This window comes from Pempheris klunzingeri, chromosome 3 (genome assembly GCF_042242105.1).
Source record: "Pempheris klunzingeri isolate RE-2024b chromosome 3, fPemKlu1.hap1, whole genome shotgun sequence".
Classification (NCBI taxonomy): Eukaryota; Metazoa; Chordata; class Actinopteri; order Acropomatiformes; family Pempheridae; genus Pempheris; species Pempheris klunzingeri.
This window is the reverse complement of record NC_092014.1, coordinates 13260244-13382139: the sequence shown is the minus strand read 5'-3', so window position 1 is coordinate 13382139 and position 121896 is coordinate 13260244. Positions and strand designations below refer to the sequence as shown.

Below are 121896 nucleotides of genomic sequence, written 5' to 3'. Positions count from 1 at the left end.
GATCCAGACCAGGCCAGCTGTGGCACAATGGAGCCCATTGTTTTCTGCTGTTTGAAACTGTTATGTAAGAAACAAGACAACGAGTGAGATCACCAACTACCAAGCCAGTTGACACCCCACTGCACGCAGCTCACGCCTCTCTGGCCCCATCATGGATTCATTGGTGTGGAATGAATGTGAGAGGTGGACGTGGATGTGAAGGGAAGCGAGGTCGGAAATCCACAGTTAGTCTGAATCTGAGAGGGTGTGCAGAAAAAAAATGTAGCATAAACCAGTGACATTATGAGGGACTTTAGGAGAAAAATTAGATAAAAACCACAACTTTTTGGTCTAAAGAGTTGTCTGTGGCTAAGCCTCCCGGCGTTATTACATAACTTTCACGACACAATTGTTTTTATTTTAATACATTTAATAGTGCACTTTGATTAACCTGTACAGAAATAATATTAATAAAAAAGATAAAACATTTGTTCATTTCTGTAACACAAAGCTTAACATTTACAATAAAATAAAATGGTATGATACAAAACAAACATATATCTGAGGTATAAATATATTTGTTTTAAATTAACTGTCATTGTCATGCGTTATTATTTGGCAGAGACACAGTTAAAGGTACAAACATTAATTATATCAACAATGGCTTAGTGAATTAATCATACAACTCAACTGACGAATGTGAGCCCTCAGATTGAAGCATGAGTGTTACGAGTGAAGAAGGTCGACTGTTGTTATGAGGACCTGAATCTCTTGCTTCCAAACACTGACGTGACAACACAGAGAAAGAAGCTCGCACACAGATAGTTTTCCTTCCTTTGAAATCACACAAACATTCAATCTGCCCTCTCCTTTACAGTAAAACCTGTAAAATCTCCACCTTTATAAAAGGACCGTTTTTTTTTCTCTCTTTTCATTTTTTTTTACGGGACTAGCTGGAGGTTTCTGTTGCAAGTTATACCAGTGCTTGTTTTTTTTTCTGCTCTCATGTACATCAAAATAATTGTGGAATCAACATTTGTCTTTTTTTTTTTTTTTTAAATGTGGACAAGTGATGTCTGGACAACAATTAAAAAAAAAAAAGTGAATTGACTGTGCTCTTTACAACAACACCTCTAGGTTTTTTAATAGTGGGGAAAAGCTCAATATGGAAAAACTTCTTCTTTCAGGCTTTTCACAATTTGGTCCATTACTGTGGATCTGTTGGTCTTAAATTTTAGTTTCATCCTGTAAAATATGCAACTTCCAATCAAACTTGTGACACGTTTTCTTGAGGGAATGAGGAAACACCTATTTCTATGTTTGTCAGTAAACGAGGCCCTTTCTTTGATGACACCTTCTCTTTTTGGTGAGCCAGCCACCGACTCTCATCTGTCTTTGCCTTCCTCTGCTAAAACCCTCTGTGCTATCAGCCACCTGTCATCTCCCTGTATCTCGTCTATTGTCTCCACTCAGTCTGCATATTACCAACACATTCACATCTTTCTTCACCCATGAATTCATCAATCAGCTGACCATAATATTGACTACTATTCCTCCTGTGCTTTGCTGTAACAGAAAAAACGGTACAGAGGTAACACAAGACGGACGACAACCATTACCGTGAACAGAATACTGTATGTACACATTATGCTGCCACTGGAAACCAGTGCATGAAATAGGTATTTATTAACCGTTTGTTGCTTTGAACACTCATGCACACACACACGTACACACACTCTTTGAATCCCCCTTTGCTTCTCAGAAGCAATAGCATCCTTTTAGATAAAGTTTAAACCTCACATCCTGTATCAGCGACATCATGTCCTTTGGCCCAGATAAATGTTTGTGTGACATGAGTCCTTTTGGCAGCACACTGAGAGCCCCAACAGAACAGTTTTAAACAATAGCGACAGTCTGTTGTGACAAAATCAGAGCAAAAAAAGTCCTTCAATCCAGGATTCAGGGTTTGTCTTTTAAATGTGAGCATAAAGAGGCCTGGACCCCACTCTACCTCTCTGTTGGAATGGGTGAAATGAGTCATTTCGAGATCTAAATTATGGTCCAACAGTCCAGGCTTCAAAGAAGCTGTTGAGTCTGTTGTTGCCCAAATTGCACATTGCTTCCTCATTTGTCCATGGGCACAGTGAAGGAGTCACGTATCCGCGCCACTTCAGCAGCACACAAGTGTCCATACAGTTTATTGTACCACTCTGGGAAACGACCCCTGAAAAAACCCAAAAGAGACGTGGTGTTAGCTCATTGTGCCGCTAGGGAAAAGATATTGACTGACCACTAAAATTGTCTTTGCTCCTGTCAGTCATTCACTCACCTGCAGTCGACCCTGGAAATATATGTGAGCCTGGATTTGCTGCCTCCATAGGGCTCAACGTAGTAGCGTGAGGTGAGGACGTTGGCCCGAACGCCTACAGCAGGTGCTCCTTCATGGTCCACAGATGTACACACCAGTGCACACGCTCCCTTTGGCAGGTCTGTTTCCCATGTTCTAGTAGGGGTAATAAAGTGTTTAGAGTAAGAAACAGCATTAAATCCAAGCAGAACATTGACAAAGGTGAAGACAAAGAGGGAAGTGAGAGTGGTCAATCAGGGAGGAAGAGGAATGGCTAGTCTACCTGAGCACCAGGTGGTCTCTGGTAGGGTGTGGAGCCATGGTGTTCCTGACGTACTGGTAGACCTCCGTCCTCTCATCCAGGGTCTCCACGACCCGGCTCTCGAGCAGGTCCTCGTCCCAGTGGCCCTGCTCCCTCAGCAGTCGCGTCAAAACCTCCTCAGGACTCGCAGGCACCTCCACGGTCACCTTCCACAGCCGCAGTGGAAAGCCATCATGCACCTGGAGAAACAGACAGAAAGGCCCAATTATTTTAGAAACAATTCTCTTTTAATTCATATTATTTTGGAGCGTTTTATGTCTTCATTTGATAGCTGAGAGCAGAGAGATGACAGGAAATGAGGGGAAAGAGAAATTAAGAATGACATGCAACACATGTCCCTGGCTGGATGTAAACCAGGGAGTCCTAGCACACCTACAATGGACGTCCCAATTTACATACTTATTGACTTTTCTTATTGACTCCTTCCCAACATTTCTCATATTCAAATATTCTGTTTCACAGTTCTTGTGGCTATAAGTGAATGACAAAATAAACTTGAAATCTGTCACAGTGTGAAATGTGGGATCATCATATGTTTTCTAAAGTGGGCAGTAGGGTTAATGTAGTATCTCCTGAAAGTATCTAGAAGCTTCCTTTAATATATTTAATCTTATCAGTTATATTTACAGAAATTAGGCGTGGTAATCCAGCCATAATTTAATTCACAACAGTCAGACTGTGTTTCAAAACCTCAATGCCCTTTGGCCAAGTCAGCTGCTTGGTTCTGCCATCAGATGATAAAGAACATGCACTCTGCGCCTTGTGATTCTCAAACTGGAGGAAAGATAACCTCATACTGTTCTGTTGCATACTAGACACAGGAAATGTAGGCCTGGGATAATGGTGAGATTGTGTATGTTTGTGCATGTGTGTGTGTGTGTGTGTTTGTCTGTGTGTGTGTCAAGCTGATGTCATTCTGGGAGACAGTCCAGTTCTAGGATGGGAACGAGAACCCGCGGGCCAGGCCAGTTTCACACGGATGTGTTTCTATACAGGAAACCCTAAGTGCTGGTTTTCCACTAGATATTTAGAGAAGCAGGGGGGAGTTTGGAAAGGCATACACGAAAGAGGAAAGGAGAAGACAGGAGAGGTGAAAAGACAGAGCGCGCCTCATGAATGGTGGTTTGTTTACACGCTGAAGACAGATTGACTCATGATCTGTTTTTTCTCTCAGTAATTAACCTTTCATGAATTTCATTACTTTCACTCTGTGGCAGATTTATCACTGCATTCACTATCTGCCACAAACAAACACAGTGAGTGCAGCCATATGGACTCAAAAAGAGTCCTTAAAATGAACTAAAGCGAGTTGACGAATGCTCTTACCTTCCTATTTGCCAGCTCGGCGTGCTCGGGTGTGGAGCAGCTGTCATAACCTTTAAACTTGTCCTTGGCCTCTTTGAGGAGGGCGTCTAGGCTGTCCCGTAGGTAGGCCCTGTAGCCTCTCTGCCCGGCCTCGTCGCCTGCGAGGTCCTCCAAGCGTTGCGGCAGCAGCGCCTGCTCCACATACGAGTTCCTGCAGCGATTCATTTCCTCTGGGATCTGTGGGAAAGTAGGACGATGAGGGTCAGTCCTTAACTTTACATTGTGTTGCTGGAGGTAAAATGTATTTGGTTTGTGAGAAATATCAACACAAATCTACAGCAACAGCTCCATACAACACTGAGACATACAAAAGGATCATAAATGTAAGTGAATTTAATCATTTTTAACTATTTCATTGAGCCTATTTGTACAAAACACATATCAAACAACCATTTTTGTTTAAGTATTTTTTTGTCTTGTTTGTCATATCTGTCTTTTTCTAAATGTCCTATGATAAGAGAGATCAGCACTAAGTCTCCTTCATGTTTTGCCTTTATCAGTCATCTCCATCCTGATTACATTAAACCCCTTAATAAATGTAATAACCGTCACTTGCACAACAATTAAAAATGGAAACATACCACATCCTATTGTCTCGTTCCCTCTGTATGTTTGTACATCTTTCAGGTTTAATTGTAGACTAACAATATCACTATCTAAATAAAGGATTTTCATGGGTTATTTTCCATTTATGAAACTCCATGAGCAAACAGAGATGTAATTAAAAAGAAATAATTCAGGAGGTAATTGAGTTTACTTGTTGTGTGATGCGGCCATGACAGGAAGCCAGGAAGCTCTCCCGCAATCTAATAAAACTTTGAACAGTAATGACCCACAGTGTGCAGCCTTTTAGCATTTACTGCAGCAGGTCAGAGAAGTCTGCACTGGGCAGAGAAATGTTTTAGGCTGAATGACATTGAATTAGTAACAGAGTAGTTTGCTGATTGTTTCCTGTTTATCCAGTCCTCTCTTTATGGACACACAGAACCGCACTGGATGAGGTGGATTCATGGCTTTTCTGCTTTTGTGGGACCATGCTGTATTTTAAATTCTTTCACAGATGCTTGAGTTTGGTTTAAATTGACAGAGACATGAAGTCCAGTTCTGTGCAACACGGGCATTTAAAATGGAAGGCTGGTTGGCACATTTACATTATGTAATCATAACACTGCATAAGCAAATGCATGAATTGGATCGAGTTATGTAACAGTGACTGTGTTTGTTTACAGGACACAGGAACACAGGGAAATTAGGTGTTTGACACGGTACAGTGAGCCAGAAGTGGCATTCATTCTGGCAGCAAACGCACCACATCGACTTGAGTGACTTTGCTAAGTCAGAGTACACATTCAGCTCCAGTGTTGTTAACTACTGACCCGGAAGAGTTTCCTGCACTCCTGGATCATGTGTGCCAGGCCATGAGTGGCAGCCAGGTTCTCATTCAGGTCTCTCTGGTCCGGCTTTCCCAGTGTCTGCTTCCTGTTCATCACCCTTTGACCAAAGAAGACAGATAAAAAATGGTGGACACAACAAGATAAGTAACAGCATCCATCCTGCAGGCTGTGGGCACAAGACAGGGCAAACACCTGATGTACCACCTTCTGACAAATGTGGAACAAACAGTGTTTCTTAATTAGGTAAAGATGTTTATGTTATCTTTCTATTTCCTGTGTCTCTCTCCCTTCCTCCTCTCTCAAGCTCTTTCTTTTTTCTGTTCTCCATCTACACTATCTACGGCATCCGGCTCTTTTGTTTCTTTAGAGTGTCCCTTTCCTGTTTTGAGAATGAACAACATATTTCACGTTATGTAAGCTGCTAATACAATAAGTGTGTCAAAATTAAGTTTGTGTCAAAATAAAGGCACTGATAAAATTAAAAATGAACGGGTGGCACTGGTGTAAAGGCAGACCCACAGACACACACCTTGGTGAGGAGCTCTCCTTGCGACGCAGGGTGTTGAGGTGGAAGAGGGACGGGGCCAGACAAACAGCCAGGTTGGTGGGAGTCATCTGGTTCTCAGACACGCTGGCCGTCACGTCGCTGAGGAGACACAGCAGCGTCCGCAGTGCCTCGCGGTTCTCATCGGGCAGCAGCAGCACGGCAGCTCGCACCGCCTGCAGACGGAGCTCTTTAGGCATGTCTGGAGACAAAGAGGGAGAATGTCATGGCTCGCTCTTACTATTACACGCAGAAAAAGAATAATAGCCAAAGCCAAGCTACATCATGTCATCTTTCTTGTGTCCACTGATTAACTTTGGAAGGTAAGGCTTCCCTTCGCCTGCCAGGAATGAGCTATGATGGGATCTGTGTCGAAGTGTGTTATATAAGCCGACATGTGTGTGTATACTATATGAGTCATGCTTCATACTTCATGCTTAGGACTGGTTTTGTTTCACATTATGTAAACAGTTCCTAATGCAGCTATTACAATCATAAAGAAAGAGAACTTGAGAGGACGTCTATATTAATAGTGGGTCGCTGAAGGATGAGCCAATACTGTATCACTTATACCACCTCATGTCATAGGTATTTCCTGTGTTCATCTTGTTTGTTTTCTTTTGTCGGTTTAACAATTTCAGGCAAGCATCTGCAGCTCTAAAACAATACTTTTAATGCAATCCTCATGTGTCATTGTGTGTGGATGTCTCTACAAGAATGTGTTAATACTCTGAAAGTATGTGTGTGTGTGTGTGTGTGTGTGTGTGTGTGCTTACACTGATAAATCTGGAGGAAGGTCTCCGACAGTTTGCTAGTGAGCAGGGGTTCTGGCAAATCTCTGAAGTACTGCTTCAGCATGTCTGCAACGTCGTATGCCGATTGGCCCTCGTAGTTGACTCCTCCCCCATCTGCGCCGCTCGCCTCGTTCATCTGACGAAGAGCTTGGATACGAGATTTAACTCCTGATTTCCTGAAAAGACCCACCTGGACAAAGAGTAAAGGACAAAGACAGAGAGAATTACACAATGCACAGAAACGTGATAAGTCAGCTTTGAACTATAAATCCCATATTAGTCTGAGTATTATTACAAGTACAATGTACAGCACAATCATTAAAGCAGATCAAAAATGATTAATGTGCCCAAAGTCCATACTAAAAACATCTTTTAAGGCTGCAGGCTGTTATTATTGAAAATAATATTCTTGACTTATCAACAAATCCAGAGCTTACAGTCATTATGGCTACATCACAACAGAAGATTTGACTGTATTTTCAAGAAGTTCGAGGACACCCAGTGGGCATTCTTGTACTGTTGTGTAGGTCCTCATCAGTGGCCTTTTAAGGCTGCATGAAATGGCAATGTTGGGGTGGAAAAGAGAAAAAGGCTGCTGGCTTGTCCAGCCTGAATATTTTCCATGAGCTTTCGCCACTTCCAAACAGAGGCGCCTTGTTCTGTTTTGAAAAGAACACCATCACTCTGTTTTCTGTTTTGCCCTCCATTAATAGCTATTTTCTCCTTACTCGCTCTTTCTTTCCCGTATGAATGTACACACTCACTCTGAGATAAATCTTTCATAATGTCTCTGGATTAAACAGACAGACACAGGTGACTTAGCAGCTGCACACTTTGACTCTCTCCAGGCCTCCTCGCTTCAGCAAATGTGTGACACAAAAAAAGAGAAAAAAGGGGGACAGACAGAAACCGTATACGCACACTCACTAAGTGGGTATCAAGCTTTTTCCGATTCACTGTTCCATCTTATGTAATATCCAATGAAAAAAAAAAATCATGGATGAATATTTGACTGATTGCAGATGTCCTAAAATTCAGACATTATGTAACTCGGGCACCTTAAAGCTGTGGAAAACTGAAAACGGTCTGAAAGCTCAATGACAATCTGGCAGGAAGTTTGATATTATATGTACACTGCAATTACAGTATATGCGCAGGATTATGTATACATCTGTCCATACATGTGTGTTTATTTGTGTATTTTGCGTTACCTGGTCGAGGCATTGACTGCGTAAATATCGCATGGCCTGCTGGATCCCCTGAGGGAGGGGCTGGCCTGTCCTCTGGACGATGACTTGTAGTGGCACACCGAACACATTCCTGTCTTTGTAGTCGCGGACCTTGATGCGCTTCATAAACTTTGGCACAGCCCTGCAACATGCATACATACAGACATACATGCATCAATATCTGTTATATAATGGTGTGGCTTTTGATATGAATTTAGCAATTTAAAGATTTCTTCAGGTCAACAATGACATGACAACAATGTCATGACATGTCTTCAATCTTACTAGGTCTTGTATGAAAACTGTGTGATCAACACCAACACGTCACATTATTCAGGGTAAAACAGCTCAGCAAAACATCGACTGATATCCTACATTTTTGACTAAAAAGATGGATTCAGACGTTTCAAATGGTGGTTCATTTAGTTTGGGTTTAATATACCACTCTGCCTGTAAAACTAGCCTGCCTTCCAAAATGTGTGTGTTTTATGTGTGTGCATGGAGGAGACCAAGTGGTTGCAGAAGCCTGTCTCCAGGTTTATGAGAGGGGAGGATAAAAAGGATGGGGGGAGAACTGGGCGTGTAGGATGTACGGCGCGGTGTCAAAAGAGGAGGATCCCACTGCTTTATACATCCGCACCAAGTGTCTGTCTCACTATTTGTCACTGTGCATGTGGGGTGTGTGTGTGTGTGTGTGTGTGTATGCTCTTGGGCGCAAGTGAACTACCATAACTACCAACCCCGTAGCTGTAACATGTAAATCCGTCCATTTCACGAGAATGAACCCACGGATTTTTGGCTGTGCAACTATCTGCAAGGGTGCGAGTGTGTTTACCAGAGAGACGCTATGCGTGACTCAGGACAAGCTTGTCTTTGTAAGAGCAGCCGTTCACAAGACTCACAGCACTTCTTAGAACCACAGTTTGGGAAAAATTGGAAAGGAGCATATTATGATCCTGGCCCGGAATTCTGAATATGTGTGGGCCTCCAGTGGGCAACAAGTGGCCTCTGTCTTTCAGTCTGTCATAAGACAAGCTGGGGTCATAACACTTTCTATTCCTGTCCAAGGAAGGCCTCGGGTAGAGGAACAGAGAAAGTGTGAAAACACGAGAAAATTATGTGATTTTTCATTTCATTTTTCATGTTCAAAAACCAGTAATAATGTGCAACAGCTAATGGTTTTTGCACTCACAATGACTTTACACAACAGTGTTTGTCTGTCATATATGTTTTGACTGTGTGGTATATCCCGTGATACATTTTCTGGTAAACCAAGTTTTGTTTGTGTCACCTTACTGCTTTTAGTCCAGACTAAAAGAGAAGGGAGTAATGAGGTCAGGATAACATAACAAGGAGTACCATTGGATAATCATAAGCAGCACATAAAGTGAGGTCAAACCAATAGTCTAGAGGTGGAGGAGAGGGTAGTGGTGGAGGGATAATTGTTGAGGACCGATCTTTCCAGCCTCCAGCTCTTGTAACACCATGCGTGTGAACGGCCATGATTGCCCCGTTGAGAAAAAGACAATGTACACCCCTTCCCAGCAATTACGGGCCTGGGAAAAGAATGTGAAACCCAACCTCTGTGGACAGCCGTCACCACACTATACAACAACCTGCAGATGGAGGGGATTGGGAGATGGGTGGGATCGAGGGGTAGTAGTTGGATGGACGGCTGAATGGATCAATTCAAGGGCATCACTTGTAGGAACAATTAGACAGGCGCAGAAGGCATTTTTCACATGAAACACAAGCTTTAAAAAAAATGTGTGTGTGTGTTCAACAATCACATAGAAAATCTCCCCATCGTCAAAACATGTACTTTGCATTTTCCTACAGTCCACTCACCAGCTGAAGCCATGTTTGTTTGTAGGGGTGTGCTTCTCTAGCAGAGCAGTGAGCTGCAGCAGGGAGAGCTTCTGGAGCAGATTCATCTGCAGCACAGACTGGCAGCTAATCTGGAGTTGGGCCGAGGCCAAGCTTGGCCGATGGGAGTTCTGGAAGCTCGGCCAGCGGAGTTTCTGTGGCCTGGAGTACAAATTGATATGTGAGAAGAAGAATGTTGATTAAATAAAAGTAGTTTAACTCTTGGGATCAGTGTCATGCTTTTGTCTATACATAAACTCAGAAAATAACACACAGCCACATGCAGTATTTTGCGGTTTTATGTGCCAAGTGATCAGTTCAGGGATTACATGGATTTATGTACACATCAATCAAGAAACTGCCTAAAAGACTAAAAACCCACGCCTCCCGAATGTAATTCTGCCTATGGATTCCTGAAGGAACAGCAACAGCTCCCATGGAGACCAATCAGCATTCCTGAGTATTCAGCACCATTACGTAAGGAAAGAAGTCTCAGCGTGTCCCCCTGTTTATCCTCTGCTGTCACTTTCTTAGAAAACTCTTTTCTGTCAGTACCTTAGTGTTTGTCTTTCTATTGTTTTGTTGTCCTTGGGATTTTCATGCACTAAGGAAATGTTTGGCAGGGGTTTTACGGAAGAGGACTAAAAGCATGAGCCTGTTTGCAGGTTGAATTGTACAAACAACAAAAAGTTGTATATAAAGAGTTATGTAAAAGTATCTTTTCACTGGAACTACTTTCTGCTGGAGAAATAGTCTGGGAAAAAAAGTTAGTGAGTGAAGAGCTATTGCTTTTTTTAAATATTTTTTAACTTTGACTCCCAAACAAACACAACTCACTGCATTAGTAGGAATGCACTTTAGGTTTTTTTCACTGACCTGCTGGTTCTGGTTAGAGATGCTCCGACACCAGAATCTCTTCTCTCTCTCATTCCTTCCTCTCCCTCACCCAGCGGGTTTCCTGTGCTGTCTTGGTCACTTCCATTCTCTGTCTCCTCCAGCCGGTTCTGCAAAGGAGAGGACGGGCACGGGGAGGCTGAGTCCAGTGCTGAATCAGAGTCTCCTTCTTCCTCTTCATCCTCCTCCTCTTCCTCCTCTTCACCAGCCACAGCCTCTGACCAGGCATTAACAAACCGCTGCAGGCCGCTGACATGTTGTAGCACTTGCTCCAGTTTGCGTTCATCCCCCTCTTCTTCCTCTCCCTCCTCCTCCCTCTCAGTGTGGGGGACGTTGTCATAAAAACTGAGCCGGCTGTCGACGGAGCCTGAAGAGCCACGGCGCTGGCGTCTACTTTGCCGCCCCCTGAGGATCACCGAGTTCCCGTTATCATTCCCATTGTTATTGCGTGAACTCCCGTCCCGCAGGGCTTTGGGGAAGGTTCCAGGCTTGTGACCTTCTGGTAGGTAGAAGAAGATCATGCCATCCTCTTCCTCCTCCTCTTCTTCTTCCACTTGTCTGCTATTGTCTTGCACACTGCAGTTGTTCCTGCGGTTCTGCTCATCAACTGTTATCCCATTACTAGCTTGGCAGGGGTTGGGTGGGGCAGATTTGGGTGGGGGTGTTAGCTGTCGACCTAAAGCCGGTTGGAGAACGCTGAAAGGATCAAAACCCTCCAAATACATTCCTCCTCTCTTGCTAGAGCCTGCGGCTGTGCTGTGGCTGCGAGCGCGAGTTACTGGGCTCGGTGTGCTCACTGCACTTCCACTGCTAGCTTCAGACTGGCTGCTCCCAGTACTTCCAGTGCTGCCGTTGCTGGTCTGAGTGGAGTAGGATACAGAGCGATTCCTATTAAGTGTCATAGTCTGAGTGGGATTGCGATGGTGATTGAGGTTCTGGTTGAGGTTGATACTGGAGATGTCCACACAGTTGAGCTGCCGCAACTTGTCATCATCTAGACCCTCCTTGATGACAGGGCCACTGATTTCTATCTTGCCTCCGCTTGTGCTCCCCTTCTTCTTTCTCTTGGAGGAAGTGCCACTGCGCAGCCGTAGACTCTCCATCCTCTTGAGGAAGCTCTTAGCTCTTGAGCGTGTGCTTTTGCCACTGCCACCTCCTCTGTCTAGACTTCCTCCTTGTCCTCCCATCCCTGTTTTCACATCAAACGTGAACTGTCCGAGTGTCTCCAGGGGTGAAGGAGGCATCCCATCAGACAGAGAGTCCTCATTGGCACATCCTGACCCCCCTGTGCCCGAGGATGAACACATGCTAGCTACAGAGCTGGCACGAGTGGCACCAGCAGGTACAGCTTCATTTGTCAGGGCGGCACCACGGTTCTTCTCCTCCCCTCTTCCTCCACTCCCACTGCTGTGGATGGAACCCACTTCAGGCTGTTCACTAAGGTCGGTCAGCACACTCTCTGAACTATTGCCTTCACGCAAGGCAAGCTTGCCTTTCTGAGATACTTGGTCTTTGGGAAACGGGGGCGGGGCGGCATCTGTGGACAGTGTGGAAAAAACCTCTAGCTCCTCCATGCGGGACCAGCGCTTGCTGTCCCTCTGGAAGGTCCAGCGGCCACTGATGGCACAAGGCTCATCCTCATCGGAGTCCTCACTCTGGACAGAGGAGGGGATAAGGGAGGGAGAGGAAAAAAGAGAGGCAAGGAAAGGAACAGTTAGGCGACTTTATGCACTGCTACGTTTTCCATTTTTTCCCACAACATTCCTCACCTTGGTCCAGGAAACTTTCTGGAGTTATGGAATTTGTTTTATACTTCTTGCACTCGCACATTGCCTTCTGCACATTCATGTTAGGTTCAGTTTTCATGTCTCATCCGCTTGTCATTAGTGTATCATGTCATATTATCAGCTGGCAATCATTTAGTCTTTTTGCCTGGTTGTTATTAGTTATTATTGCCTTAGTTATTATTAGTTAATTTGTTTTGTTTGTACAAGTTTCTATTGATACAGGATTAATAAAGTATTGGGGTATACTTATCTATGCATGCATTAAAAATACTGATATAAGATGACTGTCAAATGCCATAATAAGAGCTGTTACATAAGAACATCTACTGAAGAATTCTTCTTGGAAAATAATGTATATAGCTTGTCAATGATGTAAAAAGACAATGGTTTTGCATAATATTATCTTAAACTGAGGTCTTGTGAGCATTTGACCTGATGAAGCAAAGATATCCATCATCAGTTACTAAACATGATTCTGTCACTTCCTGACAGCATGGACAAAGACAAAGGAAAAAGTGCACATAGCTGACATATACAGTGCACATGCCCCTTCACAAAATGCACACACCTCCCCCATATTGGTTAATCTATCTCAGGCCCTGGAGGGAGTTCAGGAAATTCCATTATGACCCCCATAGCTCACAATGCAGCCGGCCAGACTGGGGTCATACCCCCCTACAGTCTTTATCCCCTCTGTCTGTACATATGCACACACTGAGTGAGAGACAGTGTCACTGATACACTGCAACTGCCAATCCTTATTCCTTATCCATGACAGAGATACCCACCTTTCCTTTCAGATACACAAACATACATACACAAGTTAAAATAGGAGATTCCAAGGATGCTCAATGTTCCCAATCAAAGTGGAGGATCAAAGCTCATAAAACCAAACCACAGGCCACAATGTAGCACCATCTTCTCCTCACCTTAATTTTATCTACAATCTGAATTCTTTTTGGACTTTTTTCAGATCTGTCCTGACAAAAAGCTTAGACGTTTGTAAGCTATAACCAGAGCCCTGGCCCAAAGATGCCAGGAAATGAGCATTTTGAATAAAAAAAAAAATCCAGTAGAAAAATGATCATATCCACAAAATCCATGTTGCCAGGGTTCCAGTTTTCACTACTCACACAGATTTCACATACAGGCATCATTAATTATATGTTTTGCAGTGGAAACATGATGTAATTTTAAAATGAAATTAATAATAACCAAAGAGTAAAAGCCATCCCTGTTTCATACAGATCTTTTTTTTAAATTTAAGAGGACAAAGGAGATTTTTTTCGTAACATTTTCGGATTCCATTTTGGCCTTTTTCTTAAGCTGTGTTGGCTGGAATGTGAGATAACATTAGTATGCTTTTCATTGTTCATAGAGAGTGTCAACCATTTAGCATTCTGGAGATATGTTATCCTAAAACCATCAAGCCACCAAAGCATTCATTGCAATGGTGGCCACTTTTAACGTCACAAGGAGTCTGAACAAAAACTATTTGTTGTTATTACAATTAGACAGATGGAGCGAATGAACCAGAAAGAACGAGAAACAGGGAGATGGAGATTTAAGAGAGAAACATGAAGGAGATCAATGCATTCCTGAGTTGTCTTGGAGGGGGGGGGGTCACAAAGATGGCAAATAACCTCTTTGACTCTGCTGTGTTGACTCCTGAAATGAAAGGTGCTGCAGAAAGGGTCACTCTAATGAATACCACCACACACAGAACAAGGATGTCACTATGTAGCACTTAAGGCCATTATGGAATTATGGTTGATTAGTATAAGGAGCAATTCTTCTCACAAAGTGACAGTGTAAGTCAGTAGGTTTTCAGTTGAAATACGTGTAGTCTAAAACTGGGAAAGTCACACAATTATCTTCCTCTCGTCAAAGAGGAAAAACACTTTCCAAGAGGGCCATTTCCTTGAAAGTGGAATCTAAGAGTGTGGTGTTTGAGGGAGTTACATTTATCTTAAAAGCCACTTAAAAAACACCATATTGTAAGAATTCCACAATAGCAGCATACTAATTCCCTTTATGGTGAGCCAGAAGTATAAGGAAGTATTTGAGAAAGAGAGGCAGCACGCCTTGAGTAGGGGGAGGTCCTGGTGAACGCAACCCCTTCATTTAGACATTAAAGCTATCCTCCTTCCCCCTAGGGTCCTCACAGCTCACTTGATATAGAAATAAACCCAACAGGTGCCTTCTCATTAAACAAGATGAGAGAAGACACAGCTTTGCCCTGTGGCCAAGAGTGAACTTATAGTTAAGGTGAGATTTGCAAAGTGGTTTTCAGAAAAGAAGTGGAGTTAATTGTGCGAGCATGTGCACCTACTCTTTTTCTTTGCGGTGATATCTCCAGTCTCATCAGAGCACACTTGTTGAGGGTGTTAAGTCTCCTGCAAACACAAAAACACACGTGCAAACATGGTTACATTTAGAAATGGCCTTTAAAATATTCTGCCCCCCCTGATTTTTCCTATAACACAAACCTCTCATCACCGAGAGGATGTATGATGGAAGAAAGGATGAAACGGGACGAAAAACAGAAGAGGGGAAGAGAAAGACAGAGGGGGAGCTTGGGTGCACCCAGGCTGGTTAATGAGCTGCTGAGGGATAATCCCCACATGAGCGGGAAGAGAATGAGAGGGAGACAGAAAAGGAGAGAGCAGGGAGAATGAAATCTGCTGGAGTGGCGACGACAACTTGGGGAGGGGGCAGAAAGCTTATCCCCTCAGCCACCTGGAGAACAGGAGCGAGGGTGGTGGTGGGGGTACACCCTCTGGAGAGCTCTTAGAGCAGATCATGTAACAATGGAGAGATGAAGGGATGGGAACTGAGGGATAGTTGGGGTTGTGGGGAGGGGCTGCCAAGAGAGGAGACATTGAGATGATAGCTTCCAGATGTATGGAGGGACACCTGCTGTGGTTTATTACTGAGAGTCGGAATTTGATGAAGGAGTCGACTCCATTAAAGACCTATTAACCTCCTCCTCATATGCAAATGAATATGACAGGGGCACCAATTAAAGTGCAAACCCAGTCCTCTCCAGTGATACTTACTGTAATTTAACTCATTTTTTTATGTACACACACTGAAATGTCTAACCTTGCAAACCTTCATACAAACAAAGCACTGACACCCTAGTCATTCCCCCAGTTGTGGGAAATAAATGGGGCAGAATGGATGAAGAGAAAAACTGAATGCAAAGGGCAAGACGTGACATCCAGGTAGGAGTGAGATATGTGTCTGCCAGAATGGCACAAAGGACTCTAATGACTGAGGTAAACACTATCAGTCTCAGAGAAAGAAGAAAGAAAAAGAGATGTATGAACACAGAAAACCAAATGGAGAGAGAAAAAGTTACAGCACAAGGCTCCAAGGTGCTTATCGTGTCATTCTTTCATCTCATCAGCAACTTTCCAAAGCATGCCTCCTTTTGAAGTCATGCCCTCATGGTTTTATGTGGGGGGAAACAAGAGATAGTACAGAAAAGAAGCAGGAGAAGAATAAGAAGAATGGCGCAGAACATCAAAAGAAAAGAAGTACGAAGGGTTCAGGGCGACTTGTAATCTCACCTGCAAAGAGCCTCGATCGCATCCCGATCGAGGAAGTCATGATCTCTGGTGACCGAAGAGATGTCGATGGGAAACTGGGCATCTAAATACAGAGAGTCAGATTAGTGTGGGCATCTCCCTGCGGCTGATTGGATCAATGTAGTCAGATACAACTAAAGATACAGCCTCAGAAACACCCACCCACTCAAACACCCACCAGGGCCTTCCGTCCCACCTTCTCCCCCCATACAGCCTTGATGAAAAGCTAAAAGAGGAAGTAGCGTCTTAGCCGACCAAACAAACACAGCTGCAGCTTTCAGACTCGGTAGGCAGGGGGGATGTGGAGCACAGAGGGAAAGAACAGGGGATTGATTGAAGAATGACAATAGGTACTCCACTGCCGCTCAGAGGTCCTACTTCCTTTTCTCCTTCTTGTTCTTTCTCCCCTAGTCTACCCCATTAACAGGATCACTGAGTCACAGTATTAGTAAAGGCACACAGATAAAGTGCGCCTTAAGCTATAAAGAATACTTAAGCACCGTAGTCTGCTGTCAATTTATGGATTTTAAGATGATATTTCTGGTATTTGTTGACCCAACCCAAAATAGGAATTTTGCATCTAACCCCCAGGGGCAATGATGATAAGAAAATGCTATTTAAGGGAGGCCAGTACCTTTAGCCTACTGTACTGGAACAGGCTTATCGGTCTTCTTATCTTTAGTGGGGCAATAGTCTTGACAGAACAGACAATAGAGATTCTCCCACCGATACAAGGGAAGGAAAAATGTGTCATGCAATTCCTACTTGCGTGAAGATGAAAAGTGACAAAACAGCGAGAATGTAAAATCTGGGGGTGTAAAATGATTGATTACCATTTGCACTTTTGCGTTGCCATTCATGTATGTGTAAAGAACAGTCGCAGTCATCACCTGTGCAGCAGCACAATGACCTTTCCATTCAAAGAGGAAACCTTTCACGGTTAAGTTGCAACAAGCAATGACCTGTTGACTTAGTCCTGCTGTCATCATTCTGTAGTTACATAAGGGGAACTGGTATGCCCATGGTATGCCACAGTATAGTTGGGGAAGCTTTGTGGAGTCTGAAGAATGTTTCATGTATTTTGGTGAGTGTGTATTTAAAGCTCAAGGGTCAGGCAAAGCATTGTTTCTCAGCCATTTGTCATTATATGAGTACCTTGAGAGGAAATAGAAAACATGATTTGTGTTTAGATTAAGTTAAGAGGGACATTTAGTCACATCATAGTTAATGTTTGGAATATAGCAGAGTATGCTAAGGTATGTGTGGCTTTACCTGCAAAAGCACAGTAAAGTCCCTTACTTCTCAGGAATGCTGTGCTGTGTGTGCATGCTGGTGTTTTATAAGCTACCTAGTAATAGGTGTGCTTAACTGATTTTAGATTTTTTCAGCCTGTAAAAGTTTCAAAACTCACAGGTCACTGAAGCAACAACATAACTTAGTCTGATTATGCCATGATTCCCAGTATGACTGTGACTTTCTAATACCAACACCAATGAGAATGGAATTGTTTTTGTCCATCTTATCTTCGTTACTGAAGAGAGAGAGGGGGGGGGGGTGTCTCACAGGGGTCCTTACCTTCATAAAGCTGGGCATACTGTGGGAACCCTGCTGCTCGGAGCCAGGTACAAGCCTCTTTGGCCTCGATCTCTGCAGAGGAGACAATAACAAAGGCATTTTAGGTGTTGTGGGGGAAACTTCAACCCACGTGAACAGAAAATATAATCAGAGTACACTAACATGCCAAATTGCCTATAATAACACAGGTGATTTACAAAAAACAACCAGTGTGAATGAAAAGTAATTCTAAAGGGGTTATCCTGTCAAAATATCAACGTAGCACAAAAAATTTGGAACTGAGCAGCTGATCAAATAGAAGCCCCTTGACCTTATTAGCTATCTCACACTCGGTCACTCTCCGTTCTCATGCTTCCGACGCTGGAGCTCAAAGCATCAAACATGCAAATTGTGTTACTCCCTCACACTCCAAGTGTGTGCCAGCTCCTTATCCAGGTATGACAGCAGTTTTCAGTGTTCACACAGGGATCTCCAGCATAAAGGTCTGCATGGAGCCTTTTCCCATACAATATGACTATTCCCATTGATATGAATATGCCTTTTTTGCTGTTGTTTAAGAGTTTGTTGACAGCATATGACGTCTTGTGAATGCAGTGCTATCCTCCAGCTTCTGTTCCCCTGTGATGCCAATATGGAAAATGTCATGAACCATTGTTGTTTAAGATGCACATAGGAAAGGGTGTTTTACATACATACATATCAGATGTATGTTTCTCAAGTGTCCATCAATGTCATTACTACATGTTCTCCAACACTGACATAACTCCCTTCAAACACAAGGTGTGACATTTGTGCTTGTTATGCTAAGTACTGACTGAATGTCGAGGTCCACTGTGTCACAGGAGCCATGGGGATGTCTCCCAATTATCTGTGAAAGCCTTTTAGTGGACATATGCCAAATGGCTGCCCACATCCCAGCCTCCTCAATTGCTCCATCACCCCCACAGCCAGCAGTTTGTGAAGAGAAGACAGACAGAAACATGTCTCCATGGCCTTAAGGACCTGACTTTTATTGCAGCAAATACGAATGTAGCACAACCTTGAGAAACACTTGTAAACCAACCCAGTGAGACAAAGGCAAGAAAAGATGCTGGTAAACCATGGATCAAAGTGACAACAACATATACAATGAGTACTAAACATGAAAGTGAAATACTTGTTAATTAAGTTACCAATGTAAGAACTATTTCTGAAGTCTAAAATTCAAGCAGAGTAGTCAAACATTTTCCATTTAAAATTCTACATTCCTGGTATTTAGACATTATAGTAATTTTTTGTAGGGCTGTTATGTTTGGCTGAGCATGACTGAGCTAATAGTAACCACCGGTAAAGAGAAACAGAGTAGTTTATTTTATCACAAACACCAGCCAAGCAGTTCCACCTCATTTCGAAGCTAAATTACACCAATGAATTGTTCTGTTTTTTTTTTTTAGCTCAAGCTCAAGAGCAGGCACATAAAAGACTGAGAGTGTGCCTGAAAAAAGACGTTTCAGTATTTTAGTGGAGAATTACAGAGGTAACCATAAAGTACTGCCAGGCAGACAGCAAGGTCAGAGGAAGACTACTGCTGGAAAGGGTCTGAGCTCAACCATATACAAGCATTTACATACCAACAACAAGCCTAGACGGCAGACAAACCCACTAACAACAAGGTGTGACGCGACCAAGACAGGGTCTCCGCTCTGCCACTGCAGGGGCCAGCACTCCTGAAGAAGCCACTGTGACACCAACCTGCACCCAAGTGTCAAATAACACATTAACAACTATGTTTTAGGACTATTTTATTTGACAAATTAGCTCTATTTCCTTGTGGATGTGGAATGGCAAGTCTAAGAAGCTGTGTATTTGGTGGGTGTGTTGAGCTCAGTATTTTTGGAGCGTAGAGAACGCAGAGGAACGCAGAAACCAAGGGGTAATTATACCAACATTCTTGAAAGCAAGCACTGCATTTGGAGATTCTTGTGTTTGCTTGCGTATCTGTCTGTGTGTGTGTGCACATGCAAGTCTGTGTGTGTTTGCCAACCTCATGTTTAAAGACAAACCACTCAAAAGACAGTAAAGCTATTGAAATGCAAATTAGACACACAAACACATGGTTAGCTTTCCACCCCCAAACCCGAAAAAGAAGGCTATGGGATCCATTAAGTGCCTTTGGAGGGAAGCTATCCAGTGACACACCCCATTGGGCCAGAATGTGTGTCAAATCTACTTTACAGTGACATAATGTGGGCTTGGTGTCCCTCAGAAACAAAATAATGACAGTATTCACTATGCAAATGGATACAAGTGAACAATATTTGTCACTGCACCACATTGTGTCTCCATTCCTTCACACAGTGAAGCAAGAATATTTTTCTATCTTTTGTTTGGCTGCAGGAAGTGGACAGGGGCATGGGGCATCTGGCACAAACAACCTAACAATAGAGCCGCACACACATACAGTCCTATGCATCTGCAATTTAAAAAAAAAAAAGAGCCATAAAATGGGTTTATAAGAACATCTCAGGCCCTCTGGTCATAAAAATGTCATCCTACAACACTCCGCCCAATCCTTTACATTTTTGTTTGCTTCGATAACTTGAGAGTCATGGGTGTATTTTATTTTTTGTCTTCTCTCACTGTCCACCCCAATTCCTTAGTCCTCGCCAGGGAACTACCTCACTTCCTCTTCCTGCTTCCCTCACAGGAAGAGAACCGAGCGGCGCTGCAGTGGCCGCCGACCACCCTGCTGTAAGGCCCTGCCTTCGTTTGTTCCTGGCCAGATAATAGGTGGGGAGGCAGCCAAGACAAACACTGGCTCCGGTGATTGTGTGTACTTACCAAATGTCCTCATGGTTAGAGACAGCTACAAGCCACTCAGGATAAATGTATGTCTTACAGCAAAAAGAAGCTGGCTCCCTTGATAGCTGATATATCTACATGTGTCATGTTGGCTTAAGTACAACAGATTACAAATGTAAAAGGCCAGCACTGAAGTTTTTTCAATACTGAAAATACTACATGTCCTGGTACACCAATTGTGCTGCAGCTGACCACACTTTCTTATATGCAGTTTCATGTAGTAACAACTGTTAGGAATGAAAGCAAGTGCAGGTATGCAGAATGTAATTCTTCTACAATACCCACTTGTCTGCAAGAGGTTTAGTCCTGTTTTGTCTACCTATAACCATCGCTGGTTGTGGCCTCGTTGGCTTGGAGACAGACCAACAAACAAACAAACAGTTGGATTGGTAAATATGTGAATCTAAGCACAGACCAGACCAGACGAGAACTTCTGGTCGTGCCAAGGAGGCCGCACAGGATGTCTGAAACATGTCAGTCAGGACAGAGAGGTGGATATGTGGCTGAAACTGAACTAGCCTCATAAGGACAGGTTACACTGAACAAATGTCCTATTCTGTGATAATCAAGATACATTTTAAACTGCATGCATCACTTTGTGGACTGAAATGCAGACTCAGTTGGAATTAGTAAGTTAGTCACACATTAATTCTGGCTGATATGAATGAGCAAAGACAACACAGTGAGACACACTCCCTCTCAGTGGGAGAGAAAGATGAGAGCGATTATCTGCAGATAACATGACTAATAAGAGCAAAGCCTGACGCTAATAGAAATTTCATATGGATCACAAGAGACTTTTTTTTTCTCCTGGAATATGGCCAAAGCTGAACTGGTGAAATGCCAGTCAGGGAAAAGCTTCACCCACTGCCCCGTCAGTATCGATTTCTAAAATTATCCATCATAGTCTTTTCTTTGCTTTCTTTTTCCCTGCTCTCAACTTCATCTCCTTTGCCATCCCTGCTTATTTCAACACTGCTCGCCCCTTCTCTTCTCTCCTTTCCTGTGGCAGGAAATTCTCACAATTGCCGGCCAAAGTTTCCCTCCATCGCAGGAGGCAGCGGGGTCTGGCTTGGCCGAGTCTGAATGCTCAGCTCCATTGGGAGTTTGTCAGCGGCTAGCAAACAAAGGATGCTGCTCCCCACCTCAAAGGCTGTGCTACATACATGGCAGACTGGAGGTCAAGAGTCTTAATACAGTTATCACTCAGACTGGGTCTTTGAAGAAGAATGCTTGACTAACAACTGCTGTGAATTGAGGTGGCTTATCTGGAATTACCCGATCATCACTGGGTCCCAAAGTGCTGACTGTAAAACAACCCGAAAGGCAGGCGAAAGGTTCTTATCAACTCCAGGTCTCAGTGGGTCATTCTGAAGGGGCTGCAAAGTGGGTCTAGACAGGTGATGTGATAAACCAGTCCAGACTCCGTGGCTCAGCAGTAATCTACAACAAGCAAAGCCGGGAGCCTCGATGCTGCCAGTGTTTGCCCTTCTCCTTAATGGTGGCAAGGACACACTCCTGGTGTGTTCATGAACTTGAGCAACATGTTTCCAGTTGAATCAAGATCTCAACTATTTCATGAATGATCACAATGTCCTTAACAGCTTGAATCCATATAATAGCACCAAGACAACTGGAGACGACAGCTTTTTTAACGTGACCAATGTAAAATCCCTCCAGTGCTCTGCTGGAATGCAAAGATGGGTGATAACAGATTTTCTTCCTGATGGGTATTAGGTTTTGTGATTCCACGGTTGAGACAGCTGGTGTTCCCTGAGAAGGTTGGGCTGTTAGCTAAGTGAGACGATGCCAGGAATATCACCATCTGGCTGGCCTCAAGCATTGCCCTGTTCTCACACACACACACACACACACACACACACAAATGAATAATGAGGTTACTACCACGGTCCATTCCAGTTATCTACCACCAGCCGGGGCAGGCACGAATGCACGGACACAAGCGCATGCAAACACACAGCTGGCCCAGATGGTTCATCGCAGGGCTAACCCCAAAGGCCCCTATGCTCGCTGATGAAAGATTTATGCTCGCACAGAGGGCCCTTGCCGTGGATCAGGTGACCAGGCATATTCAAAGCCTCTGATAAACTTTCCATGGCCAGATGACAGCCTACCTGCCGGGACCCCCTTCCCCGTCTTGATAACGAACCTTTCATAAACAGATCCCAGGACAGTTTGATACATTCAGCAGAGGGAAGGTAGGAGCAAAAATGAACATATGTGTCTCCTCACAGGACATGGAGAAAACAGAGTGCCAGCTGGATGTAAATCTTTCAGATAAAGCCCCTGCTCACTTCCTGGTTCACAAAGAGTGCAGATGAAGTGTGTTTCCTTTATTTCTCCCAGCACAACCTCCCAACCTCCAACTAAACCATCTAGTCTCATCTCTGATTGAAATAAATAAAGAGACAGACTCAGTACAATAAATGAGACTCACACTACTTCTGTACCAGGACTAGTCTTCTGTTGCATAGTCACTCAGTAACATCAGGGTCAGACAGTATCCATGTCACTAGTTACTGCAGGTAATGTTCATTCAGCTTGCATCATGATGTCTGTGAGTGCCTTTGAGCACGTTCTCAATGGTGATATGGCTCAACTGTGCCTTGCTGTGCTCATATCTGCTCCAGACCTGAGGTAGCTGATAAGGAGCCATGTGTTGGAACAAACAGTTAAAACGGTTGAGACAAAGCGCCAAAGCTCACAAATCAAGTAAAGCCTGGCAGCACAGGACAGAAAACGGGACTTTAAACAGTCACAACAACATCCCCTCAAAGTCGTTAGCAAAAGGCCGACAGTCAGGCAAAAGGCACAGGCAGTTAAACAAACTGGAGGCACTGAGATGGCAGAAATGTCGCGGGCTGGTACTATACCTTCTGATAATCTTAAAAGACACTAAATACGACTTAAGGCTGAACATTCCAGTTCACGACCTCGTTTCCACAACACGGATCAAAGTTTCATCCAATTAAAACAGTCGAGAGGGTGCATGTCTGCCAGTTGCTCCCTTCTTGTGTGCGTAAAAGCAAGATATTCTCTAAAAACGGATTTGCACCAAGTCAGAAAAGCATGGTCTATAATTTGGGAAAACGTGTACGTGAGCGGAACCTGTGGATTTTCAGTGAGCTGTGAACAGGAGTGAGCACATTGGAGACACGGAGTTATGCGCAAAGCGGCGAGATTTCTTATCTGACAGCCCGCAGCGTTGCGCCTTAAAGACGACTTAAAGACTGTTTTATTTTAAGGTAAAATTCAGTAAAATAAGGTGAAATTAAAAACTGAAAGTCAACTAAAAAAAACATAAGCACATTGTAAACTACTAATGACGCCCAATAAGTAAGCTTTATTTCTCCCGGATGAACAGGAAACCCGTTTAAATGTACGGCCACATTTTTTGCATTTCATAGAAAAACCATCATCATTTCCAAACACTTACGTGTCAATATCATCTTTTAATGTCTCGGTCGCGACGAGCCTCAGCATACAACCAAACTCCAGGCTGCGCCCCGGCAGGCTACGACTGTCCAGTCAGGTCTACTCCACTGTTAAGGCAAAGCCCGCATGATAAATCCAGTGCAAAGAAAACTCTTAACTACACGCTCGGTTGCAAACGGTCCCTGGACGATGCGTAAAACAGTAGATCCATGGTTATAATTTGATCTGGCTGCGATAAACAGAATTCCACAATCTTCAAATCCTTCCAACAACTGTGAGTCCCTGAATGAAGCGGTCCCAAGCAGGAATGTGAATGGAGAGTTGTATGATTCAGGCTTTAGGAATGGGCAACTCTGCCGTGGCTCCACCCCCCACCACCCGCTCCGCTGCTCTGCTCCCCACCTGATAAGGAGCTGGACACGCACACATCCACGCAGAATAACCTCAGCAGATCCCACTTCGCAGGGAAGGAGTTTATAAAATAATATCTGTTATAACAGTCTGTCAAAGCGCACAAATCAGGATCCTTTTATAATTCCTGGTCTTCACTTCAACTATTAACTTCTGTCGATCCTCTTCTTATTTTCTACTTGTTACTAATTTCATCAACTTATTTCACCCGTTCTCAAAAAAAAAAAAAAAAAAAAAATGCTTTAGAAATGTTACCTATGTATAATCGAAAGTAATTAACTGGGCTCCCCAGGTTTCTCTTTATTCACATCAGCTCCTGCCTCGCCTGAGCCTCTGCCACCTCCCCTAATAGGCAACAAATGACCCGGAGGTTGGTACCCTGTTTGCATATCATTAGAAAATACTGGAGACAACTGAGAGACGCTCTTTTGAGACGCGAGATTAGCGTGAAAAGCGCAAGTGGTGCAGTGAAAAGACAAGTGTTGCAGGTATGGTAATGCTTCTGGTCCTGCCCCTGTCCGCGGCGCGCCTGACGCACTACACCACCGCTGGTCGACGCCACAATAACAACACATTTGATCCCGAGTGCAGGGCAGATTTCAGAAGATGTAGACAATTTCATAGCTCTATATACTGATCACACCTAGAGCATCTACAGACACCTTCAATATATGGACTGTTATTGGTAATGCGACAACAGGGTGAATCTAAACTTAGATTTCTTGATATCTTGACTGTGTATACAGAGTTAGTTTATATAAAAAATTGATTTATTTTTCCCCTGCCAGAATAAGAGAAGTAGTTTTTGGCAGCTGTATAATTTACAATCCATTTTGACAGGAAAAGTTTTGATGCCTTGTTATTGTTTCACAGATTTAAGTGGATTTGTGTGCGTGCATGGGGTTCACACTTTTCTCACTTACAATTTGTCTATGTCAAACTATCCTGTCCAGTTTCCCCCTCTGCTCCTCTATCCTCGGGGACTTTACAGCCACAGTTTTCCAAGAACTCCTCAACGACGTCAGCGTTCAGAATCAGCCAGCTCTGTGTTATTGCTATGGTGACACACAGGCGCTGAGATGGTGCACAAAGGGAAAGCCAGCCAGACGAGTCACCATGTGGCAGGGAAATACATGTAATCCAAAGCTTGGATTGCGCGGGGGGAAAGGATGATGCAGAAAATCCTGGCTAACTGTGCAGTCTGATGTTGGCTGCCATACTGGTCCCAGCTGACAGAGGAGTCACAAGTGATTCACCCAAAAGACATTCTGCCAGCTATTAAAGTGAGCAAAATCACAAGTCTGTACAACAGAGGCATTCATTAGAGGAGTGGAAATCATTTGAAATTTCTTCTTGTGAAACATGTTTGGTACACTAAGAGAAAATACCTCAGTCTCTAAAATATCATTCATCATTCATTTTCTAAAAAATTCAAGAGTTTCCTGATTTTCTGATTCAGATATGAAATAATTCAATGAAAGATTAAGTAAGCAATAGTATGAATCTGATTCAAAGTCAACCTCTGATAATTGAGAGTTTTCAATATTTAATGCTGCAGACACACTTTGGCCAGTATTCTAAAAGTATTGTGGTTCACTACACGTGTATATCCTATATACTAAAACACAAGCATGTCAACAGATCAGCTCTGATATCAGTGCATAAATATCAAATAATACTTCAGTGGAAAAACGTGATCTTATGAGATCAGAAACTGAGGAAAACCTCTTGTGATTTTTAGGCTAAATTTGTAACCTAACGGAAGGGAGACAGATAATTATGGTCTGTTAGTGTGTGTGTGTGTGAGACAGAGAGAGATATGGGTAGGATAGATGGGGAGAAAGAGAGAGAAAGCAAATAGAAGAAGGAGAGATGAAGAGAGATTACCAAACAAGGCCAAATCCCAAAGCCACAAACCCGACCACCCAGAGGCTGCACCCACAACCCCAACCCAAAGCAACCCTCGCCTGAGACGGGTCAACAACCCTGCGCAGAGTTTAAGGGGTTTGCGCTCTCAAGTTGTTTTGTGGGGATAAATGCACAATAACGCCAGCAATTGTTGATGAATGTGTGTGGTAAAGTGTGAGAGATCAGACAAGCAGACTGCCGCTGCTGCCAGTTGCTCTGGGGCAAATGAGTGTGTCTCTTTAGAGTGTCTACAATTTTCATTCATCAAAGCTCGTCAGAGTCAGGCGCTTGTTTGGCTTATGATTCAGATACAGATCAAATACACACAAGTATAATGAGGGCTTTGGACAAAAGAGAGGAAATGAGGAGATGCATCAGTGTTACAGTAGGCAGACACATGGGATTAGGCTTGCATTAAATATAAGTTTTCCTTGGAAGGGGAATAAAAACAAATACTTTTATCTTGAAGGTATATCACGAGGGAAGTTGAAGTGGATTATCTCATGATTCATAGTACATTTTACTCTAGCTGTTGTATATTATCATTTCTATTTCAAACACAACAAAAGCCCAGGTGTAAAAGAAAAATAAACCATAGGCATTTGATTTGAATAAAATTGGCTTTGTGTACACCATTAACTTGTTGCTGTTGGGTTGTTGGGTGAAGCTACTGTTGTAGGTTGTAAACTTTACAGTGTCACCTCTGACCCTGAGACACAGAGGGAGGGGCTGGAAGAGGAAAGTGGGCTCTAAAAAAGACTGAAATTAGACATCGACAAAAAATTTGAGACAATGAAAAGTAAAAGTAAATAAAGTTTATAAGTAAAATAAAAAAAAGACAGAAAAACAAAAATAAGAAAAAAGGAGGGGAAAGATGAAAGATTCCCCCCCACCACCATGGACGCCCATCCTTTGGGGTTGCCTTGGGGTTTATGCTCCACTCTTCTACCGTTTCTAACCTCAAACAGTGGGGCCAGGTGAGGGTCAGCGGACAGACGTGTGAGTCCAACACACACACAAACACCCAAGGCCGTGTCAACAAAGACTCACAAAAGAGATAACCAAATTATGGGTCTGTAAAGGTCATAGCGGCCATTCTGAAATAGAGATGAACATGTTAGGTGTCTGTGTTTAACTGTCTGGACTGATTTTTTTTGTGGTTGAGAATTTCAGATAACGAGGCCATAAAAGATACTTGTCACAACCGATGCATAGGTTGTAAAGTAATTAAAAACAAGGATAAAGGCACATTTGTCTATTTGCTGAAATGCTACTTTGTCAATTTACTGCGTGTGTGCAGTTGTGTATTATTCAGAGGCAAGGTGCTGCCGCTGTCCTTGAAACTTGAATCTAAATGCCACCAATGACAAGCGTGTGTCCTCTGCCTTTCACTGATGTAGTCTGAGATAATGAGTTTAACTGCAGTGTGTGTGTGTGTGTGTGTGTGTGTGTTAGTTTGAGTGGGAGAGAGAGACAGAGGAGGGGGGTATAATCTTTTCATAACAGGAATCTCCAGAAATAGCTCATCCACAGTCTTTGGGATCAGCCCAATAAGACACTGATTAGAGAGAGGGGGAAAGAGAGAGAGAGAGCGAGCGAGCATGTGCTTCCATACACACAATGGTGAGGAGGAAGTGTAGGGAGACAGAGGCTTGGACCAGCACACACACAAACACACACACAAACAAAGGAAGTGTGAAGCAGACAGCAGACCAAATGCCTCGCTGACACCCTCTCCGGGCTTTGATGGACTGACCACGATCACAATAGAGGCAGGAGGCCGACACACACACTTACACAAACAATGGATTGGTGTTGTACTACAATGTATTTTTCAACCAGGTGGTGAAGTTTTTTAAAAAAACAACAACTTAACTTTACAATCATCATGTCGACCACAGTAGAAAGAGTCTATTTAGATTATAGAAACCAAAGCAAGAAAAATTAACCATTGGAGAGTTGCTGAAGATTTGCATTGCTACGGGAATATGAACTTTTAAGTGGTACAGTCTTGTGTTTGGTTTTGACTGCAAGTCTGCATACACTCACACACATGCTCATTATTTCAGCGCAGATAATAAACGGAGTTAACGTTTTAATCAAACTGCATCACGGATCAAGTGAAGCTAAACAAGGTGCTAGATTTAAGCAGTGGCCTGGATAATGGCCTCTTCTTCAAAACAGTGAAGACAAATTAGATGAATTGCTACCTATTATTTTTGACTGCGGCTGCACATTAATTGGTGGCACATCATGCTGCTGCCAGTTCCAGTATTAGGGTCTAGTGGGGTTGATTACATTTTGGATTGTGACCAGTTATCCTGGGGTCTACTTGGATCAGTCTGCCTAGTGCTGCTGAGACACTGGTTTGGGCTTTGAGTTTGCTGATGCATGGAGATTTGTCTCTACACAGATCCTGTTTGACTCTCCTCAGGTCGAATCAGGTCCAGAAAAAACACTTCAGTCGAGCTACATTTTAGCCCAGAGGAGCAAGTTCACATCTGATTATAAACTATTGTTACACTTTTACTAACTAAAAAACTATTAGTGGCCAGTACCTGCTGAAAAGGTATATTTTTTAATTCTGTGGACAATAAATCTTTAAGAACGACTGACATCTCAAAGGAGTTAAATCACTATTTCCATGTAAAGCACTACCATATGTGGCTTCTGCTCAACCTTGGCTTTTGGACAATGGCGAAGAGATTTATTGGCCAAAACTAATGTGTAAATGCTAAAGCAAACAGCGTGTAAGTTAACATATACAGACAGGGAGTTAAATACACGTGTGTGCAAAGACTTTAAGATACTCAGTGGTCTTTCAGTCTGTATTCTCTACCAGATATTATGCATTTCACATCAGGAATGCTGCATGCAAAGGAAAAACAGAGCATCACAGTAACATCCACTGTTCAGCCTCACTAAATGAGACGCTTTGATATGAGGGATGAAACAGGAGCCTGAGAGGTCCTTATTCTACCATCTGTTTGCATACACTTTTTAGTGGTGGACGTAGTGTAGCTTATTATATTAATTCTGTATGTTAAATTTTCTGTTCTGTTCTATATTATAATTTTAGTAAAACAGTCACAGCTTTTATGGAACACTTTTTTTTCACAAAAGAATCTGAAGCCCTGTCTTATGTCCTGATAAAGAGAAAGAAGCCCCAAAAGGACACACATACTCACACATCCGCACACTCCAGATTTTTTCTCATATTTTTCTTATTAGTCATGCACGGGGAACACATATTAGTGATGGTTTGCTTCAGAGTGAGAGAAGGATGGCAGAGGAAGAGCAGAACCAAAGGACTGTTGTTACAGGTTTTGGAGAAAGACAGAGAGGTATTAAGGAAAGCAAAGGCTGATATTAAAGGTCACAATCAGAAGATAGAAAAAACAGAGTGCACAGGTTGGGGGTAAGCATTACATATGTCCAATAAAACTGGTGAGATTACATTGCAGAAAAATAGGAGAAAACAAAGGTTGAGAGGACACAATAGAAGTTGACTTAGACTTCTTTATTTACATTTATTATTCTGTGTTGTAGGTAATATGTAAAGAAAGTGGACTCCAACTTAATAATTGTGTAAAAGCAGCAACTTGATGCAGCTTGATTATTGCCATTAATGTCTCTGCCAAGACAAAAAAACAAACATTTTATGTTACAGTGCAGATGTTGCTGGCCTAAAGTGAATGAACCAAGCTGGGTTGATTTATTCCTGAAGGCTCTAACACATAAGAAATAGCATTTCAACACATAAAGACTTACTGTGTGAGTGAGACCACATTTTCTAAGAATTACAAGAGGTGGAGGTCTGCTTGGGAAACCAGCAGAGTACTTGGGGAGTGGTTAATGATGCCAACCATATGGCTGTGAAACGAACACACAGCAACATTTTGAGCTGTGCTGTAATGCCTGGAAATTTCCAGAATTCCTTTTCCAAACCAAGCAAGGTCTAATAATTACTGTTTGGAACAATTTTGTGCTCCTCAGTGCCCGATTTTCCACACTGACTTCAAACCACATCAAAATAATTCAAAGATAGTTTCTTTTTCATCCTATATGACTTCTAATTAGCACCATAGTATTGTTCCTTACAAGAGATGGTTGTAGTTGTTGTACTGCCAAACTTTCACGCCCTAAACCTTTATTTTCCATATTAATGTTCCCTGTCTTGCCTTGAAACTTTAAAGGAAACACAAGCGATTACTCAAACAGCAACTGGTCTCATTTAAGGAAAACAGTTCTAATTTCTCAATTCCTCTCTATAATAGCTAAAAGACATCTTCGCATTTTTAAGCCAATGAAGACAAGAATTCCTCCAAGTGTTAAAATAAAATTACAATTTGAACATCTACAACTCCGTCTGCTGATGTGGATCACATAATATGATCAAAGGCTTTAGAAGAGCTACTAAATGGACCTTGAGGTAAGATTCTTTAGTCAAAGACATCATCCCTGCTTTTACCAAATGTCTGGTGAGAGTAATTATTCTTGGACAAAAATGGAATGACAGCGGTTGCTAAGAATGTAATGTCTGTTGATATCATCTGACATCATGATGAACTGTTGTGGGTAAAGGCGGAGTTGGCATATGGCTACAGGAGCTGGCATGGTTGTCAAACGTGTGCCAGCCTCCTTTCAACACCAATGAATCATGGGGCGTTGGGTGCACGATTTAAGCTGCAATGAGATGACGAGCCCTGCAGCAGTATTGTGTAGTGTGTATGAATGAGGAACAAGGCCGTGGACGATTGGAGGTGGGATGTGCCAGTAAGATTAAGGATATTTGACATTAGGGTGAAGAAACCGGTGCACGTGTGTTTATGGAAGCATGCCTTTTTTTCTTTTCTTTTTTTAAGTGATTGGTATGCTATCATTTTTTAAATATATGCCTGTGCATGTGCACGTCCATACTAGGCTATCCAATAACACCAATGACAATAGAAAGTGCAGAACTCTCTTCCCTTTTCTATTTTCTTTCCTGTTTTTGGCTTTTGTCATGGAGTCCTAGACAAGAGAAGCAAAGTCCAAATTCCAAAGTACCATATGTCCGCTCTCTCTGTGCAGAATCAGCCAGTGAGTAGTGCAGGAAGTTGATGCTTTAGTCTTCTCTGCCCTGATCCGTGACCTCCTTTGAACCCTGACCTCCAGCGAGCCACGTGACAAACCGAGCAGACATCTAGGCTGTCATGACAAACACAAACCAGGTTCAGCTGGGAGATTATCACTGATCCAGAGGCTCCTTTACAAAAGTGCACTGGGCAGGTTTGAATTTCGGTGATTTCTTCCAGCTCCTGTGTCTGGTGTCATTTTTCAGAAGATAAGATGAGAGAGAGCGCTACCGCAGATCAATGAGAGATGGGACAGAGACACAATCACAAATCTAACCTATATCAAAACCAAAAATATGCCATGCACCTAATTTCTCATCTCTTCTTCATTGTAGAAAACCTTGATAAAACTGATAGTGATTGAAACCTTGAGCCCATGAGCCAAAATGAACATTTTTGTCACATAAGATGTACTTGTGATAATGTAAAATCTTGCACTTGTAAATTCTTGATCTGTTTTATGAATTTAATTTCTGATTCATTTCTGACCTCTTGTATATTTTACTGAACATTTCTAGATACGTAAATGATTGCTGACCCAAATAGGATACGTTAGGTAACTGTGGCTTATGTTGACACAACTTTATTAATGATTATTATATTTATCTGACAAAGATACTGTAGGTGTGTCTCTTGTGTCTGCATAGGTGTTGGCCTTAGACAAGCTTAACTATGTTACATGCACACCAAAATAAGAGATATACTGACGGGTGTACTTCTAGGGCCTGCTGGTCTTTTCCTCCAGGTAAAATACTTTTTTTTCTTTCTCACCTTACTTTGTGTGCAAGTAATTTTCTCTCCTTCAGCAGTGGGCTGACAAATTACAGCAGGAAGGCGGACATCAGCCAGTGAATATTAACTCATTCCTCATGTGACAACCTTGACCTACTAAACTAGACATGTAGAGATGGACTCACATGACAAATGCCTTGCACATGCAGAAATTAGGGAGATTCAGACAGAAATAGTTTTTGTGTGTGCCTGAGCAAACCTACATGTGTACATAAGTTCATCTGCATGCTTGACATATTTTTAAGGTTGCCCTCTGTAAACATTCATCAACAAGGAAGACTTTTGATATGATTATGAGGGGTCTTACTTTAGTTGGAAAATCTAAATGTTTGACTTTATGCATAGCTGACCCAAATCCACTGCACAGGAATGTAAAGAATCTGGTGTATTAAGCCAAATACAAATAAACAGAAGGAAGTTAGTGTATGTGTTTAGCTGTGAGAGGAGAAGGAAGCATCCCTGTAGGTACACAGTGGACAGAAATGTTATGAAGAGACTATGACCCATTTCTTCTACTTAAAAAGAAAAAATGTGATCACTAGGACCCAGGGTCAAGCACTTAAATGGCCAAATATTTTTGAGAATCAATTCTGTTTTTGATATAAAGTGTTCCGTTTAGTTCGTGTTTCCTTCTTGGGCATCAATGGTGATAGTGTATATCCTTAAATTCCTAATGTCAGAGTCTCAGTTTCTCTGGTCAAGTAAATACTCTTTAACATTTCATGTCATTAACCCTGAACCCTCATTCACTCACTCTTTCACTCTCTGTCCTACACATCCACACAGTTAGTTTATTTAGTTTAGGAGCTAATGGACAGCACTCATGTGTTTGAGGGTGGAAACTTTGGGTGATGAACAGGAGCGGCAGTCAGACCTGTGACTCCCCCCCTCATCCCTCTACTCCTCATCGGTCCCTGGGGGAAGATAGTTCAACTCCTGAGTAACGAGGAGGACTAATACTGTCCAGCTGGAGGTTGGCAGCAGTGACAGAACCTCCATATGCCCAACAGATTGGGCAGTGGCTGTCATGCTAACACTTGCAGACAGGGATAGACTCCCAAAGACTTCGAATTTAGCTTTCTTTGGTTCTTAGAGTCGCATATTCTGTAAAAGACAGTCTAGAAAAAGCTGCCATTCCTTCATTTAAATTGCAAAAAATAAAATCACATGATGCTAGTGCAAGTCACAAACAACTGTATGTTTTTACAAACAATGATTCATCTTTTCTCAGAGGACAACAGAGTCCTTCAAATACTTGTGTCGAGACAGTGTGGCCCCAGAGAGATCAAACCATGTCATTGTCTGAAGAAAAAATGTTTTAGGCTTTAAAAACCACAAAAACACAAGACCCCTTTCCCTCCTCAGTTTTAGTGCAAATGGCTTTAAGGCAATGAGACAAGCACAGGACAAGCAGCTGAAGAAAAGAGGCTGTTGGCTTATTGTGTTTTGGCTTTATTCACCCGCAGGTTTTGAACTCGATCCTCAAAACTGTCATGCTCATGAGGTTTCACACAGCCAGGCTTTTCTAGCTCACGTTTCAGTGCGTGCGTATTAGTTAGAGCCACTCAAGTGGTTCACATGATGGCTATATTGACCCTGCATAAAGATAGGCAAAGAGGAAAAAACCCAGCATGTTTACCATTCATTATGTTTTAAATGAAAGCTATTTGAGAGAGGGATAGACACACACAGGAATCTCTGTAAGAAAAAAACCCTAATTTCAGGTCATTCCTGCAATGCCTTGCTCAGAACATTATGCCGTACAGACCTGCTGCTTTATTTTACAACCAGTGAATACAAAATATTGTGTTCAACGGAGCAGATGGCAACTTTCTGACCTGTCAAGGTATTTAGTCCACGAAATATTGGGCGGACATTATGTTCACTGACCCTGACCTAAACCACACACACACACAAAAGACATTAAGTTCTCCAAGTGTCACTTGCCCAACATACTAATGATAAGCGCTCCAGTGCTTGTATTATTACCAGCTGTAAGGAGTTAAAGTGGAGGTCGGCCTGGACATGAAGGGTGACAACACTCAGCCAGTGGCCTTGTGTTCGCCCATTCATAGTGGCAAAGGGGTTACGATCCTTGGGTGACTACAAGGTGAAAGGTCACCAGCAACACCTCTTGATCAGAAGGAGAAATGGACATTAAGTGGGTGCTCAGTCTAAAGAGAGATTATGTTGAGGCTCCTTGGAGGTCTACATTGGGATGAGCAGGAAAAAAGACTTTGGCAATGTCAGCACTATACCAGCAAATCATCCTATGATTCTATAAAATGGGAAACAAACATCTCAAAAACCTCAAAAGTTGCTACAGAAACATCATGTATATGTCTGTGCTTAAACAGTACTGGATGAACTTGTTGCCATTTGATGGTGGCCCTAACTTGTGATGGATCACGATGTTGCCCTCACACAAACGTTTTCCTTTGAGATTCTTGGAAAACATTTTTTTTCAAAACGGCCATAAGGGGCCCGAAGGCATACATAACTCCTTCCTCAGGAGTTCACCAGAACAGTTGATGCATTTTTCTTGATGCTCGAGACCTCTGACCAAAGCTTTACTTAATGATGCTTAGTCGTTTGGAATGACTCGCTATTTATGATCGTCTCAGTCATGCTACTTTTGTCTGTAATATTGTCTCAGCTATCAGAGATCGTCAAGTTCTCTGTAACACAATGACAAATGCAGATGGGAAAGTATGAGGAGATGGAAAGAGGAAAATGTCTTTGCCTGGGGACCCAGAGCTGCAGTCATCCTCCCCATAAATAAAAATACCAGTCGTTTTCCAGTGCGAAGGAAAATAAGGAGTCAAGAACCAGGTCAGACATGAGATGGAGGTGGTCGGTTGACTGAATGCCACTCTGGATTCTAGAAATCCATCTGCAATCACTTTCCTTCCCAATGTCTTCTGCACATTCACTCTTTCTTCATATCTTGCCTACTCTTAGTCCCATTTCCATTGGGATGCAGCCAGTGTTGATCATCCCATTTTTAACCAGGCTAGCAGCATGGCTCTAGGGATGGCAGTATCAGTTTGATGGTCGGTCTGTCGGGTTGATCGGTGATCAACCACTCAGGAAATATCTCAAAAACAGACAGGATGGACTGCCATGAAATTTGCCATGGATAGTCATGATTGGTAGGTTTAAAAACTTTGGAACATGGTCAAGTAGATCACCTCCGCTGGCAGCTGAGAACTATGAACGAGCTAAAATGGCTGCAATGTAATCCTTCGGGGCAACTGCATCCAACCAAAGTATGTCCACTAAAAGTTCTTGTTTTTGCCACTGACAGGCTAAGATTGTTATTCGAAGAGTCTGGCAATATTATTGAAAGGATCCCTACAGTGTTTGACCTGTAAGATTCTTTTTTCAAAACCAGAAACAATTGTTGTATTGCACTATAACGCACCTGACTCCTTTGACAAAATCAGGAATTTTACTGCAGTACATGGGACTCGCTGGTCTGCCACCGCTTCAGTCAGTTAGCTTGTTTGTGCTATTGTGTTCCACAACCATTGGGTTGGGTTTTAATTAACTCTTTAAAATACCAGCGTCATACACAAACAAATTAACTGATCAAGACAGCGGTAGAACACAAACTTACAATTACATCATTGATTGCACAAATGCAAAGAAGCATTTTCACTAACTAAACTTGAGTATTTAGAGTGTTTGGATGAGCGATTAAAGACATACTGTCCGGCTTCCAGCTGTATTGATTGTTGTAGCACAATCTCTCACTTCCTGTTCTCCTTCTTTATCCAAATTGTCTTCAGTCACTCGAATTTTTGTTAAGAGTTGTAATATATTGTGCAGCAAATACTTTTTAACTTGGATGTATCGGGACACATGATTCTTTGATCAGTGATCCTCTATCGAACACCAATTGTCTATTCAAGTTTGAATCTCCATCAGCTACAGTGACTCAGGCAGTGTTGTCACCTGCATCGAAAAAAAAGGAAGACTTCTATTGTAAGTGTAAGATATAAATCTCAATAAATGTTTAGAATCAGATGTGGAGATGGATGATCATCCTTAAGTAAATTATGCTGTCTGGCATTTTACATTTCTGTCCTCTGGGAAAACTTGTGTCTGCACATGCTCCCATTAAATAATACAATCTTGTTTAAATTTAGCTGGCAGGTCAATGTGATGCTGAAAGGACAATTGGACGATAATCCCAAGGCGTCTTGTGCTGGTGATTGGAGTGACACGTGAGAAAATGGGTCAGTGTGTTCGTGTTTCTGAAAACACTGGGAAACCATCCTGACTTGTCCCGTGATGCAGTGAAGGACATGTGCTAGTGTTCATGAATCACATGGCACTATTCTAAATTGCGGGTATCTAGGTTTACATTTGCATTCCTTGCTGATACTACTGGATCTTACTCTCATGACTGCAACATGCATTAAAATCTTTCTGGCTATTTTCTTATTGGGCAAAAGCTAAATTCCAGTTTGAGATCAGATTCATTCCCATCAAGGCTTCGTCTCTTTCCCATAAACAGCCACATCAGGATACTCCATCATGACTCATTGCTTCAGAATTGTAAAGAGAATGCCGCCAATCAATGGTATTTGAAGGGGCAAAAATACCAACAAGAACAACAGGATTACCTCAAAATCCCCTATGGATTGACTGAGTAAATTAAAAATGGCTAACCCACTGAGACCTGCTAGATCCGCAACAAGCAGCAGACACACAGGAAATGAAGGCCCACTGGAGAGTAAACAAACAACATACCATGAGATCAGGCACCCCAAGAGGCAGTTAAGTCACCAGAGATGAGACCATTTAATGGGGCACTAAAACTTGTTGTAAGTACCCATCTGGAATAGATTCTTCTGGAATGTGACTGTTTTACAACTAATGACCAGTGATGAGTCGTCACGCCACCATCCTCCTCGTCTCACATCACAAGTCTTGTTAGACACTGCATCGCTCGCATGATAGGTACCAAAACCTTGAACTTTTAAGACACTGACTGCTTTGCAAACCATGGCTATGACAACTGATATGCAGTCTATATGGACATTTACATCTATTCACTCTCACTAAATGTCATATACTGACCTCAATCTTTCATATTCCCTCATGCCCACAGGTGAAGATGGATGGATGTGCATGGAGGAGGTACCCACAGATGTGCAGATGGTCACACACTCATTGGGTTTTACGTTGTATTGAATTCATCATGATACAGATTGATGCATACCCTTAACAGTATGTGCCTTTTGTAATAGCCATGTGCTTTTTTCAGGTGTCCCCCCTCCTTATACAGCAAAGCAACTATAGTTAATTCACTCTCAATCAATTATCAAACCACAAATACTTGCAGAAACCATCATCTGTCTACAGTGACACCACTGACAATGTACTGATGTGGGACAAAATTGTGCTTCTATATCCTTGTAAATTGAACCTCTTTCCTTCTAATTCTGTCTCCACACCACTCCATCAGCTGTTTACTCACTCCGTGGTTCTCTCATTGACAGTACATGAGTTAACACCCAGTAGTATTGATTAAAGCTGGGAAGGAGCAGCGCACACAGTGACTCAAGGTAATAAAGACAGCTCTGTCTCTGTCAACAAAGCAGCACTGCTCGCAACAGCATTCACACCATCTCTGCTGACTGAGGGAGGAAAGGTGTAGGAGTGGGCAGCCTGAAAGTCTGCAGTGTGAAATCAGACATTCTCAAGTGCCGAGGCAGGAGCGAATTCCACAATGTGTGCAAATATTTGTGCGCACCACTTTGGGAATCCCAAGCTTTGCCACATCAGGAGTTCTGCGAGTGTCTGCTCTGCAAGGATTTGCTCCTCATCTCTGTACGATGTCAATGGACACTTGAAATAGCAGACTCGCCGTTCCAGCTCAGTTATATCAGGATGTTTGAGTCTTTGAGGGAGATGAGTGTTTTCCCTACGTTCTGTGCTGAACAAGAAAAGCACGAGCAGCGAATGGGACAATGAGAAGTCAAGAGCGTGCATCAAGTGGTCTGGCTGGTACTTGTGTTCTGACTCAGAAGTGCTAGACATCCCGGCTGAGTGATGATAAGGGCGAAGAAAAACAGAAATCAAAGAATAGGCTGATTGGGATTCTGCTCACAGACAGCAGATCAGCAGATGGAGGCTACAGCTACTAGCTCATAACGCTGAGGGCTCAGATCTTACTTAAGACTTATGCTGTATGTTAATTTCAAACTTTTACTAACAGAACAAATCAGAGATTGCTAGATAAATAAAACAGAGAGAGAGTCTCTGTTTTAATGAGAGAGTCAAAAGATGCATTGAGTGAGTTCATGTGTTAAAAAGAGAAAGTGAGAAAAGACTGAAGGAGAGGGAGCGCGGTAGAACAAGCAAAGTAAACAAGTTTGGCGTGAGCTTGCTGGAGTCACCGGGTTTAGCAAAACATTCCAGAGTCTTCGAAACAAGCGGCCTTGTGAGTGCACAGGGGCTGAAACAAGGGGGCTTTAAATCACTGAACAGGAACAGCGTTGAAGGACTCTAATTCAATCATAAATATCTCAAAAGTTTTCTGCCTCACACACCAGCATGTCAAGTTAAGTGACTACCAGTCACCTATATAACAGCAGGAAAATCAGTCAGAATAACACGGTCAAAATGGAAGAGGACAATGTGGTTCACTCACACAAGTCCAGTGGAGCAAAAATGACATACAGTCTATATCCTGACTGTGGTTTCTACATAAAAATATACAGACACAAAAGTAATAATGTGATCATTTATTGCACTGAAAAAAACCCACCTTGGAAACATTACATTTATCAAAAGGTCACCCAGCCTTATTTATTATGTTGATACAGGCGGTGGTTAACGTAGAAATCAAATCTAATTACATTTCTGCTAAAGATTAAACAGACTAAAGCCATCAATACACCATCACATCACTCATCCAAGCTGAGCAAAACTGCATTCTCAGAAAACTGTCAATTTATCGCTTGTTGACTCTGTACATATTACCAAACATAGCATGACAATTTGGTGAAAAGATGTTCGCTGAAGCATGGGACATTAAAGAAATAAAAAGATTAATTCAACTGTAAAAGCATCTAAAAACTCTCTTTTGACAAAAACACGTCAGCATATTGCTCAAAATACTTTTCATTTACTGACTGGTTTAAGTGTTACTGAAAACCTTTTTGACTTTTGTGAATTAAGTGACTGCTTGTCATTGAGTGCATGTATACATATTGGATAAATATGTTTGTACATAATGGATAAAATATACGTTGACTATAGTGTACAATAGATACAAGCTTGTGCTTCCATTTTAAGGAATCATATCAGCTATATCATATCAGCTACTGAGCTTGCATGTCAACAGATCCATCTCTGTGACAACTAAGGAAACTTTCATCTGATGATGAAGACCATGCCATATGACTGGAGGCTCTGGATAAAGGTAGTAAGTAGACTTTGATGTGATGCTGTTCAGTCAAAAAAAGCTATGTCCAACATCAAAAATGAACTTTTGTGTTTTATAGATATGATGGTATCACATTGTGCCTTTTACTTTTTTCATTTAAATTAAGCATTGATGATGGCTGCAAACCTAATCTTAATATCTTCCTTCCTGAGGCAACCACAAGAGACTTAGTTTTGACTGACATGTTTTTGAAGTCAAGTGCTGGGTTAAAAAATGCAAAACAAAAAAAGATAGATAGGATAGCAAAAGAAGTGTGATGAGACAGAGACAGAAAATACAGTATGTTCTTGGCACATGTCCCATAGTCATGTCTAGTCGAGCTTGACTGTAATCTTATAGTACACACATACACATGCAAACAGAGTAAAAGCGCCTGTGCGCGCTTTTAGGTATGCTCTGAATCACTCACGCTCACCAACACACCCACACACACAAACACTATTTTTATGAGTCTTTCAGTAGTTCAAGTGTGGCATGCCTCACTCATGAGACACACATGGACTCAAATAAAATCTCAGGCAGAGATGACAGGAAACAATCTTCTTGGCCTACTTTTTCATATCCTCATGACCAGGGTGGGATGCATGCACAAAAGTAGACTGTAGAGCAGTTCATCTGCCTTTAAAGAATAATAAGCAGGCGCTATTTATAGACACAGAAATTGAACAGCTTGACCTAAATGTGAAGCTCTACTGATATGTGACGTGCCAACACGGGAACTGGTGCCTGGAAGGAACATCGCACGTTGTTGTGCAGAATGGGTGCCTTGAGGTGCTCAAATTAAACCACTGAGATGACCACGTGATGACACATCATAAGCAAGACTGTTATGGAAAATGAAAGACGCCGAGAGATTTAACAGTTACTGGAGTGTTGAGGTCTATCTTGTTCACTTTGACATCTGGGCGTAAATGTCTCTTTTTGAGGGACAGAGACGTGCTGTGAGAACTGACAAGATCTACTCAGGGTTGAAACACAGAGGAGCAAAACCACAAACACTTTAATTGTTGTCAAGACCACAAGTGTATATGCCTCAACCCAACAAACAACTGAGGATAACCAGGCCACTGAGGTTGTTTAAAGCGAGCCAAGTCTTAAATTATGTAGTTTGATGCTTGTTGTGTTGAAAACACGTAGGACTAATGCAAAAAAGTAAACATTTCATATTTGTGTTGATCTGCAGTTAATTTACATGTTTTCTAGCTAAATCTCTGACTAAACTTTAATAGCTCTGTCCATTGTTAGGGTGAAAGTATCTTGTTGAAGCTAATTTGTTACATGGTTGCCTGCTGCGTTTTCATTGAAAGAGATTTCTGCTGATGTCACAGTGGTGCACCCTTTCTGACTTCCTCTTTGGACGTCCTTGAGGCGTGAAATGGCCCTGCTGGGTCCCTGTAGAGTCTCATAGGGCCACAATAGGCCCAGGACATCTGTGTGGTTTAACAGTAGGCAGGGCTTGAGCGGACCGGAACATGTCTATGGACCTCCCACTGGCCCATCCTTAAGCCCCACACAAAAGCCTGGTTGCCACTTAACAATGACACATTCACGCACAAGTAGGGACACAAACACACAATCGCACAAACACTGGTACTGAGGTAATACAAATATTAACCCAAATAGAGACATTTTATTTTATTTACTGTACTTCAAAGAACATTTTATGAACTTAATGTGTCTCTCCCAGCTGCAGCACAGTTTTGATAGCGATGCCGTAGACACATGCTGAAAAACCTTTGCCAATCCAGTGCATGAACTTAACGTTTTCACCTCATTGAGGACACTTGGCTGTATGGACGGCAAGGTCAGGTGGTGGTTCGGGTCATTTTTGTCCAAACCACTTTGGTCTAGTTGGTTACATACTGAACAGACTGCCCATTTCATCTGGTACAAGGCAGGTTTTTGTCTGTCTGTGATGTGTAGCCATTTTGTGGTTTTAAAAGGCCCCACCTGTGCTTGCTGAGATGAATGGAGTGGTGTAGCTGGGGATGTTTTAATGCAAATTTGGTAGTGTAGTGCAATTTTGGTATCCATTTTGCAATTAAATTGTTGCTCCACTGAGACTTAGTACACACACATGCAGCCTTTTTGGCTTTAGTTGGTGAAGGGCCTCTATAAAGTAACACAAACCCCTTTAATGAAAGTTGACTGTGACCTCTATCACTTTGCTATAAATTGCTCAACCACTATGCCTTTTTGTTTAGCTCTTTGCAACAAATACCTGGCTAGATTTGAACCAGAGACCTACGCACATACCTACGCATCCCGAATCAGTAGTCTGTTTTGTACTAATTCCTCGTTTATACAGTGAAAGTAATAGGTAATACAGCAGGAATTTTTGTACTTGCTGTCTGAATGTAATCAGTATGTGATTTGCTTAGGCAGCAGCAAACTGAAATGACCAGCTAGGACTGTACGTTAGGTGCATTCAGGAAAACCTCATAAATTGAGAGACCAACCAGAAACAAATGTTACCATCCCTCAAAGTCTCCACCTTCCACTCAACAACATCAGTTCCCTCTTAGAAGAAGCGACTACAGAACTTACAGTGCACTCAGTATACGTGGATATTGGTGTTATATTACAAAAATGCAGCAGCTGTATACATGTTCGCACTCATTTGAAATTCCTCAAACTTGAGCCTGAGCAAAACAGTATGACATAGTATTGTGCAAATCCTTAAGCCAAAGAACATTGCCTTATGTTCCATAACAACTGCTAACCAACTGGTTTAGCTTTTAGCCTAAGACATGTTTACAAAATTTTAGAATGGCTTTTGTCATTGTAAAGCACAATAAAAACTGTAAGAATACATGCATTTGTATCTTCCTTTAATAAACGCTTACACGATCTTATGCAGTATCTAGAAATTAGCTGAAACATTCTAAGCCAAGATGAAATTAACCAACCCAATAGGCCTATTACATCCATTATGACTTGGATTGATTGACAAATCTCTGGTTGTTATACAATAGCATTAGCTCGGTAGCATAATGATAGGCCTAATACACTAATTAAGCCTCTCAGGTGACCAGCCAAGAGTGGTGTAAAAGGTAAGCAGAAATAACGTTCACCTTGATGCAATCCATGATTACATCACACAGCAATGCCTCTGTGATGGTAATACATTATGAATAAGACTCGACACTAAATGTGTTTTTTCTGTAAATATGTCATTTAGGAACTCTTACACAATATTCAGGTCACGTAAAACCTTTTAGTGCAAGGGCAGGATGGTGAGCACACAAGTATATGTCAGCTGGAAAAAAGAAAACGTCATTATAAGTGACATGGAAGAGACAAAATTATTTATGTGCTGAGTGGTTGAGTTGTTGATATAATTCAGCGAGCAGTTACTGTGCACTCGGTGCTGTGACGAATGAAAACTGCTCATCGCTGTTATTCAGCTGATTTTCCTACTCTGTTTATTATTGCTTGCACCCCACACCTCTGCATTCATTAAAAATCTGCTCATCTTGTATCATACATACTTTTTTGGGGCTAAGTGATTGTTGCGAAACCTCACTTTTATAGTTTGTGACATACTACACTGTATTTAATTTGCTCCCTGAATGTAAAAAAAAAGCAGCTTACAACTGAATCTTTGTATAATCTTTGTAGTTTAAAACTACAAGCTAAATAATGCTATATTTTGTGCAAATAAAACCAACACTCAGCTCAAATGCCCTGATCTCAGAGAGTTTGATTTGAGTCCTTAATGAACAAACTAAAGGAAATATTTTGCAGGCAGGTATGATGACAGATTATGTCATTGCCCTCTTCTTTCTTGCTATCTGCCTGGTGCCCTTTGACCTCTCTGAACCTAACCAAAAACCATTCAAAACAGAACAGAAGGCACTCATTCCAAACTCTGTTCTCTTCTTCTGAGACTTTGCTATTAAACCTTGTTTTTTTTTGCTTTATTTATCTTTTCCAAGGTCATGAAGCATGGGACAAAGCAGCATTAGATGAATTATGGAACAAGTTAAGTCTAAAGGCTTTACTGTTTCTAGCAAGAGAGAAACGTCTTCTATGGCGAACTGAAATTCTCAGAACTATTAATCATGTGCTGATGAAAAGGTTGGACGTCCGCACTTGTGTGCAGCTTCAATGGTATAGTATCTGTTACAGTCTTGTTGGAATATCATACTTTTGACTAAAGGAAAGTATCAGAAAAAAGATGTCTGCTCAAAGCTTTGGCCTCTTAAAAGTTCCATTCACACACCTTTGCTGCTTAAAGAAGCTCTGTCTTGAAAAAGTTAGTTGATTTAAGGGGGCTTCTGACATAAAAGCCTGATGGGGCGATGATCTTTGATGACGTCTCCAATGGACAGTGTGCACAAAGACAGTGAGTGACAGCTGGCTTTTGTCAGTGGACAAACTCAGTGTTCTGAGGAGAATGTTTTCCCCTTAAGCTGTAAACATGCTTAAATATGTGATGTGATCATATGGATGACAAGGGTGGGAAATGTCAACAAGGGTATTGTGTTTCAAGATGCGTGATGCTGCACAGAACTGATACGCAGTCCTTTAGAGCATGCCCTGAGTGTTATTAGCTAATGCACATGCGTCATCAAGAATCACATGCCACAGTGTCATCTATATGTGCTGTAGTAAATAAATATGAAGTGCTAGTTGATTTTCCTGAGGCAGTTCAAGATCACTTAGCCACCATAAAAGCCAGTTAGGTCTGGAATTGTTTTTCACAGCGTGTCATTTTCAATTGGTGGCATAAAGCATATACAGTGGGGCAAAAAGTATTTAGTCAGCCACCAATTGTGCAAGTTCTCCCACTTAAAAAGATGAGAGAGGCCTGTAATTTTCATCATAGGTATAAATCAACTATGAGAGACAGAATGGGGGGAAAGAATCCAAGAAATCACATTGTAGGATTTTTAATGAATAAATCAAAATAAACAAATAAATAAATTCCTCGGTAAAATAAGTATTTGGTCACCTACAAACAAGCAAGATTTCTGGCTCTCACAGACCTGTAACTTCTTCTTTAAGAGGCTCCTCTGTCCTCCACTCGTTACCTGTATTAATGGTACTTGTTTGAACTCGTTATCAGTATAAAAGACACCTGTCCACAACCTCAAACAGTCACACTCCAAACTCCACTATGGCCAAGACCAAAGAGCTGTCAAAGGACACCAGAAACAAAATTGTAGACCTGCACCAGGCTGGGAAGACTGAATCTGCAATAGGTAAGCAGCTTGGTGTGAAGAAATCAACTGTGGGAGCAATTATTAGAAAATGGAAGACATACAAGACCACTGATAATCTCCCTCGATCTGGGGCTCCACACAAGATCTCACCCCATGGGGTCAAAATGATCACAAGAACGGTGAGCAAAAATCCCAGAACCACACGGGGGGACCTAGTGAATGACCTGCAGAGAGCTGGGACCAAAGTAACAAAGGCTACCATCAGTAACACACTACGCTGCCAGGGACTCAAATCCCGCAGTGCCAGACGTGTCCCCCTGCTTAAGCCAGTACATGTCCAGGCCCGTCTGAAGTTTGCTAGAGAGCATTTGGATGATCCAGAAGAGGATTGGGAGAATGTCATATGGTCAGATGAAACCAAAATAGAACTTTTTGGTAAAAACTCAACTTGTCGTGTTTGGAGGAGAAAGAATGCTGAGTTGCATCCAAAGAACACCATACCTACTGTGAAGCATGGGGGTGGAAACATCATGCTTTGGGGCTGTTTTTCTGCAAAGGGACCAGGACGACTGATCCGTGTAAAGGAAAGAATGAATAGGGCCATGTATCGTGAGATTTTGAGTGAAAACCTCCTTCCATCAGCAAGGGCATTGAAGATGAAATGTGGCTGGGTCTTTCAGCATGACAATGATCCCAAACACACCGCCTGGGCAACGAAGGAGTGGCTTCGTAAGAAGCATTTCAAGGTCCTGGAGTGGCCTAGCCAGTCTCCAGATCTCAACCCCATAGAAAATCTTTGGAGGGAGTTGAAAGTACGTGTTGCCCAGTGACAGCCCCAAAACATCACTGCTCTAGAGGAGATCTGCATGGAGGAATGGTGGCAACATGGCAACAGTGTGTGAAAACCTTGTGAAGACTTACAGAAAACGTTTGACCTCTGTCATTGCCAACAAAGGATATATAAGTATTGAGATGAACTTTTGTTATTGACCAAATACTTATTTTCCACCATCATTTGAAAATAAATTCTTTTTTTTCTCATTTTGTCTCTCATAGTTGAGGTATACCTATGATGAAAATTACAGGCCTCTCTCATCTTTTTAAGTGGGAGAACATGCACAATTGGTGGCTGACTAAATACTTTTTTGCCCCACTGTATATCTAAGTCTACAAGTTATATATAAATGTGTGTGTGTTTACATATACATGATTATGAATATATATAGATATATGTGTGTGATACAGCCTTGATTATGATTCATAATTTAAGACAACTTGCACACAGAAAGCTTAAGTTTCATTAGAGGTTAATGGCATATGGATACAAACACGCTAACTGAGAACATCTACAGCTCTCTTGGTACACGACAATGCGTTCCTGCACTTTATGGCCCGGGACACACATGACTGAATTCACACATAATGGTTTAATTACACATGCATTTGCTGTCAAAGCCACAGCACTTTGCCTGCAGAAAGACAGCAAATCAAAAGAAGAGAAATTATTGTCATGTCAGGTGAGCTGTAATCAGATCCTGTCATAATTCTTTGACCCACTTTTCAAATCCTCCCTCTTTCATGTGGGACAGCGGGCTATGTGGCAACAGCCTGAAACTTCCTGTACAATGTTTGTTGGTGGATATTTATCACCCGGTGCTCTCTACTTCAATGGAGAGGTCAGGCCACAGGGCACTGACCTCTGGATTCAGTGGGAAACTTGTATAACAGCCTTTGAAAAGACGCACACAAGCACCTGTACTAACTTGGAAGGTGTCAAGATTTCCAACACGATGCAACCAAATGTCACGTCAATTGTGACCCTTACACATGATCACGATTCTCTTGGAAACACTTTGAAGGGGTCTGAACTTGTAGATGATATTGGCCATCGGCGGACAACATTCCTCCATTTTCTTTGTGGCTTATATGATGGAGGAATATCTGCATTATTTAAAAGCAAGATAGCCAAGGAGTGGGGACTCTATTCTAATGCACTCAGTCCTGCGTGTATAGAACCAGCTCATTAGTTATACATGGACACAGCGTGGTTTTCAAGCAACTGTGGCCGAGGCAGGTAAGAGGGAAAATGCCAACACTGCTACTTCAAAGTCCTGCAAAGACGCAACACACGCAGTCCTGCTGTCACATAAAGCATAAGAAAAATCTAAATATAACAACAAAAACCTGACAATAGTTATCCTGGACAAAAAATGGGCCAAGAAATATTAAACTAGTCTGTGCCTATTTCTCTGAGCTGCAGCATCCCCACACACCCATGACATGCTGTCCATTGATCTGTTTGCTATGCAGTGTATCCTCTGTTCTCTCAGTGACAATGACAATGCAGTTTTCCCATCCTTGTTCTGCAACGTGTTAAAGAAGCTGTAACTTCATGCTTGGAGTAAATTACAACCGTATGTTACCAAGCAAAATATAAACATATGCACACAGAAAACAAACATACATGTACCGTACAAATACCCACATACCGTACATGCGCCTGCCATGTCAGTCACTTTTTTCCTCACTCACCTTCTAGTCGGCTCTCTCGAGCAGATTTGCTAAGCCTATTCAGGGCTTTGGAGGTAGAGGACCTGATGTGGTCACTGAAGGACCTCTGCAGCAGCAGCAGCCTCATGGAGCGAGACATGCCGATTAGCATCCAGCGAACTGTATCTATGTCAGGCTCCTGACTTGTCTCTACACCTGTTCCTGCTCCTGATCAGGTCGACGATTGTGCTTTTGTGCCTTGTCGATCCCGCCTCTTTCCACTACCTTATTTTCTAGTTTGCACAATATCTATGTTCAAGCACTCAATCATAATCTGACTAGTTTCTCCATCCAACTGGCTCTGGTCTATCCTCTGTACTGGTCTGGTTTCTCCCCCTTCTCTTTTCCACTCTGTTCTGTTCCAGTCCGGACTGTACACTCCCATCTGCTGCAGCAAGCATCAGTGCGGTAACTGCTGGGACACATCCAGCCGGTGCTGCAATGCTCTCATATTCTATTCTGTCAGTGTGTGTGTGTCTATATGCTGTATGTGTGTAAATGTGAGTAAGTGCTTTCTGACACAAGCTCCAGCACTCTGTGAATATCTGAGTGCTTTAGAGTCACAACCAGCATCTTTCCTTCTCTGTCTTTTTTTTTATCTCACATCTTTTTTTCCTCTATTCTCTGTCATCCTCCACATCTCATCCACTGTTTACACCTGCCCTTCCCTGTCTAGACGCAGAGAGCATTGGTGCCAGTTATATAACCCACTGCCGAGGCAGCCCGCTTGCTATAAAGATCCACCTGTCCTTGTACACAAGCAGCTAAAGACATCACACAATTGAAAGAAAAAGACAGGAAGTGAGATGATGAAGTGGTCCGGGATCATGTTTGAGTCATTAAGACAAACCTACAGCACAATTAAAAGGTTCCCAGAAATGGTTGACTGGGAAAATACTTTGAGGGATTTCCCAAAAGGACAGTGAGAGGTCATGATAAAAATGCTGGGGTTTGAAACGGCTCCTCCTGCACCACAGAAACCTCTCAGGTTTTCCCCACAGCCAACAATCACTTTCCTCAGTCATTCAGCCGTGGCAAATGGCCCAACCCATGACATGATTTTACTGTATATGCATTATGGTTGGAGTACACACACACACACACACACACACTCACACACACTCACACACACTCACACACACTCACACACACTCACACACACTCACACACACTCACACACACTCACACACACACACACACACACACACACACACACACACAGTGTGTGCAGTTTGCACAGCTATCCATATTTGGACATTGCACTGACAGCCTAATCCTAACCTTCACACCTTACCCCTAACCTTAACCAGTGCCTCAAAAGTGACATTTTGCCTCATTAGGACCAGGCTATGGTCCCCACGAGGACTCATGGTCCTGACAAGGGTGGTGTATACTGGAAACAGTAGAAAAACACATGCACACACACACACAAATGCCATTAGCTATTGAGAAATATGCATGTACTGTAAACCTTATGTAACAAAACTTAATCTACTGTGATGGACAAAAACAACACAATGGAATCCATTACTTAGACTGTTGAGTTGATCGGATAACGCTGATTTAGCTTTAATTAAGCAAGCACAACTCTCTGGAGTCTGAAGAAGCTTAGGCATCGGCTACTTACTAACAACCTCAGAGTAGCTGTAATTTATGGCGGTATATTAACATTAGTATCTACATGTGATGGAGGGGGCTGGGGGGGGGGGGTTACACCATGACCTTTTAGAAGATAGTTAATAACATCTGAAAATTAAAAACAAGTCTGCATCTTGCAATCAGGTATAAGATTACTTTTAATATCACGTAATATCGTTTAAAAAAAAAATTTCTGCAGGCTTAACAAAAACAAATGTTTGAGCATAAGAGCACTGATGAACACTACCTGTTCAGCACCAAATAGCACAAAGTTAGCTACTGGCTAGTGAACATGTTAGAGCATTTAGCAGCCAAAAAGCCAAATATTTTTCTCAGGAGTAGGTGGAGACCATGTCAGAGCTAAAGGGAAAATGAATATTGGACTTACATTCATTGTATAGTTTGAAACATGACTACAAATGAATGCTAATGCTGCTCGTTGCCTGCTGGATGAGATAATAGACAACTATATACTAACATATTGGCTATGTCAGTTTTAGAAGTTGATGATATGTCAAATTGCATTTACAGCTTGTTCCACAGCCCTCTAACATTGTGAGGCAGTTGGATTCGTGAGATTATCATCACACAAAAGTCCATCTTTACAGGATCTGTGTGTTTGAGGCTGAACAATGGACCAATCAGTGTTAAGCTACGGGGCGGTTTCGGGTGTGAGGACAGCCAGAGGAAATTGTTCATTCCAAAACAACCATGGCAGCTCCTTAAGAGTTATATCTGGAGACTGGCGACTATTTCTTCATTGAAAGAGGAGCAAATAAGAGCACTGGAGGCTTCTCTCAGTGGAAAAGATGTTGTCGTGCTTCTCTCGACTGGCTTCAAGAAGAGTTTCAACTACATTGTACAGTTCGTTGATCTGATTGGTTGAAGTTAGCCTGTGTTAGATGGTGATAGACAGATGGTCTGTCCTATCACCTGCCAGGAAGTGTTTGAACTTGCCTGCCCTTATCCAACAAACCATCTGACGTGTCAGGTTAGCTGACCCCTGGGAGACAGAAAACTCATTTAAATTTACTGAATTTAAAAATGTGGTTTTGTATTTCTTTTAGACTGATGTGTGTGCATGGCAAATAACTAATTTCCTGAGAATATGATTTAATATGTGCGTTTAGATGTGAGCAGCATGTGCTGTTCAGATTGCCTTCAATTACATTCCACACTAAGCTCACCCTTGAGTAAGTCAGCCAATTGTGCTGATTGCTCCAGCAAGTGAAGGTAATGTACCCACCATTGGCTTATTGCAGCCTGCTGATAGCATTGTGCTCATCGCGGCCAATTGACTTTATGGTCTCCCAAGATTTGCTGAGAGTGATAAGGCTGGATTCCCGCGTCTTTGCTTTTTCACAGCCCTTTAGTCTGCGCTTCTGCAATTGTGGAATGACCTCTTTAACAGTGCTGTAAATGAGAATTAGGAAGGGATACAGGAAAACAAACATCCTATAAAAGTATCACATTTTACTATCCTTTCTCACACACCTGTTTAGCTCACATGACATCTGAATCAAATTATAGTTTTCTTGCATGCCTGTGAGTGTGTGCGTACTCCGAGACAAACACAAACCATCTGGGTGACTATTCGTATCACAACAACATATCAGAGTACTCTCTCGCTCTGTTTCTGGTATACCTGCGATAAGGGGGTGATACACAGACTGTAACCTGGATATGATGGAAAATGTCCTGAAGGGTGGAGGAGAGGGGTTGGACAGGGGAAAACAATGGCGTTCTCATTCCTCAGATAGGAAAGTCTTGCCAAGTGCCCCCTCTGTCTAATAAGGGTACAGTGTGCCAGGAGGGTGTACCTACATCTAACTCCACATAACAGAGGCAAGAGACGGTTACCTGCCAACATACTGACCTAGAAATGGAGACAGGGGAGGTGAAAAATTAGGGCGGGGGGTGTTTCTGGGAGGACTTCAAACACTGTATATAAACAGCATGTGAGAGTCTATCATCAAAATGTCTGTGAAAAACAATGCACTATACTCTATTCTTTACAGCACAGCCAAAAATGTGTCGGTATGTTGAAGCATGTATGCGTAGGCGTGCCCGAGTGTGACTGTAATTGTGTGCAAGTCCCTTTGATGTGACCTGCTGCTTGAGGTCTTATTCTGCTATCAAGCATTCACTCCCTCACCCTTACTGTCTGCCCTACTTTCATATAACTTGATTCTGACTATCTGATAAACCCTGAACCCTGTGTGTGCGTGTGTGTGCCGGTTCAAGAGCAATAAATTATTATTACCATAGACCATAGACTTCAAGATATCATAACATGAAATATTCCATATATAGTTTATCCAAACAATTGAGACCTCAGGCTCCTACATATTCTAGACGATCTCTCCCCCTGACACCCAGACGAGGGGAATAAACCTGCCAAGGAGTGACAGAGCCCGATTCATTAGCCAGGGGACAGTGTGGGCATCCTCACTCCATCAGCACTGGGAGATTTACAACCCCCTGGTTACTGATAAGTGCTAATTACGAGAGTAAGGACGGACCTGTGCAGACCAACACTCCTTGTTTGCTTGGTTAGCTCCTGACACATTCTTCTTTCTTATTTAGAGAGAACACAACAAAATAATACCCTTGTGATGGAACTAATCACTTGGAAGAAAACCTCTATATATACTGTGTGTACTGCCCACATTATAGTTTTCCTTGTACATTAGGCATTATGTTTGACTTAAAAGCTCTCCAGCAATGTATCCCCGGAAATGACCATTGAGGATGAATCTGCACCTCGCAAGTTACATCCATTTCTCACCATCCAGTTCATCAAGCATGATGGCCTATTTTATATAAAAAGCAATACCTGATCTCCATGCACAGTTGTGATGAAACACATACCAATCTGCTGGAAAATAAAGTAACCTAAAGTAAGAATAATGACTCAATTCCTTTTTCGGTATTGTGGAGACTTTTGTTGTTGTAACTCTCGGAGTTCAGCAAGCTGACTTCCTGTTGTAAATTCCCCTTCATGCACTGGTTTCCTGTTCAGCGCACTATAGCTATTGAGAGGGATTCCCGAAGAAATAACTCAAAACTCACAAAGGAGCAAAGAGGTTTCTGAACTTTGACTTGTGTAAATCTGCGTTACGGTCCGTTTGCTTTTTTTTTTTTTTCTAAAATACACTTTTCCAGTCTTAGGAAATTTATTTTTGTAACAAGAGGGACACTTATTGTGACATCAAGCATAAGAAAGTAAAATCATTTGCTTCCTAGGGGAACAGTTAAGATAGTGCCTGTAAATGTATTTGCATCTGAGCTGGAAGTGTGATATATTAATGACATGACCTCCAACATGTTACAGTACAGTGCCAGTCTCCACACAGGAAGCTGGGGAGAGAGTGTGTCAAATGGGAGGGGAGAGGAGGGGCTGTTTGGGGGGGAGGTGTTAAGACTGGTGTAGACTGACGGGGGAGGCCAGGAATGTGACCCAGCACAAACACAGCGACTCCTGTACTGTGTATGAAGGGGTGGCAAAAAAGTGGGATAAGGCAAACTCAATCAAAGGGCAGGAACAGGGAACAGAAAAAGAAACATCAGTCATGAGCTATTATTGACTTGGCTCCAGGCTATAAGGTCTTCATAACATCTGTCAAAGCACCTTCTCCGAATAAGAGCAATGTCCTCAAAGGGCATGTTGCTGCAAGGTATAAACAAGGAGAAAGTAGCACGGGCCGCAAATGAGAAAAGTAAGTTATTCAGTATGAATACAAACTGAGTTCACTGTGACATTCTCTGAATTAAGTGAAAATTGCTGTGGGAATTTGCCCATTTTCTGGACTGGAGAAGATGTCTGTTAGAGCCGAAAAGCTTTATCACAAGATCTGTGGATGAACAGAGATTCTCAGGCACCACCTGTGCTGAAAGGACTTTGTTAGTTGTTTACCATGATAATGAAATATTCCTCACAACACAATTACATCTCTATTTCTGATTTTATCAAAGGGATACTTTAACATTTTGGAAAATAATCTTGTTTGTTTTTTTGGCAAGAGTTAGACGAGAGGATTGATATCACTCTCATGTCTCTGTGTTAAATAGCTTGAGCCAGCAGGCACTTAGCTTGGTTTTGCATAAATACTGAGAGCCTGGAAAAAAGGCTAACCTGGCTAGCATCACAGAATCATTTTTACATGTCTGTTTGCGTATGACTTAAACAAGATGTGGTAATAAGACAAATTATCAAAGACAAATTGTCAAAAGTAAAAAGAGTCAGCAGTCTAGTGCTGGTAGGCATTTTTTACTTTTGACAGAGGCAGGCAAGCTGTTTCCTCCTATTTACGCGAAGTATTCCCAAAATGTTGAATTATTTCTCTCACCAGTTTAAGCACAAATCTCTAAATGTGACTTTAAAAGAAACTACTTGCATCAGGTATACAGATTTATGTCTATTTTTTAAGTGAGCAGTGGTCAAACAGATAAAGTGAGGGGACTTTTCAAAGTGTGTAATAATATGACAATAAGTACTGGGATCCCCAGAGAGAACACTCACGTTGGGCATGAAAACACATCTGCATTCAACTTTAAATACCAGTAACCAGTATGAGTTTGTCACTGGGTTTCCAAGAAGGGAAGAATGGTGACTAGAAAGGAAACAAGGGATAAAAGAGAGAAGGAAACAACAGGGAGATCCAGACAGACAGAAATGATGAGACAAGTTATTCACAGGAACCACAGACTCCTTAATGTTCCCCTCCCATACAGGACTCCACTGAGGGTGCTAAACCACTTCCTCTTTCCTCAGTCTGCCTTTCCTCCACCTACAACCGAGGCAAGTTCTGCAGACTATGAGGCTGAGAGTCCAGGTAAAAGGTCAGGCCTCAACCCTGCTGCTGGTTGGATGCCCATCATTGTGTTCTGTTTATATATTCCCACTGGGTTATATTTAGATCAGGAGGGCGCAGCATGGTGCCTCTAACCTCAGCTGCAATCAAGGAAAAAAAACATTGACCATTCTTAGAACCAGGAATCTCTAAAATGTGATGTTGACAAGCTCAAGAGCTTTAGAGAGAAAGAGAGAACGAGAGCTGTCACATTCTTCTCTTGCATACATGATTAAAATTCAATCTGTTGATGTCAATCACCTCCTGTCGTTGTGCAAACCAGTGTCATGTGCAGCCAAGATTAGTTTACGATTTGTAATCACATTTGAAACTTGGCAAACAAGGGTCGTCAGTCACTGAGCTGATGTACGCTCAGACAAAACGTCAAGTAGCATTAGAAGTAAGTGTTTACGTCTTTGCCAGCTCAAGACAGTTGCATGTCCTTTAAAGTTGAGTACTGAGTAAATACTATTTTCAACAATAACATTTTTATTTGCTTTTCTAGCTGCTTACATTTTATGTAGCACCAATGCAGGCATATACAGGCTTTCAGAAAAAATGTTCACAGCTGTGATTATGACTTGGATGTTGATGTCAATGACATTTACAAGTTATGCACTGTTAATTAACCTCCCACATGGCACAAATGTACTAAAGTATCGAAGGGTGACACTGTTAAACACACACTTTACAATGGCTACTTTCATCCCATTCATCCAGCCTGAAAGCTCGTATTACTGAATACTCAACCCTACCAACAATTAACCACCCCATCCTTCACCTGCTCAGTCAGAAGGGTAGAGGGGAACCAATGGGTCAATTGTTTAGGGCTAAATGAATGAGAAATTGAAGGATTACTGCTAACCATAATGAGACTGAACAGCGAATAGTTTAGAAAGTGCTGCCAAAGAAACTTAACCAACGGTAAAAAGAAGTGGAACATTCGAGTGCCATATAAAAAGTCAACTCTGTGTTTTGTCCACCACAAAGGCAAGACAAGAGCATTTCCACAAAATATGAATCCCTGTCTTCCTTTGCTCTCTTACCTCTTAATCAGTCTTTATCAACCTGTCTTCACAACACAAGGTAAACCTGCCAATTTCCCAGATGAGAGGATGGAGAGTCACAGAGATAAATAAGCTGCCTGTGAAAATAAGCATTCACTGATTTGGAGTCTGTCATTTTTGGAAAACACAAATTACATACACACCACAGTACTGGTGCCCACTAAGGGGACACTACACTGAAGAATTAATATATTATGTTGTATCACGTGAGAAAAAAAAGTTACACAGTTACAGAAGCACAACTTTTAAAATTGCAGAGCTACAACCACAAGAACTTACAACCTGTCCAACTTTAAAGTGATACTTAACCGTTTCTTTTGGTATGAAACGTTCACCCCCTGTGGTCTTTAAAGGAGAATGAAAGATGTCTTTGTAGTTTCTACTCTTGCCTAATTGATTTCTCTACGGTCCACCTGTTTACTCAACATGAACAGCCATGGTTTCACCACAGAGGCCAATACCAATCATCATTTAATAAATGTTTTTTGAATCTGTCTCAATTACATGAAATAAATACAGGACATGCAGAATTAAATAGATTTCTTTTGAGCTTTCTTTACATCCCCTTTAGTGCTTCTTGAGTTTGATATCAATAACATGCACATTCCTCCACATCACATGCATCATCTCCTAGACCATACCCATATGATGATAAGGACGGTCATGCAAACTTGGTGCATGACCGTCCTTATCTCGTTCAGATGGTATGTAGAACGGTATGAGTTATGTCACTGCAGTGCATTAGCATGCTGCAGGCCTGTGAAGTCCGGGCTGGTCTGTGCAGCGTCACAGGAGCTCCATAAAGAACCCCTCTAAACAACAGGTTGTCAGTTTTACTCTGCTACATGTAGACACATCCTTTGTGCACATGAAAGCCGTGACACTGACCACTCACTAAGGTGCACCCGGCGCCGCGGGGAGGTCATCAACTGTGTCATTACAGAGCATGGGCTGTGGAAACTTCTTGTTGCTCACTGGTGTGCTTCCGTTGTCAGAGAGATAGTAAAATTAACCATGAATGAGCTGGCTTTCATGGCGGTGCAGCAGGAGCCTTTAGGGCATGGTGTGTGATGTAACACTGTCACAAATGTGTCATTCCCAGGGGCTAAAATGGTGGAGATACAGAGGGGGCTTTGAAGTGTCACAATGAACACTGGGCTTTGTGTTCCATCAAGTCCCCCAAAACTCAGCCAACTCCCATCATACCAGCTCCCCCCTCCAGAGTCCTGGGTTCCATCACACAGACCCAGAGATGAGGGTTACATAACTTGCTTACAGGAAGTCAGACTGATGTAAATGAAGAAAAATGACCAAGAACATTTGACCCTTTTGAAGTTTGCAATGGCCATTTTTGCGAGCTTTAGCCTCCTTGTAAAAAATGCTTGTGGTCGGCCTTTTGCCAAAAGGTAGTGCTCATGTATGCACATACACTCACACACATGAACAAATATACCGACAGCTTCTGCACATTTCCCATGAAAGGGTTTCAGCAAGTGGCGGTAATTAGAGGGAGAGACAGAGCGAGAGTGAGTGAGGGCTCCCAGCGGGCTTTGAGACAGCGGGGTGCAATATGAAAGCCTCGTCCCCATGTCGAACCACCTCTCTGGTATTGTTTACCAGTGGACTGACGACACAGGGGGGTGTTTAATGAACACTGCTCCCCTGCTGGGTGTCTGAAAGTAGGTCTGTCCATCCATAGTTTCCTGATGACACTGTGCATTACCGGCAGACTGCTGACAGAGAGGTCGGAGCCAGAATGGAGGGGGCAGTCACTACAGATTGAGTTTCTCCTTAAGATCGATTCATAGTAAAGTGCGCCAAGAGGATGATGGAAAGCATTGCAAAGTGATGACATAACATGTCAATACTGTGAGGGCTATTCATCAGGAGGAAGTCATAAGGAATGATAATTGTAGGCCTAAATTTAGATATTTACTCTTAGTTGCAAAATACTGTTTTTGATCACCAAAAAAATTATGAAGAAGGTACGGTGAATAAAATACAGGTCAAAGGGTTTGAGCATCAGACACGACATCCAGTCTGGCTCTTATCTTTGAAAGGCGACTGGCTTGATGGTTTGGTAGATGAGTCTAGGATCTTATCTGCACTCGCATCCAGTGTCTCATAGAGCCAGAGCCTGTCCTCCTCCACTAAAGGCCTCGCTCCCTCCCTCCTCTTTTGCCCCATGTTGTGAACGCTGCACAAGGCTATCAATCAGAATCTCTTCACATGACACCAGACCAGCCACAGACCAGATCGATGGCAGACACACACTTTTCCTACCAACGCAACATAATGCTTATGTTCTGAGTGTCAAGATCCGTAAGTAAAGTGAAAACACGAGGGAGAAAAAAAAACAGCAGAGACTCACCAGCTTTTTCTTTTTCAGGAATGGTGGAAGTGCTCTGGGAAAGAGAAGAGAAAAAAACATTATAGCTGAGGTAGCTTGGGTTAGATGTATTCTCATGATTCAAACGCATACAGAACAATACCTTTATCTAGCTAGAGCTCTTTAAACATCCTTAATTAAACATTTAACACTGTGTTAAAAAGTAATGAAGAAACTATTGATGGAAAATATCAAAACAGTATTTATTAAGTCTTGTGATGTTGTGTTAGCTACACATTTAATCCATAGACTTGCATGCACAGGTACTGTAACGTGTTGCTACACACACCAATAAGACAATCACAGAAACACAAATTGGCCAGAGAGACACGTCACAAACGTGGTTTCTAAAAGTCCATATGCATAGTTTTCCAAAGTGTTTAGTAAATGGTCACAACAGATAACTAACCCAGCGAAGGCTTCTGAACAAATATTACATCATTAAAAGTCAGACCACACAGATCCAAGAACACATCACTCAAGTAGACATTAGTGATAAAATCACAGCACATTTTGTAGCCACGGTAGAGTCTCATCATTCTGTGCATGTAGTATTTCTTTCTTTGGCTTTGTTGTGCATTTTAGAAAATACCACTGCATATCAACTCAGAGTTTCTGGTGTTGCGTTGTGTGTCAATTCATTAGTAAACTCTGTACACACATATACACACACATATATATATATGTGTGTGTGTGTGTCTGTGTGTGGAGGGCAGCAGTCAGTTGGAATGCAGAGGTCTCCCTTGCCTCTGACTTTTGACCTCAGGTTCCTTGGCTGACCTCCACACCCTGACCTGTTTTAATCCACACTCCCCTGGAACAGATCAGACAGGAGAAGGAGGACAAGGTACATTCTCAATAATATTTATCCACTTTGTCCACATGGCCTTGGCTGTGCTAAACTTATTCATATCTACTTTTCCTCCTGATATTTGTATCAAAATAAATGCCTCCTCCCCAGTGTTTATTTTTTCCCCTCAGGCCTAATTAAAAAGATTTAGCTGTGTCCTGCTGTGACGGCTTTAAAGCCTGTTTACCCTTTGGCACCTACTTACACAGCAGATTCAGCAGAGCCAAAACCACACTGATTAACATCTTAAAGGAATAGTTCAACATTTGAAGAAATATTCTTATTTTCTTTCTTTGCTGAAAGTTACATGAAAAAATCTATATGACTATAAAGCTACCACTAGCAGCCACTTAGCTTAGCACAAAGACTGGAAAAAGGGAAAACTGCTCATCTGATTCTGTCCAAACCTGACAAAATTCACCTGCCAGAACCTCTAACACTTACAAAACAGTTTATATCTCATTTCTACTTCTTGTCTGGGAGAAGTAACTTCCAGGATTATTACCTCAAACTAATGACAAAACTCTTAGATAGATGGGTGGACAACCATGCAACATTTTGTTTTTACACTTTGGTTTTGCATGGATTAAATGGACGAAATATAATTAGTGAGCTTAAGAGATTTGTCTCTGCTGGATTTAAATTTTTTCATGCATTGGTCAACATCTCTGACCTGTATTACCCTGTCCTACACACCCTACCAGGGAATATAACCAAAAGAATGTAGCAAGGATGGAGAGCATTGCTTTAAGGAAACTAAACATTTTACTTTTACCTTAAAGCCTGCACAACATGTCCATCCTCTCTTCCCCTCATATCTTCTTCCTGGCAAAATCTGCTGTCTAGTAACTTTTCCTTTATCCTTTCTGTATCATAGCTTTGCTTGGAAAACATTTGCCAGTGTACAGTGCACTGTCTCACAGATCTTCTTGGTTTACACATGCATTTTTATTTGAGCTGGAGGTGTGCTTCTATTTCTGTTACTTTGCATTATAACTAGTATCATTTTCCAACTGCACCTAGGAGCTACATCTATTCTACACACCTTGTATAACAAATTATTTTGACATTGACGTAATAATCCTAACAGGAATTATGTTGTTGTGGAATTCCTGTATTTCCCCAAATTTGTGCACTGTGATTACATTTACAAATCTGATTAATGTGAACTTCTGTAACTCTTGGGAATTTCTCCATTGGTGCACTTTCTGTGGGTTAAAGAATCAGAACGAGTCATTAAAAAGCAAAAATGTGACCACAGACTGTTTGCCTCTCAAATATCAAAGGGGCTCTTATATTTTATGATGAACCACCACAAGCGTGACACAGTCTGGTGAGAGAGAATACAATGCCTGCTCTCATACATAAGTTTGTTTTTGCTAACATGTTGGCTGATTAACGCTGGATAAAGTGTTGTCTTGGTCCCAATCTGTCTCACTCAAGTTTTTTTTCAGAGGCCCGTGGGTGAGTTGTCTGCACATACATACTTTATCTGTAATCCACACACTCCATTACTATGTATCTGTGTGTTTGTGTGTGTGTGCATAAGTGTGTGAACGCATATTTATACATTATGTGTGGGCAAAAACAGCATTTAATCACTTCATGGGTCACGTTTCAGACACAAAGTGGGTAAAATTCCCCTGTGAGTGAATAGCTTTTCAATTTTTTGCTGATTAATGACCTTAAACAGACACTAGGGAGAAGCCACAGCCAGACTCCCACTCACTCCTCTGTCAAGAAGTCACCGGCACAAACAGAGCAACAGAGAGGTGAAATCAGAGATAGATTTATGTCCAGTGCTGTTTCAGCTGTTGGAGTAATATTAGCTCTGCTTTTTTAACTACAAGAGTGTCCTCTCTGCATTCTCCTGTGTCCAAAACACCGTAGAGAGTCAGTCAAGCCACTAACAACCTGCTTTGTTTTTGCCAATTATCAACTGCATATAACCTGCTTCTGCTGGCCAACAGATAAGATACATTTTCTCATTAACAAGTATTGCCTTTATGACATTTGTCTCACAAATCTTTCCAAAATCTATCCATAACAAATCAGGGGGCCACACTGTTGCACTGGCTGTCATGTTCCATAATCATTTTAGATGCTGCCTCTGTAGTTGTTAAAAAAAAGAAAAAAATTAATCACTTTCTGTATTTTTGATAATCAGCTACAGCTCCTTGCAGAAAGAATGGCCTTGAGTAATGGAATCAGTATGGGAGGTCTGTGTGGCTTCTCTGCACTAACAAGACATTTTAGTTCACCAGTGTGCGCCCTTCCTATTGTGTAAACACCACACCACGGGTTCCTGTCAATGACCCATGAAGTCACTTAGACACAGTGTAAATCTCACCTCTACACAATGCTGTGTTTTCCCTCATAATAGCAATTACAGTTGAATAAATGTGAGTGAGAGACCACAGAGCCGAAGAAGAATGTGAATGAATGGGTACCAGTAAGTACCAGTGTTTTCATAGCACCACGGTCGCATATTTTCCCGATGTTTGCCTGCGTTCCCCCTGGCATGCCACAGTGCAGGTTGTCCCAGTGTGAGGTTGTCCGGGCCGTGTCAGGTGTCCACTGGGTAGCTGTAGGCTGCAGAGCACACAAGCGTCAGCTGCCTCATTTACTGCACCTAATTTACTGGAAGTGGGATGTGTAGGGGGCGCAGGGGGTATGGTATGTGTTTGCTTTACACATGTGTGTGTGTCTAGTAGCCTGCAAAGCATGTGTGCCTGCACGGTTAACCACTGTAGGGTCATTACTGCCATTACTGTAGCAGTATGCTTAGTAAAGTACATTTTACAACAAATCATTTCATTTTTTTTGGGTAATGATTTGTGAACAGGGTTCTTCTACAAACCCCTTTTCATTCTGTTTTTTTTTTTTTTTTTTTCAAAAAGTCACATTTTTAAATGGTTAACACATTAAATCTAAATACAACCAGCTGCACAATAACTTTGCCTGAAAACAGCAGTTCCAAATTGGCAGTATTTTGACTGAAACCCTCAACATCCAGTTTTCTCACTTGTTTCATTTAGGCTTGTCCAAACCATCTCTGTGTGCCAGATTCAAATACATACATAGTGTATCATATAATTCAAGCCCTTCATTGAAGCTATTTGACGTTAACACTGACTGAAATAATCAAACCCAAGACACTAAGGCTTTCTGGTTCAGTCAAATGGAAATGTACTATAATATTCTTATACATAATTTTAAACTAATTTTCCCCAAATTCAGCCTGACATATTTGATATCTTTGAAACTTTTGGGATCTCAACTTGAATTCAAAATAATGTTCTGAGGGTTAGAAATAACTTTGACCGCACAGCATGTTTTTTTTCTGACTAATTCACTGGTGATAGAGTTTTAAATCAGGAATGGACTGATCAAAGTAAAGAAGAGTATGAAGCTGCACAAAGATCTATTGCCAGCTTTTGGTATTTCAATATCTACCCCAAGTAACAAACAATGTTTTGTACAGCTGCATGGACATACTTTCCTGTATGATTTGGTTAGTCAGAGATGTTAAGCAAGCCATTGGCATGTGGCTCTTGCACAACAAATCTGAGCAGTCCACCGTGGCCCTCTCAACCCTACCGTCACCCTCTCATCCCCAGCCCCCCTCCTGCACTGCAGCTGCAGTGTGTGTGTGTGTATGTGTGTGTGTGTGTGTGTATATATATGTGACCACCCATGGTCTGTGCTGGCCAAGGATTAGGGGGCTCAGGCTAACCCAAACCTTTTTCTCCACCACTTAACGCAAATGGCTAAATTGGTGCGGATGGCTTATGGTCAGGTAAGCTGGCGGCTCCAGCACTAGACGTATAAGGTGTGTGATAGAGGCAAGAGAGACGTGTGTGTGTGTGTGTGAGTGCACGCGCATGCCTGTCCGTACAAGAATTTATTCTCCATGCTCTGTCAACCCCTGAGTGCACGTGTGCAGGGAAACGTGGGAAACAATTTCATTTTAGCCTTCTCCTTGAGGAAAAGTCCAAACCCCCCCACCTTCAGACTTTCTCCCCCGCATCCCCTTTCCACATTTTAATAGTTTCCATATGTCACACTTCAACTGTGTCAACAGGAAGTGATGCGATGACTTGGTGTAATGATGCGTTGGAACATTTCCTGTAGAAGATGTATATTAGCGTCCAGATGTTGGATTTAACAGCTATTTGAAAAGAAAACAACCCCTTACGAAATTTGGTGTGACTTGTAAACGTCTCAGTAACATGTATTGGCATCTTGTATGACGCTGAAAGTCCATATGAAAACTATAGCAGAAATGGGTGTACTTTCAGTCTTTAGTTGTGCAGTTAATGATTTTACCATACCCACTGTGCACTCATTCACTCACTCACTCATATACACATGCACACACACAGACCAGCAACTGAGGCCTCGTTCTCTCACTCAGCCTCAAGTCATGAGATATGTTTTGTTTGGGGAGACTGTGACTGAAAGAGAGTGAGAAAAGTGGATATGGACACACACAGACAGACATACAGACATTTGCCTTTGTTTACAGGAGTAAGCCAAAGCAACAGGCTTCTGGTTTCAGGCAGTGTCTGGTGGGATTTAGTGCTGGCCCCCTGGAGCATAAACTGTGAACCATTGACTGACCTTTGAATCCATCACTGGACAAGACAATAACTCTTAACTTGTCTAACCATAAGACTGTTCCTCCCAAAAGGCAAACTAACTGGTCATCACCAAACCTACCTTCTTAGGTCACTTTTGCAGATGGACTATCAGGCTACTTTGTGCATAAATGGAAATTATTCATCTTTATGACAGCTAGCTTGTCTTTTCAGCAGACAAAGTCTCCAATGAGATTCAGCTGTCAGTCGAAAAGGTTTCAAAATAATCAAATAATTCAACCAAAAGCATTGATTTTGACAAGTGAGGTAGTGATGTCGCTTTTCTCCCTCCGGTTTTGGCCCTCTATATACTAGGTAAAAACAGGCTGGGCTTTTGGGACACTGTTCTATTCACATTATACCACTCCTGTCTTATTAGACTAACTAGGAGACAAAATGTGTCACCTGTTCCCACTCACCAGGTTGAATTTGGGGCTTATGGACCAGAGTTAATAGGGATAAGCCTTATGATCCCAACTGCACCAACAATGCCAGCCTGTGGATTAGCCAGTGACATTTTTGTGAGAGAGCGGAGAGTGGGTTAACAACACAGAAGGATTAGACTGTCCTCTGTAGAAGACTGTGGTGGCCCCAGAGCAGCCCTGTGGCAGACACACAGCTTACCAGAAGGACCAGTGGGCGAGACCTTGCTGTGTCACAGTTTTGTAACATTTGCTAAAGAATGCACACTCTTGGCAGTCTACTGTAGGGGGCAGTGTATTTAGTTGGACAATGGAGTGTTGACTGCTGGGTAACGCGTGTGCATGGGTACAGTTTCCCAAGCAACAATAAAATGTTTAGCTCTGAACAAAAAACAAATCCCTGTATGGAGTCGGCCACACTCTTTGCTTTAACATTAAAACTGAGGGCAAAGATGATTAATTGAGCAAGATGCTCAGGTGTATATTGGCTGAGGTAATGTAACTTAAAGGCAAACATGAATGAAAACACACAATCAAAACAAAAATGTGAACACATGCTCAAACCAAATGTCCCAATTAAAACCCTAAATCACAAGCCAGAATAAGTGTTGCCTAAATTGCACCTGGTTTTACAATAAATTCCTGTGTGCGTGTTTCAGCATCTATGAATGTGTGTGTGTGTGTGTTTTGAGAGTGCATCCAGTTTGTTTGTTCGTTCTGTGATTTATGGCGGTTCATTATCAGCAGGCTGCAGGGGTGTTCCAGGAGCTCTGCATTTTCCACTCATCCTTAAGATTTACTGTCAACAAGTACCATCATCCTGCAACTATTCCCTGCCCTTTTTACTGTCTGCTTTTACGTAATAGATGTGTGTTTCCCTTCATTGACTCCGTGCGTGCCTTTAACACTGCTAACTAGTACTCATTAGCAACAAACACAGTGCAGTGATGTTTTCATATTAGATTAAAAACTATGATTCATTCAAGAAAATACCAAAAACCATATGGAGGCAATAAATCATATTGGTGATTAAGCTGATGTGATTTAGGCATCATGCCACAGTGTGTTGTCATAAAAACAAACATGAGCTGCCATTGAGCACAGGGTGTAGAGATTTATGTGCTGTTTGACTTCCACAAAGATGTCTACTCAATAACCTCATTCTGTGAAACAATTAAGCATATTAAAGCTCAAATCCATTTTATGCATACTGAGTCAGGCAGATACATGTGGAGAATTTCAATAAATTTCATGATGGCATGTTTAGGCTTTTGTTTTACTACATCAGTTCAGTATATCCTTCTCTCTCCTGTTCTTGGAGTGCTTTATGTAATGGCTATAGCCTTGAATCTACAGGAAAAACAAGATTTCCTTGTGGGGGTTGAGGAGATGTTCATTTTCCACATCCTGTCCCAAACACAAGCCTTTTCTTTTTTCTTGCCCTCTTTTCTTAAACCACAGCAGGTCTGTGTTTGTCTCCTTGTTACAGCTGTGCTCAGCAGAGGAGTGACCTTGGGGACAATGACACCACACAAAGCGGCTGGCGTGGCCATGACCAGAGCCTCTACTGGCTCCCCTTGTCAGACTGAATGGCGGTTGGTTTCATAGCTCACTGACTCATTATGGCCTACTACAGTCTTTAAGCCAAATATGTGGGTGGAATGTAGGCAAACATAATTATGCCTGCTGCACATGGTGTTGACTATTGACCAAGGACAGGGACGAGAGAGAGTGGGAGCAAATGTAGAGATAAATAAAAGGAAGTGAAAATAGTAAAATATTGAGTCTTTTATCTGAGTGGGACATTTACAAGGTGTGGTTTGGATAAAGGATGTTTGGGGACTGTGAGGCTGCCAAACCGGAACACGGAGGAAGGACAGAGCAGTGATCTGCTAGTGACCTTAGCACGCAAACCACAGCACTTCTATTGTCGAGAAAAGCACAGACAGATAAACAGCTATGTACACACATAACCAACTGACAGTGACTAAAGTCTTTTTTTCCCTGTACCTCTAAAATAAAAATCTCTCTCAATCAATCATCTCCCTCAAATCCAGACATGAAAACTCCAGATTTAGGAAATCTTTCAGATTTCACTGTCAAATAGTACAAAACCCACCAACGAAGATGACAGAAGCCGTGTTTGGAGCACTGTTGCCGTGGAGACAGAATACAGATCCAAACAAAGGGTCAAAGGTTGCCCTGTTATGGAATGTTTACCAAAGACAGAGAAGATGAGACCTGGTATAGGGCAGCACCTTACCTGTCACCATATTCATGACATGTAAAACATCCGTGTGCTAAATTTAACAGACAGTCATCGTCTGTGCCTTGGTCAGTAGCTAAGGTCTTTAGGGGATTCTGAGTATGGCTTGCTGGTGGGAACGCTCAGCACTGAGGGTGATTGATATGTTGTTTCCGACTGTAACATTCAGAGGAAGGTGGTCAGGGGTCAGCAGCCTCCACCCACCTCTGTAGCTTGGCACATCCTCTGCAGCCACAGAGCTCTAAAAATAGAGTCACACAACAAATGGCTCTCACACTATGCATAACCTAAGTTTGTCAATTCTGGTTACACTTATAAAGCCAAATTAATGGCAACTCATACCGTGTTTACGAGCAATTACATTAATAAATAAATCAATCAAAAACATACGAGCTAATGCTACTCAAGATTGGAAATAATTAGATCAAAGAGGGAAATCTTGCAGTGAGAGAATATAATTAGAGGTGAAACAAATAACCGATTAGTCGATCTTAACAAAAAAAAAATCCACAGACATACGAGCTAATGCTACTCAAGATTGGAAATAATTAGATCAAAGAGGGAAATCTTGCAGTGAGAGAATATAATTAGAGGTGAAACAAATAACCGATTAGTCGATCTTAACAAAAAAAAAATCCACAGACTATTTTGATAATCAATTAATCGTTTCAGTCATGTTTTAATTCTGAAATGCCACACATCATTAGTTTTTGGTCAGATTCTCAAGTGTGAATATTTACTACTTTGCTTTTTCTTACACGACTGTAAACCACAGCAGACATTTGTGTTTATTGGCCATTCATGACTAAATGATTAATCGAGAAAATAATCAGCAGATTAATCAATAGTGAAAATAGTTGCAGCAATTACAGCAATCAATAGATATATATCAGTCTATAAACCAAATAAAAGCCACCTGTTGCAACGCAACAATGCAGACCAAATAACACTGCAAGACACCTGCTACACTAAGCAAGTAATAGAAACCTGCCAACAAAAACACTCTGGGCAAAGAATAGAAGTTCCACCATAAGAAAAAAACACCTGCTGTGGCACAACATCCGCTATATGTTAGCCCCACATTCGATGCAAGAATAACAGCCACCTGCTGAAGACTAACAATAGCCACCAGCTACACTAGCAAGGAGCCAAGAATCCATTCACTTGAACCCAGTGCCTTATCCTCAACAGTGGGTGAATGATACTGTGCATGGCAAGCGATTGCCCACTCATCAACAACACACACATACCACCACTCAACACACACATACCACCACTTCACATTTATCATCGTTACATAAAAGACAGAACAGCGCGAGTATGTGCTCCGTACAATCACACCATAGTGTCGCAGTGAGTGCGATTAAGTGTCAGGCGAACAGTATAAAACACAAATACCCGTTACCTCTTGTATAATCCAACATGAGATGGAAGGAATATAAATGCACAATGATAAACACTTCGCAATTCAGACAGACTCTAGAAATATATTAATATCAAAATACACACACACAAACCACTCCTCTGCAATCATCCACAAGACATGAGATGAGTCACATTTCTCTCCCCATGACCCATGAGGTTTAAGATCTGTTTTCATGCCCAGAGTTCATAGAACTGTTGTTACATATGTAACTCTCACTCTTTATCAGTTTATAATGGCTGCATTTTCCGGATGTGTTTCTGGATCGTCCCGGCTGACGTTGAATGACTTCAGTCTGCCTAGGGGTTAGGACTCACTGATGATGATGATGATGGTGCTTCAAAGCCATTTAAACTGCTAGCTTGGCTTGATGAGGCTTCAGCTGATGAATACCAGCAATAGCTGTACACAGTCAATTTCTCACTGTTTGCAAATTACAACAGCTTTATAGATTAAACATAGATTTTTTTTTTAGGGTCTAGAGGGCAGAGTTACAGGGCTTTCACTGGAACGGGGTAGACTAAATTAAATAACGAATTGGGCCAGCATCAATTGATAATAAAATGACTGTAAACAAAAAAGTGTTACTCTTTCAATAACATATGAACAAAGACACATAACTAAAATGTGTTCACTTCACTGCCAATTGGTTTTGCTTCCTGCCAGAATTTCAGATTTTAACCTCTCTCTGACCTTCTAAATGGAGATAACTATTTTGGTACATTATATAAATTATCAAGGTTGTGTTGTGAGAGGCCCACATACTACTGCTGTTATCTTGACAGCTTGGACCTCTTCTCATAAATTACAGGAGTGTGTACAGTAGCAATTTCTGTGTTGATGTTACCTTTAAAATGGATTGCGCTAAACATTGCCTTGCTAAAAAGAAATATGCTGTTTGCTGCCCTGTGTAAACGTGCAAATACCTCCTTGTTAGGACTGATGTCAAGAAATGTTTAAGGCAACTCAAGCTAGTGAAAAGCTATGTAGCTCACAGTCAGTGATCTATTATCTGGCAGTTGTCTAATTTTAATAGAGTTTATCTATAAAAGATTTAGCCTGATTTTTTTTTTTTTTGCATACTCTGAGTATACAGTACACGGTTTGTTTCCAGTTCTAAGTAAAAGGCAGATATTCTAATTCAATATAATCCAAAATGCCCTGCTATAAATCCTATTAAGCTATTAATGTTGAGCCTTTATTATCACTGTGTCAGACAGGTATCAATTCAACTTTGTGAGGGTGTAGTCTGTGGTGCCTTTGAGTGTGGTGCAAATATTGTGTGTAGTCCTGGTGAATCCATGTATAATCTATAAAAAAGATACTAGGAGAAAAAATGAAATTACTTACCATTATAAAATGAGATTACACTCACATAAAAGGGTAACAAAGGTTAGATATTTGGTCAGGGAAACTTTTATGGTAAAATAATGACTCTATATACAACCCTCTCTGTTATTTAGAGCAGAGTATTTTTATATAAAAGCAAATGACAGTAATATTCTGTGCTTAAATAATATTTTATATGATGCATGTATGTTGTTAACACCATTGTCAGGCTGAATTAAGGCTTTAACTCCAACCCTGGTACTTCCTTATATCTGCCTTGTGTTTACATCATTTAAAGGATTTGTATTGTCCAGCTAAAAAGATTAAGTGGGTGTCACAACACTTTAAGTCTGAAAGGACTCAACATGCCCCTACTACTATTTACCACTGAGAATCCCCTTCATGAAGTCATCATTTCTTTGGCCTCAATCAATCACCCTGCAGGGCCTCCACTGTAAAAAGCCTCCTATTAAGCGCAGTGAAAGCACTGTTTACCCAAGCTTAGTGAGTTACCTTGGGTTACTGTAGGAACGGAGGTTGTGGAAACAGTTGGCCACAGACATAATACATCACACGTCATAGAGCTTGTTGCTCTGTGTCCTTTGAATTAACCATCACACACAAGTGAAATATTGTTTACCTCTGAGACAGCAAAAGAGTTGTGACGTGCAGCAAGACAAAGCAATATCAATAAGGAATTGTGAGAAATAATTCAGGAATGTCCTTTTTTGTCAAGAAACTCCACATTTCCACAGTTTGTAGTGTTTCGTTCTAGATAAGAGGACTGCTTTGCAACAGAAACATCCTGCATTAACAGTTACCCTATTATGCATCGTTACATTGTGAGATAAAGCACTTAAAAATATATTTTTTTTACATTTCCATTCAGACAATTACTTGCAAAAGCTTGCTTGAGTGCTCCGTCCGCTGGCCTTGTTCACTTTGACCTCGTTCTGAAGGCAATAGCAAAGGAAGGCTGACAAAGCCATTAAGTGAGCAAGCAAAGGTTTTGAAGACGCACGTCTCACTTGGAGCGTGTCCCCCCCTTGCTCCCCCTTGGCCTGGCTTTTCACCCCCAGACCCCCCCTTCTGACCCCTTTGTTGGGGAGAAGCATCTAGATCTTTAGAACTAGCTAATTATAGAGTTTTAACGTCTGCTTGGCTAAGCCCTAAGTGCTGGGAGACATTCCTACAATTGGGAGATTCACTACGAGTTTGTGTGTGCGTGTGTGTGTGTGTGTGTGTGTGTGTGTGTGTGTGTGTGTGTGTGTGTGTGTGTGTGTGTGTGTGTGTGTGTGTGTGTGTGTGTGTGTGTGCACCATGTGCGTTTACTGTTATCATTTTAAACTTTTGTGCAGCCATGTCAGAAAATAAAATGTAATCTTTTATTGGAGACATAAAAGCTGTTGTAGCTCTACACTTAACTAAAAAACAATGCAAATGATTTGAAGTGTTAAATCATGGCCACATGAATGAAACTGGAGACCTCTTTAAAACAGCCAAAACTATGTAAAATTGATGTTTCAAGTCAAATCATCCAAATTAATTTGGAGTACTAGCTTTATTAAAGTTTATAATTCCTATTATTCTACTGGATTTGTCTGGGACATTTTGAAAACTTAAAAGAAACTTTTAAAAAAACAATATTGTAAGAATAAAACTAATACTTTAAAAATGAAGACCCATAAACATCCCAGTCTCAGCTTAGATAGAATCCAAAAATGTGTGAAAGTGAAGGAAAGGAGGCCAAAAAGGAAGTAAAGAACAACATGCAGTACATAAAGACTTCCCAACTTACCCCACTCTTAGGTTTTGCTCCAAGGGCCAGTGTGGGTCCTGAGGAGGAGGCAGCAGGAGCGTGTGGATGTGTAGGGTTTTGTGATGCTGCTGGCACAGATCCTGAATCAAACTCCTGCACAGGTAAAAAAAAAAAAAAAAAAAAGCTGACAATGTAGGCAATGACCATGAGGAACTAACTCCCCCTCAGCATCAGCTGAGCTGAGTCAGTGTCTCAGTTTAAAAAGCTTTTCAAAACCAATCTGTGCAAACTGACATTTATACAACATTTTTACAATATCTATTCAAATGTTTCATGTGCTTTTTTATATTTTATATGTATGTTTGACCACTTCTTTGAAATCCCTGTTAATATGCATTTTTGTGTCTCTTAAATCTTTTGTTCTATTTCTCTGTTTGTTGTCTTTCTGCCTATACTGTACAGTTGTGTATTTTGTGAAGCACATTGTAACTCTGATTTCAAAAGGAGCTTTAGAAAAGTTTATTGTAATACTACTACTACTATTGATGTGCCTCATATTGGCCACATACATTAATTCAAACCTGCCATTACAGCAGGTAATAACAAAGAGTTGTTTAAGCTGCAGTAGAAACTGCCAAAAACGGCCAGGAGGTGTGTACCAGGAGTTGTCGTCGATGGAGGGTCGGGGTGCTGTCCATAGACGAGGTGGCACTGAGAGCATTTTCAATTTCCTGGTCCAGCTGGTCCAGCTTCATCAGTAGCAACACCATTGAGTCCAGACGGGCATGCTCATGCTGAATAAAAAGAGAAATCAGCAGTAGAACAAACTATTGTAGCATTTTATTTATGACCCCTCATGGGAAACTTTTATGAAGGGTTACTATCTGTTCTTCCTATTATCTCTATCATTCAGAAAAGAAGAAGAGGAGCTGGCAGTCATACATTTTATAGATTCATTAACACTCAACATTCATCTGTTCAGAGAATCTGTGTTTTTTTCTCAGATTAAAAGGCAGTGGGCTGATGAAATATGAACTACAGCAAAACTGCGCACATTTAGGTAAAATATGAACAATAAAATATGAATATGGCACTGAGACTTATGTTGTATGCAATTTATCTAAAAAGCAAAGACTTTTTTTACCACTAAAATTGAAACTGGATGGTATACCAGTTTGGAGGAAGAAAAGCAGATTTGTTGCTGTCTGAGTGAGATGAACTGCGCAATGTTTTGTTTAGTAAGATAAAAACAGACATTGATTTCGTAAATATGGATGCTGCAAATAGATTGTGCTGGTTGTTCACATATGAAACATTTAGATTAACCAGTTGCTTGGAGAAAGCCTGGGAGATGAGAAAAGAGAGCCTTTAACAGGATAAACTGCAGATATGTAGCAGTTCTTTTCAGTGGACAATTTATCTGAAGCATGTCATTTTGAAAGTTATTTGAAAGAATAACGGCGTACTATCTTGTAATCCCATTTGGGATGGGCCACATGTGGCATTGCACAGGAACAGAAACTAACTAACTTACTTCATCAGCTTGTTGCCTCACCCAAGTGATCTTGATCCATAATCAATGTCATATTAAAAATACCAAGAAAAACATGTTTTACAACCATAAATCAAAAGTACAATTATTACTTATTTGCGACATTTCTAAAGAATTAATATCAAACTGGCTCTAATCTTTGGCTCTTGGTCCTTCATGCCAGAAGGACTGAGGAGCTTCATGCTGCAAACTACGCATATCCTTCTTTCCCTGCTTCTTACCTCTCTTTCCTCTTCCTTTTCAACTGTTGCAGATAACTCTTATCCTGACATTTCACCCTCTGCTCTTGTGCATCCTTCTGTACCTAAAATATCCCGGTTGTTTCCTCCACACATCCTGTGTGCATTTAATGTTTATCTCTTTTGTATCATTTCTGTTCCATTTTCAATCATATGACTTGAAGAAGTAAAGTTCTTCCCCTCAGTCCTCCAATCTGCAGTGTTTAATTATCCAGTCTAACGCTGTGATAACAAGTCTCACACTGACCTCAGGTGGTGTGTCTCAGTAAGGCAAGTTAAATTACATACAATCCAGCCCACCTCCACACTCCACCTACCACTATATCCTTGTTTGCTATCCCTCAATCCGGTTTTGGTTGATGCAATATAAGCCCTTGTCTGAAGTACAAAAACTTGTAAAATCCCTTTTGGGAGTTCTTAACACAGTATATGTTTTCATTTCCTTCTGCCTGTCTTTTATCCTGGCTCCGGGTGTGGCTCTCTGTCTGAGCTTCTCTCCCAAGAAGAATCCCAAGAAATTACATCACACGGCTGGCTCATTAGTCCCAAACAAACCTTGTTACAATCTCTGCTAACAGACCCCGTTAAAGACTTTATGAGGGTGACCTCATGGGACACACAGCCACTGCGACTGTATGATTGTGCAAAGGTATAGAGGCATGTTAACACGGGAATGTGAGCCTGGTTTTTATGTGCTGTATCTGTTCTCAGGTGTGATACATCAGAGAGAAATCTTGATGGGTTATGTAGGATAAAGTCAGTACTTGTGATGTGTCTAATGTGGCTTGCTCTTGTTTTAGTTCAATTTACAATGGGTGTGTTGTGATGACAACATTCACATGAGCGGAGTTGTGACTAATGCTAATGTGTGTGGGGTTGACAGGCCAATGGATCTAAGATAGAATCTGCATGACGATAAACAAGCCACAGCTCCCACCCTGCCCCTGGTTCCCAGCTCCATCCCTAATAACGTCTTATGACTTGCGCTTACATTTATTTTCCAGTTAGAGCCCAATTAGCCTGTCAAAAGCCGTTCCTATTGGGTTTGCTGAGAGAGCAAATAGACATCGAGGGCCATGTGTCATGGAAATGTGTCTCAAATTGATGCATTCATTGGCATTCCTGGCTAGTGGCAGCGCACATCGCTACGTTCTGTCTCCTTGGAAAAGTATCACAATGAAACATTGTATCGTGGTAAAACAATGACATCTTTACGAGGCCTCACTGAATGAACAAAAGCATCTGGCTCGAGATGGCAACAACAACCACAAAACGGCAGAGTAAAAAACAAGTGCAGTGCAATGTCAGGCGCCTCAGAGAGGCAAAGATTTTTTAGGGGGCATTCTGGTGGTTTGGGTGTTCTCAGAAGGTTTCTTTTTTCTCTTTCCCATCTTTTGAGGTTTCTGTTACATTCCCCTCCACTTCCTGTTTTTTTGAGATGGGAGACAGTTCCCACACTGTTTGAACTGTTAGACCCCTCCTTCCCTCAATCTCTTTTTCAAACCCCCTCTTCCACCCAGTGGCCTGCATCCCATTTCTCAGATATGTCCAACCAAGGGTCTCTTTCTGTGCTGACCTAAAGATGATTATGCATCAGAATACTGCACATACTTTGTATGTAGGTATCTCATTCGTAAACAGTGATCAAAGGACAAACATTTAATTCATACATAAGGATAGAAAGGCAGAAAAGAGACAGAGACCCCCGAGACAATGATGTTGCCAAGTTGCTGTCACATAAACGACAGTTGAGCCAGTTTGGCCCTGAGGTCAGGATGAGGCCTTGTTGCTAAAACAAATAAACACACTAACAAAGCCCAATATCAGGTTAATCTGAAGCCATTATGCAAACCAGATGGGTTCATTTTACAAAGTGAATCTGCAACAACAACACAGTTCACTGGGGATATAATCATTAATTAGTGCAATATCTTTTGAGATTTCTTCAAGTTATTCAAGCGCTTCTTCTCCTTCGCTTTATGCTAAATATGGTATGTAACCTTCCTTGGGGGTGATGATGTTAATTTTTACTGCCTTGTTTTTTTCTGTCTTCATGACCTTCCCTAAAGCACATTTACTTAGTAAACTGGCTCCATACAATATGTAAATACACCCCATGGTGAAAACCCTGTGGTGCAGCCAAAGACGAGGCAATCCATCACCATATGGTGGATGTATTGCCCTGGCGCCTTCCGCTTTTATGGCTCAGCTCCTCTTTTCGAGTTCCAGGGGCCAGTTTTTTTGGATATTTAATCCAAAGGTTTAAAGTCACCCTAAGATTGAAACTGCAGCCAGTGGTAATAAATGCTGCACTGGGTTTCCATGTCCCCACTCTGGACTATGATCTCTCATTTTTGGCAGCTGATGGAGTGACATCAGCGATGGTCATGACTAAGAGGGCCTCCAAAGTTTCCATGCAAACTCAGAATTCATGTTGAAATAATTCACTGACAATACATGAAAATCTTTGGGGTTACACAACTCAAAGGCATTTCCTGAACGCAGATACAACCACAGTGTTCAGTGTTTGATGCATCAAGCAAACACCGTGACTGGATGCACACACTACTCACTCAGCATCATTTATGGCTTTACAATTCAAAGTATAAAAGACATTTGTTTTAAATTACATAAACTGCTGGAATAAAACATCCCACACACTGATCCACAAGGCACTATTAACCACCACGCTGCACAATTCACTTGACTGATCGTATCACAAGCAACACTAAAACGTCATAAAATAACTCATTACCTTGTTTATGATATTTTGATGGATGGAACAAAACCTAAATATCTTTAGCCAGGCATTTTTTTGAGGTAATTGCTTTTTATGTAGGAATGTGAAGTTCAGTGTTTGACAATGCAAAGAAAACAATTCATTTTGATAAGAATTTACTTAAACGCACCCTATTCATCATTTATAGACAGAATAAAAACATTGAATGCATGGTTTATAACACACTTTAATGTAGTTGTCAGCAGATATTAGTTTATTAACACAAATGTAAGAAAATAATATTTTCTCATAGGAGAATTCAAATTTTTGACAATTTTTGTACAGCAATAAACACCTTAAAATGTGCCTATATTTGCTTACGACCACATTATAGTGCATTATGAACATGTAATAAATGTTTGTATAAAGTTTATAAATGCAAAAAGGGGCATTTAAACTTACACTACAGTACACTAAACAACTTTGAAAACAGCTCAAGCAAAGGGTTGTCATATTAAACACTGCAAGATTAGCTGTTTACAAGCGGGTGATCGTCTTCAACAAGAACATATCACAAGAAGTCGACTTTCCACAATATGGTACTTGTCTGCCTGCTTAATGCACCATGTGTTGTAAATAATGGATTTCTTGCTGTCATTCCAAAAAGGCCAACACTGCAACTGCTAAATGCGAATGAACACAGTGTCAGTTCTCAGGCCATTGCTGTATTCCAACAAGCCCAAATATATGCCATGCTTTCTAAATGTTTGGCGCTTCAATGTATGTAGCAATGCTGGCTAGCAGAGTGTACAGAGTACAACATACAGTATTTGCAGGAGAAAGTGGTTTAAGCCTTTAGCCCCAGAGATTACTTGAGTTTCCAGCCCCCTCTGTGTTCACAGTCTCCATGCCCTTATAGGACCTTGTTTTGCAATGAGCAGTTGAGAAAGAGTAAAACATTTCACAGATCCCCCCCCCACTCACAGATCTGTAAGCATGTGAGAGTGAAGTCATTGTTTTCCGAGGCACTTGCCAGATTGTGGGAACAACATTATTTGTAGGCTGTATGTGCCCAGTAAGTGTCAGCTCAGTTTTAAAAAATAACTTAATTTCAAGGTGCTGAGGACAAAATCTTAACTAATATCAATGATGACCTAATAAATCCCTTCACATGTATATTATATATAGCCTTACCTTTCTCATGCGCACTTTGACCACGTCGTCCTCTTTCTGTTTTTCAGGTTCGTGCGTTCCATCTGAAACTGGACAGGCAAGTTGTGTTTCACTGTTAATAACTGTGTGTGTGGCCTCATCTCTCTCCTCCATTCTAGAGACTGTGGCTCCTGGCCTGCGGTGTTCCCTCTGACCATCTGCCACCTCAGAGGCAGGTGACTCACTGAAGTAATTACCAGAGGCCTCTTGGTTGCCATGGAGTCCCTCCAGTGAGAGCTCATCACTGATCTCTGAAGAGCATGGTGGCAGGTTTTCGGTGTCCTTTTCAGTAGCTGCATGTTTATCATCCATAAGGAAGTGATGCACATCTGGATTTTGGACGAAATCTGAGCCCTTTTGAGGATCTAGTGCAGAGGTGTCATCTGGCTCAACATGGCTAACTTCTGGGATAGTATCCAGTTTTGAGCAGCTATTTTCCAACTGTTGAGCTATGGTAGGATCTTCAGAGCATGCCAACTCTTTGGACACTAAGCTTTCATTGGTGTTTTCCATTGATTGACTCATGGAGGTCATCGTTTTCACATGCTGGTCTGCACACTGAGTAATGTTTGTCTGTATGGGGTTTCCTTCTGAATACCTAGTATCCGGTTTTTCAGATGGCATATTATTATTATTATTAACTGTCAAAGAGCAACACTGACCTTTCAAACAAACATCTGATGATGTGATTGGCCCATGCTGGATTTCTGCTGCTTTCTCGCTGCTTTCTGTTTGTGCACTTTCCTCTGCTTGAGGCCCGTTCGTCGCTGTCATTTCAACATCGTGCTGCTCCAACAATGTCTGGTAGGATATTTCACAACCATGAGCCTGATCCAATACCCCAATGCAGGCATGATGATCCAGCTCTCCTTCTTGAATGTCTTTTGAGAAATGTTCAAGTCCTGTATTTTCATTTAGAGTTTCTGGGTCATTTAATCCATCCTTGTCAGCAGAATCTCTGCTCCAGCTTTCAGTTGCTCCTTTGTCACATACTTCTTCCACCACTAAAGTCACAACTGGCTCCACAGTTTTGTTAGCCTGTGACATCACATCACCACTCTCCATCACATTAACCAAACTGTGCGGTACACCATCGGGCAAGGTTACACTTGCATCAGCAAAGCCAAAGGTTGAAATCTTCTCTTCCTCTACATCTGGGAGGTCAGTTTGAGGTTCCAGTTCAGCAGCAGAGGGCCGGTTTAGTGCGGCCTCTGAGATTTCAGGAGGTCTGCTGTAACCCTCTGTATGGCTCTCCTTTGTTTCCTGACAATCTGGAAGTTTGCCAGGCTGTTCACCAGCAGATCCAGACAGTGGAGGCCCATTGTTTGAAGAGATAGAGATGCATTGTTGCTCTTCACGAGAGATATGTGGACTTTTAAAGACATTATCGTCAATGCACATGTCGTGACTACTCTCTATGGCAACTTCACCTTCACCATTGACAGTTTTTTCACTATGACTGCTGCTATCAGTTGCAGACGAAATATGTGAACTAGACATCTGACTGTTTGAGTTACAGTGAAACTCCCCAGAATTCCCAATGTTTGTGATTTGGAGATGCTCTGATTCGGAGGCCCTCTGGGGAATGTCAACTTCCACCAACTCATGGGGGCCATAAACTGACTCCTCCTGCAATTCCAGTGGAACTTTTACATTGCTTTCCAACAACTTCAACTGTTGTGACTCGGTATCATCATTCATCACACAAGCGGTCACCTCATGTGTCCGAGCCAGGTCTTCTGTGGGCAGTTGGTGGCAGCCCTCTGGCATGGAGGCGCACCTCGTCCGTCGACCTTGTTTCGAAGCTCCTGCTCCCATCCAAGGCCCCTCGCTGTCCACCCCATGACAACAGACCAGATCCAGATCATCATAGCTGTACTGTAGTCCTGAAGGATGAGTCACATGCTCCTCCCAACTCCTTTTCCGAATGGCCACTGGCATGGTGGACAGCCAGTGCTATCCCATACAGCTGCGTCTGATGCCAAGCGGAAACGGAGAACCAGATCTGCCGCAATCGAGAAGAGAAATGGGGATAAGAAAAAGGCTGTGTTCCCAAGTTATGAGTTTACAGTAACTGAATGTGCAGATGACAATATAGTAAACAATGTTTCACATTTAAAGTAAACAGTTAGGGAGTATTGAGTGGAAGTTCAAGTGGGGTGTAAATATACTGCATTCACTATTCCCTGGAGAGAATAAACTCCTGGATCTGTATAAGATGATAGGATTCCCAGTTACATTAATGTAACATGGAAAATGTATATCTCTTGAAGCAGAGCCATTCCAAATTTCTCATTACAGCATGCCAACTAAATTCAATTTACCTGATATGGAACAGTCGTTTTTGTCTGAAGTGTTTAGAAGCCTCCAAGAATAAAGCCAGCAAAGCTGCCTGGATCTTACAACATCAAGATAATGATCAAGATAAATGTAGATTTGTTTACTTTTTAACGTCTTGCACGGTGAACTGTAACTGAACCAGCTTGTCAAATTTACACTGCAAATACACATTAACTTAAACTATGCCCAACTGGTCTGAAAAATTCAGGGTGTTGGTTAACTGTCATTCTGTATCTACCCATAGACCCACAAAAAAGAGAATTATGCAACTAAAGGGAACTATAACTGAAAAATGACAGTCAGTGTCCCTGAACAGCTGGGTCTCCACAAGCCAACACCATCATAATACATCCTGTGGGTCCTATCACATGAATCAAACCATGCTCTATACTGCGCTCAGTTTTTTTTCCTGTTGTTCTAGGTCAGAATGTACAGAAGTAAAGGAACATGGGGACTCAAGCAGGGCGTACTCAATCCAAGCTGCATCTGCTACATTTAAAAAAAAACTGTTGATAGGAAATCCTGTACATGCTTACTGTACTGTACATTAAGTGACTGAAAACCAAAGACTGATGATTTTAATACAATTTCTATATCATTCATCATTCATATATATCACGGCTCATATTTCAAAAACATGAGTAAATATTTCAAAAGTTTTAAAATCAATAAATATTTTTTCAAGTTATGTCCCTTTGCTGCTTTTTAAATAAGACATTAAAGAAATATATATCAAATTTATATCAAAATTTGAGATTTGTGTTTTTTCTCTCCACCTTTTCACTTTGCTTCCTCAGGAGAAGAGCTGGATGGTACCAATGGCCATCTGCATCCTCTGGCATAAACCTGCACCTGGTTTTCAGTCAGGGACGTTACAAAAATGTCCCAGAGCAGTTGCTTCTTCTACTTGTCCAACAGCCAAACAACCACCTCAGTACATTTCAGATATTTTATGCTTGAACAAGTGTTTAGTCCTTGTAAACTCTCCAGGAATGAAACAGTGTTTTGCAATATAACCCAGTGGCTGCATATTAAGTAATCAAACCCCAGGTGATAATCCAACAAGCAGGTCATAGATCCAGTATTTGCTTCGAGTAAACTTATCCAGAGATGTTTCACAAGTTCCCTGTTCATTCATCCACTGTAAGCAGCTCGTCCACGTTTGGGAAATGAATCCATCTCTTTCCAGGTGACCTGACATACATTGTATTTTGTAAGCAGTCCTTAGTCCTGGTTTCTGCAAGCCATTTTCTGGACTCCAGTCAGCATCTGTGCTGTAAAACTGTCGGAAAACCAGTGAAGCCCCCAAAGGCAGGCAGAAAGCCGGGGAGCAGTGAAAAGTCCACAGGCAACTTCCATCTTGATCACATTAGGGTTTTTGCTGACGCTGAATGCCGAAGAGTCAGGGTGGTGTAAGAGGGGCCGGGTTTTCTTTCCCCCACTCCACCCCTGCTCTCCTCCGATCTATCCCTTTTCTCATCAGGTCTCCTCCCCGCTGGTTTTGACAGAGTCGGAGTCACATCCTTGGAGCCCCATCCCCCGTCTCACAACTCACCCAGCCCACCACACGCATTTATTCACTCCACCCACCTCTGATGCACTCTCTCTCCTCACTGTTTTAGAAACTTCTTCTGCGCTTCTTCTCTCAAAACTTGTCTCTTTCCTCTTCTCAGTGGACTTTTTCTTAGTTCTGCCTTAGCCTGCTGTTTCACTGAGCTGGGCAAGGCTCCCACCAGTTGGTTTTGATTATTAACAGGCAGGCTGCCTTGTAAGACCTCTGGCTGTGGGCCAAGAGAGATTGCTCTAATGTTTTGGCAGTTATTTCTGAGGCATGCTTTAAAAAAAAAGGAAAATTGTCATCTTGTAACTCTGCAAGCATTCTTAACCAAACACACTGGTACTAGTGAAAAAAATAACAAAGCAAGATATATTTACAGATACACTTTGAGAATGCATTTTCCAAATATTCTGAATATCTGAAATATCTAACTTGAAAAGTTAGTTAAAGTTGTATGGCAACGATGTAAAAAGTGCTGTCAACCTGTTATCTTTGCTTTATAGTAGACCTACAGGAAGAAAAAACATTAAAGGACCTGAATGCCAGTAATTAATTTCCTAATATAGTCATGGGGCACTAGGCAGAAAGAAAAGGCAAACGGCAAAGCCCGCAATATTTACACTTGATGTCACTAAGACAATTTAAGACAAACATTAATCAGCTAATTTTGTCTGTAAAGTTTTATTGAGATAAGGGCGGTAAAACATATATAATATTGCCTACAAACTTCCATTTGCAGAGACTATCTCCAGTCAGAAAACTAAAGTGCCCCCAAACCTTCTGATTTACGTTAGCAAAAAAAATAAGAAGTTTATAACATTTTGACAATAGCACCTTCATCCAAGTTATGTCACCTAATTTTACAAGCCCAAGCCTATAAAAGATTATGTCAGCAGGGTCACTTGAACAAAAAGTGCAATGTGTCAAAGCAACAGGGACAATGCAAGCACAAGAGAGAACTGGAATGAAGCTCCTTCCAACTATCCCTGCAACCCGGGCCTCTAACCTCTGGGTCATCCAGATGTGAGGTGAGGTTCTGGATGAGTCCTTTCTTGGGGGCCTTGCTGGGAAACTGAGGACTGCCGTCAATGTTGGCTCTCCAGGGACACAGATGGTCACACTCAAGGGGAAGGATCCAAGTTCAACAAGACTCCTCTGCAGCATGTCACATGATGCTCTCTGTGGTTATGCCGAGTGCAGTGTAACGAAATACAGAACTTTTCGGTCACAGTAGCTTCCATGTGAATATGGCTGGTGATTGAAGTGCAGAGGCGGACACAGAGCATGACTCAGGCTATCCACTCATTACCTCCTGTGGACATCCAACACGGGCCTATAATTTAAAAGGCTAGGCCTCCTCCTTGCCAATCCAACCATCCTGCACAGCCACAGGGCAACTGGTCCACATCACAATCTGATCCATCAGTGACGCTGTGCAAACACATGTTCAATCAACAACATGTGTGACACTTAATGCCCACCAGCAATGTCTGTGTCTGTGTCTGTGTGTGTGTGTGTGTGTGTGTGTGTGTGTGTGTGTGTGTTTTCTGTGTGAGCTGCAAGAGTACTGAAGCATTAAAATTGGAACATTAAAACAAAATGTAGCTTGAAAAAGTCTGCAGCCACAAGAGGCACAGTGGTGCTTTGAGGTTAATGCAGCCATGCTAATATGTTCACCATGACAATGCTAACATGCAGATGTTTATTAGGTCAAATGTTTACCATGTTCACCATCTAAGTTCAGCGTGTTAACATGCTAATATTTTCTCATTAGCACTAAACACAAACTTTAGCTGAGGCTGAAGGAAACATCATTAGGTCATAATATTCTATATGATGATATATTATATTACCATTCTGCAGGTATTTGGTCCTAAACAACAGTATTGGGCAAAATGCAATTTTGATGGCAGCACCAGAGGAAGAAGAATTCATCCTCTGGGGACAGATTTTTGAGCGTCTGTGTAAATGTGTGTATAAAATTTCACAGCAGTCTGTCGAATAGTCAATGCTGATATTTCTGTGTGGACCAAAGTGTTGAGCCAACCACTCGACTGACAGAGCCACATCTTGACTAACGGCAGAAGCATGGCTAAAAATGATTCACTCTCTGAATAATTTTCCACTTTAAAAGCTTCACTCTTTTCACTATGACTTCACAAAACAGTCTGAGACAATATGAACTGTTTTGGGTGGTAACTCGTGTGAATGCGTGTGCAGTCTATTTTGGAATATGTGTAAATAACTATGTGCTATAAATGAGAGTTATTTCTGAGTTTGTGAGATTTTTTTTGGCCTTTAAGAGTCATCGTTACAGGGCAGACTCTGTCTAAGCCCCACATCACAGAGGACGAGCATGAACATTCTCACAGGCATGCAACATGATTGGTCACATGTCTAGAGCGGTCACATACATAGTTAAGAAAGACCCATTCATGATTCACCCTATAATCCCCCACTGTTCAACCCCTCTGCTTCTTAAGTGGAGCAGTGAGGGTCCAAAGGAAACAGCCTCACATTCCTCACTGATATAGTTTATTATTGGAAAAATAAGCCAGTCTAAATCATGGGCATTGAAGAACAGAGTGTTTGCCCATGTAGGAAAATGTAGGTGACGCTTGTAGAGAAAAAAAATCCTGTCCCTCCTCTAACTGACTCATTTTGAGTCCTTGCATACACAAAGACTGCTTTGAGAAGATTTTGTTGCACCCATTTTAAGGCTTCTTTAAATAACCATTTCTACTGTACTTGCCTTGTAGTTATGTGAAGTTGTAAAAATGGATCTTTGGTTCATTTACACTAAAGAGAAAACTAAACTAAAAATGCCAGAATCTCATCTGTAGATCTAAAAATAACATCAACAAACCACACCAAGATCCTTGCGATCCTTTCCTGTCACTTGCTATGCCCTGTGGTTAACAACCCCTTTTAAAAAGCCAACAGTAAAGCCGTTTTAAATAACAGCATTTGAGGCCTGGGTGGGAACTTGAGCAATCACAAAATACTCTTGAATGAAACATCCCGATGCAGATGGTGTAAAAGCCAGCTGAGGGCTCCGTTGCTGTCTTAATTAAAAATGTGTATTCAATCATGTGTGGATTTTTACTTGCTTTGCTCCTTTGGGTCTAAATGCAAGACGTCGCCGTGGGAGAAACTGAGGGGGCCTTGGCCACTGATCATGGGTTATAGTGTGACTGTTACCGTGGGAACAGGAAGTACAAGTTATTGAGGATATAGACCAAAACAATCTCCAGGCTAAAATAATCTATCTAATCGGCTTGAGAGAGTGTGTGGTTGTGTTTTGTGTAAATGTGTGTGTGGCTGTGTTCGTGTATGTCCACGTGGCGGCTATAAAATACTGTAACATGTTGTTCAAAGCAAATGATACAGACTTGTCTCATCTGGGCCTTATATATTTGTGAGAGGAAAATGCTGTCTCACACACAAATAGAGTCCCATTAGTGTTCACTGTGTACCATCTGTTCTTGTGTTTTTAGTGCTCTTGCATGGTTTAAAGGCCCTGATGACCAGCAGTGAAGGGGCGTTGCCATTTAAGAAGTCACTGCTCTTACTAGAAAACAAACATCCTGCATCAAAGTCACTCTATTTGTGTCGAATAGCATTTGGACAAACCTATTAGACTCTATACTTGACTGTAAATACAAAACCACCACCAAAATTCACTAGGGACGAACATTATTGTCTGTTATGGCTCTTATTATTTTACCCATATCTTGTATACTCAAAACACACAATACCATGGCAACCAATAACCGGTTAATGCTCAGGTGATCGAGATATCCATTTTCTTTGTTGCCGCTTGTAAATATAATATGCCATTTATCAATATTTGGACAAGCCCTTATCTTGCTTTCAAAACACCTGAAATCAATATACCTGTTACATTCAGGCTCATTAGAAAAAAGGACACTAATGTAAACAGCATATTCCAAACAGACCTTGACGGTGACGACTTCAGTGTCCCAGTAAATCCCCCTTTTGAAAAACAACATATCATTAACCATGATCTCATCCTGGACAAGCAGGCATGAACAAAGAGTCCTACAAAGAAAGCCAACGCAATTTTTTAAAAACTATTGCCTTTCCCTCTTGGCTCTATGGCTGTTAGTGCTTTATTCCAGACATCCTGGATATTTGTCCCCTAAAAGATTCAGCCTCACTTCTTGTCTCTCCCCCTTCATGAATGGCATACTTGAGGCTTGTGTCTTGTGCGTGATATGTGGTCTGTCCTCTCAGGTCTTCATGGTAGAAAGGAGGGCTTGTGGCCCAGGTTTACCTGTCTCTTTTTCTTTTTATTGCAGTAGGCACTGCAGCAGCCTTCACAAAGCACATACTTTCCATGTAGTATTCATACAACAGAGACATACTACTTTGTCATAACATTAAGCCTTGAACTTCGACCCTCTTGCTCAAGCAACCGTCGCAGTCCTGTCGTGTCCAGTTATCTGTCTGTGCTCTCTTGGTAGCTCAGTCAATGTGACATGTCTTCCACTGTACAGAGTATTGTGGGTCAGAATAGCCACAAAAGCATGCTGGCTTGCACACTTCAAAATGCGACCAGGTGTAGAAAAACATTTTAGTATTTTTGGCATACTGCATTTGACACACTATTCGCTGGGACACATTAAATCTTTCCGTGGCATACGAAATAGATTAGTATTGTGAGTATTGGAGCGCAAATGCTGTTTCTTAAAAGAGGATATGTGAGATACATTGTGTAAGCGATGTAGTCGATGGTCTGCTCAGACAATCTACCTGCATCTCAAACAGACGCTTCTATATGGATCAAGGCAGGAATGGTTGGCAACAGCTGGATTTCATCTGAGTTGTCTGACTCAAACAAATGCCCCATAGCCCTGTAACCAGCCGCACCTGAGCACATTCTCACACTACTGTAGCCTTAAAACATGTGCAGGAATGCACTCTGCCGTACCTTAACATACACATAACACTCACACGTACGCTAGCATTAAACGTTTCACAGCCTGATATTAAAAACAAGGGGCCATCTAGTATACTTCAATTTTTTCTTACTTTTCCCCCCAGTATAAAAACTCAAATTCACATTTGTGCTTATTTCATTTTCACACTAAAATGCAAACTTCCATGAGAGATTCCACATGAATGAGAAACCAACTGTAAGTGATTCACAAAGACTCTATTGTGAAAGTGAGTGAAAAGTGAGTAATTTATCACCACCCTTCTATTCAAAAAAAAAAAGGAGACGCAATTTCGAAACTCTGCATAGTTTGCCTTTTGGGATTCATCACATCCCCCAAAGCTTGACATTTACAAACAGCTTGAATCTTAAAAGTATCTGAGGACAGAGGCACATAATATTTATCCTCTTGTCTTTTTGTTTATGAGGAACGACTCTTGAGTTTGGACCAGACGCTGTGAGGGCCAGGATAGTGACGTACTACACTCCCCGCCCAGGATTCTGCTGAACATATGCTGCGCTGGCATTGACTCTTCCAGTGGAGATCCAGGAAAACGTGTTGTCCTTGGACACCGTTGCCACAGCAGCATCAGCAGGAAATAGTTAAGCCCAAGAGTCAGGAGATGAGGGGCCAGGAGCCGTTTCATCATATGATGAGAGAGACCTCCGAACAGTGTTGTGTCCACACTCCATGCTAGTTTGTATTTTTGTTCCAAAATGTAACCGCCCAACACCTGTCCTCGTTCTCTCATGTCTAATCACAATGGATTCCAAAGTGTAGTGTTCATCACATGTTCTGGTCCTGCAGGATCTCTGTTTCCTTATTCTTATTGTTGCTTTTCATACCAAGACAATATGAGCTACGATGCAGGTATGAGGAAAACAAGCACGTGTCTCTGTCTGGAATACAGTGTTTTAAAAAACTGGATTATGCATCCAGTCTGAGGCTGCAGGAATTTTCCTTCATAGAGCAAAAAGTGGATAAGATTGCCACAGTTAAATATTTACCTTCCCTTCTGGTGTTCTACGCAATGCAGTAGAAACATTTATAGTGCAATATGAGCAAAAGGAAAAGTAAGACGCAATGCACCTCTTCTTCAGGAAACTGTTTGACATTCCAGCCCACTTAGGAAGTGTACATGTCACTATGAGGAGAAGAAACCTCTTGAAAAACAGCAGGCAGGGGTTGAGAACCACTTGAAAAAGATGCTATTTCAAACATTTGACTTTTATCAGGAGCCATCAAATGGCAACATTTCTTTCTATCATAGTATCAACAGTATGTCCAACCAACTGCAAGCGTGGTGCAAATAATTGTAATCAGGTGTACCTGAGCAAAAACTGCTGTTTCTAACACAGAAATAATGATGCACAGGGGGGCAGTTTTTTTTTCAGAGATATAAATATGATTAAAGATACAACACATAAAAAACAGGGATCCAAATCACTAACCTTTGCTTTTACTTAGACTTGTAAATATATGCGTCCCCTGAAAGCTCCTATCACATGCAGTGATGCTGCCTCAGCTGGAGGGGCTGCAGCGGTCTCTTTGTCAGCAGGCATCCCCACTCAAGTGTCTCTGAGCAAGATCAAGTCCTGTCGTCCATTGACTGCCAGCCAGGGGTACTTGTATCCCAGGGGGTACTTCTGCAGTTGCCAGGAGGCACCTAAAAAAAGTAGTAGTATACAGTAGCTCAACTAATTTGATAATAACAGAAATTATGACCTAATGAAGAAAAATATATACGTCCATGCACTGAGTCTGTTGTGACAACTGAACTATGTTATGATGGAGAAAAATAGAAATCTACTTCAGTCAACTACTACTTAAGTTAAGTCTAAACAACACAGTGAGTTGGGAGCCACTGCTGCAGTCCCTCAGCAGCAGAACCATCCAAGAGTGTCTGTAATTAATCAGTAAATTAGTAAATTAGCATTTGATGGAAGAAGCTGGTTGTGATGGCATGACACAGACTGCTGGGGGCGACACAAACCCATATTTCTCAATGTGAGGAGCTCTTGTACATGTAGGTGAGGCACCATGTGACATTAACGAGTTGTGTTTGCACATGTAGTTAGCTTATTTTTGGCACATTGTCAGCTCATTTAACACACCGAAAGAAAAACACATGCAGAGCTTTACGTTAAAAATGGCCTAAACTTTCAGGTCCAGCTTTAGTTGAAAAACTCACTGAACACTCTGCCCATTCAGTGAGAAGCTTGTTTATCCGCCATGGGGAAGAGAAGCGTCTCGCGTTTTCCACAGGGAAAAGCAGGCTGCACATACATGTATAAGAATAAAAGCTGCGGTGGCCAACTATTACAGAAAAAACCCTTATAACCTGAGCAAAGACAAACTAAGACGCTTTAGCTCATCATTACTCACGTTTGGAGGTAACATGGCAACCGCGAGATGGCGCAGTTTCAGCTAGCAAACCGGCAGTACTCCCCGGTCAATTTGAGTTTAGTCAATTAAACTTTAGTCGTACTCAGAATATAATTTCCTACCATTACAAGAGACACGCCTGGCTGCTGTACAACTTAAGTTCATTCATATTCTTGACAGTTTCTTCGTTACTCCAGTAAACGGAGTGTGTTGTGTGTCCACCTACAAGCGTGCTGCGTTCACAACACCTTGTAACTTTCTAAACACTGCATCCTGCATTTGGGTTTGCAGTGTTTCAATTGATTTTTATGTTGTTCTTCAGGTGAACAAGGATTATGTGGAAGTCTGACAATAATTGCATGAAAGCCTTCACGCTTTGAGTGTATATGAAGCCTATAGCAGATACTTGCTGTATTATAATGATTAAAGAAATATTTAAAGCAGGCAAGTATAATAGGCTTTGGTTATAACGTTATCCCTCTTTGCTATTTTGGTTTTACTATACAGCAACAAAGGTCAAGTTATTGGTTCCTGTTATTGGTTCCAGTGATCGAGATGCTGCCTCAATAAAGACCTGTGTTTATTAAGGGGCATCTTTTCTAATGTTGTCACAGAGCTACTCGGGTGGCGAAGAAGCAAACAAAAACGAGAAAGCAAATTAAAATTTTGATGATAACAAAAGCGCCTCGGCTACTGCGGCGACAATAGAGATATTTCTGATAGTCAGTGAAGGCAGCATAAGAAACATGACTTCTTCCGCGTTTACCTGCAGTTTCCTTAATTAGTGCCGTCACTGAACACTACAGCACATAAACAAAGGTGTTTATGTCTGTGGCCGTGCTCGTGTTATAGTTAGATAAAGGGGAGCAGGGGCAGCAGCGAGAAATGAGCTGAAAACAAGCTGGTAAAGTTTAACAAAAAAAAAAAAAGCCTCGTAAAGTTTTGCGTGTACGTTAGGTGAAGCTGCCTGGTCCTCTTTCACGATGGGGTGTTGTAGCAGCACAGAGGTAAGTTAGCTAACATTTCACTGAAGTTATGCGTTGCTTTGAAACTTGGAAAAACCACTCACTCACAGCGGAGTTTGAGTGTGTAACGACAACGTCACTTCTCGGGCAGCAGCAGCAGCAGCAGCAGCAGCTTGTTTCACAGCAGAAACACTGTGATTTGTTCTGCGTGTTTTGGGAGCAGCAGGGAGGCTACTGCACCGCGGCAGTCCCAGCAAACACAAATAAGGATATCTGTGCCATCTTTTACTATCTATTATTTATGCCTTGGCAGAGCAAACGTGACTGGAAACCGCTGGAGGAGCGCAGCTGCACGGACATCCCATGGCTCATCATATTCACGTTGTTTTGCATTGGGATGGTGAGTTTTTTTTAGTTGGACCTTTTCATCAGGTCCACCTATCTCAAGCTAATACAGTTTAATACAAAAGTCCTGCATCCACGAAAGTTTTAATGCTAATCTTTTGTTAGATAGGTGTTGATTTGACCTCATGGCAAGTCTGGAGACTATAGCTTGTGTATATGTTGAACTGCATTGTGTTAGAGGTATTTCTAATAATGTGTCCACCCCATTTGTATTAGTTGAGGTAGTTTTGTCTCAACATCAGCTCAACATCATCGCCAATTACAGCCTCCAAAGTGATCACAAACAGTTTCAACAAAAACAAAACATCCTAACCTTCATGAAGGCAGGATTGTTTGCTGTTACGCTAGACTGCATCACTTTTAGCTAATTGTACCTAATAAACTGATCATTTGGTGTAATTATGCATGCCTTTCTTTTTCATGCTATACTGATCAATCCGTGCATGCATAGAAATAAAGTTAGAGATTAGTGAAGTGGCTGTTTAGTGCTAATAGTTGATTACTTTTGCAAAATTGCCCTGTAAGAAAAGCAGGCTTGGTTGAAACTGATTGAGAGACGTGCTGATTCAACTTTTTAGGTATTTTGGAGGCTGTAGTTTGTGCTACTGTTGAATTAAAATCATGCTACACTGAGAGGTGTTTATGATATTCAGACCACCCTCACTGATGTAAATGGGGTGGACGAATAATCAGGAATACCTGTTAGTGTAACACAAATCGGCTCAACAGCACCACAAACGACACCCTCCACACTCATGAACGTAGGATCTATTGTAGGACTTTTGAATTAGACTGCATTAAACTACTGGAACTAACATGTAGGTTGCAAACATCTTAAATTTAGATTGTGGTAAATTGAAAATCATATTTTGATTCTAGGGTTGGGGTTTGAGATTACAGATTAAAGATGAGTTAATGGTGCAATATGATTTACTGAAGAATTAACAATTTTTTATTTCATGTTATCCAGCAGATATTTTACATGATCTACTCTGTTCTGTGTCATCTGCAGGCATGTATTTGTGGCTATCCCATCGTCACAGGAGCTGCCTCCAGATTAATCTCAGGATATGACAGTTATGGCAACACCTGTGGACAGAATAACACCAAGATCGAGGGAGTGCCCCTCAGTGGCCAGAACATGAGGGAGAACAAGTAAGTCTGATTCGTTACAAAAGACCTAACTTGTGACACGGGGCTTTATGTACATCAAATTCTGCCTTTTCTTAGATTAAATTTGATGCATCAACTCCCTGCTCTACCCTAAACTTTGATTTGCTATTTTCTTTATCGCCTACAGTGACAGAACATTTAGTTATAGATTCAGTAGATTAGAGTAGACACGTTGAGACACTTGAGAGTGTTAGTGGCACAGAACGCATTCAGCATTACATGTGTGCATGCAAAGATTGCATCATGTACTCCTAATGTACCCTGCCACAAATAACCAGTTGGTGCATTTGTAAACGCTACAGTTTGCCTCCTGTTGTGGCTTACATAGCTGGTAGGGTTGAGCTGTCAAGACCATGACCTACTAACATTCAATCCTAATAGCCGTCTGATTATTCTCATTTACACAAATGTTGTACAAGTTGTCAACAGAAGACAAGTCGGACAAATATTGTAGCATGTTAAGAAAAATGCTCAGTGTTTTCTCCGTTTGATGTCTGTTCGAGCAACTTTGTTTGCATAAACTGAAGAGGAAAAAGATGTCATCAGTCTGAGGGTTAATGTAGATTAACATCAACAACACAGAGCTACACTGACTCATGGTTGCACTGCTTAAGTTTTTCATGTACCTGATTGAATAGCATAGTTTAACCAACATTTTCAAAATCTCCCTTTTTTAGAATTTCTCACAAAGTCTGATTTAATGTTATTTTCATCACCAGGGCAGAATTGTCAGAAATCTTCCTGTCGTAATGTTGTCGTAATTTTTGTGAGAAGTCTTTGATTATACTCCTCCTTTTGGGCAGTAGCTTCCCATCAGCATGCTGCCTGTAGGCCCAGTTTTGCTGAAACAATGGGTCATGCTTTATTGATGGGCTGATTGCCCATGGAGGCTTTGAATAAAAGGCGTTTCGGCTACAAAGAAAGATCTGTGCGACGGGGTTGCAAATGTCAACATCTTTCATTTTCTGCCCAGACAGAACAGTCCCAACCACCACAGTAATGCCCAAATATACTCATTTCCATCAAAGGAAAAGTATATTTAACAGTTAATTAATCTGAAATTCAATTTTTTCTTCCTATCAGATATGTTTTCTTCTTGGACCCTTGCAACCTTGACCTCATTAACAGGAAAATCAAGTCCATTGCCCTGTGTGTCTCCAAGTGTCCTGCGATTGAACTGAAGACATACAGCGAATTAAAACAGTTTTCTCTGAATAATGGTGAGTAAACTGCACAGGCGACAAAGTTTTAGAGAAAAGATGGTCCAGTATGTTAACAATGAGTGTCAGTTTACTGATATTTACACATATTTATGGTAAATATTGGCCATAAACATTGAATACCATTACAGTTGCTTTCAGGCAAGTTTTGATATTTGAATAAAACTGAACATGCAATCTAATTTTTGGTCTTCTTGTTAATAGGATCTCATCTCTGCGCCTATGATATTTCTCCTACAAGATACACAAGCCACTCAGACAGATTCACTAAATGTCCCAAACTCCCTGTTCCACCAAGGTAATCCAGCATTTCCTGTTGGCTTTAATTAAATATCAACTCATAAACAAGAAAGTTACTTATTACTGGACGCAACCACATTCTTAGCAGTGTCAAACTTTCCTTGTTTTTAATACCACAATTGTTACGTTACGGTTAGGGTGCATGCATTAAGGGCTGGTCAAGGGTTTAGTGGATACAAAAACCAAAATAATCATACAAAATAAGTTAAGTGATAACAGGGTAGGGAGATGGGGAGAGGGATAATATCATTGGTCCAGTGAGTTCAAACCTATGTCAAGTCTAATATTCATCCATTTAGTAATTCAGTATTTATTTCTTCAATCATTTATTTATGTGGTTAATTCCAAAATAGCATTGCACACAGAACTGCTGAATATATTTCCACACACGTTCCAGGATCAAATTAGTAACATAGAAGTATATATAAAGTCTGCCATGGTCCTCTATTTCAAGGACGACCCATTGAAAGTAAATGAACCAATGTCTTCATATTTTTCATGTTTGCAGTAAGTCTGTCCCACTGTTCCACCGCTGTATACCTGCGGATATCGGCTGCTATGCTGAATTCGCCCAGGCATTCATCACATTCGTCGGTGACAACACTGTGCTGCGCCGCGTCATCGCAGGGGTGATGGCCAGCAAGGAGATCATCATGGGCCTTTGTGTGCTGGCTTTAGGTAAAACACATGGTTACATCTGGCTTAGAATTGTATATGTGTATATTTTAGGTTAATGATTAATTGTTTTCAACACCCCTACTGTTGCACAACTGTAATTGGTCACGAGGATTCAGTAGGAAGTCAGCTTTAGGAAGGGAAGCTATTTTTGTCATTATAACAACAGGAAATGTCTGAGTGGTTACAGCCACAGAAGTTTAGCCTACAGGCATTAATTTAAGGTCTCCTCTAGCTCTTCCCATTGGTACAGAAAAACAGAACTAATCCCATGTCAGTTATAGACATCTTTTATCTCAATTATTTGGTCTGTCTGGCCTGGTTAAATTGATTTTAAAGGCCACATGATCGATTGCAGGACAGAGTTTCCCTACAGCTGGACTTTTGTCATTTACTTACAGTTTAACTTGATGCTAACAGATTGGCTCAATTACTTTGCATAGTTCAGTTATTTTTATTTATGTTTAAGATAAAGCAATATTTTAACCTTAAAATAAACAGATACCATAAGATCAGCACTTCTCCTCAGCCTGATGTACCTTTTTTCAGTGTTTGATACACTCGGCTTGAGTATTGTGTTTTTTCTCTGGCCTAGTTCTGTCCCTGATCATGATGGTCGTCATCCGTTACATCTCCAAAGTACTGGTGTGGATCATAACCATTCTGGTAATCATCGGCTCCATCGGTAATTTTCAAAAGCAACCTGCATGTTCTAGCACTCATACACCTCCCCACCTAATGAGTTTTTATGTTTTAGATTATGCTCATGTTGTATTCTGTCACTCTGATAAAAGTACAGGATGTTTTTACATTAGGCTTTTCTGCTCTGATCTTTTGCAGGTGGGACAGGCGTCCTCTGGTGGCTGTATGTGGACCACAGAAATGCCCTTGATACTAACACCTTATCAGTATTTGGGAAAGAAGTGGCTTCAGACAACGTTAAGGCCCTGCTGGTGTATTCAATTGGGGCTACAATTTTCACAGTATGTCTTGAGTGTGTGAGGTATTCTATAAAACATGTTTTTTTTTTTTTTTTTAGAGTAAAACATATATTTTTAATGGTTTCACAAAGTAAAAAATACATAAGGTGAAATACACAAATTTAGTACTAAATAAAAAAACAGCCTGTAGGATTCAGACTGTTAAATATGTCAGTCTGAATCCTATCCCAATGTATAGCTCATTTTAATGATTTCATTATATCACCGATCTTTGTGTAACCCTCCAGGTAGTTCTCCTGATTGTGATGTTCTTCATGAGGAAGCGTGTGGCTCTCACCATTTCGCTGTTCCATGTGGCTGGTAAAGTGTTCATCCACCTTCCCCTGCTGGCCCTGCAGCCTTTCTGGACTTTCCTCTGCCTCATGCTCTTCTGGGTCTACTGGATCGCTGTGCTTCTCTTCCTCGGGACTTCAGGTGAGGACAAAAGCCGTTTAATTTAAGTGTGAGTGTCAGATTCAAAACTGCATTCACAGTTCAGAGTGCTTTTGTTGATGTGTACATGCTTCCGATTAGTTTTTACTGTCATTGCAGCGCACAGACTAGTTAATAGCGCCAGATGTGTTCATGGTACCGTTCCCAAAACAAGCTGAATGTTAAGTTTGTCACTTGTGACATTTCGCCTGAGTTTGGTGGCATGACCGAACTCCCACATTTGGAATCTTGTGCCAGTCTCGTCATGTGGGAGGATGGAGTCAAAGAACAGCTTCTCTTTTCATCTCCCACTTCTCTTTTCCGCAGTTGAATTTGAACTCTAGCAAAGTAGTATTTAAAGCAAAAGGCCAGCACAAATAAAGCCACATTTTCACGCTTTATGTTAACAATTTTTTGTTGTATTGTGGTTAAGTTTGGAAATATAGGTACTGTGAATCGCATCACAATGAATTGTATCGAAACACAGGATATTGTGAAGATCTCCTAAGGAATTTCTTGGGGCTAAATTAGTTAAATGATTTTTTTTCTTACTTGTTTGAACATCTTCCCTTCAAAAATGTGAAAAATATGGTGTGGCCATCCAAAAAGATGTAGCAAAATATAATTATGGAAAAATGCCTTCAAGTATTGAACTTATAAACTATTGTACATGTGGATGTGCATCTTAAGACAGTTGCTCCTCCGTTGATTTTGGAACTGTGCTCAACTTCACTATAAAACAACAGCAAATAAGAGGAGAGTGGTTTGAGCTCATGAGGAATAGTGGTGACAACGTGAGTCCGCTAAGTTGCTCAGTGCAGTCATACATTAATTACAAGTAAAAGTCAGGCAGACACAATAAGTGCACTTGTTTCCAGGTAGGAAGAATCAAAAACAGTAAGGAAATATAGAGGAACATGCAGACGTTTTATCTCTTGTGTGAAATTACACTGACTAAACTGTAAAGCATGCAACCCAACCCTCACACTCTTAATTTTTCCCCCACAGGCACACCAGTAAAGAACAACTCTACAGGTGTGATTGAATACCAAATGCAAGGGCCTCTCCAGTACTTGGTGTGGTACCACGCTGTGGGTCTCATCTGGATCAGTGAGTTCATTCTTGCCTTCCAGCAGATGACCATCGCCGGAGCCGTAGTCACCTACTACTTCACAAGGTGCGAAAGAAGTAACAGAAAAAAATTGGGATGTTCACACACAGAAGGCTTAATGTTGTCTTTGTTTGTCATGTTTATTCAGTAATTCCATTGTTAGACTCTTTTTAATTAAGATTTTTGTCTCATCTCTGTGTCTGATTCATTGAAGGAATAAGTCCAAGATGCCAGCCACTCCCATCCTCTCCTCCATGGCACGCACCATCCGCTACCATCTGGGCACTCTGGCCAAAGGCTCCTTCATCATCACGCTTGTTAAGATCCCCCGTCTCATCCTAACATATATCCACAGCCAGCTCAAAGGGAAGGTGAGCTGTAGAATCAATTCAAACTGATTCACTCAATACAAACTCATGGCCTGTCAGTGGCAGTTATGAGTACTTTTAATGCAGAAATTGATATTATTTTTTATCGTAAATGACATTATTCTAAAAAGGTTTTTCAACTTGTGAATTCGTCCATTCTTCACAGGAGAACGCCTGTGCTCGTTGCATGCTGAAAGCTTGTGTCTGCTGTTTGTGGTGTCTGGAGAAGTGTCTCGCATACTTAAATCAAGTAAGTAACTTCAGGTTGGTGAGGGAAGAAAATCTAGTGTACTGTATGATGGAAACAAGATCCTGATTATTTACTGTGTACATGTCCTTCGTGGCATTATTTCAGAATGCTTACATTGCGACAGCCATAAACAGCACCAATTTCTGCACCTCTGCCCGTGATGCTTTCCTTATCCTGGTGGAGAACGCTCTTAGAGTGGCCGCCATCAACACCGTGGGAGACTTTGTCCTCTTCTTGGGAAAGGTACCACACAGACATGTCCTGCTGTACTGACCACAAGTCAGGAGTTTATTTTGATACGAGATGCTCCCCCAAACCAAACTGACTATAATGTTTTCTAACTAGTCTTATATCTATATCTATCACTCTCAGGTGCTTATAGTCTCCTGCACAGCTTTTGCCGGAGTCCTGGCTCTGAACTACCACAGGGACTACACCGTGTGGGTGCTGCCTCTCCTCATCGTCTGCCTGTTTGCCTTCCTGGTGGCTCACTGCTTCCTCTCTGTCTTTGAGAATGTGGTGGACGTTCTCTTCCTGTGCTTCGCCGTGGACACAAAGTATAATGACGGCAGCCCCGGACGCGAGTTCTACATGGACAAGGCCTTAATGGTGAGAGGATAACCTGTACAAAGGGGGATACTGATGATGATTTCTTCAGAAAGCATTTTTCTGGCTCAGTGACTGGAGTCTTAGACACAGCTCGTGCATTCAGGGGCTCATTGGGTCTCATGCAAGAACCTCCTGTAAAAACAGATCAGTTCTTAAGTGCTACGTGAAGCTGATTTAAGAGAATTTGCAGTACTCACCAATTTTCAGCACATAAACGCAGCTGCCTCAGGCTCTTTATGCAAGTCGCTCTACATTATCATCGATTTTAGCACCCAAAAATTTAACATCGCTTAAAGTAGGCCATAATATTCTCTCATCTAATATCTTTGACCGTCTCATCTCTCTCTCTCTCTGACTGTTACATCAGTCGTGTACCGCTTTGCTAAAGAAAGCTGTTCTCTAGTATCTCGCTTCATGTCAAACCATTCTACTTTTTCTCTGTAAAGTGGAACGGGAATGTTATTGGTTTCGGCTACGCTAAGAATTACTTCTCACAAACGCACATCTCCTCACAAACAGGTTATTATTTCATCTGGCTGAAATAATTGATTACAAATTTGTTCAGTTTAGAGAGTTTGTTGAACCTGACTTGGAACACTTCTATCAATTAAACTCAAAATAATAAGAGAGGGATAGGATAAGGGTACAGAAATGTTCTTGCAGGAGGCCCTTTGTGCTTTTGAGTTGTCTGTTTTTATTTTAGTTATTGATTTCTTTTGACCCAGTGTTTGGTTGTACATTCTTTACTATGCGAAAATGTCTCTATTTCATATCCAGAGCTCAGTGGAAAGACATATTTGAATCATGCACAGTCACCCTGGGGCACTTTTGTGTAAATTCATATATGAATGTTTAGCATCTCATAGAAAAATATGGTGGAATCCAAAAGCGATATTCCTAGTTGCCATTTCTGATTTCTTGAGCATTTATGCACCCATTTTGCCTCAAGAAGAGTTTTGATAAAGAATCACAAAGCATTGTGGTTTAACAACGTACGACGACCATATTCTTTTAAATAAAATAAGTATAAAATAGCAGATCTCTGACCTTTTCTTTCCCTTTCCAGGAATATGTTGAGAACAGTAAGAAAATGGGTCGGTACAAGCCAGACGATGGAGACGGACGGGAGATGAAGTCTATGGTGAGCTGTAAAGTCCTTGTAGTCACCTCATCAGTATGCTGCACGTGAGCTGTTTCAATCCAGCTGGAAAGCAAACACAGAAATTTATTGTGATGCAGCAAAAATTATATAGTAAACTGGGTTCATGTCTGTTACCTCAATCAGAGTAAGTAAAACCAGGCGCTTGTGTGATCCTCATACTATTCATTTTGTGGTTGTCAGTATATTTTGTTTTTTTTTCTTGCAGGCACGCGGAGGGACGTTTGCTTGACCAAAGTGTCAAGCTAGACTGCCAAAAACCACTAAAAAACACACCAAAGCTTAACTCAGAGTTTACCAACATTTCACTCCATGGACATGAGTAAGATAACAATGTGCCTCATACTTTAGCAAAAAAAAGGTATTTGGTTTATTTTTAAGAAAGAGGGATTGTAAGTTTTAAAGTTTGACACTAATAGAAGAGTTCTTTTGTTATTAATAGGATGTAGTTGCTAGTCTTTTTTTTTTTTTTCAACATTACTTGAGTTTTCTCTTACTACATTTTAAGATGAGATTTAACATGTTTGTTTTCTGTGTTACATAATTGATTTGGTGTACATTTTTGATCAATGGAGAGCTAACTGGTCTGTCAAAGGCTGTTCAGGTTGTTTTATTACTTCTCAAATTTTATACGTAAATAAATAAAACACAGTTTTATTGATTTATCTTTTCTCCGTATGTGTAAAACTGCACAAAATAGATCAAACATAATGATAAATGACATAATGACAAATGATACTTGCGTATCAGAGCTTGTTTGGTCAGGATTTAATCCTGGCAGTTATACTGTACATCACCCATTTCTGCAAATGAACTGAAATTTGATTAATACAATACTTGTGATATTCAATGTAAATACAGTGTATACTAGGAACACTAATCCTGTATTTTTGTTGAGTTTAGGATATTCTACAAATGTTTGGCAAGGATATCAGGGTCGTCTGACATAGAATATGAAAGGTGATGTTCAATTCGATTCAATTTATTTTTATAGCAACAGAGTCACAACAGAGTGTCTCATAGTGCTTTACAAAGTTCACTGAAATAAACAAGTGTAAGCGAACAAACAAAAAACATGTGCAGAAGAGTGAAAATTTTTGATTTGATATCAAGAAACACATGGAAAGCAGGACTTAAGCTGCATCGGAATAGTCCACATGCTTCCAACTTACAGTGTGAAAAAGTACAATTTTTAACAACAGCAGCAGTCCCAAACTGTTTTCAGGCTGCCTTTAAAAACATAAATGATATCACATTTCATTATTCTTCCATGAGAGGCTATACATTCAAAATATTCACCTCAGACATTTTCGTGTGCCTACTATCCTCCTCGAATGCAACACAGTCAACTCAGCCAGAGAGGGCTCCATATGTTCACCTGTGGGGTCTAATTTCAACCACCTGAGGGCAGCAAATCCTGTAAAATGACTCCTTTATGTATTCCCTGTAGATGACATGCCCTTCAAGAATAATAATAACAACAAAATCAAATTTTAACCTCATACCAGGACTACCAAGTTTAGAGTTCCCTGAATCTGCTTATGGAAAATAAATGAGTTTGCCATTTCAATTTTTACTCTTTATGGATCCAGTTTGGAGTTGATTTAAATAAGATGACATTTAAATGAGCTACTTGATATGTTCTGGGACACTGTGAAAATGTTTTTAAAAAGTGTATATGTGTAAATAAAATGTATTTGTATCGTCACAACTGAACCAAATACCCCCCCCCACCCCCCACCCCCACCCCCACCCCACACATGCTGCAGTGTTGACCGTAGCTGTATTTTTGTAGATATCTCTAAAATTTCACCACAGTTTAAATGTTTAAATCCATGCACAAGAGACATTTTCTTGTATATGTTAAAAAAATGTCATATACAGTAAATATAGAATAATTTTTTTTCCTTAAAAGATTGAAATTTACAAGTCAGTTATTGAAGTAACAATACCTTGTAGATTACAAATGTTTCTGATCAGCACTTAAGCTAAAAACCCCATGAATGATTACTGCCTCATCCCCTCCAGTTTCTTTCCAATCTAGTATTGACTGAACAAGAATCAAGCCACTAAGCAGTTAGAGGTTATTGATGGGAAAGCTCTCCCTTTGCGCTGCTGCCCGCCTCCATAAAACACAGGAATCCAGAGGTGAACCACTCGCTGGCTGGCAGTGAGTCACACCTACATGATTTCTGTAGTACTTACAGAACACTAACCATTCCTGGAAGCCCTTTGTCATTGGATAGAAAGACAGGAAAACATGTTGTGCTGGAGGTCGCCTCTGCAGGAAGCAACAAGATCTGAGGCTGGATGGGATTTTTTCCTTTGATTCTGTAATTCTGTCACTTGCATCATTATGATGCTGATAATGTGGGTTACTATAGTGGACAAAGCAGGCAGGCTTGGATATTTTGTGAGTTAATGGAAGCTACATCCTCAAAAACATGTAATATATATAATATATAATATATATTTTAAAATAAGACTAGAGGTCAGATATTTTCCAGCTACACTGTAGTTTGGCCTCTGGGGAGTTTTCAAAATATATCTTTAATTTGCAGCATACTCAAAAGTATCTGCAGGCATACATATTGTAACTTCCTAGAATAAATGTTGAATGAATACAACATACATGCACTTTTTGAGCCCCTTTTCATATTTTAAAACCTCTATCTCATCATGTTCTGAAGTATATGTGCATTGTTTTATTTATTTACCACCTCTGCAGGTGGTATATCATATACTGTTCTCAGCACAGGCAGTATATGAAATAATCATTTGCTTCTTTAGCTCCAAATCTCTGAATCAACTAGTAAATAGTTTACAACCATTAGACCTGTTCTGTCCCACTCCTATATGGATGTCTAATGTTTGTGCTGACTCAGGCGCAGTAATATGAGCCTACTAAGTGTGTGTGTGTGTGTGTGGGTGAGTGTCAGAGAGTGTATTGACCAAGACTGACTTAACCATTAAGGTGAACTATACTGCCTCCTCAGCAGCTTGCCCTGGAAGCTCAGCTCAGGCCTTTTCAGTGGTGCTTACATTTAGCAAACAAGCTAGACCTCAACGAAGAAAAGAGCTCACAGTGCTGTTGACATAAGAGAGTAGCTGTAAAAAAAATAAAAAAAGCACACACACTTACAAATTAATGACTGTGATCATAATTGTAATAAGAGCAGAAGCACTCACCATACACACAGATCATGTTTAATAAAGTTGTTTGAACCACAGATGCAGAACAGCAGAGAGCAGAACAGACACACCTACCCAGTCTATTTTGTTGTACGGCTGGGCGATATATTGGAAATATAGCATTGATTGCATGGCATTAATAAGAATATTTTTGGTTTTTTTTTACAGTATTCATATATTAATATGTCATGATATGGCAAATGGAAACAAAAGCACATAATAAGGTAGTTAAACTTGACCTTGGAGTGGAGACAATTATCTCAACCACTAGGTCCATTTAGTAGATTTAGTAGCTGTGAGTGGCAACATGAGAAAGAAGTCCTTGAGGTGCTGATGAAATGGAAAAATTGATTAAATACGTCTCAATGACGGCGATGTCAACTCCGTCCGCTGAAGAAATTGATGTGACGCGATTGAAGGCTTTAAACTAGCTACTAAATGGACCTAGCATTGATTCACATTGAACTGAGATGATTCTGCTTCTGCTGTATATATTGAATCTATGTCAGTGTCTAATAACACAAACCTATTGGTGATTACATCACATACAGCAAGCAACAACATATATCATGCACCAGAATGTGGATGTCATAAAATAACCTGCGTCACAGGGTATTACTTATCCAAGAAACCTGATTTCAGAACATCATAAGTGCTTCCTGCAAACTGAGGCATTTCCCTTCAGCGCTCAGTCGTACTGTCTCCCCAAACACTACCGGATCACTTTTTATTGTTGGACGGTCTCCAACAACAGGCTCCACTGTGTGGAAATTAGATGGTATCTCCACATTTCTGTGGTCAGCACATACAGGCAGAGGGAGAGTGTGTGAAAATGAACATTTGATATTTGCCCAGTGACTTCCCTATCTGGAGCTGCTGATGGGTCCCGTTGCCAACACACACACACACACACACAAATCAAATTGTGCAAGTTCCTGCAGCCTGCTTTCATTGGGGGAAAAAAGAAAAAAGAAAAGGGAAGGAAAACAAACTTTTCCAGGTCAATGAATGTGCCTTTTTCCTGTACTAATTAAGTCAATGTACGTGTTTTGCTCTACACGTGTTTACGTATGCTTTGTGTGTGCGGTGTGTGTGCATGCATGTATGGTGTGGGCTCATGAAATATTCACCTGTTCTTCTCCTACATAATGCAGTGATGTTCCTGCACACAGAACTCATTGCCGATAAACAAGTAGAGTTTGTCGCTCCAGACCACTGTCAGCTTTCTCTCATTTTAAATTTGCTTTAAGCTCACACATAAACACATTGTACCTCCACTTATGGCAGGACTTTGTAGTTTCATTCATACACCTCAACAACAGCTGTACACCTTAAAATGGGGCTGAAATATAGACTTGTGCCACATTCCTTTTTCTTAGTTCCCGTTTACTCACAAAATTTAACATCAACTTTTATAGCACAAACCCCCAACAGCTTGAATGTACATAAATAGAGAATAGAAACGAAAGAAAGTTACAAGTTGGCTGCATGCATTTAACTCTGTGCTCCAAGCAACACTCATGACTACTCAGTCAAGCAAACGTTGGTCAATATAGCTTTTATTTCAGCAAATCATACATACACTGTAAAAAATGCATCTGTATCATAACCTTTAAACACCATCTGAGCTGTGATGACAGTGTGTGATTGGTTGAGAGTGGCTACAGTGTCTGAGGTCATCAAAATGATCTGCATGTCATCACACTCGAGAAACAGCGCACTTTAAGACTGAAATGCTTTCCAGTTCAAAAAGTGAATTGAAATTCCAAGTTAAAAGGAATGAGGGCAAAATGAGAACAGAAAAAAAAAGAACATTTGGACAGTTAGATGGCACTTTTTGGGTCTCAACATGGAATTTCAACATGTGTTTGATTTAAAAATGAAGCCTGACGGCAGATTAATAGTTGAAAATAAACACAGGAGCTCAGCAAATCCCAAATCTGCATAAACAGTCACAGGACTAACCAAGAATACACAAATCTGGGATTACTTTCACTTTTCAACCCTGACGGATATACACTTATAATTAGTTAGAGCAGATAAGGTACAAATCAAGCTTCTGAAACAAAGTAAAAACAAAACACTGTAAGATGATCATGTTTTTGTCATATAAAGCTGTCTAAACCAAAGCTTCCTCTAGTCAGTGTACTAATATATAAACCATTTTTCAAATCCAGCAGAATCTAAGTGTTTTTATGCCTTAACTGCTAAGTATACCTGTGCTTCTCTACATTCTAGCTATCCTATGTAACAAATTGATCTGAAATATGGCCTATGTAACACCATCGGAAGAGAGACCCAGAACACAAGCCATACCAAAACCCAACTAGTATCCGAGCTTGATAGTAAAGACACTCTTATGCAGTGTCGCGACGAGCTTAAGTCAGTCCAGTAAGCATGCTTCTCCCACTATTACCAGTAAAAGGCACACCTTACCCTTTATCCCCTGCCCGACATATTCAATAGATCTGCATGGCTCTGTGGTTATATTACTGTGCAAGAGATTTATTCTGTTACTCTGTGTGCTCAAGTCACATCAAGTCCAAGACACATATCTGAAAATTTAAAAGACCAGCTCCACTTATTCTTGTAGGTGATCTCGTGATGTGAGCGGTGATGAGATTTTCTTTGAACCGGCTGACGCATTAAAGGTCAGTAAACTGTTTTTATCATACAGACTTGTGGCTCAAGCAGTTTATAACTATGCAAGTGCAGTTTCATCTGTACACGCTTGAGGGATCTTTTTCTCCCTTAAGCTCCATTATATTTTGATTTCCACTAAGGTTTAGCCTGTGGTTAAACAGACTGAAACAACACCACGCAATATTAGACATGCTAGGACAAATCTGTTTCATCTGCTGTATTCATCCAACAATGGATTAGAAAAATAGATAATAATAGCATTTTCCCCCAAACACCACCGGCCAAGCAGTAATTTGTCTTTCCTTGTTGCCGAGCCTTTGAGATGATTTGACTTGATTTGTGTCTCTGTGAAAACAGCTAGCATGTCGGTTCTGATTGTTATCCAACCCACAAAGTGTTTTTTTGCCGCAATTCTCCTAATGAAGCATGTCTAACTCTTATCTTGTTTTTCCACACAGTTACAGTCACAGTTAAAAATCAAGATCAAAAGAAACCTAAAGAGTGCAATATTCTCTTATCTACATCATCAACATCCCACCTATACACAGGAACATTTGATAAGGAGTAACAGGGTGAGGGGAGGAGAGGAAGAGCATGAAGGAATGAAGAAGGGGAAATCTCTTTAACATTGCGCCCCGGGCATCAACACACTCAGGCATCAGAGTGCTGCACAAGGACAGGACACACTAGAGGACATGGACTGTCCAATGAAGGGAGAGGTCTTTGCACATGTGACCAAATCCAAAGCACTGGATTGGTTGTCGATTAGTCCTTGTCATGTTCTCTGGTTGGCTGACACACAAGTGAACAAGTGCCATTTACCAATCATATTTTATACTTAGAGAGGAAGAGAAACCATAAACGTTTGCCAGGAATATTGTTTTTTTTTTTTTTACTAATGAACAAACAATACACAGAGAGTAGTCCATAGGCTGTTAGTACGATTAAGTATCTGCCTGGGGAGTCACCTAGAAACGTGCAGTTTGACCAAACAAACAGTTTTCTCTTTTTTCTTTTTTTGTTTTCTATTTCAAAATTACGACAGGTACTCGTCGTTGTCGTCATCATCACCCTCATCTTCATCGTCCTCGTCGTCCATCTCAGCCTGGTCATTGAGGACAAAGGAATCTTCATCATCGTCAGTAAACAGCGAGTCTCCGCTGCCAAGGTCTCCAGAAGACTCCAAAATCACGCCTAAAGACAGAGAATTAAACAAATGTCGGAATTAAAGGAATAGTTTGGGGAAACAGTTGATAGTTAAATGAGTTACATCAGAAGATTGATACTGCTTTTGTGTCTGTATGGTCAATATAACCCAACCACCAAGAGGCGTTAGCTTAGCTTAGCATAAGGCCACCGCCATTTAAATCATAACTCGCTATTTTCACATTTAAATTTTTTTTAGGAATTCAACAAACAATCAATGTATCAGTTTGTGAGCTTTAGAAGTGTTGGTAGGCAGATGTAGCTACCTGTGCAGAAGGCCAGGCTTCCTGTTTCCAGTCTTTATGCTAAGCTAAACTAACTGGCTGCTGGATGTAACTGCAAATTTCTATAGCATTTTTATGACACAAATACATTGTGACAGACTTCATAGATGTATAAAAATATAGAAGAGAAACAAACTGTTTATTTGCACCCGGGTGCAAATAGCCAGGTGGTCGCCATTTGGCTATTTACTTCCAATAAGGTCACACAGTATAAAGAATAATAAATCTGTTTTCAGTCACAGCTTGGTTAGGTTTAGAAAAATATCATGATCTGCGTTAAAGTAATAAGTCAAATACAAATTTAAAAGGCAGTGAACATTAGGCACAAAATATCCTCTTTCCATCATATACCTGGTTATAATTTGCCACACTGGCTATTTACACCAGGGTGCAAATTGCATCTGCCACAATGAAAAGTGAGTGTTGACACTAATATTTATGAATTATTTTCTCTGTGACGCCATAACTGCCAATTGTCTCTTTGTTCTCGTACACAAACACAGAAACATGACAGTATCCTCCTCAGAAATTTGCCTACCGCAGTTTGCAGGGCCATGGGTGCGTGAGCCGGTCACCTCGTTACCATAGCGATCCACACACCAGCACTGGCCGCTGCTGCTGTGACACTGGTGGGACCTGTAATAACCATCCTCATCACAGGATGGGAGATACTGACCTACACATACAAGCCAAAACACAGACACACATAATGAATTAGGGTAACACACCGTGTGCGTATTTGTGCTTTTTGTGTGTGTTTTACAGGGGGTCTTACCAAGAAGTTTCTTCCCTGCTTGTTTTCTGTTGATACTGGACAGCTCTGCTTTACAAGGGGAATCTGAAAAGGAGAGACAAGGGACTCTGGTAACAAACTGCAGAAGTCTGCGTTTCCGGGAAAGCATCTGTTTGTGTGAACTTTGCTTCCTTTGTGTACTTTTTGCTTTTGTCATGATGTTTGTTATCCTGCTGTCTTTGCTTTTACGAGAGCAGCTCTGGAGACTCATCTGTAAACACTGTCTTCTTTATAACCAAAAAACTAATTTTAGTCCCTGGTCTCATACAATGGCATTTTAATGCAGTGTATTGTATTGTGTTGCATTATATTGTATGTACAGTAATGTATTCTGTACATGTCAAGGAAGAACATGGTGATTGTGATTCAATGGAAGGTTCATTATTTCTTTGTCTGTAGAAGTTAGTTTCTAAATCTGAAGTTTGTTTTCAGAGTTTTGGCCCTCATTTCTATTGCTTCTGATAACACTACTCATAAAGTACAGGGTTCACAAAAAGTTAGGGATATTCGACTTTCAGGTGAAATTTATGGAAAATGTAAAAAGTGAATGCTACAGTGATATTATATCAAGAAAGTAGGACATTTAAGTATCAGCATGCAATGGTAGTTTCTTCATCTGAAACAATTTATTGAAAGAAAATCTAACAACAGTGGAAGGTAAACGAGGGTAAACGTAAAATTGGGATGTGGCCAAAGGACGTCCACTCCTCTCCTTTCTGTGACTCTTCCAGTCTCTGTATCTCTGTTACAACCTGCTGATGACACTCTGTGACCCTCTAAGCTCAGTGGACACTTCTGTCTGAGGACCTGTTTGAAGCCTCCAGTGTTGAGGTGCTGCTGATCAATAGTTAGGTGTCGTCTTGGTCTCATGATGTCAGAATGTGAACAGCATGATGAGGAGGACTGTTAAAATACCAATTCTAACTGAAGCAGGAAATGTATTGGTGGTGGTTCATCCTGAAATTTCACCTGAAAGCCGAATATCCCTAACTTTTTGTGAGTAGTGTAACTGCTGAGATTGGGTAACATACCAAATCATTACAATAAAGTACGAAGGGGCAATGGACACCAGTGATCAGATGATCAGGCAGATCTAAACAACCCCGCCACGTTTTTGAAACCACTTTATTTGGTGGTAAAACTGAAAGTGAATAATTTTTCTCATTTTCCTGTTTGTGTTTGTTTTCTTTTCCAAAAAAGGTTTGGCTAACTTGGGGTTTTGTTTCAAACCTGTATAATTGTCTTTCATGTTTTATGTTCCTCTCTGTCTCGTCATTTCATGATAATTTTTTATCACATATGGATATAAGACCAAATTGTTGTAAGAAATAAGACTTTTGCTTTCAGTGTTTAATATCACAAGAAACTGAAGCTGAATGACATCGGTGTTTGGTATGAATGCTTTCTAAGTGCTTGCATTTGCTGCATGTGAGTGCTGGAGACGACGTACCTGTGTATCTCTGGAAGCATGTGCACCACTCGGAGCTGGATATGACTTTGTCGGCGTGCGTATCACAGGATTTGAAGAACGCATCAGAGCACGGCTCGTTCCTGTCCAGGTAGAGGCTCTTGATCTCTGATTGGTCCAGCTGGTAATCAAAGTTTGTGTCCAGCCGAGAGAACATCCAGCCCAGGGGATCCTTGCAAATAGGCGACGCCCCGACCTCAAACTCTGCAGAGAAAAGGTTAAAAGTGAGAGAGGGTGGATGCAACCAGGTATCTCAGTGCGACAAGGGCTGAGATACGGCAAGAAAAGCTGTTTTCTACGTCGTTAGTGCAATGCGACTCACTGTTCTTCTCTGGTTTCTGGAGCTTGACTCTCCTGTGGTTGCCGTTCTCATGCAGCACTCTGAACCAATCTCTCAGACGACTCACCACCTCTTTCAGGTCTGACTCACTGCACACTGAGGAGCAATAACAATAACGATAATAGCAAAACTGATTAATGATGATAAAGTGATGCTTTATTGTCCCCCTGCCCCCTGATGAGAAGTCAGACTCAACTATAACACAGCTGATCTGAAATTTGCAGGGATCCAGTGCCAGGCTAAAAGACACTTAAGCAGAGCAGAAGGGCTTTAGCTTGTTAGCTTTTTACCATGGGCTAGGGCACCATGGAAGACTTTTTAATTAAGGAGAATTTATTATTTCCTCTGCAAAGTATCCTAACTTGCAGTGTGCAGTCATGTGTGCAGAACCTTGTACCTTTCTTCTCTGCAGAGCTCTGTTCAGGCTGAGAGGGGCAAGGACACATGCCAGAACACTTCACAGCAATCTTCTTTCCTGTGATGCATGCCTGGTAGTCTAACTTACACTGAGCAAGAGTGACAGAGACAGAAGGGACGTGACAGAAGTGGAAGTAAAATCAGGAAGTGCGTCTCAGCGAGAGGAAATGAAAAAATGTAAGTCGTGTCTGCGCAGATGTCTCCATTATGGGTGAGAGATGAAGCGAGTGCGTGTGCAGTACCTTGGTGGAGTAGGTGTGTCCATCAGTTCCGCACACAGGGGATGGGTGAACCACGGGGCAGGGGTTGCACTTTGACCCTGGACTCTGGTACAAACTGGCATCTTTAAAACTAGAAAATAGATTAAAAAAACATGATGTATCATTTCTATCACAATGCACTGTTAATCTTCGATGCTTCACTCAAAACGAATGTTTTCAAAGCGTTTTGTTTCCGTCATGTACTTTCTTATTCTTACATCCATTTCTGAAAAGACAAGGATTAGGATTTATGTGTGATTATTTTCTGATTTGCTTGCACTGTGTAGTGGTAATTGCGTTGCTGCTAAGAATGGGAAATGAGGTCAGTGTGGCGTTACTGTCCTCTGTCCAGTCTGCAGTGTCCCAGACAGACACACTCATAATACACACAAACATACAAAGCCCATTCATATCACTTGGCAGGACTTTGTGTCCGTTGTAAGGCAGTGCCAGTGCTGGGGTAACTGGACTAAAAAGTAATGTCACACAACAGTCACAAGAGAGCCGGGCAAACAGTAAACCAGCTGGAAAAATTAAAAAAAAACAGCTACCCCTCTGGTGTTGTTGCTTATCCTGCTGCATGAATAAGTGAGCAGGAACAAAATGAGGGAGGAGAAAACAGACAGGAAGTTATAAAGAAATTTGATTTGCTCCTCATCCACCGTAATTGCACTTCTGGCTTTGTCACGAAAACATCTGATTAAAAATTTGAGGGGCAGCTTTGAAACTTGCGACTGTTTAAAAGAGCAAGTGTGTGTGTGTGTGTGTGTGTGCGCGCGTGCAAGTGTGTGTGTGCGTGTAAGTGCGCGCTTACCTAACTCTCCTCTGGCTGACACAAGTGGCAGTCTTATAATCCTCAGCCACGCACACCTTGTGGCGACTGCATTTGATCTTCAGACAAGGGTCTTTGGCTGGATCGAGGCCTAAAAACACACAACAGAGATGTAGAGAGAAAACTCTTTTAAGTGCACGTGTGGAGTGTAAATGTGTGTGCAACCAAAACACAGCCTCAAGAGCTTCCTTAGAAACTAAGCCTGTAAGCATAAACAGAGAAAATCTTCCAAGGTTCCAATTTCTTTTTATCTTTAAAATCCTAGATCAATGCTTCCAGGTTAAGGCGTGTACTTCCTTTTGATTTTCACAGATCCAAGATATGTGGATAGGTGTTAGAGATATGTGTGTGTGTGTGTGTGTGTGTGTGTGTGTGTGCTAAGTCTGACCACGGTCTCTTTGCTTACAGTATACTGGCAACTGGTCTCTCACACCAAACTCAAAGCCATAATACCGTTAAGTATTCTTACAGCTAAAAACAGATGGTACTAGTTATAGAGGCTACCTCTGACCTAACATCAGCCTGCACTCAGTGTCAGTCTTATGTGTGCTCTTGCTGAGGTCCTCAAACTGATCTGGTATCAGATCTCACATCTGAGGGCTGTATCTGGCTTTCAAGATGAGAGCTGATTTTAGATCTGAGTCTCAGGCTGAGGGCGTGATCTTTGTTGGTGAAGACAAGCTAGCTGTTTCTGACCGCTTGTCAGCCTTCAGCGTGGCATCTATGCGCTGGATCTGAGGCCCTCAGCTGATCTCAGAACAGTTTGCGAATGACCTCTGCTTTAAAGAACCTTACTGTAATCCCTGAGCAGCTTTGGCAGATTATCCAGCCTCCATCCTCCAACGCACCACATCTAATGCTATTGTTTCCCTGACATGTCTGTGTGAGTGTGTTTGAGGATAGGGTGATAAGTGAGAGTGAATGTGTTCATGTCCTCATGGGTCTGGATGTGTGTATGTGCGTATCAAATGGGAAATGAGATCATCAAAGAACAGAAAACCAACCTGTTTTCTAACAGTAGATGTTAGCTACATAATCAACTGGTTGGTGTAGTGAAAAGGATGAAAATACCTTGAAAAGAACACACTCAACCAGAGGTGTGGACTTGAGTCATGAATTTGATGACTTTAGACTCGACTTGACAAAATGTAAAGAGACTTGCAACTCGACTTGGACTTTAACATCAGTAACTCGTGACTTCACTTGGACTTGACCCTTTTGACTTGAAAAGACTTGCTACTTTCCACACACACACACACACACACCATAAAGTCATTGCAGTTTTTCAGAAGTGATAATTCAGATAATTTTTTAGGGACTGAGGAATTTTTTGTTTAAGTGATGACATGTTTGGAAAAGGTTAAGGCTAGATTTAAGTTAAGTAAAGTAAAAGGGCCTGTCTAGTTGAAGGTGAAAACTGTTTTGCAATATGATGTGAGATCAATACAATACAGGACAGAAATTGCTGTGCAACTAGTTATAGTGTAGTATGCTATGGAAATACAATGTCAGCACTTTTTGTGCAAATTACATTTGCATTTGTTTCTTTCAAATGTGTTTGAACAATGTTCTTGCTAAAAAAGGTTTGAATAAATACAGATGTTGTAGCATACATGATCTGTGTAAATATTATTTCTCTGTTGTTAAAAGGACTCGAAAGGACTTGAAACTCAAATGGTAGGATTTGGGACTTGACTTGAGACTTGTCGGTCTTGACTTGGGACTTGACTCGGGACTTGCCTGTCTTGACTAAGGACTTGACTTGGGACTCGAGGGCAAAGACTTGAGACTTACTTGTGACTTGCAAAACTATGACTTGGTCCCACCTCTGCACTCAACACACACACACATATGCGTACACCAATAGGTAAAGTAGTGTGAATGTGGCTGTTTTCATAAAACAGAGATGTTTACCATCCTTTCCTTACTGCTGCTTATTCTTGTTACGTTACGTCTACAGAGCCATGAGTCACAGAGCTGACGCTAATTGGTCACAACATTTTTCCAGCAGCAAAATGTTTTTGAGGGTCCAAGTTCCAGGGAACAGATACAATTCATCAGAGAAACACGACCGTTTAAAGAGAGTAAATGTATATTTTTGCTTCTGATTTTTTGTCTAAAACACTACTCAACAAATTTCAATGAAATTAGGTGGAAAGTTAGGCCATGCACCAGGGAACATGTGTTTTGTTTTTGGAGAGAAGAGAGCGACTATGTGGCCATGACCTTAATTTTTCATTTTTTTGTTTTTCAACGTTTTAAATTCAAAATACCTTTTCCCCTTTGGCTCCATTTTACTTAGTCTTCATTGAATGTTGTACATTATGACATTTCAGTGATCCTAAATGAATGTTATTCATTTGAGTTTTGATATGTCATACTGTATTCCGGTAAATGACTTGCAAGCATGACCTATTTGACATAAACTGACATACCTCTATGTAGCAGTGCTAATGCACAACTATAATGATATCATGCACTTATTGAATTTGTGCAACCCTCGAAAATGTGATGGTATTTTACCTTTGGGTGACATTACAGTAACGTGTGGCTATAACTCAGTGGCAATAAGCTGGACTACATTATATATTCCTACTTCATTTTAATTCTCCAAAAATTGTGACTAAAATTGTGATTAAACATTTAAGCTAGACATTTTCTGTTAAAAATGACCATATTTGAAGATGTGCTCATGTTTGGAACAGGACTGAGTTCTCTTTGCTTGCTTTTTTGTCTTATCACAAAGCTAACAGCACTAACACCCGAGGCTCTCTTACACACACCCACCTTGATCGAAGGGCTTGGATGGAGTCCATGTTCCAGGCTCCTGAAATGGGGTTAACCAATAAACACAATCAGAAAATATTGTTCAAATGGCATCTAGAGTAAATAATACATGACAGATACGAGACTATTAAGCAGTCATACAAACCTCCACTTCCTTTAGGAGAAAGCATTACAGAGAAAGAGAGAGAGAGAGAGAGAGAGAGAGAGAGAGAGAGAATGAGGAATTCATTTAGGTTTTTCTTTCTTAGTGGAAACTTTGCATAATGAAATAAAGTGATGGAAATCTAGCAACACAAACACAAACACCAACTACAAGCATGTGGAGCATGCGTTTATTTAGTCAAGGTGATGCCGACGTTTTAATAGCAGTTTTCCGCCGTCATAAAAAGGGGCCCGTGTGTCTTTGTGTGTGTTTGTGAGCGTGTGCTGCATATCAACGAATGGAATTTGGTTTATATACCATTATGTGGCAAACACATTCACATCTGAGGGAAATAACACATCAACCAAACAGCAATTGCTGACTATGACAGGCTCTTTTAACAAAAGAGACGGCATAAGGTCTTCAATGAAGTGAAGTTGGGCTTAATGTCTGGTTTGTGTTTGAAAAAAAAAAAACCCTTTAAGATTCAAATTATGATCGGCCAGTAAAATTCACATAACATTGCAGACCCCAAATGCATAAATATTTTTGAACCTAATTTACTCTAAAATGCAGCTGATTGACTTTAATCTCCATTAACACCAAAGAAAACTCAAGTTTAAATGTCAAATTTTGTACTAAAAGCCATTTGAGGTGGTAAGACGTTCTTCAGTTAATCCATTAAATCAAACTTTAAGCTTTGCCACATTGCAGCTACAGATTGGACCTTAAATATAGCATCTAATAAGAAACACATTTAATCAAAAGCTGACTTACAACCACCCTGGGAATATTTACAGAGCTCTCATAAATTCTGTATCTACAGAAAGCCTACTGCACTGTCAAATAAGAAATGCTAATGTTAATCATATCAATCATTAATAACGTTATTTCACACATAGCAGTGCTTAAGTATTTCCTCTAAATGGATTAAAAGTGCACTTTTTTTTTTTACCTTCCTAGATATAGTCAAATGATTCAAACCGTTGCCTGTGGATGTGTTCCAAAGTCTAAATAAGGATTGCACAGAGGTCAGTGATTTGCCTGCTTTTAATAGGACAAGAAGGAGACACACCCAGGGGTGCTGGCTTATGATGCAAATGTAAAAGGAGCTTAAGAAATAGTGAGCGGTGTGTCTTTTTTACTCAGTCTGAGCTCAGTCTCATTCTCTGGTTCCCTCTCAGTTCTGTCTCTGGTCTCTGCACTGTGTCCTCTCTCATTCTGTCACAGCGATAACCTCTTCTCATGTGTGTCTTCTTTCATCGCGTTTTTTTTTTTCATATGAGCACACACATACACATACGTTTACATACATACACACACGCACACTTGTTTTTGCCACTGAGAAAGTCATTGAAATGACACTCATTCTCTGGAGGCTTAACCTGGCCATAACCACAACATGTTTAACCCTATGATATTACCCTATCATTGGTTAACCTTATTGCAATGAGCTGGGAGGTTTGTCAACATAATGTCACCATGTCAACTGACTTCTGGCCCCACGTGCTGGTTAATTGGTCATTTTAGTGTCACATATCAATAACTAACCCGATGAAAAATGATTTCTTCAACTGTAGAATAATTATGACTGAAAATAAATTGAACATGTTATACAAACTACTTCTTTTATTACTAATTATTATTCATTGATTAGTTTAATAATAGATTATTGTTATCAAAATACTGCTTGAAACTGCGCACACGTAGCTTTGGCACCTAGTGATTTACCTCCTCTATTGGTGTGTGTGTTCTCTCTCTTTCTCACTGTATGTGTGTGTGTGTGTGTGTGTGTGTGTGTGTGTGTGTGTGTGCGTCCCATGCCAGAACAAATAGGAAGGGAGGGAAATAGGGGCAAAAAAAAAAAAACATGTTATCAGCATAAATCCCACAGTGTAGCTACACGGCGAAGAGTCTCTTATCCACCCAATTAAAGCATTGTGTTGCTGATTTACACAATGTAATGTTGTGGAAATCTCCAACAATAGGATGTATCACATTCAATTAAAAACTGAAATTCAGAACTGAACACAGAAAACTTGATCAGCCAAGTGAGGGCAGCAGTCCCAGTAGAGATGTGAATACACGCAGTTTGAATTCAATTAAAATCACATTGCTAACATTGCCATGTTGAGTTTTGTTTTCAGTTTAAATTTTTCTGACTTTCAAAGCAACACCGTTTTACAGTATATCCATTAAAAAGTAAAATACAGTGACAGCTGCAGCAACGGAGTAGTAATGTCAACAGTACCAAATTCAACATTTCAGTACTTGCAGGGCAGGAAGCCAGTGTGGGAGTTCAAGAGCTAAAGAGTGAGCAGTCAAGAGGAGTTCTCGGCGAGTAAATAGGTGTGTAAGCATTTATTTTATAAAGATGCAGTACTGCAGTGTACTTCATTGTACTACACTGTCCTGTACTGCTTCAGATTCTGTTTGGTATAAATGTCAGATCAACTCTTGCATTGTTTTTAGTCTGTGAAAAGGTTTTCCAGGTTCCCTGACTTGACAAGTTCAAAACACATATTGTAAAAAAAACAACCTCTGCTTAAAATTAGGTTGTATTTATTCACCTTCCTGCGGTACGTCTTTGCAGCCAAGCAGCTAAAATATGTTTACGCCTTGTTCATGCAGATGCAGTTTCCTGTATATGTCACCCTGGGAGGAAATAGACACAGTGACAGCTAACTGTCTGACCTGCATTTCATAACATTGATGCTTTTAGTTTGACTAAAAGAACTAATATGAAATTTTGTTGAACCCAAAGTGTTTATTTTTTAGCATATCAGTGAACTTCATGAAGACTGCATATTACCTTTACACAGTAATATCCACATCTCAGCAAGCTACTATTCTGCCTGCACTATGCACCATGGAGCAGAATCTAGATATCTATGGGTCTTTATGTGTGTACGTGTCTGTGTATACAGTGAATGTACGTCACAAACATTTATAGTTTGGCACCGTTTGCTACAGCATCCTGCTTATTGTGTTTTTAAAAAAACATGACTTTAATAGTCAGGGAGTCTCTCTCTGTTTCACTTCCTTGTACTCTATAAGGTGCACAGGGTCAACTCTTGCTTTTTTCTCAGCTCCAATTAATTTCTCCTCCTTGTCCTTCATTGCTGGCCCTATCTGACCCCCTGCATCTTCACTACAGACTTCATTATCATCGAGTCACTTCTCCTTCTCTACCTTCCACCTCTATAAATGTCCATGTCTGCTTGTTCAGAATTACACGCAGTACTTTAACATTTTAATATGAAGAAAACCTACATACTAAAAGCCAAACAGGGAGGTACTTTCCTTCCTGGTCAGGATGGTTCCCCTCTAGCGCTGCAGACCATAGAGACTGAATAATGACAACACTGCATTATGGGGGCCAGGCCCTCTAGACCAGTCAAGACAACAAAAGTGCTTGTGGTCTGATTCCTTAATGGAATCAACAGACGCACGCAAACGCACGCACGCACGCACACACACACAAAAGTATGCTGAAACACACACATACGCAACTCAACACACACGCACACAACAAACAAACTTATCATCACAACACTGACTGTAGTGCCAGAATCTGTCAGCACTACAAAACATCAAACAACTGGATGAATGCACCTCACTGCACAAGCAACCAGCCGCCCACTTTCCAAAAACCACAGAAAACCCAAAATCCAACAATAGGTCTAATGGCCTACTGAGTGTGCTCTAAAAATAGCAACTTTTCAATTTATCTCTCCATCTCTTTCCACCTCTATTCCTCTCTCTACCTTACAGTTATAACAGTCTTTTTTGCTCATGTGCACGAATGCACACAAACACAACAGCGTGTGTGTTCGGCTCCATTTGCTAACATCCTTATATGCTGTATGTGTGTTTACTGATTTTGTTTTATGCCTATGGAAATACGTCCTCATGAATGTGTTGCTTCTGACAACCACTTTTCTCACCTTCGCTTCACATTTTCACAGATCATCCCCACTAATTGTGTCCTCATGGCTCCCTAACCCTTCTCGGCTCCTTGCTGTCTTTCCTCTAACTTCCAACAGGAGAAATATGTGCATGTTTTCACTGTACTGGCTCTGCTTGTCTTGCTCAAGCTTGTCGCATGCATGCACGCACAAACACACACAAATCCACACCGAGGTGCTTTGAAGTGGAAAAGGCCTCAAGCTCTCTACCTCCCCTACATCATTCACCCTCCACAACACAAACAACACAGGATGGACATGGACAGAAAAAAAAAACAGACAAAGACAGAGAGGAGAGGAGAGGAGAGGAGAGGAGAGGAGAGGAGAGGAGAGGAGAGGAGAGGAGAGGAGAGGAGAGGAGAGGAATAGCTCTATTGAGGCTCATCTAAACAAGACATTGCTGTAATTTACTATCCTATATCGTGCAATTAATCGTCATGCTCTTCATCATCATCATCCTCATCATCATCATCATCTCTATCTCTTCACTCCGTGGTAGTGCTGAAAGCTGACCAAGGCTCTGTAAAAACAGAAGAATGTCTAAAAACCTGGGATGGCACCAGAGCAGCAAAGAGAGCCGCAGGCCTCTCCAGCCATCCTAACAGGACTTACAGTAAATTAGTGGCCAAGATCCTATCTAGTGCACTTAGCAGGAGACCCATTTATGGCGCTCGCTGAAAGATGAAAGCAACAGTACACGCCTGAAATATGCAGTGAAGCAAACTTGTCACAGAATACCAGACATATCACAAAAAAGGTGTTTTTTGAGACGGAGAAAAAGTGTGAATATTACGCAAATTGTAACTGCAGGTTAAGAGTTTCATTTCAAATTAATTTAGCTGTTAAGAATTGGTATCACAAAAAAAATAAATAAATCACATTACAGATTAGTCTTGAAGTAAGGAGTCATTTTAAGAAACAGGATTGGGTTTTGTGTATTAAGTCCTTCCTTATTTAGCTAATGGACTATTTCAGACTAAAACGTTTACTAAATTGTGTTGGACCATTAAAATGTAAAGAATCGATTGAAGCTAATTTAGCTAATGAAGACTATGGTAATCTATAAATCTGTTGCTTGGAAACATCTGTAGATCTGTCCAGTCAAAAGCAATTAGCAATGTAAAAAGGGAAACCACTGTAGAAGCTGCAAAATGACTCCTAAAAATAACCGTAAATCCTCGACAAAAGTAGGTAGGCTTTGTTTTATTCATATGTGCATACATGAAGAAATATGTTTCAGGATTAGCAGTATTAATAATTCAGTTCACAGTCAGAAGGAAGTATCTGATTAAGCTGACCTAACTGACATTATTGGGTGATTTGGGTTATTAGCATAATGTCAAATGTCATAATGTAGTGAGCTATGAGATGTTGTTTCTTTGTGAAATGTAATTTAAACAGTTTTCACTGTGCATAACCAGCTGTTCAATCAATGTGGTGTCAAATGTGCTAATTATATTCAATTACCTCTTTAGCGCTTCACTTTAAACGGGTCACATAGAAAGCCGATGTTAGCTCTATCAGTTGGTGAGTTGGCTAACCTGGCATCTTTAAAAAAAACTAGGTAAAAACTAGGCTGAGTTTGTGTATGTGTGTCAGAAGTACAATTTTAACAATCCATGTGGTCACAGACAGTGCGTATGTGTCCTTGCAAACAGCAAACAACAGCTTTCCTGTGCTAACTGGCCCCTCGAGCTGTAACCTCTACATAGTGTGACAATACTGTGACAACACAGTACGTGACAATACTATGACAGTATTGGGATGCCTCTGTTCCATTATATGCGAATGTGTCAATCAGATTGCCATCACTTCTAACTGCAGTGCATGCGGATAATTAATAGATTGATATAGAAGCAGACTGAGTCATAAACAACACTGCCGAAGATTATATTAATCCTTACTCCAGCCATTTTTATAACCCACTTTAATCTAAACACACCAGAACTAACTCCTGGCTTTTGTGTGAAAATATTGTCTTGTCTAAAATACCTCCTTTTATTGTTGTTGTACGAAGCCACTTGTTAAACCCCACACGCCAATTAAGTATAAATACAAATACAGCAATTACCATCTAGAGCAACAAAAAAAAAGCTGTAATTACACATAGCGGTGATACATGTCTGATTGGAGACAAATGTGCAAAGATAAAGGTAACTTTGTAAAGACTGTTTGTCATGTTTCTTTAGCTAATTAGTTAAATACCTGTACAGATAATTGCAAAAACACATAGAGACAAACAGTCACTCTGGGACTGGGAAAAAAGAAATGAAAGGCAGATACAGTACATATATACCGAGCACATAATGCTTTTGTCCTCTGCTTCTATCTCTAATGCCTGAGCCTCAAGGTTAAAACACAGAAGTGAGTGCACACAGAGCCTTCAGCTCACCACCAATCACTCCACGCTCTCTTTGATCTTCTCTTTCCACTCTCATTACTGTGTCGCTCCCTCTCATCTATCTATCTATCTATCTATCTATCTATCTATCTTTACATGTCCTCTCATTGACATTAGGGTTTTTGCAGACCTCTGTTCATTTTAGGACAAATTCACCAAATTCTCTCAACTTCCTCACTCTTTCATAAACACACACACACACACACACACACACACACACAAAACACAATCTTTGTCTCACTGCATATATCTCAGAGAGTTCCTATCATCTTAAATAGCACATGGCACATCACATTTCCTCTCTGGCGCTCTGTACCAACACCCTATTTGAATAATCCAAATCCTGCTCAATAGTTTAACCTGAGGTGTATCACATGGATCTATCTGAGCCCATGGGTTCACACACTTAAGTGTAACAGGCAGGGAAAGTGAGATATAGAAAACGCCTGCTACGAGCTACATATAAAATATGAAGAAATGTACAAAAAACAACACTTGTCCGTATCTTTATAAATTAAAGAGAATGTTACTTCTGCTTTTATCTCTCTATATCTTTGACAACAATTTATCAAGGGCTCTAATTCAGAGAGAAATCCTTTTGCATGTGTGTAGCGTGGTGGTGGAACCTCTCATTAAAGCTGGTGTGAGGGTGTAAGTGTATTTTCTCTGGTGCATTATGTTAACTCTGTTGTTTTTGCATCACAGTCAAAGTTATAGCTCCTGAACAATAAGCCTGCTTCTCATAATTTAGGTGTGTGTGCAGTATGTGCTTACATGCTGTTTTGTGCATCGGTTTGTGTGTGTGTGTGTGTGAGAGAGAGAGAGACAGAGAAAGAGAGAGAGAGAGAGGGAGAATGAGTGCAAGTGTGCAAGTGCAAGCGTGCACAAATCACTTCTGCCCGTGTGGACCCATTTAACACAGTCTGTGGTTAGAGGCAAGATATCCTCCTGAACGGCACCTGACACCTACACCGAACTATTAAACTGAACGACACTGAGTTCTTCTCCTTTCTGTAATTTTAGTCCCAAACAACAATAGGGATTTCTACTGTAGGCTACAAGCGATGACTGTGTGTGAGGGTATCAGATACTAAAGGGTTGAAGTCTGCGAATATTTTGATTCTATGTGACAGTAGAAAGCATGAATGCCGTCATTCGTTGCAGCAACCAAACTGTTCTAGGGTCAGTGGAGATCTCAGGCCCTGAAATCTTTAAATGACTCTGGGATCACTCGACTGTAGATACCTATTGCAGTATAAATAAGTGCTGTATGAATGATTATTATTATTATTATTATTATCTCAAACATGCAACTGTCAAAGGCAGCTCTTGCCACATTAAACACGTATGACACTAATTTAATCAAAGCTGCATTTTAAACAACTTATAAGAGACTCACTGTCAACATAATGTTCAGTTTTGAAGAAATATTCCAGCCACTCTGTATTTGAACAAGCTGGGTGATGTTATGTATTGAGGCCCATCTGCGGGGCAGTGTGCACTCCTTGCTGCTGTTTGGGATCCGAGGGGAGGCTGGGAATGAAGGGTCTGCAGGATGGACCCCTGCAGGCCAGGACAACTACCGGTACAGGTACCGGGGACAAGGCAGCGTCTGTTACGTCGTTTGGCTTTCTGAGACGTCTAAAATGTCCAGGGCTTGTTTTCAGATTGTGTTTATGCTGCAAATGGTACATTCACTACAGTGAATTTGTCAATCTGAGTGAGTACAACTTAGCTCTGAGTAAACGCTGTGTTTACTTGCTTCACGCGTAAAATGTGTCCACTGAAGACTCTGCCACTAAAAGACTACAGGAGAGTAGGGCCTCTTTGTTCAGTTCAACACATATAGGGTCCTGCCCTCCTGTCCAGCTATTTTCTGCTGAAAACATTCATGCCCTCCTGTCACCTGTCATGTGATTGGCTACATGTGCCTTGACAATCAGCAGCATTACTGACTCATTACCGTCGGCTGACAGCACCTTGATGATGCCAACCAGTGAAGACACGCACCAGCAGCCTAATCAACCAAAGCAGTTCAAACACAATCACTGCCACACTGAGTGGAGCGGTGACTCGGTGTAATATTCCTTTAATATTCCCCATAGGGGCTAATAACGTGGTGGTGAGTTTACAGTGGACTTGCTCTACTTTGTGCTCCTTGTGTTAATATGCTGTTATATTCCCAGATGGGACCTGCTTGGGTGCTTTTGTTGTGATAATCACATCTCTATGTTTACCACAAACAAATACCCACAGACATGAGCATAAACACACACGCGTCTCCTCTGGTTTGATGCCAGTAGCTTGTCGCAGGTGCTCCGTCCTCTACACAAACAGCACACCCGGGCCTGGCGTGCTCCCTCCCTCATACCTGCCCATGATTAGGCCCCTTTTCGGGGACTCGGAGGTGCCTCTCGGACAGCCAAGCTGTCTCGCTGTTTCGCAGAGGCCTCGGCTATCTCCGCTAAGCAGGGACTGCTATCGCGCAAGCACACTCACAGGCAAGGATCATCCCAGTATAGTTAGTGTATTTACTGTGTCTCAGTGGAGCGGGTGATGAACGTGTGACAAACACCACGACGGGCCCCGTGACGCCTCGCTTGGACACAACGAGAAAACGAGGAGCGCATGATCACAAACCAATGTGGCTATAGGGAGGAGGAGGAGGAGGAGAAGGGGGGGGGGGGGCTGTAAATGAGATAATGAGGAGGGTACAGGCGCAGATAACACAAGCCAGAAATATTACTTACATCTCTGAATTTATCCCATCTCCCAGCGAGCCACTTATCATCCAAAAAATTGCCGCTGTCGGAGCGAGCGGAGACGTGTCCAAAGGCGACGGCGCACACACACAGCAAGGCGACGTTCAGCATCTGCGGACACACAACAACAGCACGGAGAGAGGACATAGAATCAGGCTGTCGGATACGGCAACCGCGTTCAAAACAGAGGCAGTTCAATCTGCAGCACGCCAGCACTGAATATAATGATGCGGAGGTGTGTTTTTTTTTTCCCCTCTCCTACCTTGTCGCATCAACTGTTCTCCAGACTGTATGTGCTCGCTGCCGTTTTCTGTCACTGGTAATAGCAGCACCCTCTCTCTCTCTCTCTCTCTCTCTCTCCGCACCGGCCGTCTGTGCGCAGCAGAGAACGGGAACGCGCGTGGCACCGTGCGCGAGCCCTGCGCTCTGTCCCTCTTCACTTTTTTTCTCTCTGCCTCTGCTCGGTGCGGAGGAAACAGTCATTATGGCTCACCGTGGGCAGTTAGCAGGCAAAGTGTTGTGATTTCATGTAACCAAAAAGACATTGGGCGATCGTATGCTGAAGGTTAGATGGATGGTAGGTTCATATCATGGCAAAAAAAAAAACATATATAGAAGGTTGTTAGATTTGTTTTACTGATTTCAGGCTATGAAAAAAGAACAAAAAACAACAACAACCATAGTGGGAGGTCATTCTTAACCTACTATAGTGTCCCATCCAAATAGGAAAGATTTGAGTGATTCAGGCCCGTGTGCGTGTTTGAGTGTGTTTCCCTTTACTTCTCCCATGTTTCTGCTTTGTTACAGCCGTCACATGAAGCCACTCAGGCTTGTTTGTACAGTAGTGACTCATGCCAGAGATTCACTCACATTTCTGGCAGAGGTTAGCTCAGGACTGTAAATCAATGCTACCAGATAACACAGTTTCCATGAAAGAAATGTACCTAAATGGCCCAATCTAAATGATTTGTGGGAGTGGGTGGAACCGCTCTCTCTGAGGGCAGTCCTCTCTGGGCCATTAGAAATCCACAAAAACATTCTTCCTCAGAGTGATTATGTGTGATTGAAGGTGTTTCAAGATGGAACATTTGCCGCTGGTGCACTTGTTTTAGGCGACAACAAGATACCGCGGTGACTGCTGAGGCTTTGTCATTACAGCATACAGATGGGTGACAAATTAAATAAAAAATTAGCATAGTCAGATTTTCAGCCGGCAGCAGCCATCAGCACAGATTCAAGATGCCTTGTGTAGATTATTATATCATATCTCTCTGAATTCTACATGAGAAATGAGCGTTATTCTTCCAAAAGCTACTCCTTCATCTGCTGTAAGAGTGCTGTCTAACATTAAAAAGTCAGTATCTCCCACAGCTGTTCAACTCCATCTAAATCTGGGCAGGGACATCTAGTGATTTTCATACTAATCACACCATTCATTGTCCACCAGTGCCCTGTAGGGAAGCATCTGTATTCATTGCGATGTTTTCCCACTCACTTATTCAATTTTTCTCTTTAATTTGTCAATCATTGTGCAGAGATGGACAGAGAAGAGGGTGAAGTGGAAATAAAAGAACAAAAACCTTGCAAACATGGAAAGGCTGAGTATTAATATTATTACCACACTCTTCACAGAGAAGCCTGATGGTCAGGAGGGTCACGGCATTATTATGCACAGTTGCTGTAGAAACCAACCTTGACCTCAGCTTCAAATCTTCGTCTTCATAAAGACATAAAGAGTGTGTGTGTGTGTGTGTGTGT

The 121896-nt window shown here is 41.3% G+C and overlaps 3 protein-coding genes across 5 annotated transcripts; 1 reads left to right on the top strand and 2 right to left on the bottom strand.

Moving 5' to 3' along the window:
• Nucleotides 1-420: 420 nt before the first annotated feature.
• Nucleotides 421-79573, bottom strand: dlc1 (DLC1 Rho GTPase activating protein). 3 transcript variants are annotated; one of them, XM_070855293.1, is made up of 18 exons: nucleotides 78869-79573; nucleotides 75735-77757; nucleotides 70690-70824; nucleotides 70070-70183; nucleotides 57324-57357; nucleotides 17690-17761; nucleotides 16097-16178; nucleotides 14854-14917; nucleotides 10717-12389; nucleotides 9823-10002; nucleotides 7957-8116; nucleotides 6728-6935; nucleotides 5937-6153; nucleotides 5390-5504; nucleotides 3975-4190; nucleotides 2610-2827; nucleotides 2309-2482; nucleotides 421-2203 (listed from the first exon to the last, which is right to left on the bottom strand). In XM_070855293.1, exons 2-18 carry the CDS (start codon nucleotides 77691-77693, stop codon nucleotides 2104-2106), a joined length of 5721 nt encoding a protein of 1906 aa, XP_070711394.1. In that variant the 5' UTR covers nucleotides 77694-77757; nucleotides 78869-79573; the 3' UTR covers nucleotides 421-2103. The 3 variants fall into 3 exon arrangements, with proteins under 3 accessions (XP_070711394.1, XP_070711387.1, XP_070711401.1); XM_070855286.1 differs by having other exon boundaries at nucleotides 78877-79573; XM_070855300.1 differs by lacking the exons at nucleotides 57324-57357; nucleotides 70070-70183; nucleotides 70690-70824; nucleotides 75735-77757; nucleotides 78869-79573 and adding an exon at nucleotides 23988-24277.
• An 8197-nt stretch (nucleotides 79574-87770) lies between these two features.
• slc44a1a (solute carrier family 44 member 1a) lies at nucleotides 87771-96982 on the top strand. Its single transcript, XM_070856404.1, has 16 exons — nucleotides 87771-88003; nucleotides 88275-88361; nucleotides 89379-89521; nucleotides 90623-90759; nucleotides 90964-91057; nucleotides 91568-91737; nucleotides 92330-92419; nucleotides 92575-92717; nucleotides 92963-93149; nucleotides 94155-94323; nucleotides 94472-94628; nucleotides 94792-94875; nucleotides 94981-95118; nucleotides 95248-95484; nucleotides 96551-96625; nucleotides 96852-96982. Exons 1-16 carry the CDS (start codon nucleotides 87980-87982, stop codon nucleotides 96873-96875), a joined length of 1959 nt encoding a protein of 652 aa, XP_070712505.1. The 5' UTR covers nucleotides 87771-87979; the 3' UTR covers nucleotides 96876-96982.
• Nucleotides 96983-101376: 4394 nt separating this feature from the next.
• On the bottom strand, nucleotides 101377-120492 carry spock3 (SPARC (osteonectin), cwcv and kazal like domains proteoglycan 3). Its single transcript, XM_070827643.1, has 11 exons — nucleotides 120401-120492; nucleotides 120127-120249; nucleotides 110866-110905; nucleotides 108061-108169; nucleotides 107229-107337; nucleotides 106967-107075; nucleotides 106552-106665; nucleotides 106212-106433; nucleotides 104744-104806; nucleotides 104507-104644; nucleotides 101377-103672 (listed from the first exon to the last, which is right to left on the bottom strand). Exons 2-11 carry the CDS (start codon nucleotides 120247-120249, stop codon nucleotides 103515-103517), a joined length of 1185 nt encoding a protein of 394 aa, XP_070683744.1. The 5' UTR covers nucleotides 120401-120492; the 3' UTR covers nucleotides 101377-103514.
• Nucleotides 120493-121896: the final 1404 nt, after the last annotated feature.

Bases quoted from the DNA above. Each gene is read 5' to 3' on its own strand.
- dlc1 (XM_070855293.1), bottom strand. From the start codon at position 77,693: ATGCCAGTGGCCATTCGGAAAAGGAGTTGGGAGGAGCATGTGACTCAT. The intron at 16,179-17,689 runs GTAAGGACCCCT...CTCTGTATTTAG, and splicing joins GTATGCCCAGCTTTATGAAG to ATGCCCAGTTTCCCATCGAC. The intron at 4,191-5,389 runs GTCAGTAGTTAA...ACTTTCCCACAG, and splicing joins AGTGCAGGAAACTCTTCCGG to ATCCCAGAGGAAATGAATCG.
- slc44a1a (XM_070856404.1), top strand. From the start codon at position 87,980: ATGGGGTGTTGTAGCAGCACAGAG. The intron at 94,324-94,471 runs GTGCGAAAGAAG...GATTCATTGAAG, and splicing joins GTCACCTACTACTTCACAAG to GAATAAGTCCAAGATGCCAG. The intron at 94,876-94,980 runs GTAAGTAACTTC...GCATTATTTCAG, and splicing joins GTCTCGCATACTTAAATCAA to AATGCTTACATTGCGACAGC.
- spock3 (XM_070827643.1), bottom strand. From the start codon at position 120,249: ATGCTGAACGTCGCCTTGCTGTGTGTGTGCGCCGTCGCCTTTGGACAC. The intron at 110,906-120,126 runs GTAAGTAATATT...ACCCCATTTCAG, and splicing joins GATGGGATAAATTCAGAGAT to GAGCCTGGAACATGGACTCC. The intron at 107,338-108,060 runs GTAAGCGCGCAC...TCTATTTTCTAG, and splicing joins GTCAGCCAGAGGAGAGTTAG to TTTTAAAGATGCCAGTTTGT.